Below are 144,179 nucleotides of genomic sequence, written 5' to 3' on the forward strand. Positions count from 1 at the left end.
GGTAAATCCTTTTCTCTTAGTCCGTAGAGGATGCTGGGCACCCGTCCCAGTGTGTACTGTGTCTGCAGTTATTAAATGGCCCTTAACTCCAGAATATTTATGTGGAGACAACTTTCCTGACTTGACCATCTTCCTTGGATGTTTTCCCCCTGTGTGACTGCTCCCCAGCCTCGGAGGGTTGCATCCGTGGTCCCTAGGATCCAGTCCTGGATCCCGAACCATCGCCCCTCTAGGAGGTGAGAACTGTGCAGCCACCAATGGAGTGAGATTCTGGTCTTGGAAGACAGGATTATCCTCCGGTGCATGTGTAGGTGGGATCCGGACCACTTGTCCAACAGGTCCCACTGGAACACTCTGGCATGGAACCTGCCAAACTGAATGGCCTCGTAGGCCGCAACCATCTTCCCCAGCAACAGAATGCATTGATGGATTAACACTCTTGCTGGTTTTAGAATTTGTTTGACCAGACTCTGGATCTCCATAGCCTTTCCACTGGAAGAAAGCCTCTTCTGTGTCCAGTATGACTCCCAAAAACAACAACCGCGTCATTGGGACCAACTGCGATTTTGGCAAGTTTAGGAGCCAACCATGTTGTTGAAGAACTGTCAGGGAGAGTAGATGTTTTGCACCAACTGGTCCCTGGATCTCGCCTTTATCAGGAGATCATCCAAGTACGGGATAATTGTGACTCCTTGCTTGCGAAGGAGAACCATCATTTCCGCCATCACCCTGGTGAAAATCCTCGGAGCCGTGGACAGACCAAACGGCAACGTCTGAAATTGGTAATGACAATCCTGAATTGCAAACCTCAGGTAGCTTTATGCAGTGGCTAAACGGGAACATGTAATTAGGCATCCTTATGTCTACCAAAACCATGAAATCTCCTTCCTCCGGACTGGAGATCCCTACCCTGAGAGATTCCATCTTGAAATTGAATTTCTTTAGGTAGAAATTGAGGGATTTCAGATTTAAGATTGGTCTGTCTGAGCCGTCCGGCATCGGGACCACGAAGAGGCTTGAATAAAAACCTTCTCCCTGCTGACTAAGGCCGATTTGAACAATCGGTGAGGGGGAACGTCTTGAAACCCCAGTTTGTACCCTTGTGACACTATTTGTAAAACCCACGAGTCCAGGTCTAAATTAATCCAGAACTGACTGAAGTGTTTTAGACGTGCCCCCACTGGTGCGGGCTCCTGCAAGAAAGCCCTAGCGTCATGCAGTGGATTTGGCAGAAGCAGAGGACGATCTCTGCTCCTGCGATCTTGAAGAGGCTACAGACCTCTTCCCTCTTTTCCTTCCTCTACCTGCAAAGAAAGGGGAATCTTAACTTCTTGCATATCTATTGGGCCAAAATGACTGCGTTAGACAATGATGCGTCTTCATCCGTTGAGAGGGAACATAGGGCAAGAAGGTTGACTTACCTGCGGGAGCTGCCGAGATCAAATTAACTAGGCCGTCACCAAACAAGGCTTCACCTTCATAGGGAAGAGACTCCCTTTCTTCTTGGAGTCAGCATCAGCATTCCCTTGGTGAATCCACAATGCCCTCCTATCCGAGACTGCCATGAAATTGGCCCGTGAACTCAAGAGTCCTTTATCCCTTGCAGTCGTAAGTATGCTGCAGTGTCCTTGATATGATCCAACGTAAGGAGTATCCCATCTCTCCAAGATATCTATATCGGATGACGAGGTATTCGACCAATTCTTGAATACTACTACTCACCCATGCGCATGTAATGGCAGGTCTAAGTAATGTACCCGTGGTTACATAACTAGAAATAATGTAGCTTCCTGCATACGATCCGCTGGATTTGTGACAGGGCCCCGTGCAGAAGAGGGGGTGACTCCCACTTTATTCTGTCCGCAGCAGGAAATTAATAAATAACCGGAAACCTTTTGGGGATTTGAAACCATCTTGTCGAGCTGGCCCAGACTTTCTCAAACAGAGATGGAGGAACGTTACATCAGCTTTCATTATATATCTATATATACATACATATATACCCCTTTGTCAGGAACAGCAGGGTCAGTGATGTTAATATGTCCTTAATATCCACAATCATGTACTGAATGCTCCTTGACAATATTGGATCTAATCAGGAAATATTATGGCCGACATAGGAATCAGTATCCGAGTCAGTATCGATGTGTAGTAACATTTTTGCGGGCCTGAGTGAAAAGAAGCATAGCCATGAACATCACATCTTTTCTCTACATCTGTGTCTGGGACACAGATTTATCCAACCTCACTCTGATATTACTGAAACTTTCACCCAGTCAGTTATTGGTGGTGCCAACAGGGCCACCATCATATGTCTGCATTCCTAATATAGTTTCCTCTTGGGAAAAACATTCAGCCACCGACATGTTGACACACATGTACCAAGTACCCACAGACACATCGGCTTATGGGGGAAAGACCTACAGTAAATCTGTCAGAGGGACAGAGAGGATTTTTCAGCTCACAATCCAGCGCCAAAAGTACACAGTCTGGGAAATAATAAACTCTATAGTGATAGACTTGTTACGCTCTATAGATGTGCTGGTGAGGTGAGGAAGAAGCCCCGCCGCTGTAATGGCACGCTTCTGTCCCGCTCAGAAACAAATAATTAATTACGCTGGCGGGGTAAGTACAGTGCCCAGGCACTAATGTCCACTTTTGCCAGCCTTTTGTGAGGAATTTATGCTGCCCAGGGTGCCCCCCTTCCCCACCCACACGCCCTGCACCCTGCAGTGCCTGTCTTTGTGTGGGAGCATGGCGCACAGCATTCCGCTCGCTGCGTGGTACCTCAGAATGCCGTCACTGGAGAAGAAGTCTTCTGTTCTTCTGCTACTCGCCTGTCTTCTGACTTCTGGCTCTGTAAGGGGGTGATGGCAGGCTACGGGAGTGGGCATCTAGGCGTACCTAGCGATCAGCACCCTCAGGAGCTAATGGTGTCCTGTCAGCCAGAAGCAGAGCCATTGAACTCACTAGAAGTTGGTCATACTTCTCTCCCCTAAGTTCCACGAAGCAGGGAGACTGTTGCCAGCAGCCTCCCTGAAAATAAGAAAAACTAACATAAGTCTTTTCAGAGAAACTCAGTAGAGCTCCCCTGTAGTGCATCCAGTCTCACTGGGCACAATTCTAAAACTGGAGTCTGGAGGAGGGCAGAGCCGAAACTAGGGAGGGGCTAGGGGGGGGCATGTGACCCGGGCGCGGGATTTGATAGGGCGCTGGGATCAGCTGGGTCTGACACAGCAGAGAATCTATTGAAGAAAAATGGGATTTGTAGTCACGTGTGCTACTGCTTAGACTTTATGCAGTAGCATAGAGACTACAAATCCCATGAGGCATTGCAGAAAGCTGGCCACGGCTGCTGGATCTAGGGAGTCAGGGTAACGTCTAGTTTCCCTTCCTAAGCAGCGGCGGCAAGCCCAAAAAAGTATACTGCCCGCCCGCACGAGCTACGAATGTGGTCAGCTACTGACCTTTTTCTGGCCCCACACAGCATTGCATTCAGCCCGACAGCACAGTGATGGATGGAAGCAGGACAGCGAGAGACGGAGGTAAAACACACACACATATTCACTGTGACTGGTGTTAACCCCTGCAGCTCATTCAAACTACTGCTCATTTTCACCACTGTGACAGCTACAGATATACAGATATATACAGATATATATATATATATATATATATATATATAATAAAATAGAAAAAAAAAAAAAAAATAAGAAACAAACAAATTCAACACAGATATCCCTCAGACCAGCAGACACCAGTAATACACACATGATAGATAGATATATATATATATATATATATATATACACACACACGCGTGTATATATGTACACAGCCACATACATATATTATATATATATATATATATATATATATATATATTTATTTATTTATTTTGGGGGGGGGGGCGCAAAGTTTCTGTCTTGCCCCGGGTGCCGTTAGTCCTAGTTTCGGCCCTGAGGAGGGGCATAGAGGGAGGAGACAGTTCACACCCTTTGAAAGTCTTAAAGTGCCCATGTCTCCTGCGGATCCCGTCTATACCCCATGGTTCTTAATGTGATCCCAGCATCCTCTAGGATGTATGAGAAAACAAATAACGCACACACAAGGAGGAGAGAACAAAGGAAGCTATAAGGAGGGGAGGGGAGGGGAGGGGGGGGGGGAAGGTAAGGGTAGTAAAGGGACATTGGATAAACTACAACCTTATACATATTCATTAATGTACCAGTAGTTAGAAGTAGAAGAGCTCTAACAGAAACCACAAAGCTTATCTAAAGCCACACCACACTGGATATGCCCAATCTCATTTGATCTTTGAAGCAAAGCAGTATTGGACTTTGTTACTACCAAGCAGTCTCCCATCCATGTATTATCAGATTATTTAGGTGTTTTTAAACTACCAACACCCTTTTCTTGGTACTGTACATTTAATTTTTACACATATTCTTTTATGTACCAGAAGTTAGAAGTAGAAGAGCTCTAACAGAAACCACGAGCTCATCTACAGCCACAGCACACTGGATTTGCCCAATCTCTCCTGATCATGGAAGCTGAGCAGTGTTGGTCCTGGTTTTAGTACTTGGATGGGAGACCACCAGGAAATACCAGGAGCTGTGTGTATTTTTACAATACCAACACCGTTCTCTTGATGCATTCCATTTTGAAACATTGGGGCAGATCTATTAAGCCTGGTGAACTGATTAAGTAAAACAATACAAAAGAATATAACCAGGCGCTAATACATCATCACCATATTCTGGTGATCAAATTACTGGTATTAAAAATTATGTACAAATAATACTGCAATTAATGTATACTTAAGCTGCAGGAGAGAGCTTGACTTGGGGTAAATCAAGTAAAAAAGAACCGGCACTTTAAAGTCTCCGGTAACACTGGAACACTGAACTAATCTCCTCTTGCGCTATAAATAGTATGATATGGCTCAAAGTTCAATAAAAACAAATAAATAATTTCATATATTCTATATTTTTTATTACATATTAAAATATATATACCGGTCTAATAGTTTATTGTAAAATATATATATATATATATATATATATATATATATATATACTTTACAATAAACTATTAGACCGGTATATATATATTTATATGTAATAAAAAATATATAAATACCGGTCTAATAGTTTATTGTAAAGTGTATATATATATATATATATATATATATATATATACTTTACAATAAACTATTAGACCGGTCAAATAAAATCACTAACAATATATTTGCATAGCTATAGGAGGTGGATCTTAGATAAACTCTGTGCACAGAGAAATTTTCAAAAATAAAAATCAGTCCATATATTGGATTAAAAAATCAATTTACCAGCTGTAATTCTCACCCATGTAGTAGATAACATATTTATAAGTTGTTATATATTGGAATTCCTCAATATGCTGCCACTTGGCAAAGGAGATGATATTGTGCAAAATAACCGCTCCACACTGGAGCCTTACGTGTAGCTTGCACCAGTTGTTATAACACGGGAGAGTCCAATGACAGAAGAGACGGTCTCGGGCTGCAGGAACGGCGCTTCAATGGCGCCTGCTGTGCTGAATAATTACCCGACCACAGTCACGGTTGTGTTCTCCCGATCTCCGTTTAGTCCACGGATATTACCGCTAGATGATGGTATATTTTGGGGGTGCAAATAAGGCTGGTATAAGGGTCCAATGACTCTCCCGTGTTATAACAACTGGTGCAAGCTACACGTAAGGCTCCAGTGTGGAGCGGTTATTTTGCACAATATCATCTCCTTTGCCAAGTGGCAGCATATTGAGGAATTCCAATATATAACAACTTATAAATATGTTATCTACTACATGGGTGCGAATTACAGCTGGTAAATTGATTTCTCTGACGTCCTAAGTGGATGCTGGGGACTCCGTCAGGACCATGGGGAATAGCGGCTCCGCAGGAGACAGGGCACAAAAGTAAAAGCTTTAGGATCAGGTGGTGTGCACTGGCTCCTCCCCCTATGACCCTCCTCTAAGCCTCAGTTAGATTTTTGTGCCCGGCCGAGAAGGGTGCAATCTAGGTGGCTCTCCTAAAGAGCTGCTTAGAGTAAAAGTTTGTTAGGTTTTTTATTTTCAGTGAGTCCTGCTGGCAACAGGCTCACTGCTACGAGGGACTTAGGGGAGAGAAGTGAACTCACCTGCGTGCAGGATGGATTGGCTTCTTAGGCTACTGGACACCATTAGCTCCAGAGGGAGTCGGAACACAGGTCTCACCCTGGGGTTCGTCCCGGAGCCGCGCCGCCGACCCCCCTTGCAGATGCCGAAAAGTGAAGGTCCAGAAACGGCGGCAGAAGACTCTTCAGTCTTCATAAGGTAGCGCACAGCACTGCAGCTGTGCGCCATTGTTGCCAGCACACTTCATAGTAGCGGTCACTGAGGGTGCAGGGCGCTGGGGGGGGGCGCCCTGGGCAGCAATGATAGTACCTTATTCTGGCTAAAAATACATCACATATAGCCCCTGGGGGCTATATGGATGTATTTAACCCCTGCCAGGTCTCAGAAAAACGGGAGAAGAAGCCCGCCGAAAAGGGGGCGGGGCCTATTCTCCTCAGCACACAGCGCCATTTTCCCTCACAGAAATGCTGGTGGGAAGGCTCCCAGGCTCTCCCCTGCACTGCACTACAGAAACAGGGTTAAAACAGAGAGGGGGGGCACTTATTTGGCGATATGTATATATATATTAAAATGCTATAAGGGAAAAACACTTCTATAAAGGTTGTCCCTGTATAATTATAGCGTTTTTGGTGTGTGCTGGCAAACTCTCCCTCTGTCTCCCCAAAGGGCTAGTGGGGTCCTGTCCTCTATCAGAGCATTCCCTGTGTGTGTGCTGTGTGTCGGTACGTGTGTGTCGACATGTATGAGTACGATGTTGGTGAGGAGGCGGAGCAATTGCCTGAAATGGTGATGTCACTCTCTAGGGAGTCGACACCGGAATGGATGACTTATTTAAGGAATTACGTGATAATGTCAACACGCTGCAAGGTCGGTTGACGACATGAGACGGCCGGCAAACAAATTAGTACCTGTCCAGACGTCTCAAACACCGTCAGGGGCTGTAAAACGCTCATTTACCTCAGTCGGTCGACACAGACACGGACACTGACTCCAGTGTCGACGGTGAAGAAACAAACGTATTTTCCTTTAGGGCCACACGTTACATGTTAAGGGCAATGAAGGAGGTGTTACATAATTCTGATACTACAAGTACCACAAGAAGGGTATTATGTGGGGTGTGAAAAAACTACTTGTAGTTTTTCCTGAATCAGATAAATTAAATGAAGTGTGTGATGATGCGTGGGTTTCCCCCGATAGAAAATTATTGGCGGTATACCCTTTCCCGCCAGAAGTTAGGGCGCGTTGGAAAACACCCTTTAGGGTGGATAAGGCGCTCACACGCTTATCAAAACAAGTGGCGGTACCGTCTCCAGATAGGGCCGCCCTCAAGGAGCCAGCTGAGAGGCTGGAAAATATCCTAAAAAGGTATATACACACATACTGGTGTTATACTGCGACCAGCGATCGCCTCAGCCTGGATGTGCAGCGCTGGGGTGGCTTGGTCGGATTCCCTGACTGAAAATATTGATACCCTTGACAGGGACAGTATTTTATTGACTATAGAGCATTTAAAGGATGCATTTCTATATATGCGAGATGCACAGAGGGATATTTGCACTCTGGCATCAAGAGTAAGTGCGATGTCCATATCTGCCAGAAGATGTTTATGGACACGACAGTGGTCAGGTGATGCAGATTCCAAACGGCACATGGAAGTATTGCCGTATAAAGGGAAGGAGTTATTTGGGGTCGGTCCATCGGACCTGGTGGCCTCGGCAACAGCTGGAAAATCCACCTTTTTTACCCCAAATCACATCTCAGCAGAAAGACACCGTCTTTTCAGCCTCAGTCCTTTCGTCCCCATAAGGGCAAGCAGGCAAAAGGCCAGTCATATCTGCCCAGGGATAGAGGAAAGGGAAGAAGACTGCAGCAGGCAGCCCATTCCCAGGAACAGAAGCCCTCCACAGCTTCTGCCAAGTCCTCAGCATGACGCTAGGGCCGTACAAGCGGACTCAAGTGCGGTGGGGGGTCGTCTCAAGAGTTTCAGCGCGTAGTGGGCTCACTCGCAAGTGGACCCCTGGATCCTACAAGTAGTATCCCAGGGGTACAGACTGGAAATTCGGGACGTCTCCCCCTCGCAGGCTCCTGATGTCTGCTTTACCAACGTCTTCCTCCGACAGGGAGGCAGTATTGGAAACAAGTCACAAGCTGTATTCCCAGCAGGTGATAATCAAAGTACCCCTCCTACAACAAGGAAAGGGGTATTATTCCACACTATATTGTGGTACTGAAGCCAGACGGCTCGGTGAGACCTATTCTAAATGGGAAATCTTTGAACACTTACATACAAAGGTTCAAATCAAGATGGAGTCACTCAGAGCAGTGATAGCGAACCAGGAAGAAGGGGACTATATGGTGTCCCTGGACATCAAGGATGCTTACCTCCATGTCCCAAATTGCCCTATTCACCAAGGGTACCTCAGGTTCGTGGTACGGAACTGTCACTATCAGTTTCAGACGCTGCCGTTTGGATTGTCCACGGCACCTCGGGTCTTTACCAAAGTAATGGCCGAAATGATGATTCTTCTTCAAAGAAAAGGCGTCTTAATTATCCCTTACTTGGACGATCTCCTGATAAGGGCAAGGTCCAGAGAACAGTTGGAAGTCGGAGTAGCACTATCTCAAGTAGTTCTACGACAGCACGGGTGGATTCTAAATATCCAAAATCGCAGCCGTTTCCGACGACACGTCTGCTGTTCCTAGGGATGGTTCTGGACACAGTCCAGAAAAAGGTGTTTCTCCCGGAGGAGAAAGCCAGGGAGTTATCCGAGCTAGTCAGGAACCTCCTAAAACCAGGAAAAGTGTCAGTGCATCATTGCACAAGAGTCCTGGGAAAAATGGTGGCTTATTACGAAGCGATTCCATTCGGCAGATTCCACGCAAGAACTTTTCAGTGGGATCTGCTGGACAAATGGTCCGGATCGCATTTTCAGATGCATCAGCGGATAACCCTATCTCATAGGACAAGGGTGTCTCTCCTGTGGTGGTTACAGAGTGCTCATCTTCTAGAGGGCCGCAGATTCGGCATTCAGGATTGGATGCTGGTGACCACGGAGGCCAGCCTGAGAGGCTGGGGAGCAGTCACACAGGGAAAAAATTTCCAGGGAGTGTGATCAAGTCTGGAGATTTTTCTCCACATAAATATACTGGAGCTAAGGGCAATTTACAATGCTCTAAGCTTAGCAAGACCTCTGCTTCAAGGTCAGCCGGTATTGATCCAGTGGGACAACATCACGGCAGTCGCCCACGTAAACAGACAGGGCGGCACAAGAAGCAGGAGGGCAATGGCAGAAACTGCAAGGATTTTTCGCTGGGCGGAAAATCATGTGATAGCACTGTCAGCAGTGTTCATTCCGGGAGTGGACAACTGGGAAGCAGACTTCCTCAGCAGGCACAACCTCCACCCGGGAGAGTGGGGACTTCATCGGGAAGTCTTCCACATGATTGTGAACCGTTGGAAAAGACCAAAGGTGGACATGATGGCGTCCCGCCTGAACAAAAAACTGGACAAGTATTGCGCCAGGTCAAAAGACCCTCAGGCAATAGCTGTGGACGTTCTGGTAACACCGTGGGTGTACCAGTCGATGTATGTCTTCCCTCCTCTGCTTCTCATACCCAAGGTATTGAGAATTATAAGACGTAGAGGAGTAAGAACTATACTCGTGGCTCCGGATTGGCCAAGAAGGACTTGGTACCCGGAACTTAAAGAGATGCTCACAGAGGACTCATGGCCTCTGCCGCTAAGAAGGGACTTGCTTCAGCAAGTACCATGTCTGTTCCAAGACTTACCGCGGCTGCATTTGACGGCATGGCGGTTGAACGCCGGATCCTAAGGGAAAAAAGGCATTCCGGAAGAGGTCATTCCTACCCTGGTCAAAGCCAGGAAGGAGGTGACCGCACAACATTATCACCACATGTGGCGAAAATATGTTGCGTGGTGTGAGGCCAGGAAGGCCCCATGAAGAAATTTCAACTCGGTCGTTTCCTGCATTTCATGCAAACAGGAGTGTCTATGGGCCTCAAATTGGGGTCCATTAAGGTTAAAATTTCGGCCCTGTCGATTTTCTTCCAGAAAGAATTGGCTTCAGTTCCTGAAGTCCAGAAGTTTGTCAAGGGAGTACTGCATATACAACCCCCTTTTGTGCCTCCAGTGGCACTGTGGGATCTCAACGTAGTTCTGGGATTCCTAAAATCACATTGGTTTAAACCGCTCAAATCTGTGGATTTGAAATATCTCACAGGGAAAGTGACCATGCTGTTGGCCCTGGCCTCGGCCAGGCGAGTGTCAGAATTGGCGGCGTTTGTCTCAAAAAGCCCATATCTGATTGTCCATTCGGACAGGGCAGAGCTGCGGACTCATCCCCAGTTTCTCCCTAAGGTGGTGTCAGTGTTTCACCCGAACCAGCTTATTGTGGTACCTGCGGCTACTAGGGACTTGGAGGACTCCAAGTTGCTAGATGTTGTCAGGGCCCTGAAAATATAGTTTCCAGGACGGCTGGAGTCAGGAAGACTGACTTGCTGTTATCCTGTATGCACCCAACAAACTGGGTGCTCTTGCTTCTAAGCAGTCGATTGCTAGTTGGATGTGCAGTACAATTCAGCTTGCACATTCTGTGGCAGGCCTGCCACAGCCAAAATATGTAAATGCCCATTCCACAAGAAAGGTGGGCTCATCTTGGGCGGCTGCCCGAGGGGTCTCGGCTTTACAACTTTGCCGAGCTCATACTTGGTCAGGGGCACACCCTGACTGAGGAAGACCTGGAGTTCTCTCATTCGGTGCTGCAGAGTCATCCGCACTCTCCCGCCCGTTTGGAAGCTTTGGTATAATCCCCATGGTCCTGACGGAGTCCCCAGCATCCACTTAGGACGTCAGAGAAAATAAGAATTTACTTACCGATAATTCTACTTCTCGTAGTCCGTAGTGGATGCTGGGCGCCCATCCCAAGTGCGGATTGTCTGCAATACTTGTACATAGTTATTGTTACAAAAATCAGGTTATTATTGTTGTGAGCCATCTTGTCAGAGGCTCCGCTGTTATCATGCTGTTACCTGGGTTCAGATCACAGGTTGTACAGTGTGATTGGTGTGGCTGGTATGAGTCTTACCCGGGATTTAAGATCCTTCCTTATTGTGTACGCTCGTCCGGGCACAGTATCCTAACTGAGGCTTGGAGGAGGGTCATAGGGGGAGGAGCCAGTGCACACCACCTGATCCTAAAGCTTTTACTTTTGTGCCCTGTCTCCTGCGGAGCCGCTATTCCCCATGGTCCTGACGGAGTCCCCAGCATCCACTACGGACTACGAGAAATAGAATTATCGGTAAGTAAATTCTTATTTTTTTAATCCAATATATGGACTGATTTTTATTTTTGAAAATTTCTCTGTGCACAGAGTTTATCTAAGATCCACCTCCTATAGCTATGCAAATATATTGTTAGTGATTTTATTTGACCGGTCTAATAGTTTATTGTAAAGTATATGTATATATATATGTGTATATATATATATATATACATATATATATATATATATATATATATATATATATATTATATGTAATAAAAAATATAGAATATATGAAATTATTTATTTGTTTCTATTGAACTTTGAGCCATATCATACTATTTATAGCGCAAGAGGAGATTAGTTCAGTGAACTGATAAAGTGCAAGGTGATAAAGTACAAGCCAGTCTGCTCCTAACTGTCATTTTTCAAACCCAGCCTGTGACATGGCAATTAGGAGCTGATTGGCTGGTACTTTATCACCATGCAAATTATCATTTCACCAGGTTTAATAAATCGTCCGCTTATTCATTTATGTACGAGTAGTTAGAAGTAGAAGAACTCTAACAGAAACCACTAAGCTCATCTACAGCCACACCACACTGTATATGCCCAATATCACCTGATTTTAGGCCTGGTTTGTTCTTGGATGTGAGACCACCTGGGAATACCAGGTGCTGTAGGTAGTTTTATACTACCAACACCGTTCTCTTGATGCATTCTATTTTGAAACTTATTAATTGATGTTGAAGTTAGAAACAGCAAAAATCATCTACAGCCGCATCACACTGGATATGTCCAATCTCATCTGATGATGGAAGCTAAGCAGTGTTGTGCCTGGTTTGTTTTTGGATTTCAAGTCCTGCCTTCTGGTTTGGCCACGGCACCTCGGATATTCACCAAGGTCATGGCCGTGATGACGACCCTTCACCATCAGAGAATCCGGATCCTGCCAAATCTGGACGACTTGCTGATCCTGGTGAACTCCCAAGAGGTTCTCCACAGTTATCTGGAACTGGCGGTCCAATTCCTACAAGTCCACGGGTGGCTCATCAACTGAAAAAAGTCCTCGCTGGTCCCTGCTCGGAACATGGTGCACCTAGGGGCACTGCTGGACACACACAGCCAACAATTGTTTCTGTCTCCAGAGAAAGTCCTGAAAATTCAGGACAGTATCTTTCTCTCTCGCCCAAGAGTGTTGATACACACGGCGATGCAAGTACTAGACCTCATGGTGTCGGCTTTCGATATGGTAGAGTACGCTCAATTTCATTACCGCCCTCTGCAGAGGTTAATCCTCTCCAAGTGGGACGGCCTGCCTCATCGGATAATGTCTCAAATGATCTCCTTGACTCCGGAGGTTCGTCTGACACTGAGCTGGTGGCTACAGGACCAACAGTTGAGCAGGGGCCATCCCTTCTGGATCTCCAACTGTGTCCTCCTGACAATGGATGCCAGTCTTTTGGGCTGGGCCACGGTGTTGGAGCAACACTTTCTCCAGGGTCGGTGAACCTGGGAGGAATCTCTCCTCCTGATATACATTCTGGAATTGCAGGCAGTGTTCAATTAATTGACACTGGCCCTGCCTCTAGTACAGAACAGGCCTGTTCAAGTACAATCTGACAACGCCACCACGGTAGTGTACACAAATCATCAAGGCGGCACTCGAAACTAGGCGGCACTCGAAACTGCATGGCAAAGCTGGAAGTATCAAAAATCCTCCGTTGGGTAGAATGTCATCTGACAGCAATATCGGCAGTGTTCATTCCCGGAGTCCTCAACTGGGAAGCGGATTTCCTCAGTCGTCAGGACGTTCACGCTGGAGAGTGGAGAGGCCGCAGCAGAAATGTCTGCACTGGTGTCAGTAGGTGACTGAGGCAGGGATGACTGGGAGATAGTGGGTGACTCAAGCATGTATGAGTGGGAGATAGTGGGTGACTGAGGCCGGGGTGACTGGGAGATAGTGGGTGACAGGGAGATAGTGGGTTACTGAGGGAGGGGTGATAGGAAGGGGTTGGGTAAGTATGGGAAGAAAGTGGGTGACAGGGATAATAAATGACTAAGGCAGGGGTGATAGGGAGATAGTGGATGATTGTGGCAGGGGTGACAGGGACAGTAAGAGACTGAGGCAGGGGTGACAGGGATAGTGGCTGACTGAGGCAGGGGTGACTGGGAGATAGTGGGTGACTGAGGCAGGGTTGACAGGGATAGTGGGTGACTGAAGCAGGGGTGATAGGGTGACAGTGGGTGACTAAAGCAGGGGTGACTGGTATAGTGGGTGACTGAGGCAGGGATCGCAGGTATAGTGGTTGACTGAGGCAGCGGTGACTGGGAGATAGTGGGTAACTGAGGCAGGGGTGACAGGGAAAGTGTGTGACTCAGGCAGGGGTGACAGGGAGATAGTGGGCAGCATATCTCTGCCTCACTGCAGCAGCACATTCCTGCTTCAATGACAGCAGCACATCCCTGCCTCGCTGACAGCAGCACATCCCTGCCTCGCTGACAGCAGCACATCCCTGCCTCGCTGACAGCAGCACATCCCTGCCTCGCTGACAGCAGCACATCCCTGCCTCGCTGACAGCAGCACATTTCTGCCTCGCTGACAGCAGCACAGCACTGCTTCGCTGACAGCAGCACATCACTGCTTCACTACCAGCAGCACATCCCTGCCTCACTGGCAGCAGCACATCCCTGCCTTACTGACAGCTGTATATAGGGCCTAATTCAGACCTGATCCCTGCTGTGCATATTCACACAACAGGAGATCAGGTCTGAAGTGCGTGTGTGCTGGTGCCGCAGTGCACCGGCACATGCCAGAGATGCGATCAGCATCTCTGCCCAGTGAGCGCCTCTGCCTGATTGACAGGCATAGGCGGTCACTGGGCAGGAGGAGTCGGGCCAGCGGCGTTGTGCCGCCATTTTGGGGGCAAAGTCCGGACAACGCAGACATGACCGGACCGTATGGGGGCGGGCCGTGACGGCTGCGTGACCCGGACAGCAACGGGCCTTATTTACTAAAATCTCAGATAAATTTTATGGCATTTATGTGCAGTCTAGTTTGCACAGTTGATAGTGTTGATCTTGCACTATCAATGTAAGCCTCACATAGGTTTGATACACATGTAAGTTTGTTTTTATTTTACTACATTGTGGTTTGTGGCTCTATACCATGTAATGCATGTCTTTTAACAGTAGTCAAGTCTTCCAATGTGCTTGTTAGTGAAACTCAATAGATAGCTTTATTTTATTTTGTTTCTTCAAATATTGAATGCATATGTCTTATAACTTTTTTTTTTTTTTTTTAATATATATATACATTTTTATTATAAGATTTTCAATGACACAAAACCATCCAAGTTGCAGATTATGGATTGTGAAGGACAAATCAACCATATAAACAATTTAAGCAATTTAAATTGCATGCAGGTAGTAGAATATCAAACTCCTTGGATGAGAGTGGGTCGTAATAAACTAGGATAGAAAAGAATACAGTAGAAAATAAGATTTTAAACCTACCGGTAAATCTTTTTCTCGTAGTCCGTAGAGGATGCTGGGGACTCCGTAAGGACCATGGGGATAGACGGGCTCCACAGGAGACATGGGCACTTTAAGAAAGACTTTAGTTCTGGGTGTGCACTGGCTCCTCCCTCTATGCCACAGTTAGAGAAACTGTGCCCAGAGGAGACGGACAGTATGAGGAAAGGATTTTGTTAATCCAGGGCAAGATTCATACCAGCCACACCAATCACACCGTATAACTTGTGATAAACTACCCAGTTATCAGTATGAAAAAACAACATAGCATCAGTGCAGGACCGATGCAACTATAACATAACCCTTATTGAAGCAATAACTATATACAAGTATTGCAGAAGTAGTCCGCACTTGGGACGGGCGCCCAGCATCCTCTACGGACTACGAGAAAAAGATTTACCGGTAGGTTTAAAATCTTATTTTCTCTAACGTCCTAGAGGATGCTGGGGACTCTGTAAGGACCATGGGGATTATACCAATGCTCCAAAACGGGCGGGAGAGTGCGGATGACTCTGCAGCACCGATTGAGCAAACATGAGTTCCTCCTCAGCCAGGGTATCAAACTTATAGTATTTTGCATAGGTGTTTGAACCCGACCAAGTAGCAGCTTGACACAGCTGTAGTTCCGAGACCCCTCGGGCAGCCGCCCAAGAAGAGCCCACTTTCCTCGTGGAATGGGCCTTGACCGATTTCAGTAACTGCAATCCAGCCATAGAATGCGCTTGCTGAATCGTGTTACAAATCCGGCGAGCAATAGCCTGCTTTGAAGCAGGGGCACCAATCTTGTTGGTTGCATACAGGACAAACAGCGCTTCAGTTTTCCTGACTCTAGCCGTCCTGGCCACGTAAATTTTCAAAGCCCTGACCACATCAAGTAACTCGGAATCCTCCAAGTCACGCGTAGCCACAGGCACCACAATAGGTTGGTTCATATGAAAAGATGAGACCACTTTTGGTAGGAATTGAGGACGGGTCCGCAATTCCGCTCTATCCACATGGAATACCAAATATGGGCTTTTATGTGACAAAGCCGCTAATTCCGACACTCGCCTAGCCGAAGCCAAGGTTAATAACATGACCACCTTCCACGTGAGATAATTTAACTCCACTGTTTTAAGTGGTTCAAACCAGTGTGATTTTAGAAAACTTAACACCACGTTAAGGTCCCAAGGTGCCACCGGAGGCACAAAAGGAGGCTGAAGATGCAGCACTCCTTTTACAAAAGTCTGAACTTCTGGAGGAGAAGCCAAGTCTTTTTGAAAGAAAATGGATAAGGCCGAAATCTGGACCTTAATAGAGCCTAATTGTAGGCCCAAATTCACTCCAGTTTGTAGGAAGTGAAGGAAACGGCCCAGATGGCATTCTTCCGTAGGAGCATTCCTGGCCTCACACCAAGAAACATAATTTTGCCATATACGGTGTAATGTTTTAACGTTACATCCTTCCTAGCCTTTATTAGCGTAGGGATGACCTCAACCGGAATGCTAGGATCCGGCATTCAACCGCCATGCCGTCAAACGCAGCCGCGGTAAGTCTTGGAACAGACAGGGCCCCTGATGCAACAGGTCCTGTCTTAGAGGGAGAGGCCACAGATCTTCTGTGAGCATTTCCTGCAGATCCGGATACCAGGTCCTCCGTGGCCAATCTGGAACAATGAGGATTGTTCTCACTTTTCTTTGTCTTATTATCCTCAACACCTTGGGTATGAGAGGAAGAGGAGGAAATACATAGACCGACCGGAACACCCACGGTGTCACTAGGGCGTCTACAGCTACTGCCTGAGGGTCTCTTGACCTTGCGCAATACCTCTGTAGCTTTTTGTTGAGCCGGGACGGCATCATGTCTATCTGTGGCAGTTCCCACCGACTTGTAATCTGTGCAAAGACTTCCTGATGAAGTCCCCACTCTCCCGGATGTAGGTCGTGTCTGCTGAGGAAGTCTGCTTCCTAGTTGTCCACTCCCGGAATGAACACTGCTGACAGTGCGCTTGCGTGATTCTCCACCCAGCAAAGAATTCTGGTGGCTTGTGCCATCGCCACTCTGCTCCTTGTGCCGCCTTGGCGGTTTACATGAGCCACTGCGGTGACGTCTGACTGGATCAGAACCGGTTGGTCGCAAAGTAAGGTCTCCGCTTGACGTAGGGCATTGTATATGTTGATGTGAAGACAAGTCTCTTGACTTGACCAAAGACCTTGGAAATTTCTTCCCTGTGTGACTGCTCCCCAACCTTGGAGGCTTGCATCTGTGGTCACCAGGATCCAGCCCTGAATGCTGAATCTGCGTCCCTCGAGAAGGTGAGCACTCTGCAGCCACCACAGGAGTGATACCCTGACCCTGGGGGACAGGGTGATCAACCAATGCATCTGTAAATGTGACCCGGACCACTTGTCCAGTAGGTCCCATTGGAAAGTCCTCGCATGGAACCTGCCGAATGGAATGGCCTCGTATGATGCCACCATCTTTCCCAGGACTCGAGTGCAGTGATGCACTGACACAAGTTTTGGTTTCAATAGGTTCCTGACAAGAGTCATGAGTTCCTGGGCCTTTCCTATCGGGAGATAAACCCTCTTCTGGTCCATGTCCAGAATCATGCCCAAGAAAGACAGACGAGTAGTAGGAATCAACTGCGACTTCGGGATATTGAGAATCCAGCCGTGTTGCTGTAACACTTTCAGTGAAAGTGATACGCTGTTCAGCAACTGCTCTCTTGATCTCGCTTTTATGAGATCGCCCAAGTACGGGATAATTGTGACACCTTGCTTGCACAGGAGCACCATCATTTCCGCCATTACCTTGGTGAAAATTCTCAGGGCCATGGAGAGACCAAACAGCAACGTCTGAAATTGGCAATGACAGTCCTGTACCGCAAATCTGAGGTACGCCTGATGAGGTGGATAAATGGGGACATGAAGGTATGCATCCTGTACACAAATGCGGACAACAGGTGTCAAGCCGTGTGTTGCCTTTGTCAAGCTGTAATAAGTAGGGATAAGGACGTTAACCACCTCGGAACATCCTCCCTTATACGACACCTGCAGCACATTCATCATAAGTCAGTGACAAGTTCAAAAACTTTGGATGACAGCGGAAGCAGTCCACTGACCACTAAATCCCTTCCTCTTGTAACCAAGCTCCTGCAAACCACACCACCAACTCCCTCAGTGTCAATTTCCTCCTTAGACAGGAGAGCCAATAGTCCTGCAGGCCATGTCACTGGCAAGTCTGACGAGTCCTCTCCTGCCTGGGATTCCTCCGATGCATCCTTGAGTGTAACGCCTACTGCTGCTGGCGCTGCTGTTGTTGCTGCTGGGAGTCGATCGTCATCCCAGAGGGGAAGTCGGAAGACCACTTGTACTACTTCCAGTAAGCAATTGACTGTCCAACAGTCCTTTGCGAGGAAGATGAAATATCACAGCAGTCATCCTGCTGCAAAGCGGATAACTCGGGTCTTGTCAGCCTGGGTGGTGAGAAACGTGGTTCCGGTATCCATCGTTAATTTACAGGCAACTAGAGACTTGATTGAGGTACTGTGTCCCCGGTACCAAATACCCTCTAGGTTCCATTTCTCTAGGCAGGCGATACCGAAAATGTACACAGACCTCAGAAAAAGAGTCACCAGTGTCCTAAAAAATGCAGTTGTACCCAATGTCCACTTGTCTGTGGTTAAGTGGAGCAGGGCAGACTCAGGACTATATGACTGTGACAGCCCACTGGGTAGATGTATTGCCCCCCGCAGCAAGAACAGCAGCGGCGGCACCAGTAGCAGCATCTCGCAATTGCCAACTCGTTCCTAGGCAGGCTACGCTTTGTATCACCGCTTTCCATAAGAGGCACACAGCTGACAACCTCTTACGGAAACTGAGGAACATCATCGCAGAATGGCTTACCCCAATTGGACTCTCCTGGGGATTTGTGACATCGGACAACGCCACCAATATTGTGCGTGCATTACATCTGGGTAAATTCCAGCACGTCCCATGTTTTGCACATACATTTAATTTGGTGGTGCAGAATTATTTAAAAAACGACAGGGGCGTGCAAGAGATGCTGTCGGTGGCCCGAAGAATTGCGGGCCACTTTCTGCCTTCAGCCACCGCATGTCGAAGACTGGAGCACCACCAAACATTCCTGAACCTGTCCTGCCATCATCTGAAGCAAGAGGTGGTAACGAGGTGGAATTCAACCCTCTATATGCTTCAGAGAATGGAGGAGCAGCAAAAGGCCATTCAAGCCTATACATCTGCCAACTAAATAGGCAAAGGAGGGGGAATGCACCTGACTCAAGCTCAGTGGAGAATGATTTCAACGTTGTGCAAGGTTCTGCAACCCTTTGAACTTGCCACACGTGAAGTCAGTTCAGACACTGCCAGCCTGAGTCAGGTCATTCCCCTCATCAGGCTTTTGCAGAAGAAGCTGGAGACATTGAAGGAGGAGCTAAAACAGAGCGATTCCACTAGGCATGTGGGACTTGTGGATGGAGCCCTTAATTCACTTAACCAGGATTCAATCTGTTGAAATCAGAGCACTACATTTTGGCCACCGTGCTCGATCCTAGATTTAAAACCTACATTGTATCTCTCTTTCCGGCAGACACAAGTCTGCAGAGGTTCAAAGACCTGCTGGTGAGAAAATTGTCAAGTCAAGCGGAACGTGACCCGTCAACAGCTCCTCCTTCACATTCTCCCGCAAGTGGGGGTTCGAGGAAAAGGCTAAGAATTCCGAGCCCACCCGCTGGCGGTGATGCAGGGCAGTCTGGAGTGAGTGCTGACATCTGGTCCGGACTGAAGGACCTGGCAACGATTACTGACATGTCATCTACTGTCACTGCATATGATTCTGTCACCTTTGAAAGAATGGTGGAGAATTATATGAGTGACTGCATCCAGGTAGGCACGTCAGTATGTATACTGGCAGGAAAAAGAGGCAATTTGGAGGCCCTTGCACAAACTGGCTTTATTCTACCTAAGTTGCCCTCCCTCCAGTGTGTACTCCAAAAGAGTGTTTAGTGCAGCCGCTCACCTTGTCAGCAATCGGCGTACGAGGTTACTTCCAGAAAATGTGGAGAAGATAATGATCATCAAAATGAATTATAATCAATTCCTCCGTGGAGACATTGACCAGCAATTGCCTCCAGAAAGTACACAGGGATCTGAGATGGTGGATTCCAGTGGGGACGAATTAATAATCTGTGAGGAGGGGGATGTACACAGTGAAAGGGGTGAGGAATCGGAGGATGATGAGGTGGACATCTTGCCTCTGTAGAGCCAGTTTGTGCAAGGAGAGATTGATTGATTGATTCTTTTTTGGTGGGGGCACAAACCAACCAGTCATTTCAGTCAGTCGTGTGGCAGACCCTGTCGCTGAAATGATGGGTTCATCAATGTTTTTCTTTTCAATCTAAGCCCCTGCAGTTTTCTGTAAGCATCTGCTTCGCTATGATGATCAACAAGTCACATGGGCAAACACTCAGGGCTGGAGGTGTAGATCTTAGGACCAGCTGCTACAAGCATGGCAGAGGTGTCACTATCACTGGTGACACCCAGAGAGGTGGCGAAGGAGATTGTAATGCAGTGCGCGCAGATAAGCAGCGCAATGGTAAAAAGGAGGCATGGTCTCATAGGTAGGGGCGTGGCCTGAATCACCATTTTGTTGCTCAAGGTATCCCGGGGGTTGGTGGCTGCACCCGGGGACTAGTGTGTGAGTGGTGCTGGCTCCTGCACAGTGACAGAAACTGGGTGTTGCACGTAATGTCACAATGAAACACCCATATTCTGTCACTGAAGAAGAGCCGGCACTTTGGTGTCACCGCCCTTGGCGGGTGACACTCGGGTGTGTGCCGCAACCCTGTTGTGATGCCACTGACCCATGGGAAGCTTTACGTGGCTTACCCATGTGTTAGTAGCCCCAAGCATCTTTTGTGTTAGTCCCTGAAGAAAAACTTCAAATATTGTTTACAATTTTGTAATCAATGGGCCTAATTCAGTAAGGATTGCAAATTCTGCTAAGTAACAGAATTTGCAATCCTTTGGTTCGCATGCTGGGGCCACCCATCACAGGGCATGGCCACCCAGCATGCCGCCTCCCTTCTTGACCACGCTGAAATTGCAGTCTCAGTGCAGTTCAGCGTGATCATAAAAAATGGGTTAGCCTCCTGTTAGTGCAGACTGTACGTGTGCGCAGGAAGCCGCCACCATTTTTGTGATCGCAGCGGCTGCATGTGATGTCATGCAGCCGCTCTGACCACGCCTCCTGTTTCTCCGTTGCCGACCCCATTTTGTAGCCCTGCCCCTGCACCGCTCCATCTCCGACTTTGAAATGGATTGTTGCTGACCCCCCCCCTGCACCGATTGACAGTCAGAGGTGATCGGATCGCATTATCTGCGGGGTGCCACAGAAAATGCAGGCGCATGCGTATGCTCTTAGCAATTTTTGCAGTTGGATTGCTTATTGCGATTACAATCCAACCCGAATCAGGCTCTATTACCTATCACAATGCACTGCAGGTAGTACAAAATGGGGTTAATATAGGAGAAAAACCCCCAGAGCTGTGCTCCTTAACTGTCCCTGGTGGCTAGTGGAGCAGCTGCCCAGTAATCAGTGTCCACGCCAGTGCGCACACGGCCCGCCCCCTACAGCCACGCTGGATCTCGGTATAGTGTGGGCACAGAAGCCCCTTACCTCCCTTTCATCAGCGGCCTCGTGATCCCGGAGGGCGGTGTGTGTGTGACTGACCTTAGGAAGAAACCGGAGCCTCCGCTGCAGTGACCCAGCAACCAGGGCACGGGAGTATACTGCGCCGCTGGGAGTGATGGAGCTGCAGTAAAGATGTCTATTAGTCCTAGCCTGCTGCAGCCCTTGTTGATTCTTATAAAAAAAGTTCTTCTTTTCTTGTCAAAATTAATAGCTAAGAATAGGCTGCCTGAGGCAGCCCCCTGTTAAGTGGCCTGCTACTGAAGGCACCAACTACAAACTGAGCTCCCTGTTCATGGAAGCGAGGTTATAGAGCAGGGGGCGCTGAGCATCTTGGGAACAGTCAAAAGCTTTGAGCCTGTTGGTGCCTCAGATCAAGATCCTACTCTACACCCCAATGTGAATCCTTGTGGAGTCCAGTGTACCCCACAGAAGAAATGAATGTGTCACACCCATTGGCAGCAACATTAGAATAGCTGCTGATGGGCACAATTGAGAAAGGAAGGGGGGAAAACATTTGAATCCAGCACATATATGTAATTTGAATATGTAATTTGTACCTTCCTACTTTAAAATGTAATGGATGAACCTCACCCTGTGAGAACTATCTTTATGATCAAGAGATCTCATATGCAAGATAAGTATGTGTTGGCAGAGGCGCTCACTGGGCAGAGATGCTGATCGCATCTCTGGCATGTGCCGGTGCACTGCGGCACCAGCACACACACACACTTCAGACCTGATCTCCTGTTGTGTGAATATGCACAGCAGAGATCAGGTCTGAATTAGGCCCTATATACAGCTGCCAGTGAGGCAGGGATCTGCTGCTGCCAGTGAGGCAGGGATCTGCTGCTGCCAGTGAGGCAGGGATCTGCTGCAGCCAGTGAGGCAGGGATCTGCTGCTGCCAGTGAGGCAGGGATCTGCTGCTGCCAGTGAGGCAGGGATCTGCTGCTGTCAGTGAAGCAGTGATCTGCTGCTGTCAGTGAGGCAGTGATCTGCTGCTGTCAGTAAGGCAGGGATGTGCTTCTATAAGTGAGGCAGGTATGTGCTGCTGTCAATGAGGCAGGTATGTGCTGCTGTCAATGAGGCAGGGATGTGCTGCTGTCAGTGAAGCAGGGATGTGCTGCTGTCAGCAAGGCAGTGATCTGCTGCCCACTATCTCCCTATCACCCCTGCCTGAGTCACACACTTTCCCTGTCACCCCTGCCCCAGTTACCCACTATCTCCCAGTCACCGCTGCCTCAGTTAACCACTATACCTGCGACCCCTGCCTCAGTCACCCACTATACCAGTCACCCCTGCCTCAGTCAACCACTATCTCCATATCACCCCTGCCTCAGTCACCCACTATCCCTGTCACCCCTGCCTCAGTCTCCTACTGTCCCTGTCACCCCTGCCACAGTCATCCACTATATCCCTATCACCCCTGCCTTAGTCACTGACTATCTCCCAGTCACCCCGGCCTCAGTCACCCACTATCTCCCACTCATACATGCTTCAGTCACCCACTATCTCCCAGTCATCCCTGCCTCAGTCACCTACTGACACCAGTGCAGACATTTCTGCTGCGGCCTCTCCACTCTCCAGCGTGAACGTCCTGACGACTGAGGAAATCCGCTTCCCAGTTGAGGACTCCGGGAATGAACACTGCCGATATTGCTGGCAGATGACGTTCTACCCAACTGAGGATTTTTGATACTTCCAGCTTTGCTATGCAATTTCGAGTGCCGCCTTGATGATTTGTGTACACTACCGTGGTGGCGTTGTCCGATTGTACTTGAACAGGCCTGCAAGGTGATATCTAATTAGCACACAGGTAAGGAATTAAGAAAATCTTTATTTAAGGGTGAAGATGTTTCTCACAAAATCGTTGCCCCAATGCATCATTGAAATTCAAGCTGGAAAGATGATTTTAATATATCACTTGTACATTTTGTATTGCTCTTCTGGTGACAATGTAGTTTGTTTTTGTCAATTACCCTTTTAATAATAGGGTAAAGAAAATTAAGTGGATTTTTTAAAGAAAACTATACTGTCAATATACTATTAAAACAAATTAAAATGGTAAAAGTTATTGTACTTTAAGTAAAAATAAAAGAGCAAAAATATCAATCCCAGTTTTGATTACTTAAATTAACAAAAAAAAATGCATATAGCAGAGGATAGTTTCAATCTGCCTACCTCTGGGTTATGTGCCCAGCATGCTTCCATTGCTGTACTCTGCTGCACATGTAAGTGCAATAGATCCTGAAGCACTCACTCATCATGGGAAAGTACCAATGTGTTTCTTCGTTGGTTGATGGAAGAAACATCTTACAAAAACTCTCCAGATTATTGACTTTTTAAAGTTTTTCTAGGAAACGTTTTAGATGAATGCTTATTAGCCTTTGTCAGAATGGACTTTTGCAAAGTGTCTCTGTGGCGAAATCAGTTAGTGTGTATGGCTATAAACCAAAAGGTTGGTGGTTCAATCCCACCCAGGGACGTAATTGACCTTGTTATCAGATTTTGGTAATCTTTAAGTAGACAAGTCAAAATTTTAAACCCCCTCTTATGGTGTAGGGTACTTGGCCTTCTCTGATGTAATCAGAGTTAGATTTGATTCAGTGATTTTATAAAAACAGCTAGGAAGCACAATTTAGCAGTAGGTTGCAGAGAAAAAGAAATATGCTGGCAAAAAAATCCAATTGAGTGATTAAACAGCTCTTAATTTTCTGGCTTTATTTTTATGCTAACAAATTTGTTCTCTGAAAAGTGTCCACAAAGCCAAGTCTCTGATTAACACCTTTGTAGGGATGGTTTTTCACCTATTACTAAATTAAATTTGCTTCATTGGAAAGGCAGCAAGATGCATCCTCATTTCAATGTCTACTGAAATAATACGGGTTGACACCAGGAAACATTAACGCCACTGCATCCTTGCTGCTTTCTCATGTGGAAGTCTGTTTAATGTGAAAACAAGGTGATATCTAATTAGCACACAGGTAAGGAATTAAGAAAATCTTTATTTAAGGGTGAAGATGTTGCTAACAAAATCGTTGCCCCAATGCATCATTGAAATTCAAGCTGGAAAGATGATTTTAATATATCACTTGTACATTTTGTATTGCTCTTCTGGTGACAATGTAGTTTGTTTTTTGTCAATTACCATTTTACTAATAGGGTAAAGAAAATTAAGTGGATTTTTGAAAGAAAACAATACTGTCAATATACTATTAAAACAAATTAAAATGGTAAAAGTTATTGTACTTTAAGTAAAAATAAAAGAACCAAAATATCAATCCCAGTTTTGGATTACTTTAATTAACAAAAAAAAATGCATATAGCAGAGGATAGTTTCAATCTGCCTACCTCTGGGTTATGGGCCCAGCATGCTTCCATTGCAGTACTCTGCTGCACATGTAAGTGCAAGAGAACCTGAAGCACTCACTCATCATGGAAAAGTACCAATGTGTTTCTTCGTTGGTTGATGGAAGAAACATCTTACAAAAACTCTCCAGATTATTGACTTTTTAAAGTTTTTCTAGGAAACGTTCTAGATAAATGCTTATTAGCCTTTGTCAGTATGTACTTTTTGCAAAGTGTCTCTGTGGCGCAATCGGTTAGTGTGTTCGGCTATTAACCAAAAGGTTGGTGGTTCAATCCCACCCAGGGACGTAATTGACCTTGTGATCAGATTTTGGTGATCTTTAAGTAGACAAGTCAAAATTTCAAACCCCCTGTTATGGTGTAGGGTACCTGGCCTTCTCTGATGTAATCAGAGTTAGATTTGATTCAGTGATTTTATAAAAACAGCTAGGAAGCACAATTTAGCAGTGGGTTGCAGAGAAAAAGAAATATGCTGGCAAAAAAATCCAATTGAGTGATTAAACAGCTCTTCATTTTCTGGCTTTACTTTTATGCTAACAAAGTTGTTCTCTGAAAAGTGTCCACAAAGCCAAGTCTCTGATTAACACCTTTGTAGGGATGGTTTTTCACCTATTACTAAATTAAACTTGCTTCATTGGAAAGGCAGTAAGAAACACTAGACTAATTGGAGGTGCGCCCTAAAGCAAATTACAATGTTAGGATTAGGGGGTTCGGAAAGACCTCTAGTGTATACTGTCACGATCCGGGTATCTGGACGCCATAACTTACCTTTCAGATGCCTCCTAAGGCTGGCTCAGCGCTCCAGGACCGGATCCCATCTGTTATTCTGATGTCCCCATTCCTGCCTCCTCTCCTGTCACTCTGAGACGCTGTCACAGCGGCGCCATGTTACATCTTGAATGGCATCTCCCGCGGCCTCCGCCGCCATCCCTGAGTTTCTGCATGCAGGATGTCAGAGTGGCGCTTATGTCAGCCGCGGCCTCCGCTGTTGCCCGCGTGGTTCAAATGTGCACTCATCAGTCTGGCGTCTCCTGTTTACTGTGGCCGGCGCCGCCATTGCTGTTAAAGTTCCCACATGGATTATCAAACCAATCTTCCCTCCAAGTGTCTGCATGGGCGCAGCCATGTTGGATTCTGTCACCTGTTCATTTCCACCAATCCGCTGTTTCCATTGTAATCTGCATAATTGCCTAGCCAATCCCTTCCTTGCTGCAGGTATAAGTATTCTGTGCCTGAGCAAGGAAGGCGTCAGTGATTTGGTTGTCAAACCTAGTTCCAGTTTGTCTCTCTCCCGTGGTTGTTTTCCAGGTTCCAGTTACCATCTCCAAACCTCCACTAAAGAGACCCGCTCTAGTCTACCACCTGCGGTGCAGCCTGACTCTCCAGTCCTCTGGGACTCATCTGTTTCCAGTTACAGATTTACCTGCTTCCAGCCTAGCTTCCAGCAGAGATCAGCTCTTCTTAAAGTGCCGGTATCATTTCCGCAGATTACCACTCACCACCGGCACTATTATTTCACCGCTCTCAAACGCCATATATCAATCATATTTCATCGCTCTCAAGCTTCATTTATTATTTGGCTGGTTCCATCCAGCAATCCACTCCGTGCTTACATCAGTTTGGTTTCAGCCAGTACCCACAGCAGCCATTTTATCCACAGCAGCCCAGCTTTTCCTGGAACACCAGCTAGTATGATCCTGGGCTATCTCCATTGCTACAGTCGGGCCTGGTAAGGACTTTCCAACTAGAAGATAATAAGAACTGTCTCATACTACCAGAGCCCTGTGGTCCTTGTCCTCCTGTAGTACCCAGGAACTGTATTATTTCTCTGCTGATTTTATGTTTCTCTTTTATTACTGCTGTGATGCATGGAGTTTGTCAAAATAAACATCATTGACTTTTATCCTGGTTGTCGTGGGCACGCCTTCGGGCAATTCTTCTACATTTAACTTACATGTCCAGGGGTCTGATACAACCTCCCAGGTTCCACTACACCTCAGCCCCTACAACTGAGGCTGCCTCCAGTCAGCTCAGGCCCTCAGTTGTGACATATACACTGTATATACATTTTAAGATAGGAAGGTACAAATTACATATTCACATTGCATCTATGGGCTGGATTCAAATGTCCCTTTCCTCCCTCAATCGTGCCCGTCAGCAGCTATTCTATTCTATATAAGGAGCCACGAGTCGCCACCATTTTCACTTGTGCATTGGAGATGATAGGGAGAGGACGTGCAGCGTTTTCTCAGTTTCTGTGTTCAGTGTGCTGCAAATATCTGTGCTCAGTGTGCTTGCAAATATCTGTGCTCAGTGTGCTGAAAATATCTACGTTCTCTGCCTGAAAAATGCTCCATATCTGTGCTGCATTGTATTATATAGTATGAGGACAGGGCAGAATTTTGCTGACCACCAGTATATAATATATAGCAGTACGGTACAGTAGGCCACTGCTCTACCTACCTCTGTGTCGTCAAGTATACTATCCATCCATACCTGTGGTGTATTTTAGTAGTTGTGCGCAGTATATATAGTAGGAGGACAGGGCAGAATTTTGCTGACCACCAGTATATAATATATAGCAATACGGTACAGTAGGCCACTGCTCTACCTACCTCTGTCGTCAAGTATACTATCCATCCATACCTGTGGTGTATTTTAGTAGTTGTGCGCACTATATATAGTAGGAGGACAGTGCAAAATTTTGCTGACCACCAGACTTCTACTTAAGTCCAATGGTGTAGGATGTGCAAAGCTGTTTGGCTGTGCATTTATTGATCTAAGCATGCATTTTTATCAAAGCGTGATAAAATTGACACAACGCAGCGTTCAATCAGCGTTAATTTATCTTCAGCTGATATCGATTGTGAATTGACGTTTCTTCTCTTCTTGTCACCTACAGGTAATTACAATTGACTACAACCACCAATCTATTCTGCTGCACTATATCTATATATGCAAAGCTAATTCTGCTGGGTAATTACAATTGACTACAACCACCAATCTATTCTGCTGCACTATATCTATATATGCAAAGCTAATTCTGCTGGGTAATGCAAATTGAAACATTATTGCATAGTATGTTATTTTGAAGTACTTTTTTAAAGTTTTGAATGATATAGACCCAGTTTAATCTTTGTGGAATGCCTGGTTGTTGTTTTTAAGGTAATGTATTGCCTGGCATTTGAGGGGGTGGGGTGTGGTTACAGATTTCAATTATTGGTTTCACTTGTAATAGTCTTCTACTAAAGTCCAATGGTGTAGGCTGTGCAAAGCCATTTGGCTGTGCATTTATTGATCTAAGCGTGCATTTTTATAAAAGCGTGATAAAATTGACACATAACAGCAGTGTTCAATTAGCGTTCAATCGAAGTGAAAAAAGAAGGAAAACAGAAGCACACCAATCTAACAAAACAAAGAAAACTGAAGAACTAATAACAAATGTGAGTCACTTACTCCTCAGATCACTCACCTCCTGATTGTTGCATCTGATTACATAGCACAGAACTACCTTACTTGGACATTTCATAAACCATCCATTTCACCTACAAATGCCTGTATCTGTATTATTGTAATTTTGTTTTTTAAGCACAGCTGCACCAATGCAATTTTACCTGCAAACACTTAAAACATCTAACATAATTACCATTGCTTCTTAAACCTCTCACAATCCTTTCATTTCTTACACTCCAAATACATTTCTGCACCCACTTTATCTACGCTTTTGACTCATTTCATACTAAATCTACACCCCTTGAGCCTACACTGCTTTTCTCACCTGCATTTCTACAATTCTTCTGCTCGGATTCCCTTACAGTCTCCTCTCCTACTTCCACTTTCCCTCAACCTATTTACCTACTTAACACTATGTGAATGCTTTCTTATACTCCCCACATCACTCAGTGTCTACCTAATAATGTATCTTTATCCTTTCCCCCTAGTCTCCTCCACCTCCTCCTCTGTCTCCCCTCCATCCCTCTGTTTCCTTCCCCCACCTTTCCTGTTACCCCACTTTCATTCACCTCTGCCCCATGGTCCTGCTACCCCACAACTCAGCCCTGCTCCCTCTCTCCCTTCCCTGTCACCTCCCCACACCCCATCCACATCACACTGACCTCCCTCCCTGCCCACCTCCTGCAGTTTCCCCTCCTATCTCAGGCACCCGTACCATCACTACTCTCTCATCCCTGCCCTCAAAGTTAATCCCACCTCATCGCTACAGCAACCCTGAAAATCTAATTCACATCTCTCCCACAAACTCATACCCCCTATCCTGTGCCCTCTGGAATGCCAGATCCGTTTGTAACAAACTGGTCCCCACTCATGACCTTTTCATTTCCAACTCCCTACACCTACTAGCCATTACTGAAACTTGGATTACGCCCTCTGACACTACTTCTGCTGCTGCTCTCTCTGCTGGGGGCCTTACATTCACACACACACCCCGACCTGGGGGTCGCCATGGGGGTGGTGTTGGGGTCCTTTTACCTTCTAGTTACTCCTACCAACTCATACCACCAGAACCATCCCTTATATTATCTACATTTGAGGTCCACTCCATATGTCTCTTCCAACCAGTCCATCTTAGAGTAGCTGTCATTTACCGCCCCCCTGGCACTGCTTCCAAATTCATCGACAACTTTGCTTCCTGGCTTCCTCACTTCCTCTCTTCTGACATTCCCACCATTATCCTAGGCGATTTCAACATCCCTATTGACATCCCCACACAATCCCCTGCCTCTAAACTCCTTAACCTCACCTCTTCACTTGGTCTCTCCCAGTGGACCTCCTCACCCTCCCATGTGAATGGGAGCTCACTGGATCTGGTCTTCACTCACCGCTGTGATATTTCTGATTTTTCCAACTCCCCATTTCCCCTCTCTGACCACCACCTGCTCTCCTTCAACCTATCTCTCTCGACTTCCCCATCTCAACCTCCTAAGGCTACCATCACTAAGCGTAACATTGAAGCTATTGACACCACATTCCTTTCCTCCCTGTTTGACTCACTTCTCTCTCCTATTCTCTCTCTCTCTCATGCCCTGAACAAGCCACTTCCACATACAATGCTTCCCTTACTTCTGCTCTTGACTCTGTTGCTCCACCAACCACTGTTCACCCTCGCAAATTAACACCTCAACCCTGGCACACCAAATGCACCAGATATCTGCAAAAATGCTCACGTACTGCTGAGCGACACTGGAGGAAATCACGCTCTAAGGCAGACTTCCTCCATTTCAAACTTATGCTCTCATCCTTCAGTGCTGCCCTTTCTCTTGCTAAACAGTCATACTTCAAGAACCTCATCTCCTCCCAGTCTTCCAACCCCCGGCGCCTCTTTGCCACTCTCAACTCACTCCTCTGCCCACCTCCACCTCATCTCCCTTCCTCACTCTCTGCTCTTGACTTTGCCACTTACTTCACATCCAAAATTGACTCCATACGTCAGGACATCACATCACACCAGACTATCAGTAACCAGCCTTCTCCCATCCCTTACCAACCCTCCCCATCCCTCGCACCAACTCTGTCATCTTTCTCCCATGCATCTGGAGAGGAAGTCATGGCCCTCATTCGTTCCTGTTCCCTCACCACCTCCCCACTTGACCCTATCCCCTCCCGCCTCCTCTGCCACATCTCTTCTTCTGCTTGTTCCCATCTTTCCCACCTTCTCAATCTCTCCCTCTCATCAGGCACTGTCCCCTCTGCCTTCAAGCACGCTCTCATCTCTCCTATTCTTAAAAAACCTACCCTTGATCCAAACTCTCTCTTTAACTACCGACCCATCTCTCTTCTCCCTTTTGCCTCCAAACTCCTTGAGCGTATTGTCTACAACCGCCTTACTTCCTTTCTTTCCTCACACTCACTGCTTGACCCATTCCAGCCTGGCTTCCGTCCTCTCCACTCCACTGAAACTGCCCTTACAAAAGTATGCAATGACCTCCATGCTGCTAAATCTAAGGGACACTACTCTCTACTTATTCTACTTGATCTCTCTGCTGCTTTTGACACTGTGGACCATCCTCTCCTACTGCAAATCCTTCACTCCATTGGTCTGCGTAACACTGCCCTCTCTTGGTTGTCGTCCTACCTTTCTGACCGTTCATTCTCTGTCTCCTCTCATGACTCCACCTCCCCCTCACTTCCACTAACTGTAGGGGTACCCCAAGGTTCTGTCCTTGGTCCTCTTCTCTCTCTATACGTCCTCACTAGGTAAGCTCATTAGTTCTTTTGGTTTCCAATATCATCTCTATGCTGATGACACTCAAATCTATCTTTCCTCTCCAGACCTCTCCCCTACTCTCCTCACTCGTATCTCCAACTGTCTCTGCTATCTCTTCCTGGATGTCCCAGCTCTTTCTTAAACTTAACATGTCTAAGACCGAGCTGATCATCTTCCCTCCCTCCCGCATAACCTCACCTCCTACAATCTCATTATCTATTGATGGCACTACTATCTCCTCTACCCCCCAAGTGCGCTGTCTTGGAGTAATCCTTGACTCCTCCCTCTCCTTCAAACCACACATTCAGCACCTCTCACAAACCTGCCGTTTTCATCTAAAAAATATTTCCAGGATCAGACCCTTTCTGACCCAGGATGCTACTAAGACTCTTATCCACTCACTGGTCATCTCCAGACTGGACTACTGTAATCTCCTCCTGACTGGCATTCCTGACAAATACCTCTCTCCACTCCAATCTATCCTCAATGCTGCTGCCCGGCTAATTTTCCTCACCAAATGCACTACGTCCACCTCTCCTCTCTTACTAGTCCTTCACTGGCTCCCCTTCCCTTTCAGAATCCATTTCAAGCTTCTCACACTTGCTTACAAAACCCTCACCCACTCCTCTCCCATCTACATCTCTGATCTTATCTCGCTTTACACTCCCACCCGTCCTCTTCGCTCTGCTAATGCACGCCGACTCTCCTGCCTATGGATTACTTCCTCCCACCTCCAAGATTTTTCACGTGCTGCACCACTTCTCTGGAATTCCCTACCTCTCCCCCTCAGACTCTCCACCTCTCTACAAAACTTCAAATGGGCTCTCAAGACCCACTTCTTCACCAAACCCAGCCAAATCTCATCCTAAACCTCTGTTCCACGCTCTCTATGTACCCCATCTGTCTCACCCCTGTCTGTCTACCCCTCCCCTTTAGAATGTAAGCTCTCATGAGCAGGGCCCTCTTCCCTCATGTGCTTACTCTTTTCTTACTTTAATAATCTTCAGCTGCACCAAATCCAGCAGTCTTCTGCCACCTGATACTTATTCCAGTGTCATCTGCTGATGTAGCTATGTTTATTTACCCTGTACTTGTCCTATATTGTCATCAACTGTAAGTTGCTGTTTTCCTGTTTGATTATTTGTTTATGTACTCTGTAATTTGGTGCTGCGGAACCCTTGTGGCGCCATATAAATAAAGGATAATAATAATAAATAATATATTATATAGCAGTACGGTACAGTAGGCCACTGCTCTACCTACCTCTGTGTCGTCAAGTATACTATCCATCCATACCTGTGGTGCATTTTAGAAAAAAACATATCTCGGCAGAGCAATCTATATATCCATCATTTTTCAGACAGCAACAGTGGGTATTGTATTAGTCACCCAATCCATCACTTTTATAGGGTTACATGCATCCACATGCTACAGCCTGTCTCAATAATTTTACTGTCACGGTGTGTGTGTTTGTGTTTTTATTTGGGTATTTTTTGTTGTTGTAGAACTACAGGTACCAGCAAGCCCGTTATTTCCCCGCCTGCTGGTACTTGAGGTTCTCCAAGTACCAGCAAGTGGGGGAGGCTTGCTGGGCCTTGTAGTTCCACAACAAAAAAACAATATTCTTTTTTTACACATATGGCTATCAGCCCGGCACCCACCACACAGGGGTGCTGGGGACAGCCTCGGGCTTCACCCCTGGCCCTTGGGTGCCTCGAGGGGAGGAACCTCTTGATTTAAGGGATCCCCACTCCTCCAGGGAACCCCGGCCAGGGGTGACTAGTTGGAGGGGTAATGCCAGGGCCGCAGGGACCTACATAAAAGTGTCCCCTGGCTGTGGCATTATCTCTCTGGCTAGTGGAGCCCGGTGCTGGTTTTAAAAATATGGGGGACCCCTACATCTTTTGTCCCACGTATTTTTTGGAACCAGGACCCGTCTAAGAGCCCGGTGCTGGTTGTCTAAATACGGGGAACCTCTGTCCAATTTTTCCCCCAGTATTTAAATAACCAGGACCGGCTCAAAGAGGCTGGTTATACTAAGGAGGGGGGACCGCACACATTTTTTTTAACCCATTCAGACCCTTCTCCTTTAAGTTAATGGAAGCCCTGGACAACAAAATTGCATTCATGTCCTCCTCCCTCACCCTTCCCAGTCCCAAACACTCATTTTTTTTTCTTTAAAAATTTATAATATATCACAAGAACAATGAGCAGGCAGGCAGCGGGCATTGGCGGCATCGGACTGATATAGAAATTAGTGGTGGAGGGCTGGGTCAGTTGATTGTGGGAGAGTTTGTAAGCCATTGGCGGTGGCAGCGGGTATCGGCTCAGAGGCAGTAGCGGGCATTGGCTAAGGGTCATCGGCAGGATTCGGCGGACATTATGGCTGTAGTGCCTCACTAGCCACTGACCTCACCGCACGCCACTGTGGGACAGATGTAACATGCAGAGAGAGGTAGATTTTGGGAGAAGGAATGTCCTAGCATAACTGTTAATTGCAGTGTAATACTGTAATTCAACTGTGCAGCATTTGTGGCTAAATGTCAAAGAAGCCAGTATTTACCCTGCATGCAAAACAATAAATGTATTTGCACATACCTCCAAACTAACCCAATTTTTGCAGGACAGTCACTTTTTTTGGGAATGTCCAGCTAACCCAAATAACCCCCCCCCCCCAGTGTCCCATAGTCATGGGGAAGGGGGGGGTGGAAGGCTCCCTGTAGCTTGTTGCTCTGCAAATATGCACATTGTGGGTAATTCAGACCTGATCGCTAGGGTGTGTTTTTTGCATCCCTGTGATCAGGTGGTTGCCGCCTACAGCGGAAGGGAAAATTTGCTGTGCAGGTGTGTGATCACATGTGCACAAGAGCTGCACAGCTCAGCACTTACTCAGCCATTGAGGTGACGTCACAAATCCTCCCACAAAACGCCGGGTCCCTCCAGTGTTTTTCCGGACACTCCCTAGAAACATTCAGTTGCCACCCACACAAACACCCTCTTCTTGTCAATCTTCTTGTGATCTCCGGACCGTCGCACCTACGCATTGTGGCGCATACGCATGTGCAGTGCAGACCTGATTGCCCGCTGGGTGAAAATAAATTGAAGCGATCTGGTCTGAATAAGCCCCAATGTCTATTCACGGGAGACAGAGGGGCTGGGGTATGGTCAGCAGCTCACAGAGCACCTATAATGACAAAAATGGGAGACATGGCTCAAGATCGCGATATACCTGCGAAGGTACGCCCTCTATTGATTGACAGGCAGAGGCATTCGCATTTTCTGCGGAGCACCCGGAGAAAATGTAGGCACATGCACAGGATGGACCCTGCGTATATGCCCCCATCCTCTTCATAGTTTTTGGGGTTGGAACGAGCAGTGTGAAAACATCAATCGATGGGGGTAATTCCAAGTTGATCGCAGCAGGAATTTTGTTAGCAGTTGGGCAAAACCATGTGCACTGCATTTACGAACAGATGATTTTTTATATAAATTTTAAAATGTTAGTAAATGTGTGTTTTTTTCAACCTGGAAGCCCAACATCGATTAAGATCGATCTTAAATAGACCCCTGGGTTTTAAGGATAACCATGGTTGAGTCCAATAATTAATTCACATTGACCGAAGTTCTAATTAAGTAGTGATGTGCACCGGAAATTTTTCGGGTTTTGGGTTCGGTTCCGCGGCCGTGTTTTGGGTTCGGACGCGTTTTGGCAAAACCTCACCGAAATTTTTTTGTCGGATTCGGGTGTGTTTTGGATTCGGGTGTTTTTTTCAAAAAACCCTAAAAAACAGCTTAAATCATAGAATTTGGGGGTCATTTTGATCCCATAGTATTATTAACCTCAATAACCATAATTTCCACTCATTTTCAGTCTTTTTTGAACACCTCACACCTCACAATATTATTTTAATTGGTATTTGGTACCGGGGACACAGTACCTCAATCAAGTCTATAGTTGGCTCTGAAATCAGCATTAAACTGGATCCACACTTAGATTATCTGTTCAATTTTTTTTTCTAGTTGAAACAAAATTATGCTAATATGTGGCAGCAAATGACAATTGACCATTTGCTCCCAAACACTGGAAAACATCAAAAAATGGTCATTTAGATAAATTGGTTAAATCCATTTCATTTAGCTAATTTATCCAAACTACCTTTATTGTATCTTTGTGGGTGAATGATGTGTGGGTCAGTGTTGAGGGTGGTGGAGGAGATGGGTAATAGGCACAGCAGGGTGTGGACAGTCAAATAGTGTGCTTAGAGGTGCAGATAAATAGGGATATCTAATAATTCACCCACTATTCTATAGAATTATTAGATATCCCTATTTATCTGCATTACTCACCTAACACTCAGCATTTATCTACATGCTGATGCTATTCATAGCACTTAGCTTGCAAGTATTTTACCCATAAGAAGACACATTAGATGTTCCCTCTCTTTTCATTAAAGACGTCCCCAGCAACCATACTGTACTATACTACAACAGGAATAATTACTGTGGGGGATTATACCATTTGATCTGGAATAAAGGGAAAATATTGTGGAAAGAGTGCTGTAAGTGTATGATATGTAGAACTATTGCCAGGTTCTGACATTTGTCAAGTGAATTACTAATATACATTCAACTAATATTACATAGTGTCCAGTAATTCAGTATCAGACTAATTGATAAAGTCAATTTGGATCAATAATAAAGACACAACACAGGTAGCGAACCTTGATATTAATAAATGTATTTCCATTTATTATATATGGTAATTACATTATACAAACTTATTGTACTTTATCTCGTGTTTAGACAATTTTAACGAATTTATTAAAAGTAAATTTTTAAATCATCATTTGTGCGCCAGCAAAAGAGACATTCTTTTCTCTTCTCCTTTCCTGCATAACATTACTTGTCTCTGGTAGCACCCCCGAACGTCCTACAATTAATATTTAATATAACTGATGGACATTTATTGGGGCCTCTTCATACAAATATTTAGAATTTAATAGCTGGTGCAGAACACATCCCCTTCCCCCCATTCCCTGTATATCTGGATTCACCAAGGAAATGCTGATACTGACTCCAAGAAGAAAGGGAGTCTCTTCCCTATGAAGGTGAAGCCTTGTTTGGCGACGGCCTAGTTAATTTGATCTCGGCAGCTCCCGCAGGTAAGTCAACCTTCTTGCACTATGTTCCCTCTCAACGGATAAAGACGCATCATTATCTGATGCAGTCATTTCGGCCCAATAGATATGCAAGAAGTTAAGATTCCCCTTTCTTTGCAGGTAGAGGAAGGAGAAGAGGGAAGAGGTCTGTAGCCTCTTCAAGATTGCAGGAGCAGAGATTGTCCTCTGCTTCTGCCAAATCCACTGCATGACGCTAGGGCTTTCTTGCAGGAGCCCGCACCAGTGGGGGCACGTCTAAAACTCTTCAGTCAGTTCTGGATTCATTCGGACCTGGACTCGTGGGTTTTATAAATAGTGTCCCAAGGGTACAAACTGGGGTTTCAAGACGTTCCCCCTCACCGATTGTTCAAATCAGCCTTAGACAGCAGGGAGAAGGTTTTTATTCAAGCCACTTCGTGGTCACGAAGCCGGACGGCTCAGTCAGACCAATCTGAAATCTGAAATCCCTCAATTTCTACCTAAAGAAATTCAATTTCAAGATGGAATCTCTCACGGTAGTGATCTCCAGTCCGGAGGAAGGAGATTTCATGGTTTTGGTAAACTTAAAGGATGCCTACTTACATGTTCCCATTTAGCCACTGCATCAAGCTACCTGAGGTTTGCAATTCAGGATTGTCATTACTAATTTCAGACGTTGCCATTTGGTCTGTCCACGGCTCCGAGGATTTTCACCAGGGTGATGGCGGAAATGATGGTTCTCCTTCGCAAGCAAGGAGTCACAATTATACCGTACTTGGATAATAGTTTGCTGTCTGTTTCCACTTCTCTTTTCTTGAGCCGCTCCGTTCTATGCCCTTGCGCACTATCCTAACTTCTCCCGTCTGCTTACTTTGTGCCTTCCAACGCACAATGCGAACTACAGGTAGTGCTGCAGGGCCCACACCTTTTTACTTGCCTTACAGAGCAGCTCTGGAACTGTTACAGTGCCCAGCTGCTGCAAGAAATCAGCTTGAATGCTTCAGGGGCTGGGGCATAGCCAACATGAGCCCCACACCGAAGGAGGGTGGAGGTGTTTAATGCGAACTAGGGGTCATCCAAGCGCCGCAAAAGGCCGCCATGCCCTGCATAACCCTTTTCTCTTTTCATATGCAGATGAGGGTTCCAGCCAACTTTGGCCCACTGCTTGGATGACATCACCGTATGCAAATCCGTCTTCTGCAGACCTTCTCCCAGGAATGCTTTTACTAGTTGTTGCATTTGGTTTGTTGTTTGGGGGTGCTTCAGTATTAGGCAGCCTTCTACCCTCCCATGTTCATCTCACCTGCCAGGTGAGATACTATGATCATGAAGTTGCTTCTCCCAGGGCAAGGCTCACCCATTGCCAGGCCGATGCAAGAACTGGCAGCCCAACTAGAACATCAGGAGGCTGCACAGGGCCACATCATCCGCTGTCTCCAGGATCTCTCTACTCGGCTGGATGGGATTCAGACAACTCTCCGTGGATCAGGCGCGTCTGGTGCGTCAACCACAGTGACTCCAGCTATAACCCCACCCACCTTACCCATTTCTGCTCCACGTCTTCATCTTCCAACGCCAGCAAAATTTGACGGATCTCCAAGATTCTGCAGGGGATTTCTCAACCAGTGTGAGACTGCAAGGGATATTGGACTCTTGAGTTCACGGGCCAATTTCATGGCAGTCTCGGATAGGAGGGCATTGTGGATTCACCAAGGGAATGCTGATGCTGACTCCAAGAAGAAAGGGAGTTTCTTCCCTATGAAGGTGAAGCCTTGTTTGGCGACGGCCTAGTTAATTTGATCTCGGCAGCTCCCGCAGGTAAGTCAACCTTCTTGCCCTATGTTCCCTCTCAACGGATGAAGACGCATCATTATCTAACGCAGTCATTTTGGCCCAATAGATATGCAAGAAGTTAAGATTCACCTTTCTTTGCAGGTAGAGGAAGGAGAAGAGGGAAGAGGTCTGTAGCCTCTTCAAGATCGCAGGAGCAGAGATCGTCCTCTGCTTCTGCCAAATCCACTGCATGACGCTGGGGCTCTCTTGCAGGAGCCCACACCAGTGGGGGCACGTCTAAAACACTTCAGTCAGTTCTGGATTAATTTGGACCTGGACTCGTGGGTTTTACAAATAGTGTCCCAAGGGTACAAACTGGGGTTTCAAGACGTTCCCCCTCACCGATTGTTCAAATCGGCCTTAGTCAGCAGGGAGAAGGCTTTTATTCAAGCCTCTTCGTGGTCCCGAAGCCGGAAGGCTCAGTCAGACCAATCTGAAATCTGAAATCCCTCAATTTCTACCTAAAGAAATTCAATTTCAAGATGGAATCTCTCAGGGTAGGGATCTCCAGTCCGGAGGAAGGAGATTTCATGGTTTTGGTAGACATAAGGATGCCTACTTACATGTTCCGTTTAGCCACTGCATCAAGCTACCTGAGGTTTGCAATTCAGTATTGTCAAAACCAATTTCAGACGTTGCCGTTTGGTCTGTCCACGGCTCCGAGGATTTTCACCAGGGTGATGGCGGAAATGATGGTTCTCCTTCGCAAGCAAGGAGTCACAATTATCCCGTACTTGGATGATCTCTTGATAAAGGCGAGATCCAGGGACCAGTTGTTGCAAAACATTGCACTCTCCCTGACAGTTCTTCAACAACATGGTTGGCTCCTAAACTTGCCAAAATTGCAGTTGGTCCCAATGACGCGGTTGTTGTTTTTGGGAGTGATACTGGACACAGAAGAGGTTTTCTTCCAGTGGAAAGGCTATGGAGATCCAGAGTCTGGTCAAACAAATTCTGAAACCAGCAAGAGTGTTAATCCATCAATGCATTCGGTTGCTGGGGAAGATGGTTGCGGCCAACGAGGCCATTCAGTTTGGCAGGTTCCATGCTAGAGTGTTCCAGTGGGACCTGTTGGACAAGTTGTCCGGATCCCACCTACACATGCACCGGAGGATAATCCTGTCTTCCAAGACCAGAATATCACTCCATTGGCGGCTGCACAGTTCTCACCTCCTAGAGGGGCGATGGTTCGGGATCCAGGACTGGATCCTAGGGACCACGGATGCAACCCTCCGAGGCTGGGGAGCAGTCACACAGGGGGAAAACATCCAAGGAAGATGGTCAAGTCGGGAAAGTTGTCTCCACATAAATGTTCTGGAGTTAAGGGCCATTTAATAACTGCAGACACAGTACGCACTGGGACGGGTGCCCAGCATCCTCTACGGACTAAGAGAAAAGGATTTACCGGTAGGTATTAAAATCCTATTTTCTCTAACGTCCTAGAGGATGCTGGGGACTCTGTAAGGACCATGGGGATAGACGGGCTCCGCAGGAGACATGGGCACTTTAAGAAAGACTTTAGTTCTGGGTGTGCAGTGGCTCCTCCCTCTATGCCCCTACTCCATACCTCAGTTTGATACTGTGCCCAGTGGAAACTGTGTGCTTTTCAGGAGCTCTCCTGAGCTTTCTGACAGAAAGTATTTTGTTAGGTTTTTAATTTTCAGGGAGCACTGCTGGCAACAGACTCCCTGCATCGAGGGACTGAGGGGAGAGAAGCAGCCCTACTCTCTGAGTTGCAAGGTCCTGCTTCTTAGGCTACTGGACACCATTAGCTCCAGCGGGATTGGTACGCAGGATCTCACCCTCACCGTCCGTCCCAGAGCCGCGCCGCCGTCCCCCTCGCAGAGCCGGAAGATAGAAGCCGGGTGAGTATGAGAAGAAAAGAGACTTCAGCGGTGGCAGAAGACTTCATGATCTTCACTGAAGTAACGCACAGCACTGCAGCTGTGCGCCATTGCTCCCATACACCTCACATACTCTGGTCACTGTAAGGGTGCAGGGCGCCCTGGGCAGCAATATAAACCTCTTTTTGCAAAAATATAACATATATACAGCTGAGCACTGTATATATGTATGAGCCCCCGCCAATTTTACAGTTTAAGCGGGACAGAAGCCCGCCGCCGAGGGGGCGGGGCTTCTCCCTCAGCACTCACCAGCGCCATTTTTTCTCCACAGCACCGCTGAGGCAGCTCCCCAGACTCTCGCCTGCTGAAACCACGGTAGACAAGAGGGTTGAAAAGAGGGGGGGGCACATAATTCGGCGCAAATTACATACAGCAGCACTACTGGGCAAACATTAAGTTACTGTGTTATTCCTGGGTTATATAGCGCTGGGGTGTGTGCTGGCATACTCTCTCTCTCTGTCTCTCCAAAGGGCCTTGTGGGGAAACTGTTTTCAGAAAAAGCATTCCCTGTGTGTGTGGTGTGTCGGTACACGTGTGTCGACATGTCTGAGGAAGAAGGCTATATTAGAGAGGAGCGGGAGCAAATTAATGTGGTGTCTCTGCGACAGCTGATTGGATGGATATGTGGAATGTTTTAAATGCTAGTGTAAACTCAGTGCACAAAAGATTAGACAAGGCTGAAGCTTCGGGACAGTCAGGGTCTCAACCCATGCCTGATCCTATGTCGCAGGGACTGTCAGGGTCTCATAAGCGCCCACTATCCCAGATTGTTGACACAGATACTGACACGGATTCTGACTCCAGTGTCGATTACGATGATGCAAAGTTACAGCCAAAATTGGCAAAATCCATTCGATATAGGATTATGGCAATAAAAGATGTTTTGCACATCACAGAGGAACCCCCTGTCCCTGACAAGAGGGTACATAAGTACAAGGGAAAGAAGCCTGAGGTAACCTTTCCCCCCTCACACGAGCTGAACGAGTTATGTGAAAAAGCCTGGGAATCTCCAGATAAAAGACTGCAGATTTCCAAAAGGATTCTTATGGCGTATCCTTTCCCATCAATGGATAGGTTAAGATGGGAATCCTCCCCTAGGGTGGACAAAGCATTAACACGCTTATCCAAGAAGGTAGCCCTCCCGTCCCAGGATACGGCTACCCTCAAAGAGTCTGCTGACCGCAAACAGGAGATAACCCTGAAGTCCATTTATACACATTCGGGTACCTTACTCAGACCGGCAATTGCGTCGGCCTGGGTGTGTAGTGCTGTAGCAGCATGGACGGATACCTTATCTGAGGGGATGGATACCCTAGATAAGGATACTATTTTATTGACCCTGGGGCATATAAGAGATGCTGTCCTATATGTGTGTATGCAAAGTACAGGTGGTGCTGCAGGGCTCACACCCTTTTACTTGTCTTGTAGAGCAACTCTGGAGCTGTTATTGGATCCATCTGCTGCAGGCCTTCCCCCAGGAATGCTTGCACTAGTTGTTGCATTTGGTTTGTTGTTTGGGGGTGCTTCAGTATTAGGCAGCCTTCTGCCCTCCCACATTCATCTGAAAATGTGTTCTCCCTGCAGTTGTTGTCCCCAGATGAGAGTTCCCTTGTGCTTCCTCAGTTGAATCTCCTTAACTTGACGGGGGTGTGCCCGAGCAGCCGCCCTCCACAGCCCTATCCCAACACATACTTATCTTGCATATGAGATCTCTTGATCATGAAGATAGTTCTCACAGGGTGAGGTTCATCCATTACATTTTAAAGTAGGAAGGTACAAATTACATATTCGAATTACATATATGTGCTGGATTCAAATGTTTTCCCCCCTTCCTTTCTCAATTGTGCCCATCAGCAGCTATTCTTATGTTGCTGCCAATGGTTGTGACACATTTTTTTCTTCTGTGGGGTACACTGGACTCCACAAGGATTCATATTGGGGTGTAGAGTAGGATCTTGATCTGAGGCACCAACAAGCTCAAAGCTTTTGACTGTTCACAAGATACTCAGCGCCCCCTCCTCTATAACCTCGCTTCCATGAACAGGGAGCTCAGTTTGTAGTTGGTGCCTTCAGTAGCAGGCCACTTAACAGGGGGCTGCCTCAGGCATCCTATTCTTAGCTATTAATTTTGACAAGAAAAGAAGAACTTTTTTAATAAGAATCTACAAGGGCTGCAGCAGGCTAGGTCTAATAGACATATTTACTGCAGCTCCATCACTCCCAGCGGCACAGTATACTCCAGTGCCCCGGTTGCTGGGTCACTGCAGCGGAGGCTCCGGTTTCTTCCTAAGGTCAGTCACACACACACCGCCCTCCGGGATCACGAGGCCGCTGATGAAAGGGTGGTAAGGGTCTTCTGTGCCCGCTTTATACTGTGATCCAGCGTGGCTGTAGGGGGCGGGCCGTGTGCGCACTGGCGTGGACACTGATTACTGGGCAGCTGCTCCACTAGCCACCAGGGACAGTTAAGGAGCACAGCTCTGGGGGTTTTTCTCCTATATTAACCCCATTTTGTACTACCCGCAGTGCATTGTGATAGGTAATAGGGCCTGATTCGGGTTGGATTGCAATCGCAATAAGCAATCCAACTGCAAAAATTGCTAAGAGCATACGCATCCGCCTGCAGATAATGCGATCGCCTCTGCCAGTCAATCGGTGCAGGGGGGGGGAGGGGGGTCAACAACACTCCATTCCCAAGTCAGAGATGGAGCGGTGCGGGGGCAGGGTTTCAATATTGGGTCGGCAACGGAGAAACAGGAGGCGTGGTCAGAGCGGCTGCATGACATCTCATGGGCCGGACTCCGCCAGTGGAGCCCCAGCGTCATGCAGTAGATTTTGTAGAGGCCGGGGAGGACTTCTGTTCCTGGGAGCTAGCTGTGTTGTGCATCTTTTTTCCTCTGCCCCTACCTCTGGCAAGAAAGGACGCACCTCACACTTTCTTGTTTCTTTGTGACCGAAAGGACTGCATTTGATAATGCAGAGCTTTCTTATGCTGTGAGGGAACATAAGGTAAAAAATTTGATTTTCCAGCTGTAGCTGTGCGTGTTAATGCTTTGTCCATCCTAGGGGAGGATTCCCATCGTAACCTATCCGTTGATGGGAAAGGATACGCCATAAGAATCCTTTTGGAAATCTGCAGTCTTTTATCTGGAGATTCCCAAGCTTTTTCACATAACTCGTTCAGCTCGTGTGAGGGGGGAAAGGTTACCTCAGGCTTCTTTCCCTTGTACATATGTACCCTCTTGTCAGGGACAGGGGGTTCCTCTGTGATGTGCAAAACATCTTTTATTGCCATAATCCTATATCGAATGGATTTTGCCAATTTTGGCTGTAACTTTGCATCAACGTAATCGACACTGGAGTCAGAATCCGTGTCGGTATCTGTGTCAACAATCTGGGATAGTGTGCACTTATGAGACCCTGACAGTCCCTGCGACATATGATCAGGCATGGGTTGAGACCCTGACTGTCCCAAAGCTTCAGCCTTGTCTAATCTTTTGTGCAATGAGTTTACACTAGCATTTAAAACATTCCACATATCCATCCAATCAGGTGTCGGCGGAGACACCACATTCATTTGCTCCCGCTCCTCTCTAATATAGCCATCTTCCTCAGACATGTCGACATACGTGTACCGACACACCACACACACACAGGGAATGCTTTTCTGAAGACAGTTTCCCCACAAGGCCCATTGGAGAGACAGAGAGAGAGAGTATGCCAGCACACACCCCAGCGCTATATAACCCAGGAATAACACAGTAACTTAATGTTTGTCCAGTAGCGCTGCTGTATGTCATTTGCGCCGAATTATGTGCCCCCCCTCTCTTTTCAACCCTCTTGTCTACCATGGTATAAGCAGGGGAGAGTCCGGGCAGCTTCCTCTCAGCGGTGCTGTGGAGAAAAAATGGCGCTGGTGAGTGCTGAGGGAGAAGCCCCGCCCCCTCGGCGGCGGGCTTCTGTCCCGCTTAAACTGTAAAATTGGCAGGGGCTCATACATATACAGTGCCCAGCTGTATATATGTTATATTTTTGCCAAAAAGAGGTTTATATTGCTGCCCAGGGCGCCCCCCCTGCGCCCTGCACCCTTACAGTGACCGGAGTATGTGAGGTGTATGGGAGCAATGGTGCACAGCTGCAGTGCTGTGCGTTACCTCAGTGAAGATCATGAACTCTTCTGCCGCCTCTGAAGTCTTCTTTTCTTCTCATACTCACCCGGCTTCTATCTTCTGAATCTGCAAGGGGGACGGCGGCGCGGCTCTGGGACGGACGGCGAGGGTGAGATCCTGCGTACCAATCACTCTGGAGCTAATTGTGTCCAGTAGCCTAAGAAGCAGGACCTTGCAACTCAGAGAGTAGAGCTGCTTCTCTCCCCTCAGTCCCTCGATGCAGGGAGTCTGTTGCCAGCAGTGCTCCCTGAAAATTAAAAACCTAACAAAATACTTTCTGTCAGAAAGCTCAGGAGAGCTCCTGAAAAGCACCCAGTTTCAAATGGGCACAGTATCAAACTGAGGTATGGAGGAGGGGCATAGAGGGAGGAGCCAGTGCACACCCAGAACTAAAGTCTTTCTTAAAGTGCCCATGTCTCCTGCGGAGCCCGTCTATCCCCATGGTCCTTACGGCGTCCCCAGCATACTCTAGGACATTAGAGAAACTAGAATTTTAGTTTGGGGGTGCTTCAGTATTAGGCAGCCTTCTGCCCTCCCATGTTCATCTAAAAAAGATGTGTTCTCCCTGCAGTTGTTGTCCCCAGATGAGAGTTCCCTTGTGCTGCCTCAGTTGAATCTCCTTTACTTGACAGAGATGTGCCTGAGCAGCGGCCCTCCCCAGCCCTATCCCAAATCATACTTATTTTGCATAGGAGATACCATGGTCATGAAGATTGTTCTCCCAGGGTGAGGTTCATTCATTGCATTCTGGGTATGCTGACTCCTGTGATTTCCCCAAATGGGGGAAACTCGACTGCATTATTTGTGGTAGTGGGGGACTGTGTTTGTGCTTTCCTCTGGTCAGCTCTGGTAAAAGTCAGATTTCTTTGTCTCAGATCTTCCTCTAGCCTTGTTTTTCTTTCGAGAGTTCCCTTGTGCTGCCTCAGTTGGATCTCCTTCACTTGACAGGGGGGTGCCCGAGCAGCGACCCTCCCCAGCTCTAGCCCAACTCCTACTTACCTGCCAGGTGAGATACTATGATCATGAAGGTGCTTCTCCCAGGGCAAGGCTCACCCATTGCACTCTGGGTGTGCTGCTCCTGCGATTTCCCCAAATGTGGGAAACTTGACTGCATAATTTGTGTTTCCCGTGGTCGGATCTCGTATAATTCAGATCTCTTTGTCTCAGGTCTCTCTCCAGCCTAGTTTGCTGTCTGTTTCCACTTCTCTTTTCTTGAGCCGTTCCCTTCTATGCCCTTGCGCACGATCCTGACTTCTCCCGTCTGCTTACTTTGTGCCTTCCAATGCACAATGCAAACTACAGGTAGTGCTGCAGGGCCCACACCCTTTTACTTGCCGTACAGAGCAGCTCTGGAGCTGTTACAGTGCCCAGCTACTGCAAGAAATCAGCTTGAATGCTTCAGGGGCTGGGGCATAGCCAATATGAGCCCCACACCGAAGGAGGGTGGAGGTGTTTAATGCAAACTAGGGGTCAGCCAAGCGCCGCAAAAGGCCGCCATGCCCTGCACGCCCCTTTTCTCTTTTCATATGCAGACGAGGGTTGAAGCCAACTTTGACCCACTGCTTGGATGACATCACCATATGCAAACCCATCTGCTGCAGGCCTTCCCCCAGGAATGCTTGCACTTGTTGTTGCATTTGGTTTGTTGTTTGGGGGTGCTTCAGTATTAGGCAGCCTTCTGCCCTCCCATGTTCATCTGAAAATATGTGTTCTCCCTGCAGTTGTTGTCCCCAGATGAGAGTTCCCTTGTGCTGCCTCAGTTGAATCTCCTTTACTTGACAGAGATGTGCCTGAGCAGCGGCCCTCCCCAGCCCTATCCCAAATCATACTTATTTTGCATAGGAGATACCATGGTCATGAAGATTGTTCTCCCAGGGTGAGGTTCATTCATTGCATTCTGGGTATGCTGACCTCTGTGATTTCCCCAAATGTGGGAAACTCGACTGCATTATTTGTGGTAGTGGGGGACTGTGTTTGTGCTTTCCTCTGGTCAGCTCTGGTAAAAGTCAGATTTCTTTGTCTCAGATCTTCCTCTAGCCTTGTTTTTCTTTCGAGAGTTCCCTTGTGCTGCCTCAGTTGGATCTCCTTCACTTGACAGGGGGGTGCCCGAGCAGCGACCCTCCCCAGCTCTAGCCCAACTCCTACTTACCTGCCAGGTGAGATACTATGATCATGAAGGTGCTTCTCCCAGGGCAAGGCTCACCCATTGCACTCTGGGTGTGCTGCTCCTGCGATTTCCCCAAATGTGGGAAACTTGACTGCATAATTTGTGTTTCACCTGGTCGGCTCTCGTATAATTCAGATCTCTTTGTCTCAGGTCTCTCTCCAGCCTAGTTTGCTGTCTGTTTCCACTTCTTTTTTCTTGAGCCCCTCCCTTTTATACCCTTGTGCACTATCCTGACTTCTCCTCCCGTCTGCTTACTTTGTGCCTTCCAATGCACAATGCAAACTACAGGTAGTGCTGCAGGGCCCACACCCTTTTACTTGCCTTACAGAGCAGCTCTGGAGCTGTTACAGTGCCCAGCTGCTGCAAGAAATCAGCTTGAATGCTTCAGGGGCTGGGGCATAGCCAACATGAGCCCCACACCGAAGGAGGGTGGAGGTGTTCAATGCAAACTAGGGGTCAGCCAAGCTCCGCAAAAGGCCGCCATGCCATGCACGCCCCTTTTCTCTTTTCATATGCAGACGAGGGTTGAAGCCAACTTTGACCAACTGCTTGGATGACATCACCATATGCAAATCCATCTGCGGCAGGCCTTCCCCCAGGAATGCTTGCACTAGTTGTTGCATTTGGTTTGTTGTTTGGGGGTGCTTCAGTATTAGGCAGCCTTCTGCCCTCCCATGTTCATCTGAAAATATGTGTTTTCCCTGCAGTTGTTGTCCCCAGGTGAGAGTTCCCTTGTGCTGCCTCAGTTGAATCTCCTTTACTTGACAGAGATGTGCCTGAGCAGCGGCCCTCCCCAGCCCTATCCCAAATCATACTTATTTTGCATAGGAGATACCATGGTCATGAAGATTGTTCTCCCAGGGTTAGGTTCATTCATTGCATTCTGGGTATGCTGACCCCTGTGATTTCCCCAAATGTGGGAAACTTGACTGCATTATTTGTGGTAGTGGGGGCCTGTGTTTGTGCTTTCCTCTGGTCAGCTCTGGTAAAAGTCAGATTTCTTTGTTTCAGATCTTCCTCTAGCCTTGTTCTTCTTTCGAGAGTTCCCTTGTGCTGCCTCAGTTGGATCTCCTTCTCTTGACAGGGGGGTGCCCGAGCAGCGACCCTTCCCAGCTCTAGCCCAACTCCTACTTACCTGCCAGGTGAGATACTATGATCATGAAGTTGCTTCTCCCAGGGCAAGGCTCACCCATTGCACTCTGGGTGTGCTGCCCCTGCGATTTCCCCAAATGTGGGACACTTGACTGCATAATTTGTGTTTCACCTGGTCGGCTCTCGTATAATTCAGATCTCTTTGTCTCAGGTCTCTCTCCAGCCTAGTTTGCTGTCTGTTTCCACTTCTCTTTTCTTGAGCCGCTCCCTTCTATGCCCTTGTGCACTATCCTGACTTCTCCCGTCTGCTTACTTTGTGCCTTCCAACGCACAATGCAAACTACAGGTAGTGCTGCAGGGCCCATACCCTTTTACTTGCCTTACAGAGCAGCTCTGGAGCTGTTACAGTGCCCAGCTGCTGCAAGAAATCAGCTTAAATGCTTCAGGGGCTGGGGCATAGCCAACATGAGCCCCACACCGAAGGAGGGTGGAGGTGTTTAATGCAAACTAGGGGTCAGCCAAGCGCCGCAAAAGGCCGCCATGCCCTGCACGCCCCTTTTCTCTTTTGATATGCAGACAAGGGTTGAAGTCAACTTTGACCCACTGCTTGGATGACATCACCATATGCAAATCCATCTGCGGCAGGCCTTCCCCCAGAAATGCTTGCACTAGTTGTTGCATTTGGTTTGTTGTTTGGGGGTGCTTCAGTATTAGGCAGCCTTCTGCCCTCCCATGTTCATCTGAAAATATGTGTTCTCCCTGCAGTTGTTGTCCCCAGATGAGAGTTCCCTTGTGCTGCCTCAGTTGAATCTCCTTTACTTGACAGAGATGTGCCTGAGCAGCGGCCCTCCCCAGCCCTATCCCAAATCATACTTATTTTGCATAGGAGATACCATGGTCATGAAGATTGATCTCCCAGGGTTAGGTTCATTCATTGCATTCTGGGTATGCTGACCCCTGTGATTTCCCCAAATGTGGGAAACTCGACTGCATTATTTGTGGTAGTGGGGGACTGTGTTTGTGCTTTCCTCTGGTCAGCTCTGGTAAAAGTCAGATTTCTTTGTCTCAGATCTTCCTCTAGCCTTGTTCTTCTTTCGAGAGTTCCCTTGTGCTGCCTCAGTTGGATCTCCTTCACTTGACAGGGGGGTGCCCGAGCAGCGACCCTCCCCAGCTCTAGCCCAACTCCTACTTACCTGCCAGGTGAGATACTATGATCATGAAGTTGCTTCTCCCAGGGCAAGGCTCACCCATTGCACTCTGGGTGTGCTGCCCCTGCGATTTCCCCAAATGTGGGAAACTTGACTGCATAATTTGTGTTTCCCCTGGTCGGTTCTCATATAATTCAGATCTCTTTGTCTCAGGTCTCTCTCCAGCCTAGTTTGCTGTCTGTTTCCACTTCTTTTTTTTTGAGCCCCTCCCTTCTATACCCTTGTGCACTATCCTGACTTCTCCTCCCATCCGCTTACTTTGTACCTTACAATGCACAATGCAAACTACAGGTAGTGCTGCAGGGCCCACACCCTTTTACTTGCCTTACAGAGCAGCTCTGGAGCTGTTACAGTGCCAAGCTGCTGCAAGAAATCAGCTTGAATGCTTCAGGGGCTGGGGCATGGCCAACATGAGCCCCACACCGAAGGAGGGTGGGGGTGTTTAATGCGAACTAAGGGTCATCCAAGCGCCGTAAAAGGCCGCCATGCCCTGCATACCCCTTTTCTCTTTTCATATGCAGATGAGGGTTCCAGCCAACTTTGGCCCACTGCTTGGATGACATCACCGTATGCAAATCCGTCTTCTGCAGACCTTCCCCCAGGAATGCTTGTACTAGTTGTTGCATTTGGTTTTTTGTTTGGGGGTGCTTCAGTATTAGGCAGCCTTCTGCCCTCCCATGTTCATCTGAAAATGTGTTCTCCCTGCAGTTGTTGTCCCCAGATGAGAGTTCCCTTGTGCTGCCTCAGTTGAATCTCCTTTACTTGACAGAGATGTGCCTGAGCAGCGGCCCTCCCCAGCCATATCCCAAATCATACTTATTTTGCATAGGAGATACCATGGTCATGAAGATTGTTCTCCCAGGGTGAGGTTCATTCATTGCATTCTGGGTATGCTGACCCCTGTGATTTCCCCAAATGTGGGAAACTCGACTGCATTATTTGTGGTAGTGGGGGACTGTGTTTGTGCTTTCCTCTGGTCAGCTCTGGTAAAAGTCAGATTTCTTTGTCTCAGATCTTCCTCTAGCCTTGTTCTTTTTTCGAGAGTTCCCTTGTGCTGCCTCAGTTGGATCTCCTTCATTTGACAGGGGGGTACCCGAGCAGCGACCCTCCCCAGCTCTAGCCCAACTCCTACTTACCTGCCAGGTGAGATACTATGATTATGAAGGTGCTTCTCCCAGGGCAAGGCTCACCCATTGCACTCTGTGTGTGCTGCTCCTGCGATTTCCCCAAATGTGGGACACTTGACTGCATAATTTGTGTTTCCCCTGGTCGGCTCTCGTATAATTCAGATCTCTTTGTCTCAGGTCTCTCTCCAGCCTAGTTTGCTGTCTGTTTCCACTTCTCTTTTCTTGAGCCGCTCCCTTCTATGCCCTTGCGCACTATCCTAACTTCTCCCGTCTGCTTACTTTGTGCCTTCCAACGCACAATGCGAACTACAGGTAGTGCTGCAGGGCCCACACCTTTTTACTTGCCTTACAGAGCAGCTCTGGAGCTGTTACAGTGCCCAGCTGCTGCAAGAAATCAGCTTGAATGCTTCAGGGGCTGGGGCATAGCCAACATGAGCCCCACACCGAAGGAGGGTGGAGGTGTTTAATGCGAACTAGGGGTCATCCAAGCGCCGCAAAAGGCCGCCATGCCCTGCATAACCCTTTTCTCTTTTCATATGCAGATGAGGGTTCCAGCCAACTTTGGCCCACTGCTTGGATGACATCACCATATGCAAATCCATCTGCGGCAGGCCTTCCCCCAGGAATGCTTGCACTAGTTGTTGCATTTGGTTTGTTGTTTGGGGGTGCTTCAGTATTAGGCAGCCTTCTGCCCTCCCATGTTCATCTGAAATATGTGTTCTCCCTGCAGTTGTTGTCCCCAGATGAGAGTTCCCTTGTGCTGCCTCAGTTGAATCTCCTTTACTTGACAGAGATGTGCCTGAGCAGCGGCCCTCCCCAGCCCTATCCCAAATCATACTTATTTTGCATAGGAGATACCATGGTCATGAAGATTGTTCTCCCAGGGTTAGGTGCATTCATTGCATTCTGGGTATGCTGACCCCTGTGATTTCCCCAAATGTGGGAAACTCGACTGCATTATTTGTGGTAGTGGGGGACTGTGTTTGTGCTTTCCTCTGGTCAGCTCTGGTAAAAGTCAGATTTCTTTGTCTCAGATCTTCCTCTAGCCTTGTTCTTCTTTCGAGAGTTCCCTTGTGCTGCCTCAGTTGGATCTCCTTCACTTGACAGGGGGCTGCTCGAGCAGCGACCCTCCCCAGCTCTAGCCCAACTCCTACTTAGTTGCTTCTCCCAGGGCAAGGCTCACCCATTGCACTCTGGGTGTGCTGTCCCTGCGATTTCCCCAAATGTGGGACACTTGACTGCATAATTTGTGTTTCACCTGGTCGGCTCTCGTATAATTCAGATCTCTTTGTCTCAGGTCTCTCTCCAGCCTAGTTTGCTGTCTGATCCACTTCTCTTTTCTTGAGCCGCTCCCTTCTATGCCCTTGTGCACTATCCTGACTTCTCCCGTCTGCTTACTTTGTGCCTTCCAACGCACAATGCAAACTACAGGTAGTGCTGCAGGGCCCATACCCTTTTACTTGCCTTACAGAGCAGCTCTGGAGCTGTTACAGTGCCCAGCTGCTGCAAGAAATCAGCTTAAATGCTTCAGGGGCTGGGGCATAGCCAACATGAGCCCCACACCGAAGGAGGGTGGAGGTGTTTAATGCGAACTAGGGGTCATCCAAGCGCCGCAAAAGGCCGCCATGCCCTGCATAACCCTTTTCTCTTTTCATATGCAGATGAGGGTTCCAGCCAACTTTGGCCCACTGCTTGGATGACATCACCATATGCAAATCCATCTGCGGCAGGCCTTCCCCCAGGAATGCTTGCACTAGTTGTTGCATTTGGTTTGTTGTTTGGGGGTGCTTCAGTTTTAGGCAGCCTTCTGCCCTCCCATGTTCATCTGAAAATATGTGTTCTCCCTGCAGTTGTTGTCCCCAGATGAGAGTTCCCTTGTGCTGCCTCAGTTGAATCTCCTTTACTTGACAGAGATGTGCCTGAGCAGCGGCCCTCCCCAGCCCTATCCCAAATCATACTTATTTTGCATAGGAGATACCATGGTCATGAAGAGTGTTCTCCCAGGGTTAGGTGCATTCATTGCATTCTGGGTATGCTGACCCCTGTGATTTCCCCAAATGTGGGAAACTCGACTGCATTATTTGTGGTAGTGGGGGACTGTGTTTGTGCTTTCCTCTGGTCAGCTCTGGTAAAAGTCAGATTTCTTTGTCTCAGATCTTCCTCTAGCCTTGTTCTTCTTTCGAGAGTTCCCTTGTGCTGCCTCAGTTGGATCTCCTTCACTTGACAGGGGGCTGCTCGAGCAGCGACCCTCCCCAGCTCTAGCCCAACTCCTACTTAGTTGCTTCTCCCAGGGCAAGGCTCACCCATTGCACTCTGGGTGTGCTGTTCCTGCGATTTCCCCAAATGTGGGACACTTGACTGCATAATTTGTGTTTCACCTGGTCGGCTCTCGTATAATTCAGATCTCTTTGTCTCAGGTCTCTCTCCAGCCTAGTTTGCTGTCTGATCCACTTCTCTTTTCTTGAGCCGCTCCCTTCTATGCCCTTGTGCACTATCCTGACTTCTCCCGTCTGCTTACTTTGTGCCTTCCAACGCACAATGCAAACTACAGGTAGTGCTGCAGGGCCCATACCCTTTTACTTGCCTTACAGAGCAGCTCTGGAGCTGTTACAGTGCCCAGCTGCTGCAAGAAATCAGCTTAAATGCTTCAGGGGCAGGGGCATAGCCAACATGAGCCCCACACCGAAGGAGGGTGGAGGTGTTTAATGCAAACTAGGGGTCAGCCAAGCGCCGCAAAAGGCCGCCATGCCCTGCACGCCCCTTTTCTCTTTTGATATGCAGACAAGGGTTGAAGTCAACTTTGACCCACTGCTTGGATGACATCACCATATGCAAATCCATCTGCGGCAGGCCTTCCCCCAGAAATGCTTGCACTAGTTGTTGCATTTGGTTTGTTGTTTGGGGGTGCTTCAGTATTAGGCAGCCTTCTGCCCTCCCATGTTCATCTGAAAATATGTGTTCTCCCTGCAGTTGTTGTCCCCAGATGAGAGTTCCCTTGTGCTGCCTCAGTTGAATCTCCTTTACTTGACAGAGATGTGCCTGAGCAGCGGCCCTCCCCAGCCCTATCCCAAATCATACTTATTTTGCATAGGAGATACCATGGTCATGAAGATTGTTCTCCCAGGGTTAGGTTCATTCATTGCATTCTGGGTATGCTGACCCCTGTGATTTCCCCAAATGTGGGAAACTCGACTGCATTATTTGTGGTAGTGGGGGACTGTGTTTGTGCTTTCCTCTGGTCAGCTCTGGTAAAAGTCAGATTTCTTTGTCTCAGATCTTCCTCTAGCCTTGTTCTTCTTTCGAGAGTTCCCTTGTGCTGCCTCAGTTGGATCTCCTTCACTTGACAGGGGGGTGCCCGAGCAGCGACCCTCCCCAGCTCTAGCCCAACTCCTACTTACCTGCCAGGTGAGATACTATGATCATGAAGTTGCTTCTCCCAGGGCAAGGCTCACCCATTGCACTCTGGGTGTGCTGCCCCTGCGATTTCCCCAAATGTGGGAAATTTGACTGCATAATTTGTGTTTCCTCTGGTCGGCTCTCATATAATTCAGATCTCTTTGTCTCAGGTCTCTCTCCAGCCTAGTTTGCTGTCTGTTTCCACTTCTTTTTTCTTGAGCCCCTCCCTTCTATACCCTTGTGCACTATCCTGACTTCTCCTCCCGTCTGCTTACTTTGTGCCTTCCAACGCACAATGCAAACTACAGGTAGTGCTGCAGGGCCCACACCCTATTACTTGCCTTACAGAGCAGCTCTGGAGCTGTTACAGTGCCCAGCTGCTGCAAGAAATCAGCTTGAATGCTTCAGGGGCTGGGGCATAGCCATCATGAGCCCCACACCGAAGGAGGGTGGAGGTGTTTAATGCGAACTAGGGGTCATCCAAGCACCGCAAAAGGCCGCCATGCCCTGCATGCCAATTTTCTCTTTTCATATGCAGACGAGGGTTGAAGCCAACTTTGACCCACTGCTTGGATGACATCACCATATGCAAATCCATCTGCTGCAGGCCTTCCCCCAGGAATGCTTGCACTAGTTGTTGCATTTGGTTTGTTGTTTGGGGTTGCTTCAGTATTAGGCAGCCTTCTGCCCTCCCATGTTCATCTGAAAATATGTGTACCTCCTGCAGTTGTTGTCCCCAGATGAGAGTTCCCTTGTGCTGCCTCAGTTGAATCTCCTTTACTTGACAGAGATGTGCCTGAGCAGCGGCCCTCCCCAGCCCTATCCCAAATCATACTTATTTTGCATAGGAGATATCATGGTCATGAAGATTGTTCTACCAGGGTGAGGTTCATTCATTGCATTCTGGGTATGCTGACCCCTGTTATTTCCCCAAATGTGGTAAACTTGACAGCATTATTTGTGGTAGTGGGGGACTGTGTTTGTGCTTTCCTCTGGTCAGCTCTGGTAAAAGTCAGATTTCTTTGTCTCAGATCTTCCTCTAGCCTTGTTCTTCTTTCGAGAGTTCCCTTGTGCTGCCACAGTTGGATCTCCTTCACTTGACAGGGGGGTGCCCGAGCAGCGACCCTCCCCAGCTCTAGCCCAACTCCTTCTTACCTGCTAGGTAAGATACTATGATCATGAAGGTGCTTCTCCCAGGGCAAGGCTCACCAATTGCACTCTGGGTGTGCTGCTCCTGCGATTTCCCCAAATGTGGGAAACTTGACTGCATAATTTGTGTTTCCCCTGGTTGGCTCTCGTATAATTCAGATCTCTTTGTCTCATGTCTCTCTCCAGCCTAGTTTGCTGTCTGTTTACACTTCTCTTTTCTTGAGCCACTCCCTTCTATGCCCTTGCGCACTATCTTGACTTCTCCCGTCTGCTTACTTTGTGCCTTCCAACGCACAATGCGAACTACAGGTAGTGCTGCAGGGCCCACACCCTTTTAGTTGCCTTACAGAGCAGCTCTGGAGCTATTACAGTGCCCAGCTGCTGCAAGTAATCAGCTTGAATGCTTCAGGGGCTGGGGCATAGCCAACATGAGCCCCACACCGAAGTAGGGTGGAGGTGTTTAATGCGAACTAGGGGTCATCCAAGCGCCGCAAAAGGCCGCCATGCCCTGCACGCCCCTTTTCTCTTTTCATATGCAGACGAGGGTTGAAGCCAACTTTGACCCACTGCTTGGATGACATCACCATATGCAAATCCATCTGCTGCAGGCCTTCCCCCAGGAATGCTTGTACTAGTTGTTGCATTTGGTTTGTTGTTTGGGGGTGCTTCAGTATTAGGCAGCCTTCTGCCCTCCCATGTTCATCTGAAAATATGTGTTCTCCCTGCAGTTGTTGTCCCCAGATGAGAGTTCCCTTGTGCTGCCTCAGTTGAATCTCCTTTACTTGACAAGGGAGGCATTTTGGATTTTTTCTTTGGGTACCCTTACACCTGATGGTCTGAATGAGAGCATCGAACTGAACAACATTGGCAGTCTCTGAAGATTTTATCTATTGATTTACCTAATATATTATTTATTGAATATCCATTTATTGTATGTTTAATAAATAAACAAAATTATTAGAAGTAGCTATTTTGGAAACAGCTTTCCTCTTAGGATGAAACTGTATAACCCTGTTGTGTGTATTTCTTTAAAGTTCCTTAGTAAAATCCACTAGTAATGATGAACATCAGATTTCTTCCTCCATCCTCTTTTTACACTTTCTCTTGGTTCTATATATATATTTTTTTTTCTATTTTTATTATTTTCCCCTCCTTCTCCCAAAAGGCCCCCCTCCCTCCCCCCCCCTCCCTGTTTTAAATTTTAAAATCTTTAAATATTTAAATCTTCGAATCCTTAAATTGTCTGTTTAATATTTATTTTTTCTTCAATTCTTTTTGTTGTTTAAACAGCAATGTAATTATTCCAGGGGTTAAAATAATGAAATATAGAAATAATATTAACAAAAATTAAAGGTAAAAATGAATTGATAGAATGATCCCATTAAAAGTAAATAAATAATATTGATGTTAAGCTGAGCGGGTTGAATTCGAACATGGGACTAGCTGCATAGAATGCAGGTGATGTTTCCCCTGCGCCACAAGAACTGCTTTAGTAGTGGCCTGGATTTATGTTACCCTAAAAGGTTTTATATAAGTAAATGGGGATCCTTAGTGCTGAGTCTCTGAATTATGTATATGTGATTATAGATATGAGGTATTGATTGAAAGATTATAGGTTAATCTGTATATAGATTATATATTTTCTGTTATTTTTTAAACCACCTTGTTGCTTATTTTATTATTATTTTTAATCACCATGTTGCTTATTTTTATATTATGAAATGCCTTTATATGTGCAAATGCAATTAGAAAGTTGTTCCATATGTGAGTCATTACATGTATGCATCCAATTAGTACATGTATGTATCCAATCAACTAATTAGTAATACTATTGGTCCGGTGCATTTTAAAAAGAGCCTGCTAGGCTGCTGATGTATCCTCTGACGAAACCGCTCTTGGATAACAGCGGAGAAACGCGTAAGGAAGGTGATTACCGGACACTCTGATTGCTGAGATATAAGCCCGTTCATGAACGAGCTACATCACGGCGGACGTCTGATGTAAAGACAGCGGTGAAGGGGAAAAAGCAATTTGAGACCGAGCAAAAGGAGGTCTCTACCCACGGCAGGAAGAAATATCCCGACCGCGAGTGCCAATAAGATCCAGCCACGGTTAACGGGGGTCGTAGCATACCGCTGTGTTTCACCAACCATCACAGCGCTCTCCCCCTGTTTTCTTTCATTACTCACGTGAGTTACATATGAACTTTAACTGCAGTAAATAAGAGGCGTTGGTTACAACTGTTGCTGTTCATCCACAAGAAGGAATTTAATGTATCAATTACAATTGGAAAGTAATGATTAAATTACAACAGCTGTATCCAGGAGGATTTTTTGGACACTTTAATAAACATTCCGTTGTCATCAAGGGCAATATGAAATAGATCCTGATTACATTTAGATATGGATAGTGGTGCCTATATATGTTGACTCCATTGTATTTTATTGAATGTGGGTTTCTTCTGTCTATATATATTTTTTAAAAATAAAGAGCTTGTATATTTTATTTTTTGCGCTCCCTTGATAACAAGTGTGATTATCTTTAAAATTTGGTTTATTATTAGTAGAACAGTACTACCTATGGGAGCACCATTTTATAATATATGGTGAAAATTAATAGATGTATAAAGATTAAATAAGCAACAAATTGGTGAAATAGATAAGTTTTGATAGGAGCACTGGGTTCTATATATATATTGACATTTGGTTATATATATGTATAGACTTTATAAATTCTTGACAGAGATGTGCCTGAGCAGCGGCCCTCCCCAGCCCTATCCCAAATCATACTTATTTTGCATAGGAGATACCATGGTCATGAAGATTGTTCTCCCAGGGTGAGGTTCATTCATTGCATTCTGGGTTTGCTGACCCCTGTGATTTCCACAAATGTGGGAAACTCGACTGCATTATTTGTGGTAGTGGGGGACTGTGTTTGTTCTTTCCTCTGGTCAGCTCTGGTAAAAGTCAGATTTATTTGTCTTAGATCTTCCTCTAGCCTTGTTCTTCTATCGAGAGTTTCCTTGTGCTGCCTCAGTTGGATCTACTTCACTTGACAGGGGGGTGCCCGAGCAGCGACCCTCCCCAGCTCTAGCCCAACTCCTACTTACCTGCCAGGTGAGATACTATGATCATGAAGTTGCTTCTCCCAGGACAAGGATCACCCATTGCACTCTGGGTGTGCTGCTCCTGCGATTTTTCCAAATGTGGGAAACTTGACTGCATAATTTGTGTTTCCCCTGGTCAGCTCTCATATAATTCAGATCTCTTTGTCTCAGGTCTCTCTCCAGCCTAGTTTGCTGTCTGTTTCCACTTCTTTTTTCTTGAGCCCCTCCCTTCTATACCCTAGTGCACTATCCTGACTTCTCCTCCCGTCTGCTTACTTAGTGCCTTACAATGCACAATGCAAACTACAGGTAGTGCTGCAGGGCCCACACCCTTTTACTTGCCTTACAGAGCAGCTCTGGAGCTGTTACAGTACCCAGCTGCTGCAAGAAATCAGCTTGAATGCTTCAGGGGCTGGGGCATAGCCAACATGAGCCCCACACCGAAGGAGGGTGGAGGTGTTTAATGCGAACTAGGGGTCATCCAAGCGCCGCAAAAGGCCGCCATGCCCTGCACGCCCCTCTTCTCTATTCATATGCAGATGAGGGTTGAAGCCAACTTTGACCCACTGCTTGGATGACATCACCATATGCAAATCCATCTGCTGCAGGCCTTCCCCCAGGAATGCTTGCACTAGTTGTTGCATTTGGTTTGTTGTTTGGGGGTGCTTCAGTATTAGGCAGCCTCTGCCCTCCCATGTTCATCTGAAAATATGTGTTCTCCCTGCAGTTGTTGTCCCCAGATGAGAGTTCCCTTGTGCTGCCTCAGTTGAATCTCCTTTACTTGACAGAGATGTGCCTGAGCAGCGGCCCTCCCGAGCTCTATCCCAAATCATACTTATTTTGCATAGGAGATACCATGGTCATGAAGATTGTTTTCCCAGGGTGAGGTTCATTCATTGCATTCTGGGTATGCTGACCCCTGTGATTTCCCCAAATGTGGGAAACTGGACTGCATTATTTGTGGTAGTGAGGGACTGTGTTTGTGCTTTCCTCTGGTCAGCTCTGGTAAAAGTCAGATTTCTTTGTCTCAGATCTTCCTCTAGCCTTGTTCTTCTTTCAAGAGTTCCCTTGTGCTGCCTCAGTTTGATTTCCTTCACTTGACAGGGGGGTGCCCGAGCAGCGACCCTCCCCAGCTCTAGCCCAGCTCCTACTTACCTGCCAGGTGAGATACTATGATCATGAAGGTGCTTCTCCCAGGGCAAGGCTCACCCATTGCACTCTGGGTGTGCTACTCCTGCGGTTTCCCCAAATGTTGGACACTTGACTGCATAATTTGTGTTTCACCTGGTCGGCTCTCGTATAATTCAGATCTCTTTGTCTCAGGTCACTCTCCAGCCTAATTTGCAGTCTGTTTCCACTTCTCTTTTCTTGAGTTGCTCCCTTCTATGCCCTTGCGCACTATCCTGACTTCTCCCGTCTGCTTACTTTGTGCCTTCCAACGCACAATGCAAACTACAGGTAGTGCTGCAGGGCCCACACCCTTTTACTTGCCTTACAGAGCAGCTCTGGAGCTGTTACAGTGCCCAGCTGCTGCAAGAAATCAGCTTGAATGCTTCAGGGGCTGGGGCATAGCCATCATGAGCCCCACACCGAAGGAGGGTGGAGGTGTTTAATGCGAACTAGGGGTCATCCAAGCACCGCAAAAGGCCGCCATGCCCTGCATGCCAATTTTCTCTTTTCATATGCAGACGAGGGTTGAAGCCAACTTTGACCCACTGCTTGGATGACATCACCATATGCAAATCCATCTGCTGCAGGCCTTCCCCCAGGAATGCTTGCACTAGTTGTTGCATTTGGTTTGTTGTTTGGGGGTGCTTCAGTATTAGGCAGCCTTCTGCCCTCCCATGTTCATCTGAAAATATGTGTACCTCCTGCAGTTGTTGTCCCCAGATGAGAGTTCCCTTGTGCTGCCTCAGTTGAATCTCCTTTACTTGACAGAGATGTGCCTGAGCAGCGGCCCTCCCCAGCCCTATCCCAAATCATACTTATTTTGCATAGGAGATACCATGGTCATGAAGATTGTTCTCCCAGGGTGAGGTTCATTCATTGCATTCTGGGTATGCTGACCCCTGTTATTTCCCCAAATGTTGTAAACTTGACAGCATTATTTGTGGTAGTGGGGGACTGTGTTTGTGCTTTCCTCTGGTCAGCTCTGGTAAAAGTCAGATTTCTTTGTCTCAGATCTTCCTCTAGCCTTGTTCTTCTTTCGAGAGTTCCCTTGTGCTGCCTCAGTTGGATCTCCTTCACTTGACAGGGGGGTGCCCGAGCAGCGACCCTCCCCAGCTCTAGCCCAACTCCTTCTTACCTGCTAGGTAAGATACTATGATCATGAATGTGCTTCTCCCAGGGCAAGGCTCACCAATTGCACTCTGGGTGTGCTGCTCCTGCGATTCCCCCAAATGTGGGAAACTTGACTGCATAATTTGTGTTTCCCCTGGTCGGCTCTCGTATAATTCAGATCTCTTTGTCTCATGTCTCTCTCCAGCCTAGTTTGCTGTCTGTTTACACTTCATTTTTCTTGAGCCGCTCCCTTCTATGCCCTTGCGCACTATCCTGACTTCTCTCGTCTGCTTAATTTGTGCCTTCCAACGCACAATGCGAACTACAGGTAGTGCTGCAGGTCCCAAGCCCTTTTACTTCCCTTACAGAGCAGCTCTGGAGCTGTTACAGTGCCTAGCTGCTGCAAGAAATCAGCTTGAATTCTTCAGGGGCTGGGGCATAGCCAACATGAGCCCCACACCGAAGGAGGGTGGAGGTGTTTAATGCGAACTAGGGGTCATCCAATTGCCGCAAAAGGCCGCCATGCCCTGCACGCCCAGGGGTACAAGCTGGAATTCGAGATGTCTCCCCCCAGCCGTTTCCTAAAATATGCCTTGCTGACAACTCCCTCAGGCAGGGAGGCTGTGCTAGAGGCAATTAATAAGCGGTATTCCCAGCAGGTAATACTCAAGGTGCCCCTACTTCAATAAGGACGGGGTTACTATTCCACACGGGTTGGGGTACCGAAACCGCATGGTTCGGTGTGACCCATTTTATATTTAAAATCCTTGAACAAAAAAATTCAAGTTCAAGATGGAATCGCTCAGGGCGGTTATTCCAAGCCTGGACGAGGGGGATTACATGGTATCCTGGGACATCAAGGATGCTTACCTGCATGTCCCCATTTACCATCCTCGCCAGGAGTACCTCAGATTTGTGGTACAGGATTACCATTACCAAGTCCAGACACTGCCGTTTGGACTGTACATGGCACCGAGGGTGTTTTATTAAGGTAATGGCCGAAATGTTGATACTCCTTCAAAAAAAAGGGAGTTGTAATTATCCCGTACTTGGACAATCTCGTTATAAGGGCGAGGTCCAAGGAGCAGTTGGTAGTCGGGGTAGCACTATTTTGGAAAGTGCTACAACAGCATGGTTGGATTCTAAACAGTCCAAAGTCACAGCTGGTTCCTATGACACGTCTACTGTTCCTGGGGATGGTTCTGGACATAAACCAGAAATAGTGTTTCTCCCGGAGGAGAAAGCCAAGGAGTTGTCATCTCTAGTCAGAGACCTCCTGAAGCCAAAATAGGTAGCGGTGCATCATTGCACGCGAGTCCTGGGAAAAATGGTAGCTTCCTACGAAGCAATCCCATTAGGCAGGTACCATACAAGAACTTTTCAGAGGGACCTGTTGGACAAGTGGTCCGGATCGCATCTTCCGATGCATAGGCTGATAACCCTGTCTCCAAGGACCAGGGTATCTCTACTGTGGTGGCTGCAGAGTGCCCATCTTCAAGAGGGCCGCAGGTTCGGCATACAGGACTAGGTCCTAGTGACCATGGATTCCAGCCTTTGAGGCTGGGAGGCAGTCACACAGGGAAGAAATTTCCAGGGACTTTGGTCAAGTCAGGTTATTTCCCTACACATAAATATTCTGGACCTGAGGGCCATTTACAATGCCCTGAGGCCGGCAAGTCCTCTGCTTCAAAACCAGCCGGTACTGATCCAATCAGACAACATCACGGCAGTCGCCCATGTAAACCAACAGGGCGGCACAAGAAGCAGGATGGCGATGGCAGAAGCCACAAGGATTCTCCGATAGGCGGAAAATCATGTGTTAGCACTGTCAGCAGTGTTCATTCCCGGAGTGGACAACTGGGAAGCAGATCTTCTCAACAGACACGACCTCCACCCGGGAGAATGGGGACTTCCTCCAGAAGTCTTCCAATAGGATTGTACACCATTGGGAAAGGCCACAGGTGGACATGATGGCGTCCCGCCTCAACAAAAAGCTATAAAAGATATTGCACCGGGTCAAGGGACCCTCAGGCGATAGCTATGGACGCTCTGGTAACACCGTGGGTGTACCAGTCGGTTTATGTGTTCTCCCCTCTGCCTCTCATACCAAAGGTACTGAGAATAATAAGAAGGCGAGGAGTAAGAACGATACTCGTGGATAGCCAAGAAGAGCTTGGTACCCAGAACTTCAAGAATTTATATCGGAGGACCCATGGCCTCTGCCACTCAGACAGGACCTGCGGCAGCAGGGGCCCTGTCTGTTCCAAGACTTACCGCGGCTGCGTTTGTCGGCATGGCGGTTGAACGCCGGATCCTGAAGGAAAAGGGCATTCCGGAGGAAGTCATTCCTACGCTTACTAAAGCCAGGAAAGAGGTTACAGCAACTCATTATCACCGCATATGGCGAAAATATGTTGCATGGTGTGAGGCCGAAAGGGCCCCAACAGAGGAATTTCAACTAGGTCGATTTCTGCATTTCCTGCAAGCAGGAGTGACTATGGGCCTTAAATTGGGTTCCATTAAGGTACAGATCTCGGCTCTGTCGATTTTCTTTCAAAAAGAACTAGCTTCAGTACCTGAAGTTCAGACATTTATAAAAGGAGTGCTGCAGAGTCAGCCCCCGTTTGTGCCTCCTGTGGCACCTTGGGATCTCAACGTGGTGTTGAGTTTCTTAAAATCACATTGGTTTGAACCACTAAAAACCGTGGATCTGAAATATCTCACGTGGAAGGTGGTTATGTTATTGGCCTTGGCTTCTGCCAGGCGAGTATCAAAGTTGGCGGCTTTGTCTTGTAAAAGCCCTTATTTATTTTCCATATGGATAGGGCAGAATTGAGGACTCGTCCCCAGTTTCTCCCAAAGGTGGTGTCAGCGTTTCACCTGAACCAGCCTATTGTGGTGCCTAGGCTACTAGGGACTTGGAGGACTCCAAGTTGCTAGACGTTGTCAGGGCACTGAAAATATATGTTTCCAGAATGGCTAGAGTCAGAAAATCTGACTCGCTGTTTATCCTATATGCACCTAACAAGCTGGGTGCTCCTGCTTCTAAGCAGACTATTGCTCGTTGGATTTGTAGTACAATTCAGCTTGCACATACTGTGGCAGGCCTGCCACAGCCAAAATCTGTCAATGCCCATTCCACAAGGAAGGTGGGCTCATCTTGGGCGGCTGCCCGAGGGGTCTCGGCTTTACAACTTTGCCGAGCAGCTACTTGGTCAGGGGCAAACACGTTTGCAAAATTCTACAAATTTGATACCCTGGCTGAGGAGGACCTGGAGTTCTCTCATTCAGTGCTGCAGAGTCATCCGCACTCTCCCGCCCGTTTGGGAGCTTTGGTATAATCCCCATGGTCCTTACGGAGTTCCCAGCATCCACTAGGACGTTAGAGAAAATAAGAATTTACTCACCGGTAATTCTATTTCTCGTAGTCCGTAGTGGATGCTGGGCGCCCATCCCAAGTGCGGTTTATCTGCAATACTTGTACATAGTTATTGTTAACTAAATCGGGTTATTGTTGAGCCATCTGTTGAGAGGCTCTATTGTTTCATACTGTTAACTGTGTTTCATATCACGAGTTGTACGGTGTGATTGGTGTGGCTGGTATGAGTCTTACCCGGGATTCAAAATCCTTCCTTATTGTGTACGCTCGTCCGGGCACAGTACCTAACTGAGGCTTGGAGGAGGGTCATAGTGGGAGGAGCCAGTGCACACCAGGTAGTCTAAGATCTTTCTAGAGTGCCCAGCCTCCTTCGGAGCCCGCTATTCCCCATGGTCCTTACGGAGTTCCCAGCATCCACTACGGACTACGAGAAATAGAATTACCGGTGAGTAAATTCTTATTATAGTAGTGTATACACTAGAGGTCTTTCCGAACCCCCTAATCCTAACATTGTAATTTGCTTTAGGGCGCACCTCCAATTAGTCTAGTGTTTCGTATTTTCACATTAAATACTTTCTTGCATTGGTTGGTTAAAGATTAGATCGTATATTTTTCTAGATATAGCTGTGCATAGTCTACAAGGCTACATGCTTCTCCCCTAACTAGAGATGTGCAGCGGGCATTTTTCGTGTTTCATGTTTTGGTTTTGGTTTCGGATCCGCAGTTGTGTTTTGGATACGGACGCGTTTTGGCAAAACCACCCTTTTGGGTTTTGGATTCGGGTGATTTTTTTTTAAAACCTCAAACAGCTAAAATCATAGAATTTCGGGGTAATTTTGATCCTATAGTATTAAGCTCAATAACCATAATTTCTACTCCTTTCCAGTCTATTCTGAACACCTCACACCTCCCAATATTATTTTTAGTCCTAAAATTTGCACCAAGGTCCCTGGATGACTAAGCTAAGCGACCCAAGTGGGCAGCACAAACACCTGGCCCATCTAGGAGTGGCACTGCAGTGTCAGACAGGATGGCACTTAAAAAAATAGCCCCAAACAGCACATGATGCAAAGATAAATAAAAAAAGAGGCGCAAGATGAAATTGTAGTGTGTCTCTCCTGCTCAGTGTCAGTTCTCAGTAGTATCCTCATCAGTGCTCAGTATCACTGCTCATTGTCTTGTGCTGCATTGTGGTGCTCAGTATACTAGAGTACATTACTAATAGTCCAGTGCTGCATCTTGCTGCTCAGTGTCAGTTCTAGTATCCTCATCAGTGCTCAGTATCACTGCTCATTGTTTTGTGCTGCATTGTGGTGCTCAGTATACTACAGAACATTACTAATAGTCCAGTGCTGCATCTGGCTGCTCAGTGTCAGTTCTAGTAATCTCATCAGTGCTCCGTATCACTGCTCATTGTCTTGTGGTGCTCAGTATACTACAGTACATTACTAATACTCCAGTGTCTTGTGCCGCATATGGCTGCTGTAGGGTGCTGTGGTAGTGTCCTGTCACTGTGCATATGTCATCATTCCAGTCACAGTGACATACCCTCCAACTGTACCTTTTTAATAGGTACAGTACCTTTTTTTCATGGTCTGTACCTATTTTTGGCTCTCCAAACTTCCATTGAAAGTATAGGAAAAGGGGCGTGACCACGCCCCCTTTACCCATGACCACGCCCCTTTTTCTAATTTGTACCAATTTTTGTGTGTAAAATGTTGGAGGGTATGCAGTGATATCTGGTATCTATCTAGTGGTATCTAATTCCAGACATTACCACCGTCTAATTCCAGATATATTACTGGCATATAATTCCACACATTAAAAAATGGAGAACAAAAAGGTGGAGGGTAAAATAGGGAAAGATCAAGATCCACTTCCACCTAGTGCTGAAGCTGCTGCCACTAGTCAAGGCAGAGACAATTCAATGCCATCAACATTATGTAATGATTATACGATACATTATATATCATATCATTGTATGGTTGTAAAATACAACTTAAAAACTTTAATGAATAAATACATAAAGTAGCTTTTATGTAACCTTTTTAAACCTATTAGCATAGACCGAATCTCATCGTGTGTATAGGCCTTTAGTTCAACAACAGCATGGGACCAGTTAGTGTGTTTTGACCACTGCACAGCACCTGGTGTTATATAGTAAGCACCACTATGGCATAGTATACAGCATTATGGGCCTGATATGAGTGTGACCAGCGGTGATGTGGAATGCAGTAGGAGGTGCTGTTTAGTAAGCACCACTTCTATATTCACCATGCAGTATATTGTGTGAATATAGAAGTGTTGGCTGTGTTATATATTAGAGTAATTATTGCAGCTCCCAGCTAAAATTGCAACAATGTAATTTAGTGACAAGCTGCAGAGATTAATCCTTTCTGTGGCTGCTGCACAACCTCTATTCATATCGCTGAATTCAATTAGGGAGATGTTCTCACCCCGCGAGCAAGCGCAGGTATATGCCACACTTATGGTAACATTGGATTTACAGATATTTTCTTGCAGGGGTGTTTCTAAACAATTTGGCTTCAAATGCGTGCCCCCCGCCACCATTGGCATTAAAAATTGTGCCCCTCCCCCATATATATATATATATATATATATATATATAAAAAAAACTATATTTGCGTGAGCGCTCCGGACGGGATGGGGGGGGCGTGACCTCGCAAAAATGGGTATGGTCTCCATAAAATGGGCGTAGCCTTGCAGGCAAAGACTACCTTACACCCCAGTTCTTGACCCTGCACCAACAGACCTCGGCCACCACAGGGAAAAAAGTACAGTAATTTCCACCATGTTAAGCCCCACACATTAATGCCCTTTGGAACATATTATGTCACTCACCACAATATCTGTGATACACTATGCCCTACAGTAAAGCTTCTAATTACTTTTACAAAAACTGCTCAATGCCAAGAGTTTCACGTGCTGGGTGTCATGCTCATTGCCAGGGGTTTCACTCTCTGGGTGTCATGCTCATTGCCAGGGGGAACGCAGTAGGAGGTGTTATATAGTAAGCACCACTATGGCATAGTATATAGCATTATATATATTGTGAGCACTGGTGATGTTGAGTGCAGTAGAGCTGCTGCTGGGTAATTACAATTGACTACAACCACCAATATATTCTGCTGCACTATATATATGCAAAGCTAATTCTGCTGGGTAATTACAACTGACTACAACCACCAATATATTCTGCTGCACTATATATTTGCAAAGCTAATTCTGCTGGGTAATTACAATTGACTACAACCACCAATATATTCTGCTGCACTATATCTATATATGCAAAGCTAATTCTGCTGAGTAATTACAATTGACTACAACCACCAATATATTCTGCTGCACTATATCTATATATGCAAAGCTAATTCTGCTGGGTAATGCAAATTGAAACATTATTGCATAGTATGTGATTTTGAAGTACTTTTTTAAAGTTTTGAATGATATAGACCCAGTTTAATCTTTGTGGAATGCCTGGTTGTTGTTTTTAAGGTAATTTATTGCCTGGCATTTGAGGGGGTGGGGTGTGGTTACAGATTTCAATTATTGGTTTCACTTGTAATAGTCTTCTACTTAAGTCCAATGGTGTAGGCTGTGCAAAGCCATTTGGCTGTGCATTTATTGATCTAAGCGTGCATTTTTATCAAAGCGTGATAAAATTGACACATAACAGCAGTGTTCAATCAGCGTTCAATCGAAGTGAAAAAGAAGGAAAACAGAAGCACACCAATCTAACAAAACAAAGAAAACTGAAGAACTAATAACAAATGTGAGTCACTTACTCCTCAGATCACTCACCTCCTGATTGTTGCATCTGATTACATAGCACAGAACTACCTTACTTGGACATTTCATAAACCATCCATTTCACCTACAAATGCCTGTATCTGTATTATTGTAATTTTGTTTTTTAAGCACAGCTGCACCAATGCAATTTTACCTGCAAACACTTAAAACATCTAACATAATTACCATTGCTTCTTAAACCTCTCACAATCCTTTCATTTCTTACACTCCAAATACTTTTCTGCACCCACTTTATCTACGCTTTTGACTCATTTCATACTAAATCTACACCCCTTGAGCCTACACTGCTTTTCTCACCTGCATTTCTGCAATTCTTCTGCTCGGATTGCCTTACAGTCTCCTCTCCTACTTCCACTTTCCCTCAACCTATTTACCTACTTAACACTATGTCAAGGTTTTCTTATACTCCCCACATCACTCAGTGTCTACCTAATAATGTATCTTTAGCCTTCCCCCCTAGTCTCCTCCACCTCCTCCTCTCTCCCCTCCTCTGTCTCCCCTCCATCCCTCTGTTTCCTTCCCCCACCTTTCCTGTTACCCCACTTTCATTCACCTCTGCCCCATGGTCCTGCTACCCCACAACTCAGCCCTGCTCCCTCTCTCCCTTCCCTGTCACCTCCCCACACCCCCATCCACATCACACTGACCTCCCTCCCTGCCCACCTCCTGCAGTTTCCCCTCCTAGCTCAGGCACCCGTACCATGACTACTCTCTCATCATCCCTGCCCTCAAACTTAATCCCACCTCATCGCTACAGCAACCCTGAAAATCTAATTCACATCTCTCCCACAAACTCATACCCCCTATCCTGTGCCCTCTGGAATGCCAGATCTGTTTATAACAAACTGGTCCCTACTCATGACCTTTTCATTTCCAACTCCCTACACCTACTAGCCATTACTGAAACTTGGATTACGCCCTCTGACACTACTTCTGCTGCTGCTCTCTCTGCTGGGGGCCTTACATTCACACACACACCCCGACCTGGGGGTCGCCATGGGGGTGGTGTTGGGGTCCTTTTACCTTCTAGTTACTCCTACCAACTCATACCACCAGAACCATCCCTTATATTCTCTACATTTGAGGTCCACGCCATATGCCTCTTCCAACCAGTCCATCTTAGAGTAGCTGTCATTTACCGCCCCCCTGGCACTGCTTCCAAATTAATCGACAACTTTGCTTCCTGGCTTCCTCACTTCCTCTCTTCTGACATTCCCACCATTATCCTAGGCGATTTCAACATCCCTATTGACATCCCCACACAATCCCCTGCCTCTAAGCTCCTTAACCTCACCTCTTCACTTGGTCTCTCCCAGTGGACCTCCTCACCCTCCCATGTGAATGGGAGCTCACTGGATCTGGTCTTCACTCACCGCTGTGATATTTCTGATTTTTCCAACTCCCCATTTCCCCTCTCTGACCACCACCTGCTCTCCTTCAACCTATCTCTCTCGACTTCCCCATCTCTACCTCCTAAGGCTACCATCACTAAGCGTAACATTGAAGCTATTGACACCACATTCCTTTCCTCCCTGTTTGACTCACTTCTCTCTCCTATTCTCTCTCTCTCATGCCCTGAACAAGCCACTTCCACATACAATGCTTCCCTTACTTCTGCTCTTGACTCTGTTGCTCCACCAACCACTATTCACCCTCACAAATTAACACCTCAACCCTGGCACACCAAATGCACCAGATATCTGCAAAAATGCTCACGTACGGCTGAGCGACACTGGAGGAAATCACGCTCTAAGGCAGACTTCCTCCATTTCAAACTTATGCTCTCATCCTTCAGTGCTGCCCTTTCTCTTGCTAAACAGTCATACTTCAAGAACCTCATCTCCTCCCAGTCTTCCAACCCCCGGCGCCTCTTTGCCACTCTCAACTCACTCCTCTGCCCACCTCCACCTCGTCTCCCTTCCTCACTCTCTGCTCTTGACTTTGCCACTTACTTCACATCCAAAATTGACTCCATACGTCAGGACATCACATCACACCAGACTATCAGTAACCAGCCTTCTCTCGTGGATGGCCAAGAAGAGCTTGGTACCCAGAACTTCAAGAATTTATATCGGAGGACCCATGGCCTCTGCCACTCAGACAGGACCTGCGGCAGCAGGGGCCCTGTCTGTTCCAAGACTTACCGCGGCTGCGTTTGTCGGCATGGCGGTTGAACGCCGGATCCTGAAGGAAAAGGGCATTCCGGAGGAAGTCATTCCTACGCTTACTAAAGCCAGGAAAGAGGTTACAGCAACTCATTATCACCGCATATGGCGAAAATATGTTGCATGGTGTGAGGCCGAAAGGGCCCCAACAGAGGAATTTCAACTAGGTCGATTTCTGCATTTCCTGCAAGCAGGAGTGACTATGGGCCTTAAATTGGGTTCCATTAAGGTACAGATCTCGGCTCTGTCGATTTTCTTTCAAAAAGAACTAGCTTCAGTACCTGAAGTTCAGACATTTATAAAAGGAGTGCTGCAGAGTCAGCCCCCGTTTGTGCCTCCTGTGGCACCTTGGGATCTCAACGTGGTGTTGAGTTTCTTAAAATCACATTGGTTTGAACCACTAAAAACCGTGGATCTGAAATATCTCACGTGGAAGGTGGTTATGTTATTGGCCTTGGCTTCTGCCAGGCGAGTATCAAAGTTGGCGGCTTTGTCTTGTAAAAGCCCTTATTTGATTTTCCATATGGATAGGGCAGAATTGAGGACTCGTCCCCAGTTTCTCCCAAAGGTGGTGTCAGCGTTTCACCTGAACCAGCCTATTGTGGTGCCTAGGCTACTAGGGACTTGGAGGACTCCAAGTTGCTAGACGTTGTCAGGGCACTGAAAATATATGTTTCCAGAATGGCTAGAGTCAGAAAATCTGACTCGCTGTTTATCCTATATGCACCTAACAAGCTGGGTGCTCCTGCTTCTAAGCAGACTATTGCTCGTTGGATTTGTAGTACAATTCAGCTTGCACATACTGTGGCAGGCCTGCCACAGCCAAAATCTGTCAATGCCCATTCCACAAGGAAGGTGGGCTCATCTTGGGCGGCTGCCCGAGGGGTCTCGGCTTTACAACTTTGCCGAGCAGCTACTTGGTCAGGGGCAAACACGTTTGCAAAATTCTACAAATTTGATACCCTGGCTGAGGAGGACCTGGAGTTCTCTCATTCAGTGCTGCAGAGTCATCCGCACTCTCCCGCCCGTTTGGGAGCTTTGGTATAATCCCCATGGTCCTTACAGAGTTCCCAGCATCCACTAGGACGTTAGAGAAAATAAGAATTTACTCACCGGTAATTCTATTTCTCGTAGTCCGTAGTGGATGCTGGGCGCCCATCCCAAGTGCGGTTTATCTGCAATACTTGTACATAGTTATTGTTAACTAAATCGGGTTATTGTTGAGCCATCTGTTGAGAGGCTCTATTGTTTCATACTGTTAACTGTGTTTCATATCACGAGTTGTACGGTGTGATTGGTGTGGCTGGTATGAGTCTTACCCGGGATTCAAAATCCTTCCTTATTGTGTACGCTCGTCCGGGCACAGTACCTAACTGAGGCTTGGAGGAGGGTCATAGTGGGAGGAGCCAGTGCACACCAGGTAGTCTAAGATCTTTCTAGAGTGCCCAGCCTCCATCGGAGCCCGCTATTCCCCATGGTCCTTACGGAGTTCCCAGCATCCACTACGGACTACGAGAAATAGAATTACCGGTGAGTAAATTCTTATTATAGTAGTGTATACACTAGAGGTCTTTCCGAACCCCCTAATCCTAACATTGTAATTTGCTTTAGGGCGCACCTCCAATTAGTCTAGTGTTTCGTATTTTCACATTAAATACTTTCTTGCATTGGTTGGTTAAAGATTAGATCGTATATTTTTCTAGATATAGCTGTGCATAGTCTACAAGGCTACATGCTTCTCCCCTAACTAGAGATGTGCAGCGGGCATTTTTCGTGTTTCATGTTTTGGTTTTGGTTTCGGATCCGCAGTTGTGTTTTGGATACGGACGCGTTTTGGCAAAACCACCCTTTTGGGTTTTGGATTCGGGTGATTTTTTTTTAAAACCTCAAACAGCTAAAATCATAGAATTTCGGGGTAATTTTGATCCTATAGTATTAAGCTCAATAACCATAATTTCTACTCCTTTCCAGTCTATTCTGAACACCTCACACCTCCCAATATTATTTTTAGTCCTAAAATTTGCACCAAGGTCCCTGGATGACTAAGCTAAGCGACCCAAGTGGGCAGCACAAACACCTGGCCCATCTAGGAGTGGCACTGCAGTGTCAGACAGGATGGCACTTAAAAAAATAGCCCCAAACAGCACATGATGCAAAGATAAATAAAAAAAGAGGCGCAAGATGAAATTGTAGTGTGTCTCTCCTGCTCAGTGTCAGTTCTCAGTAGTATCCTCATCAGTGCTCAGTATCACTGCTCATTGTCTTGTGCTGCATTGTGGTGCTCAGTATACTAGAGTACATTACTAATAGTCCAGTGCTGCATCTTGCTGCTCAGTGTCAGTTCTAGTATCCTCATCAGTGCTCAGTATCACTGCTCATTGTTTTGTGCTGCATTGTGGTGCTCAGTATACTACAGAACATTACTAATAGTCCAGTGCTGCATCTGGCTGCTCAGTGTCAGTTCTAGTAATCTCATCAGTGCTCCGTATCACTGCTCATTGTCTTGTGGTGCTCAGTATACTACAGTACATTACTAATACTCCAGTGTCTTGTGCCGCATATGGCTGCTGTAGGGTGCTGTGGTAGTGTCCTGTCACTGTGCATATGTCATCATTCCAGTCACAGTGACATACCCTCCAACTGTACCTTTTTAATAGGTACAGTACCTTTTTTTCATGGTCTGTACCTATTTTTGGCTCTCCAAACTTCCATTGAAAGTATAGGAAAAGGGGCGTGACCACGCCCCCTTTACCCATGACCACGCCCCTTTTTCTAATTTGTACCAATTTTTGTGTGTAAAATGTTGGAGGGTATGCAGTGATATCTGGTATCTATCTAGTGGTATCTAATTCCAGACATTACCACCGTCTAATTCCAGATATATTACTGGCATATAATTCCACACATTAAAAAATGGAGAACAAAAAGGTGGAGGGTAAAATAGGGAAAGATCAAGATCCACTTCCACCTAGTGCTGAAGCTGCTGCCACTAGTCAAGGCAGAGACAATTCAATGCCATCAACATTATGTAATGATTATACGATACATTATATATCATATCATTGTATGGTTGTAAAATACAACTTAAAAACTTTAATGAATAAATACATAAAGTAGCTTTTATGTAACCTTTTTAAACCTATTAGCATAGACCGAATCTCATCGTGTGTATAGGCCTTTAGTTCAACAACAGCATGGGACCAGTTAGTGTGTTTTGACCACTGCACAGCACCTGGTGTTATATAGTAAGCACCACTATGGCATAGTATACAGCATTATGGGCCTGATATGAGTGTGACCAGCGGTGATGTGGAATGCAGTAGGAGGTGCTGTTTAGTAAGCACCACTTCTATATTCACCATGCAGTATATTGTGTGAATATAGAAGTGTTGGCTGTGTTATATATTAGAGTAATTATTGCAGCTCCCAGCTAAAATTGCAACAATGTAATTTAGTGACAAGCTGCAGAGATTAACCCTTTCTGTGGCTGCTGCACAACCTCTATTCATATCGCTGAATTCAATTAGGGAGATGTTCTCACCCCGCGAGCAAGCGCAGGTATATGCCACACTTATGGTAACATTGGATTTACAGATATTTTCTTGCAGGGGTGTTTCTAAACAATTTGGCTTCAAATGCGTGCCCCCCGCCACCATTGGCATTAAAAATTGTGCCCCTCCCCCATATATATATATATATATATATATATAAAAAACTATATTTGCGTGAGCGCTCCGGACGGGATGGGGGGGGCGTGACCTCGCAAAAATGGGTATGGTCTCCATAAAATGGGCGTAGCCTTGCAGGCAAAGACTACCTTACACCCCAGTTCTTGACCCTGCACCAACAGACCTCGGCCACCACAGGGAAAAAAGTACAGTAATTTCCACCATGTTAAGCCCCACACATTAATGCCCTTTGGAACATATTATGTCACTCACCACAATATCTGTGATACACTATGCCCTACAGTAAAGCTTCTAATTACTTTTACAAAAACTGCTCAATGCCAAGAGTTTCACGTGCTGGGTGTCATGCTCATTGCCAGGGGTTTCACTCTCTGGGTGTCATGCTCATTGCCAGGGGGAACGCAGTAGGAGGTGTTATATAGTAAGCACCACTATGGCATAGTATATAGCATTATATATATTGTGAGCACTGGTGATGTTGAGTGCAGTAGAGCTGCTGCTGGGTAATTACAATTGACTACAACCACCAATATATTCTGCTGCACTATATATATGCAAAGCTAATTCTGCTGGGTAATTACAACTGACTACAACCACCAATATATTCTGCTGCACTATATATTTGCAAAGCTAATTCTGCTGGGTAATTACAATTGACTACAACCACCAATATATTCTGCTGCACTATATCTATATATGCAAAGCTAATTCTGCTGAGTAATTACAATTGACTACAACCACGAATATATTCTGCTGCACTATATCTATATATGCAAAGCTAATTCTGCTGGGTAATGCAAATTGAAACATTATTGCATAGTATGTGATTTTGAAGTACTTTTTTAAAGTTTTGAATGATATAGACCCAGTTTAATCTTTGTGGAATGCCTGGTTGTTGTTTTTAAGGTAATTTATTGCCTGGCATTTGAGGGGGTGGGGTGTGGTTACAGATTTCAATTATTGGTTTCACTTGTAATAGTCTTCTACTTAAGTCCAATGGTGTAGGCTGTGCAAAGCCATTTGGCTGTGCATTTATTGATCTAAGCGTGCATTTTTATCAAAGCGTGATAAAATTGACACATAACAGCAGTGTTCAATCAGCGTTCAATCGAAGTGAAAAAGAAGGAAAACAGAAGCACACCAATCTAACAAAACAAAGAAAACTGAAGAACTAATAACAAATGTGAGTCACTTACTCCTCAGATCACTCACCTCCTGATTGTTGCATCTGATTACATAGCACAGAACTACCTTACTTGGACATTTCATAAACCATCCATTTCACCTACAAATGCCTGTATCTGTATTATTGTAATTTTGTTTTTTAAGCACAGCTGCACCAATGCAATTTTACCTGCAAACACTTAAAACATCTAACATAATTACCATTGCTTCTTAAACCTCTCACAATCCTTTCATTTCTTACACTCCAAATACTTTTCTGCACCCACTTTATCTACGCTTTTGACTCATTTCATACTAAATCTACACCCCTTGAGCCTACACTGCTTTTCTCACCTGCATTTCTGCAATTCTTCTGCTCGGATTGCCTTACAGTCTCCTCTCCTACTTCCACTTTCCCTCAACCTATTTACCTACTTAACACTATGTCAAGGTTTTCTTATACTCCCCACATCACTCAGTGTCTACCTAATAATGTATCTTTAGCCTTCCCCCCTAGTCTCCTCCACCTCCTCCTCTCTCCCCTCCTCTGTCTCCCCTCCATCCCTCTGTTTCCTTCCCCCACCTTTCCTGTTACCCCACTTTCATTCACCTCTGCCCCATGGTCCTGCTACCCCACAACTCAGCCCTGCTCCCTCTCTCCCTTCCCTGTCACCTCCCCACACCCCCATCCACATCACACTGACCTCCCTCCCTGCCCACCTCCTGCAGTTTCCCCTCCTAGCTCAGGCACCCGTACCATCACTACTCTCTCATCATCCCTGCCCTCAAACTTAATCCCACCTCATCGCTACAGCAACCCTGAAAATCTAATTCACATCTCTCCCACAAACTCATACCCCCTATCCTGTGCCCTCTGGAATGCCAGATCTGTTTATAACAAACTGGTCCCTACTCATGACCTTTTCATTTCCAACTCCCTACACCTACTAGCCATTACTGAAACTTGGATTACGCCCTCTGACACTACTTCTGCTGCTGCTCTCTCTGCTGGGGGCCTTACATTCACACACACACCCCGACCTGGGGGTCGCCATGGGGGTGGTGTTGGGGTCCTTTTACCTTCTAGTTACTCCTACCAACTCATACCACCAGAACCATCCCTTATATTCTCTACATTTGAGGTCCACGCCATATGCCTCTTCCAACCAGTCCATCTTAGAGTAGCTGTCATTTACCGCCCCCCTGGCACTGCTTCCAAATTAATCGACAACTTTGCTTCCTGGCTTCCTCACTTCCTCTCTTCTGACATTCCCACCATTATCCTAGGCGATTTCAACATCCCTATTGACATCCCCACACAATCCCCTGCCTCTAAGCTCCTTAACCTCACCTCTTCACTTGGTCTCTCCCAGTGGACCTCCTCACCCTCCCATGTGAATGGGAGCTCACTGGATCTGGTCTTCACTCACCGCTGTGATATTTCTGATTTTTCCAACTCCCCATTTCCCCTCTCTGACCACCACCTGCTCTCCTTCAACCTATCTCTCTCGACTTCCCCATCTCTACCTCCTAAGGCTACCATCACTAAGCGTAACATTGAAGCTATTGACACCACATTCCTTTCCTCCCTGTTTGACTCACTTCTCTCTCCTATTCTCTCTCTCTCATGCCCTGAACAAGCCACTTCCACATACAATGCTTCCCTTACTTCTGCTCTTGACTCTGTTGCTCCACCAACCACTATTCACCCTCACAAATTAACACCTCAACCCTGGCACACCAAATGCACCAGATATCTGCAAAAATGCTCACGTACGGCTGAGCGACACTGGAGGAAATCACGCTCTAAGGCAGACTTCCTCCATTTCAAACTTATGCTCTCATCCTTCAGTGCTGCCCTTTCTCTTGCTAAACAGTCATACTTCAAGAACCTCATCTCCTCCCAGTCTTCCAACCCCCGGCGCCTCTTTGCCACTCTCAACTCACTCCTCTGCCCACCTCCACCTCGTCTCCCTTCCTCACTCTCTGCTCTTGACTTTGCCACTTACTTCACATCCAAAATTGACTCCATACGTCAGGACATCACATCACACCAGACTATCAGTAACCAGCCTTCTCTCGTGGATGGCCAAGAAGAGCTTGGTACCCAGAACTTCAAGAATTTATATCGGAGGACCCATGGCCTCTGCCACTCAGACAGGACCTGCGGCAGCAGGGGCCCTGTCTGTTCCAAGACTTACCGCGGCTGCGTTTGTCGGCATGGCGGTTGAACGCCGGATCCTGAAGGAAAAGGGCATTCCGGAGGAAGTCATTCCTACGCTTACTAAAGCCAGGAAAGAGGTTACAGCAACTCATTATCACCGCATATGGCGAAAATATGTTGCATGGTGTGAGGCCGAAAGGGCCCCAACAGAGGAATTTCAACTAGGTCGATTTCTGCATTTCCTGCAAGCAGGAGTGACTATGGGCCTTAAATTGGGTTCCATTAAGGTACAGATCTCGGCTCTGTCGATTTTCTTTCAAAAAGAACTAGCTTCAGTACCTGAAGTTCAGACATTTATAAAAGGAGTGCTGCAGAGTCAGCCCCCGTTTGTGCCTCCTGTGGCACCTTGGGATCTCAACGTGGTGTTGAGTTTCTTAAAATCACATTGGTTTGAACCACTAAAAACCGTGGATCTGAAATATCTCACGTGGAAGGTGGTTATGTTATTGGCCTTGGCTTCTGCCAGGCGAGTATCAAAGTTGGCGGCTTTGTCTTGTAAAAGCCCTTATTTGATTTTCCATATGGATAGGGCAGAATTGAGGACTCGTCCCCAGTTTCTCCCAAAGGTGGTGTCAGCGTTTCACCTGAACCAGCCTATTGTGGTGCCTAGGCTACTAGGGACTTGGAGGACTCCAAGTTGCTAGACGTTGTCAGGGCACTGAAAATATATGTTTCCAGAATGGCTAGAGTCAGAAAATCTGACTCGCTGTTTATCCTATATGCACCTAACAAGCTGGGTGCTCCTGCTTCTAAGCAGACTATTGCTCGTTGGATTTGTAGTACAATTCAGCTTGCACATACTGTGGCAGGCCTGCCACAGCCAAAATCTGTCAATGCCCATTCCACAAGGAAGGTGGGCTCATCTTGGGCGGCTGCCCGAGGGGTCTCGGCTTTACAACTTTGCCGAGCAGCTACTTGGTCAGGGGCAAACACGTTTGCAAAATTCTACAAATTTGATACCCTGGCTGAGGAGGACCTGGAGTTCTCTCATTCAGTGCTGCAGAGTCATCCGCACTCTCCCGCCCGTTTGGGAGCTTTGGTATAATCCCCATGGTCCTTACAGAGTTCCCAGCATCCACTAGGACGTTAGAGAAAATAAGAATTTACTCACCGGTAATTCTATTTCTCGTAGTCCGTAGTGGATGCTGGGCGCCCATCCCAAGTGCGGTTTATCTGCAATACTTGTACATAGTTATTGTTAACTAAATCGGGTTATTGTTGAGCCATCTGTTGAGAGGCTCTATTGTTTCATACTGTTAACTGTGTTTCATATCACGAGTTGTACGGTGTGATTGGTGTGGCTGGTATGAGTCTTACCCGGGATTCAAAATCCTTCCTTATTGTGTACGCTCGTCCGGGCACAGTACCTAACTGAGGCTTGGAGGAGGGTCATAGTGGGAGGAGCCAGTGCACACCAGGTAGTCTAAGATCTTTCTAGAGTGCCCAGCCTCCATCGGAGCCCGCTATTCCCCATGGTCCTTACGGAGTTCCCAGCATCCACTACGGACTACGAGAAATAGAATTACCGGTGAGTAAATTCTTATTATAGTAGTGTATACACTAGAGGTCTTTCCGAACCCCCTAATCCTAACATTGTAATTTGCTTTAGGGCGCACCTCCAATTAGTCTAGTGTTTCGTATTTTCACATTAAATACTTTCTTGCATTGGTTGGTTAAAGATTAGATCGTATATTTTTCTAGATATAGCTGTGCATAGTCTACAAGGCTACATGCTTCTCCCCTAACTAGAGATGTGCAGCGGGCATTTTTCGTGTTTCATGTTTTGGTTTTGGTTTCGGATCCGCAGTTGTGTTTTGGATACGGACGCGTTTTGGCAAAACCACCCTTTTGGGTTTTGGATTCGGGTGATTTTTTTTTAAAACCTCAAACAGCTAAAATCATAGAATTTCGGGGTAATTTTGATCCTATAGTATTAAGCTCAATAACCATAATTTCTACTCCTTTCCAGTCTATTCAGAACACCTCACACCTCCCAATATTATTTTTAGTCCTAAAATTTGCACCAAGGTCCCTGGATGACTAAGCTAAGCGACCCAAGTGGGCAGCACAAACACCTGGCCCATCTAGGAGTGGCACTGCAGTGTCAGACAGGATGGCACTTAAAAAAATAGCCCCAAACAGCACATGATGCAAAGATAAATAAAAAAAGAGGCGCAAGATGAAATTGTAGTGTGTCTCTCCTGCTCAGTGTCAGTTCTCAGTAGTATCCTCATCAGTGCTCAGTATCACTGCTCATTGTCTTGTGCTGCATTGTGGTGCTCAGTATACTAGAGTACATTACTAATAGTCCAGTGCTGCATCTTGCTGCTCAGTGTCAGTTCTAGTATCCTCATCAGTGCTCAGTATCACTGCTCATTGTTTTGTGCTGCATTGTGGTGCTCAGTATACTACAGAACATTACTAATAGTCCAGTGCTGCATCTGGCTGCTCAGTGTCAGTTCTAGTAATCTCATCAGTGCTCCGTATCACTGCTCATTGTCTTGTGGTGCTCAGTATACTACAGTACATTACTAATACTCCAGTGTCTTGTGCCGCATATGGCTGCTGTAGGGTGCTGTGGTAGTGTCCTGTCACTGTGCATATGTCATCATTCCAGTCACAGTGACATACCCTCCAACTGTACCTTTTTAATAGGTACAGTACCTTTTTTTCATGGTCTGTACCTATTTTTGGCTCTCCAAACTTCCATTGAAAGTATAGGAAAAGGGGCGTGACCACGCCCCCTTTACCCATGACCACGCCCCTTTTTCTAATTTGTACCAATTTTTGTGTGTAAAATGTTGGAGGGTATGCAGTGATATCTGGTATCTATCTAGTGGTATCTAATTCCAGACATTACCACCGTCTAATTCCAGATATATTACTGGCATATAATTCCACACATTAAAAAATGGAGAACAAAAAGGTGGAGGGTAAAATAGGGAAAGATCAAGATCCACTTCCACCTAGTGCTGAAGCTGCTGCCACTAGTCAAGGCAGAGACAATTCAATGCCATCAACATTATGTAATGATTATACGATACATTATATATCATATCATTGTATGGTTGTAAAATACAACTTAAAAACTTTAATGAATAAATACATAAAGTAGCTTTTATGTAACCTTTTTAAACCTATTAGCATAGACCGAATCTCATCGTGTGTATAGGCCTTTAGTTCAACAACAGCATGGGACCAGTTAGTGTGTTTTGACCACTGCACAGCACCTGGTGTTATATAGTAAGCACCACTATGGCATAGTATACAGCATTATGGGCCTGATATGAGTGTGACCAGCGGTGATGTGGAATGCAGTAGGAGGTGCTGTTTAGTAAGCACCACTTCTATATTCACCATGCAGTATATTGTGTGAATATAGAAGTGTTGGCTGTGTTATATATTAGAGTAATTATTGCAGCTCCCAGCTAAAATTGCAACAATGTAATTTAGTGACAAGCTGCAGAGATTAACCCTTTCTGTGGCTGCTGCACAACCTCTATTCATATCGCTGAATTCAATTAGGGAGATGTTCTCACCCCGCGAGCAAGCGCAGGTATATGCCACACTTATGGTAACATTGGATTTACAGATATTTTCTTGCAGGGGTGTTTCTAAACAATTTGGCTTCAAATGCGTGCCCCCCGCCACCATTGGCATTAAAAATTGTGCCCCTCCCCCATATATATATATATATATATATATATATAAAAAACTATATTTGCGTGAGCGCTCCGGACGGGATGGGGGGGGCGTGACCTCGCAAAAATGGGTATGGTCTCCATAAAATGGGCGTAGCCTTGCAGGCAAAGACTACCTTACACCCCAGTTCTTGACCCTGCACCAACAGACCTCGGCCACCACAGGGAAAAAAGTACAGTAATTTCCACCATGTTAAGCCCCACACATTAATGCCCTTTGGAACATATTATGTCACTCACCACAATATCTGTGATACACTATGCCCTACAGTAAAGCTTCTAATTACTTTTACAAAAACTGCTCAATGCCAAGAGTTTCACGTGCTGGGTGTCATGCTCATTGCCAGGGGTTTCACTCTCTGGGTGTCATGCTCATTGCCAGGGGGAACGCAGTAGGAGGTGTTATATAGTAAGCACCACTATGGCATAGTATATAGCATTATATATATTGTGAGCACTGGTGATGTTGAGTGCAGTAGAGCTGCTGCTGGGTAATTACAATTGACTACAACCACCAATATATTCTGCTGCACTATATATATGCAAAGCTAATTCTGCTGGGTAATTACAACTGACTACAACCACCAATATATTCTGCTGCACTATATATTTGCAAAGCTAATTCTGCTGGGTAATTACAATTGACTACAACCACCAATATATTCTGCTGCACTATATCTATATATGCAAAGCTAATTCTGCTGAGTAATTACAATTGACTACAACCACGAATATATTCTGCTGCACTATATCTATATATGCAAAGCTAATTCTGCTGGGTAATGCAAATTGAAACATTATTGCATAGTATGTGATTTTGAAGTACTTTTTTAAAGTTTTGAATGATATAGACCCAGTTTAATCTTTGTGGAATGCCTGGTTGTTGTTTTTAAGGTAATTTATTGCCTGGCATTTGAGGGGGTGGGGTGTGGTTACAGATTTCAATTATTGGTTTCACTTGTAATAGTCTTCTACTTAAGTCCAATGGTGTAGGCTGTGCAAAGCCATTTGGCTGTGCATTTATTGATCTAAGCGTGCATTTTTATCAAAGCGTGATAAAATTGACACATAACAGCAGTGTTCAATCAGCGTTCAATCGAAGTGAAAAAGAAGGAAAACAGAAGCACACCAATCTAACAAAACAAAGAAAACTGAAGAACTAATAACAAATGTGAGTCACTTACTCCTCAGATCACTCACCTCCTGATTGTTGCATCTGATTACATAGCACAGAACTACCTTACTTGGACATTTCATAAACCATCCATTTCACCTACAAATGCCTGTATCTGTATTATTGTAATTTTGTTTTTTAAGCACAGCTGCACCAATGCAATTTTACCTGCAAACACTTAAAACATCTAACATAATTACCATTGCTTCTTAAACCTCTCACAATCCTTTCATTTCTTACACTCCAAATACTTTTCTGCACCCACTTTATCTACGCTTTTGACTCATTTCATACTAAATCTACACCCCTTGAGCCTACACTGCTTTTCTCACCTGCATTTCTGCAATTCTTCTGCTCGGATTGCCTTACAGTCTCCTCTCCTACTTCCACTTTCCCTCAACCTATTTACCTACTTAACACTATGTCAAGGTTTTCTTATACTCCCCACATCACTCAGTGTCTACCTAATAATGTATCTTTAGCCTTCCCCCCTAGTCTCCTCCACCTCCTCCTCTCTCCCCTCCTCTGTCTCCCCTCCATCCCTCTGTTTCCTTCCCCCACCTTTCCTGTTACCCCACTTTCATTCACCTCTGCCCCATGGTCCTGCTACCCCACAACTCAGCCCTGCTCCCTCTCTCCCTTCCCTGTCACCTCCCCACACCCCCATCCACATCACACTGACCTCCCTCCCTGCCCACCTCCTGCAGTTTCCCCTCCTAGCTCAGGCACCCGTACCATCACTACTCTCTCATCATCCCTGCCCTCAAACTTAATCCCACCTCATCGCTACAGCAACCCTGAAAATCTAATTCACATCTCTCCCACAAACTCATACCCCCTATCCTGTGCCCTCTGGAATGCCAGATCTGTTTATAACAAACTGGTCCCTACTCATGACCTTTTCATTTCCAACTCCCTACACCTACTAGCCATTACTGAAACTTGGATTACGCCCTCTGACACTACTTCTGCTGCTGCTCTCTCTGCTGGGGGCCTTACATTCACACACACACCCCGACCTGGGGGTCGCCATGGGGGTGGTGTTGGGGTCCTTTTACCTTCTAGTTACTCCTACCAACTCATACCACCAGAACCATCCCTTATATTCTCTACATTTGAGGTCCACGCCATATGCCTCTTCCAACCAGTCCATCTTAGAGTAGCTGTCATTTACCGCCCCCCTGGCACTGCTTCCAAATTAATCGACAACTTTGCTTCCTGGCTTCCTCACTTCCTCTCTTCTGACATTCCCACCATTATCCTAGGCGATTTCAACATCCCTATTGACATCCCCACACAATCCCCTGCCTCTAAGCTCCTTAACCTCACCTCTTCACTTGGTCTCTCCCAGTGGACCTCCTCACCCTCCCATGTGAATGGGAGCTCACTGGATCTGGTCTTCACTCACCGCTGTGATATTTCTGATTTTTCCAACTCCCCATTTCCCCTCTCTGACCACCACCTGCTCTCCTTCAACCTATCTCTCTCGACTTCCCCATCTCTACCTCCTAAGGCTACCATCACTAAGCGTAACATTGAAGCTATTGACACCACATTCCTTTCCTCCCTGTTTGACTCACTTCTCTCTCCTATTCTCTCTCTCTCATGCCCTGAACAAGCCACTTCCACATACAATGCTTCCCTTACTTCTGCTCTTGACTCTGTTGCTCCACCAACCACTATTCACCCTCACAAATTAACACCTCAACCCTGGCACACCAAATGCACCAGATATCTGCAAAAATGCTCACGTACGGCTGAGCGACACTGGAGGAAATCACGCTCTAAGGCAGACTTCCTCCATTTCAAACTTATGCTCTCATCCTTCAGTGCTGCCCTTTCTCTTGCTAAACAGTCATACTTCAAGAACCTCATCTCCTCCCAGTCTTCCAACCCCCGGCGCCTCTTTGCCACTCTCAACTCACTCCTCTGCCCACCTCCACCTCGTCTCCCTTCCTCACTCTCTGCTCTTGACTTTGCCACTTACTTCACATCCAAAATTGACTCCATACGTCAGGACATCACATCACACCAGACTATCAGTAACCAGCCTTCTCTCGTGGATGGCCAAGAAGAGCTTGGTACCCAGAACTTCAAGAATTTATATCGGAGGACCCATGGCCTCTGCCACTCAGACAGGACCTGCGGCAGCAGGGGCCCTGTCTGTTCCAAGACTTACCGCGGCTGCGTTTGTCGGCATGGCGGTTGAACGCCGGATCCTGAAGGAAAAGGGCATTCCGGAGGAAGTCATTCCTACGCTTACTAAAGCCAGGAAAGAGGTTACAGCAACTCATTATCACCGCATATGGCGAAAATATGTTGCATGGTGTGAGGCCGAAAGGGCCCCAACAGAGGAATTTCAACTAGGTCGATTTCTGCATTTCCTGCAAGCAGGAGTGACTATGGGCCTTAAATTGGGTTCCATTAAGGTACAGATCTCGGCTCTGTCGATTTTCTTTCAAAAAGAACTAGCTTCAGTACCTGAAGTTCAGACATTTATAAAAGGAGTGCTGCAGAGTCAGCCCCCGTTTGTGCCTCCTGTGGCACCTTGGGATCTCAACGTGGTGTTGAGTTTCTTAAAATCACATTGGTTTGAACCACTAAAAACCGTGGATCTGAAATATCTCACGTGGAAGGTGGTTATGTTATTGGCCTTGGCTTCTGCCAGGCGAGTATCAAAGTTGGCGGCTTTGTCTTGTAAAAGCCCTTATTTGATTTTCCATATGGATAGGGCAGAATTGAGGACTCGTCCCCAGTTTCTCCCAAAGGTGGTGTCAGCGTTTCACCTGAACCAGCCTATTGTGGTGCCTAGGCTACTAGGGACTTGGAGGACTCCAAGTTGCTAGACGTTGTCAGGGCACTGAAAATATATGTTTCCAGAATGGCTAGAGTCAGAAAATCTGACTCGCTGTTTATCCTATATGCACCTAACAAGCTGGGTGCTCCTGCTTCTAAGCAGACTATTGCTCGTTGGATTTGTAGTACAATTCAGCTTGCACATACTGTGGCAGGCCTGCCACAGCCAAAATCTGTCAATGCCCATTCCACAAGGAAGGTGGGCTCATCTTGGGCGGCTGCCCGAGGGGTCTCGGCTTTACAACTTTGCCGAGCAGCTACTTGGTCAGGGGCAAACACGTTTGCAAAATTCTACAAATTTGATACCCTGGCTGAGGAGGACCTGGAGTTCTCTCATTCAGTGCTGCAGAGTCATCCGCACTCTCCCGCCCGTTTGGGAGCTTTGGTATAATCCCCATGGTCCTTACAGAGTTCCCAGCATCCACTAGGACGTTAGAGAAAATAAGAATTTACTCACCGGTAATTCTATTTCTCGTAGTCCGTAGTGGATGCTGGGCGCCCATCCCAAGTGCGGTTTATCTGCAATACTTGTACATAGTTATTGTTAACTAAATCGGGTTATTGTTGAGCCATCTGTTGAGAGGCTCTATTGTTTCATACTGTTAACTGTGTTTCATATCACGAGTTGTACGGTGTGATTGGTGTGGCTGGTATGAGTCTTACCCGGGATTCAAAATCCTTCCTTATTGTGTACGCTCGTCCGGGCACAGTACCTAACTGAGGCTTGGAGGAGGGTCATAGTGGGAGGAGCCAGTGCACACCAGGTAGTCTAAGATCTTTCTAGAGTGCCCAGCCTCCATCGGAGCCCGCTATTCCCCATGGTCCTTACGGAGTTCCCAGCATCCACTACGGACTACGAGAAATAGAATTACCGGTGAGTAAATTCTTATTATAGTAGTGTATACACTAGAGGTCTTTCCGAACCCCCTAATCCTAACATTGTAATTTGCTTTAGGGCGCACCTCCAATTAGTCTAGTGTTTCGTATTTTCACATTAAATACTTTCTTGCATTGGTTGGTTAAAGATTAGATCGTATATTTTTCTAGATATAGCTGTGCATAGTCTACAAGGCTACATGCTTCTCCCCTAACTAGAGATGTGCAGCGGGCATTTTTCGTGTTTCATGTTTTGGTTTTGGTTTCGGATCCGCAGTTGTGTTTTGGATACGGACGCGTTTTGGCAAAACCACCCTTTTGGGTTTTGGATTCGGGTGATTTTTTTTTAAAACCTCAAACAGCTAAAATCATAGAATTTCGGGGTAATTTTGATCCTATAGTATTAAGCTCAATAACCATAATTTCTACTCCTTTCCAGTCTATTCTGAACACCTCACACCTCCCAATATTATTTTTAGTCCTAAAATTTGCACCAAGGTCCCTGGATGACTAAGCTAAGCGACCCAAGTGGGCAGCACAAACACCTGGCCCATCTAGGAGTGGCACTGCAGTGTCAGACAGGATGGCACTTAAAAAAATAGCCCCAAACAGCACATGATGCAAAGATAAATAAAAAAAGAGGCGCAAGATGAAATTGTAGTGTGTCTCTCCTGCTCAGTGTCAGTTCTCAGTAGTATCCTCATCAGTGCTCAGTATCACTGCTCATTGTCTTGTGCTGCATTGTGGTGCTCAGTATACTAGAGTACATTACTAATAGTCCAGTGCTGCATCTTGCTGCTCAGTGTCAGTTCTAGTATCCTCATCAGTGCTCAGTATCACTGCTCATTGTTTTGTGCTGCATTGTGGTGCTCAGTATACTACAGAACATTACTAATAGTCCAGTGCTGCATCTGGCTGCTCAGTGTCAGTTCTAGTAATCTCATCAGTGCTCCGTATCACTGCTCATTGTCTTGTGGTGCTCAGTATACTACAGTACATTACTAATACTCCAGTGTCTTGTGCCGCATATGGCTGCTGTAGGGTGCTGTGGTAGTGTCCTGTCACTGTGCATATGTCATCATTCCAGTCACAGTGACATACCCTCCAACTGTACCTTTTTAATAGGTACAGTACCTTTTTTTCATGGTCTGTACCTATTTTTGGCTCTCCAAACTTCCATTGAAAGTATAGGAAAAGGGGCGTGACCACGCCCCCTTTACCCATGACCACGCCCCTTTTTCTAATTTGTACCAATTTTTGTGTGTAAAATGTTGGAGGGTATGCAGTGATATCTGGTATCTATCTAGTGGTATCTAATTCCAGACATTACCACCGTCTAATTCCAGATATATTACTGGCATATAATTCCACACATTAAAAAATGGAGAACAAAAAGGTGGAGGGTAAAATAGGGAAAGATCAAGATCCACTTCCACCTAGTGCTGAAGCTGCTGCCACTAGTCAAGGCAGAGACAATTCAATGCCATCAACATTATGTAATGATTATACGATACATTATATATCATATCATTGTATGGTTGTAAAATACAACTTAAAAACTTTAATGAATAAATACATAAAGTAGCTTTTATGTAACCTTTTTAAACCTATTAGCATAGACCGAATCTCATCGTGTGTATAGGCCTTTAGTTCAACAACAGCATGGGACCAGTTAGTGTGTTTTGACCACTGCACAGCACCTGGTGTTATATAGTAAGCACCACTATGGCATAGTATACAGCATTATGGGCCTGATATGAGTGTGACCAGCGGTGATGTGGAATGCAGTAGGAGGTGCTGTTTAGTAAGCACCACTTCTATATTCACCATGCAGTATATTGTGTGAATATAGAAGTGTTGGCTGTGTTATATATTAGAGTAATTATTGCAGCTCCCAGCTAAAATTGCAACAATGTAATTTAGTGACAAGCTGCAGAGATTAACCCTTTCTGTGGCTGCTGCACAACCTCTATTCATATCGCTGAATTCAATTAGGGAGATGTTCTCACCCCGCGAGCAAGCGCAGGTATATGCCACACTTATGGTAACATTGGATTTACAGATATTTTCTTGCAGGGGTGTTTCTAAACAATTTGGCTTCAAATGCGTGCCCCCCGCCACCATTGGCATTAAAAATTGTGCCCCTCCCCCATATATATATATATATATATATATATATATAAAAAACTATATTTGCGTGAGCGCTCCGGACGGGATGGGGGGGGGCGTGACCTCGCAAAAATGGGTATGGTCTCCATAAAATGGGCGTAGCCTTGCAGGCAAAGACTACCTTACACCCCAGTTCTTGACCCTGCACCAACAGACCTCGGCCACCACAGGGAAAAAAGTACAGTAATTTCCACCATGTTAAGCCCCACACATTAATGCCCTTTGGAACATATTATGTCACTCACCACAATATCTGTGATACACTATGCCCTACAGTAAAGCTTCTAATTACTTTTACAAAAACTGCTCAATGCCAAGAGTTTCACGTGCTGGGTGTCATGCTCATTGCCAGGGGTTTCACTCTCTGGGTGTCATGCTCATTGCCAGGGGGAACGCAGTAGGAGGTGTTATATAGTAAGCACCACTATGGCATAGTATATAGCATTATATATATTGTGAGCACTGGTGATGTTGAGTGCAGTAGAGCTGCTGCTGGGTAATTACAATTGACTACAACCACCAATATATTCTGCTGCACTATATATATGCAAAGCTAATTCTGCTGGGTAATTACAACTGACTACAACCACCAATATATTCTGCTGCACTATATATTTGCAAAGCTAATTCTGCTGGGTAATTACAATTGACTACAACCACCAATATATTCTGCTGCACTATATCTATATATGCAAAGCTAATTCTGCTGAGTAATTACAATTGACTACAACCACGAATATATTCTGCTGCACTATATCTATATATGCAAAGCTAATTCTGCTGGGTAATGCAAATTGAAACATTATTGCATAGTATGTGATTTTGAAGTACTTTTTTAAAGTTTTGAATGATATAGACCCAGTTTAATCTTTGTGGAATGCCTGGTTGTTGTTTTTAAGGTAATTTATTGCCTGGCATTTGAGGGGGTGGGGTGTGGTTACAGATTTCAATTATTGGTTTCACTTGTAATAGTCTTCTACTTAAGTCCAATGGTGTAGGCTGTGCAAAGCCATTTGGCTGTGCATTTATTGATCTAAGCGTGCATTTTTATCAAAGCGTGATAAAATTGACACATAACAGCAGTGTTCAATCAGCGTTCAATCGAAGTGAAAAAGAAGGAAAACAGAAGCACACCAATCTAACAAAACAAAGAAAACTGAAGAACTAATAACAAATGTGAGTCACTTACTCCTCAGATCACTCACCTCCTGATTGTTGCATCTGATTACATAGCACAGAACTACCTTACTTGGACATTTCATAAACCATCCATTTCACCTACAAATGCCTGTATCTGTATTATTGTAATTTTGTTTTTTAAGCACAGCTGCACCAATGCAATTTTACCTGCAAACACTTAAAACATCTAACATAATTACCATTGCTTCTTAAACCTCTCACAATCCTTTCATTTCTTACACTCCAAATACTTTTCTGCACCCACTTTATCTACGCTTTTGACTCATTTCATACTAAATCTACACCCCTTGAGCCTACACTGCTTTTCTCACCTGCATTTCTGCAATTCTTCTGCTTGGATTGCCTTACAGTCTCCTCTCCTACTTCCACTTTCCCTCAACCTATTTACCTACTTAACACTATGTCAAGGTTTTCTTATACTCCCCACATCACTCAGTGTCTACCTAATAATGTATCTTTAGCCTTCCCCCCTAGTCTCCTCCACCTCCTCCTCTCTCCCCTCCTCTGTCTCCCCTCCATCCCTCTGTTTCCTTCCCCCACCTTTCCTGTTACCCCACTTTCATTCACCTCTGCCCCATGGTCCTGCTACCCCACAACTCAGCCCTGCTCCCTCTCTCCCTTCCCTGTCACCTCCCCACACCCCCATCCACATCACACTGACCTCCCTCCCTGCCCACCTCCTGCAGTTTCCCCTCCTAGCTCAGGCACCCGTACCATCACTACTCTCTCATCATCCCTGCCCTCAAACTTAATCCCACCTCATCGCTACAGCAACCCTGAAAATCTAATTCACATCTCTCCCACAAACTCATACCCCCTATCCTGTGCCCTCTGGAATGCCAGATCTGTTTATAACAAACTGGTCCCTACTCATGACCTTTTCATTTCCAACTCCCTACACCTACTAGCCATTACTGAAACTTGGATTACGCCCTCTGACACTACTTCTGCTGCTGCTCTCTCTGCTGGGGGCCTTACATTCACACACACACCCCGACCTGGGGGTCGCCATGGGGGTGGTGTTGGGGTCCTTTTACCTTCTAGTTACTCCTACCAACTCATACCACCAGAACCATCCCTTATATTCTCTACATTTGAGGTCCACGCCATATGCCTCTTCCAACCAGTCCATCTTAGAGTAGCTGTCATTTACCGCCCCCCTGGCACTGCTTCCAAATTAATCGACAACTTTGCTTCCTGGCTTCCTCACTTCCTCTCTTCTGACATTCCCACCATTATCCTAGGCGATTTCAACATCCCTATTGACATCCCCACACAATCCCCTGCCTCTAAGCTCCTTAACCTCACCTCTTCACTTGGTCTCTCCCAGTGGACCTCCTCACCCTCCCATGTGAATGGGAGCTCACTGGATCTGGTCTTCACTCACCGCTGTGATATTTCTGATTTTTCCAACTCCCCATTTCCCCTCTCTGACCACCACCTGCTCTCCTTCAACCTATCTCTCTCGACTTCCCCATCTCTACCTCCTAAGGCTACCATCACTAAGCGTAACATTGAAGCTATTGACACCACATTCCTTTCCTCCCTGTTTGACTCACTTCTCTCTCCTATTCTCTCTCTCTCATGCCCTGAACAAGCCACTTCCACATACAATGCTTCCCTTACTTCTGCTCTTGACTCTGTTGCTCCACCAACCACTATTCACCCTCACAAATTAACACCTCAACCCTGGCACACCAAATGCACCAGATATCTGCAAAAATGCTCACGTACGGCTGAGCGACACTGGAGGAAATCACGCTCTAAGGCAGACTTCCTCCATTTCAAACTTATGCTCTCATCCTTCAGTGCTGCCCTTTCTCTTGCTAAACAGTCATACTTCAAGAACCTCATCTCCTCCCAGTCTTCCAACCCCCGGCGCCTCTTTGCCACTCTCAACTCACTCCTCTGCCCACCTCCACCTCGTCTCCCTTCCTCACTCTCTGCTCTTGACTTTGCCACTTACTTCACATCCAAAATTGACTCCATACGTCAGGACATCACATCACACCAGACTATCAGTAACCAGCCTTCTCTCGTGGATGGCCAAGAAGAGCTTGGTACCCAGAACTTCAAGAATTTATATCGGAGGACCCATGGCCTCTGCCACTCAGACAGGACCTGCGGCAGCAGGGGCCCTGTCTGTTCCAAGACTTACCGCGGCTGCGTTTGTCGGCATGGCGGTTGAACGCCGGATCCTGAAGGAAAAGGGCATTCCGGAGGAAGTCATTCCTACGCTTACTAAAGCCAGGAAAGAGGTTACAGCAACTCATTATCACCGCATATGGCGAAAATATGTTGCATGGTGTGAGGCCGAAAGGGCCCCAACAGAGGAATTTCAACTAGGTCGATTTCTGCATTTCCTGCAAGCAGGAGTGACTATGGGCCTTAAATTGGGTTCCATTAAGGTACAGATCTCGGCTCTGTCGATTTTCTTTCAAAAAGAACTAGCTTCAGTACCTGAAGTTCAGACATTTATAAAAGGAGTGCTGCAGAGTCAGCCCCCGTTTGTGCCTCCTGTGGCACCTTGGGATCTCAACGTGGTGTTGAGTTTCTTAAAATCACATTGGTTTGAACCACTAAAAACCGTGGATCTGAAATATCTCACGTGGAAGGTGGTTATGTTATTGGCCTTGGCTTCTGCCAGGCGAGTATCAAAGTTGGCGGCTTTGTCTTGTAAAAGCCCTTATTTATTTTCCATATGGATAGGGCAGAATTGAGGACTCGTCCCCAGTTTCTCCCAAAGGTGGTGTCAGCGTTTCACCTGAACCAGCCTATTGTGGTGCCTAGGCTACTAGGGACTTGGAGGACTCCAAGTTGCTAGACGTTGTCAGGGCACTGAAAATATATGTTTCCAGAATGGCTAGAGTCAGAAAATCTGACTCGCTGTTTATCCTATATGCACCTAACAAGCTGGGTGCTCCTGCTTCTAAGCAGACTATTGCTCGTTGGATTTGTAGTACAATTCAGCTTGCACATACTGTGGCAGGCCTGCCACAGCCAAAATCTGTCAATGCCCATTCCACAAGGAAGGTGGGCTCATCTTGGGCGGCTGCCCGAGGGGTCTCGGCTTTACAACTTTGCCGAGCAGCTACTTGGTCAGGGGCAAACACGTTTGCAAAATTCTACAAATTTGATACCCTGGCTGAGGAGGACCTGGAGTTCTCTCATTCAGTGCTGCAGAGTCATCCGCACTCTCCCGCCCGTTTGGGAGCTTTGGTATAATCCCCATGGTCCTTACGGAGTTCCCAGCATCCACTAGGACGTTAGAGAAAATAAGAATTTACTCACCGGTAATTCTATTTCTCGTAGTCCGTAGTGGATGCTGGGCGCCCATCCCAAGTGCGGTTTATCTGCAATACTTGTACATAGTTATTGTTAACTAAATCGGGTTATTGTTGAGCCATCTGTTGAGAGGCTCTATTGTTTCATACTGTTAACTGTGTTTCATATCACGAGTTGTACGGTGTGATTGGTGTGGCTGGTATGAGTCTTACCCGGGATTCAAAATCCTTCCTTATTGTGTACGCTCGTCCGGGCACAGTACCTAACTGAGGCTTGGAGGAGGGTCATAGTGGGAGGAGCCAGTGCACACCAGGTAGTCTAAGATCTTTCTAGAGTGCCCAGCCTCCTTCGGAGCCCGCTATTCCCCATGGTCCTTACGGAGTTCCCAGCATCCACTACGGACTACGAGAAATAGAATTACCGGTGAGTAAATTCTTATTATAGTAGTGTATACACTAGAGGTCTTTCCGAACCCCCTAATCCTAACATTGTAATTTGCTTTAGGGCGCACCTCCAATTAGTCTAGTGTTTCGTATTTTCACATTAAATACTTTCTTGCATTGGTTGGTTAAAGATTAGATCGTATATTTTTCTAGATATAGCTGTGCATAGTCTACAAGGCTACATGCTTCTCCCCTAACTAGAGATGTGCAGCGGGCATTTTTCGTGTTTCATGTTTTGGTTTTGGTTTCGGATCCGCAGTTGTGTTTTGGATACGGACGCGTTTTGGCAAAACCACCCTTTTGGGTTTTGGATTCGGGTGATTTTTTTTTAAAACCTCAAACAGCTAAAATCATAGAATTTCGGGGTAATTTTGATCCTATAGTATTAAGCTCAATAACCATAATTTCTACTCCTTTCCAGTCTATTCTGAACACCTCACACCTCCCAATATTATTTTTAGTCCTAAAATTTGCACCAAGGTCCCTGGATGACTAAGCTAAGCGACCCAAGTGGGCAGCACAAACACCTGGCCCATCTAGGAGTGGCACTGCAGTGTCAGACAGGATGGCACTTAAAAAAATAGCCCCAAACAGCACATGATGCAAAGATAAATAAAAAAAGAGGCGCAAGATGAAATTGTAGTGTGTCTCTCCTGCTCAGTGTCAGTTCTCAGTAGTATCCTCATCAGTGCTCAGTATCACTGCTCATTGTCTTGTGCTGCATTGTGGTGCTCAGTATACTAGAGTACATTACTAATAGTCCAGTGCTGCATCTTGCTGCTCAGTGTCAGTTCTAGTATCCTCATCAGTGCTCAGTATCACTGCTCATTGTTTTGTGCTGCATTGTGGTGCTCAGTATACTACAGAACATTACTAATAGTCCAGTGCTGCATCTGGCTGCTCAGTGTCAGTTCTAGTAATCTCATCAGTGCTCCGTATCACTGCTCATTGTCTTGTGGTGCTCAGTATACTACAGTACATTACTAATACTCCAGTGTCTTGTGCCGCATATGGCTGCTGTAGGGTGCTGTGGTAGTGTCCTGTCACTGTGCATATGTCATCATTCCAGTCACAGTGACATACCCTCCAACTGTACCTTTTTAATAGGTACAGTACCTTTTTTTCATGGTCTGTACCTATTTTTGGCTCTCCAAACTTCCTTTGAAAGTATAGGAAAAGGGGCGTGACCACGCCCCCTTTACCCATGACCACGCCCCTTTTTCTAATTTGTACCAATTTTTGTGTGTAAAATGTTGGAGGGTATGCAGTGATATCTGGTATCTATCTAGTGGTATCTAATTCCAGACATTACCACCGTCTAATTCCAGATATATTACTGGCATATAATTCCACACATTAAAAAATGGAGAACAAAAAGGTGGAGGGTAAAATAGGGAAAGATCAAGATCCACTTCCACCTAGTGCTGAAGCTGCTGCCACTAGTCAAGGCAGAGACAATTCAATGCCATCAACATTATGTAATGATTATACGATACATTATATATCATATCATTGTATGGTTGTAAAATACAACTTAAAAACTTTAATGAATAAATACATAAAGTAGCTTTTATGTAACCTTTTTAAACCTATTAGCATAGACCGAATCTCATCGTGTGTATAGGCCTTTAGTTCAACAACAGCATGGGACCAGTTAGTGTGTTTTGACCACTGCACAGCACCTGGTGTTATATAGTAAGCACCACTATGGCATAGTATACAGCATTATGGGCCTGATATGAGTGTGACCAGCGGTGATGTGTAATGCAGTAGGAGGTGCTGTTTAGTAAGCACCACTTCTATATTCACCATGCAGTATATTGTGTGAATATAGAAGTGTTGGCTGTGTTATATATTAGAGTAATTATTGCAGCTCCCAGCTAAAATTGCAACAATGTAATTTAGTGACAAGCTGCAGAGATTAACCCTTTCTGTGGCTGCTGCACAACCTCTATTCATATCGCTGAATTCAATTAGGGAGATGTTCTCACCCCGCGAGCAAGCGCAGGTATATGCCACACTTATGGTAACATTGGATTTACAGATATTTTCTTGCAGGGGTGTTTCTAAACAATTTGGCTTCAAATGCGTGCCCCCCGCCACCATTGGCATTAAAAATTGTGCCCCTCCCCCATATATATATATATATATATATATATATATAAAAACTATATTTGCGTGAGCGCTCCGGACGGGATGGGGGGGGGGGGCGTGACCTCGCAAAAATGGGTATGGTCTCCATAAAATGGGCGTAGCCTTGCAGGCAAAGACTACCTTGCACCCCAGTTCTTGACCCTGCACCAACAGACCTCGGCCACCACAGGGAAAAAAGTACAGTAATTTCCACCATGTTAAGCCCCACACATTAATGCCCTTTGGAACATATTATGTCACTCACCACAATATCTGTGAGAAACTATGCCCTACAGTAAAGCTTCTAATTACTTTTACAAAAACTGCTCAATGCCAAGAGTTTCACGTGCTGGGTGTCATGCTCATTGCCAGGGGTTTCACTCTCTGGGTGTCATGCTCATTGCCAGGGGGAACGCAGTAGGAGGTGTTATATAGTAAGCACCACTATGGCATAGTATATAGCATTATATATATTGTGAGCACTGGTGATGTTGAGTGCAGTAGAGCTGCTGCTGGGTAATTACAATTGACTACAACCACCAATATATTCTGCTGCACTATATATATGCAAAGCTAATTCTGCTGGGTAATTACAACTGACTACAACCACCAATATATTCTGCTGCACTATATATTTGCAAAGCTAATTCTGCTGGGTAATTACAATTGACTACAACCACCAATATATTCTGCTGCACTATATCTATATATGCAAAGCTAATTCTGCTGAGTAATTACAATTGACTACAACCACCAATATATTCTGCTGCACTATATCTATATATGCAAAGCTAATTCTGCTGGGTAATGCAAATTGAAACATTATTGCATAGTATGTGATTTTGAAGTACTTTTTTAAAGTTTTGAATGATATAGACCCAGTTTAATCTTTGTGGAATGCCTGGTTGTTGTTTTTAAGGTAATTTATTGCCTGGCATTTGAGGGGGTGGGGTGTGGTTACAGATTTCAATTATTGGTTTCACTTGTAATAGTCTTCTACTTAAGTCCAATGGTGTAGGCTGTGCAAAGCCATTTGGCTGTGCATTTATTGATCTAAGCGTGCATTTTTATCAAAGCGTGATAAAATTGACACATAACAGCAGTGTTCAATCAGCGTTCAATCGAAGTGAAAAAGAAGGAAAACAGAAGCACACCAATCTAACAAAACAAAGAAAACTGAAGAACTAATAACAAATGTGAGTCACTTACTCCTCAGATCACTCACCTCCTGATTGTTGCATCTGATTACATAGCACAGAACTACCTTACTTGGACATTTCATAAACCATCCATTTCACCTACAAATGCCTGTATCTGTATTATTGTAATTTTGTTTTTTAAGCACAGCTGCACCAATGCAATTTTACCTGCAAACACTTAAAACATCTAACATAATTACCATTGCTTCTTAAACCTCTCACAATCCTTTCATTTCTTACACTCCAAATACTTTTCTGCACCCACTTTATCTACGCTTTTGACTCATTTCATACTAAATCTACACCCCTTGAGCCTACACTGCTTTTCTCACCTGCATTTCTGCAATTCTTCTGCTCGGATTGCCTTACAGTCTCCTCTCCTACTTCCACTTTCCCTCAACCTATTTACCTACTTAACACTATGTCAAGGTTTTCTTATACTCCCCACATCACTCAGTGTCTACCTAATAATGTATCTTTAGCCTTCCCCCCTAGTCTCCTCCACCTCCTCCTCTCTCCCCTCCTCTGTCTCCCCTCCATCCCTCTGTTTCCTTCCCCCACCTTTCCTGTTACCCCACTTTCATTCACCTCTGCCCCATGGTCCTGCTACCCCACAACTCAGCCCTGCTCCCTCTCTCCCTTCCCTGTCACCTCCCCACACCCCCATCCACATCACACTGACCTCCCTCCCTGCCCACCTCCTGCAGTTTCCCCTCCTAGCTCAGGCACCCGTACCATCACTACTCTCTCATCATCCCTGCCCTCAAACTTAATCCCACCTCATCGCTACAGCAACCCTGAAAATCTAATTCACATCTCTCCCACAAACTCATACCCCCTATCCTGTGCCCTCTGGAATGCCAGATCTGTTTATAACAAACTGGTCCCTACTCATGACCTTTTCATTTCCAACTCCCTACACCTACTAGCCATTACTGAAACTTGGATTACGCCCTCTGACACTACTTCTGCTGCTGCTCTCTCTGCTGGGGGCCTTACATTCACACACACACCCCGACCTGGGGGTCGCCATGGGGGTGGTGTTGGGGTCCTTTTACCTTCTAGTTACTCCTACCAACTCATACCACCAGAACCATCCCTTATATTCTCTACATTTGAGGTCCACGCCATATGCCTCTTCCAACCAGTCCATTTTAGAGTAGCTGTCATTTACCGCCCCCCTGGCACTGCTTCCAAATTAATCGACAACTTTGCTTCCTGGCTTCCTCACTTCCTCTCTTCTGACATTCCCACCATTATCCTAGGCGATTTCAACATCCCTATTGACATCCCCACACAATCCCCTGCCTCTAAACTCCTTAACCTAACCTCTTCACTTGGTCTCTCCCAGTGGACCTCCTCACCCTCCCATGTGAATGGGAGCTCACTGGATCTGGTCTTCACTCACCGCTGTGATATTTCTGATTTTTCCAACTCCCCATTTCCCCTCTCTGACCACCACCTGCTCTCCTTCAACCTATCTCTCTCGACTTCCCCATCTCTACCTCCTAAGGCTACCATCACTAAGCGTAACATTGAAGCTATTGACACCACATTCCTTTCCTCCCTGTTTGACTCACTTCTCTCTCCTATTCTCTCTCTCTCTCATGCCCTGAACAAGCCACTTCCACATACAATGCTTCCCTTACTTCTGCTCTTGACTCTGTTGCTCCACCAACCACTATTCACCCTCACAAATTAACACCTCAACCCTGGCACACCAAATGCACCAGATATCTGCAAAAATGCTCACGTACGGCTGAGCGACACTGGAGGAAATCACGCTCTAAGGCAGACTTCCTCCATTTCAAACTTATGCTCTCATCCTTCAGTGCTGCCCTTTCTCTTGCTAAACAGTCCTACTTCAAGAACCTCATCTCCTCCCAGTCTTCCAACCCCCGGCGCCTCTTTGCCACTCTCAACTCACTCCTCTGCCCACCTCCACCTCGTCTCCCTTCCTCACTCTCTGCTCTTGACTTTGCCACTTACTTCACATCCAAAATTGACTCCATACGTCAGGACATCACATCACACCAGACTATCAGTAACCAGCCTTCTCCCAACCCTTACGAACCCTCCCCATCCCTCGCACCAACTCTGTCATCTTTCTCCCATGCATCTGGAGAGGAAGTCATGGCCCTCATTCGTTCCTGTCCCCTCACCACCTCCCCACTTGACCCAATCCCCTCCCGCCTCCTTTGCCACCTCTCTTCTTCTGCTTTTTCCCATCTTTCCCACCTTCTTAATCTCTCCCTCTCATCAGGCACTGTCCCCTCTGCCTTCAAGCACGCTCTCATCTCTCCTATTCTTAAAAAACCTACCCTTGATCCAAACACTCTCTCCAACTACCGACCCATCTCTCTCCTCCCTTTTGCCTCCAAACTCCTTGAGCGTATTGTCTACAACCGCCTTACTTCCTTTCTTTCCTCACAATCACTGCTTGTCTGGCTTCCGTCCTCTCCACTCCACTGAAACTGCCCTTACAAAAGTATGCAATGACCTCCATGCTGCTAAATCTAAGGGACACTACTCTCTACTTATTCTACTTGATCTCTCTGCTGCTTTTGACACTGTGGACCATCCTCTCCTACTGCAAATCCTTCACTCCATTGGTCTGCGTAACACAGCCCTCTCTTGGTTGTCGTCCTACCTTTCTGACCGTTCATTCTCTGTCTCCTCTCATGACTCCACCTCCCCCTCACTTCCACTAACTGTAGGGGTACCCCAAGGTTCTGTCCTTGGTCCTCTTCTCTTCTCTCTCTATACGTCCTCACTAGGTAAGCTCATTAGTTCTTTTGGTTTCCAATATCATCTCTAGGCTGATGACACTCAAATCTATCTTTCCTCTCCAGACCTCTCCCCTACTCTCCTCACTCGTATCTCCAACTGTCTCTCTGCTATCACTTCCTGGATGTCCCAGCTCTTTCTTAAACTTAACATGTCTAAGACCGAGCTGATCATCTTCCCTCCCTCCCGCATAATCTCACCTCCTACAATCTCATTATCTATTGATGGCACTACTATCTCCTCTACCCCCCAAGTGCGCTGTCTTGGAGTAATCCTTGACTCCTCCCTCTCCTTCAAACCACACATTCAGCACCTCTCACAAACCTGCCGTTTTCATCTAAAAAATATTTCCAGGATCAGACCCTTTCTGACCCAGGATGCTTCTAAGACTCTTATCCACTCACTGGTCATCTCCAGACTGGACTGCTGTAATCTCTTCCTGACTGGCATTCCTGACAAATACCTCTCTCCACTCCCACTATCCTCAATGCTGCTTCCCGGCTCATTTTCCTCACCAAACGCACTACGTCCACCTCTCCTCTCTTACTAGTCCTTCACTGGCTCCCCTTCCCTTTCAGAATCCATTTCAAGCTTCTCACACTTGCTTACAAAGCCCTCACCCACTCCTCTCCCATCTACATCTCTGATCTTATCTCGCTTTACACTCCCACCCGTCCTCTTCGCTCTGCTAATGCACACCGACTCCTGCCTACGGATTACTTCCTCCCACTCCTACCTTCAAGATTTTTCACGTGCTGCACCACTTCTCTGGAATTCCCTACCTCTCCCCCTCAGACTCTCCACCTCTCTACAAAACTTCAAACGGGCTCTCAAGACCCACTTCTTCACCAAACCCAGCCAAATCTCATCCTAAACCTCTGTTCCACGCTCTCTATGTACCCCATCTGTCTCACCCCTGTCTGTCTACCCCTCCCTTTTAGAATGTAAGCTCTCACGAGCAGGGCCCTCTTCCCTCATGTGCTTACTCTTTTCTTACTTTAATAATCTTCAGCTGCACCAAATCCAGCAGTCTTCTACCACCTGATACTTATTCCAGTGTCATCTGCTGATGTAGCTATGTTTATTTACCCTGTACTTGTCCTATATTGTCATCAACTGTAAGTTGCTGTTTTCCTGTTTGATTATTTGTTTATGTACTCTGTAATTGGGCACTGCGGAACCCTTGTGGCGCCATATAAATAAAGGATAATAATAATAATAAATAATATAATATATAACAGTACGGTACAGTAGGCCACTGCTCTACCTACCTCTGTGTCGTCAAGTATACTATCCATCCATACCTGTGGTGCATTTTAGAAAAAAACATGTCTCGGCAGAGCAATCTATAAATCCATAATTTTTCAGACAGCAACAGTGGGTATTGTAATAGTCACCCAATCCATCACTTTTATAGGGTTACATGCACCCACATGCTACAGCCTGTCTCAATAATTTTACTGTCACGCTGTGTGTGTTTGTGTTTTTATTTGGGTATTTTTTGTTGTTGTAGAACTACAGGTACCAGCAAGCCCATTATTTCCCCGCCTGCTGGTACTTGAGGTTCTCCAAGTACCAGCAAGCGGGGGAGGCTTGCTGGGCCTTGTAGTTCCACAACAAAAAAAACAATATTCTTTTTTTACACACATGGCTATCAGCCCGGCACCCACCACCCAGGGGTGCTGGGGACAGCCTCGGGCTTCACCTCTGGCCCTTGGGTGCCTCGAGGGGAGGAACCTCTTGATTTAAGGGGTCCCCACTCCTCCAGGGAACCCCGGCCAGGGGTGACTAGTTGGAGGGGTAATGCCAGGGACGCAGGGACCTACATAAAAGTGTCCCCCGGCTGTGGCATTATCTCTCTGGCTAGTGGAGCCCGGTGCTGGTTTTAAAAATATGGGGGACCCCTACATCTTTTGTCCCACGTATTTTTGGAACCTGGACCGTTCTAAGAGCCCGGTGCTGGTTGTCTAAATACGGGGAACCCCTGTCCAATTTTTCCCCCAGTATTTAAATAACCAGGACCGGCTCAAAGAGCCCGAGGCTGGTTATACTAAGGAGGGGGGACCTCACGCATTTTTTTTTAACCCATTCAGACCCTTCTCCTTTAAGTTAATGGAAGCCCTGGACAACAAAATTGCATTCATGTCCTCCTCCCTCACCCTTCCCAGTCCCAAACACTCATTTTTTTTCTCTTTAAAAATGTATAATATATAACAAGAACAATGAGCAGGCAGGCAGCGGGCATTGGCGGCATCGGACTGAGATAGAAATTAGTGGTGGAGGGCTGGGTCAGTTGATTGTGGGAGAGTTTGTAAGCCATTGGCGGCGGCAGCGGGTATCGGCTCAGAGGCAGTAGCGGGCATTGGCTAAGGGTCATCTGCAGGATTCGGCGGAAATTATGGCTGTAGTGCCTCACTAGCCACTGACCTCACCGCACGCCACTGTGGGACAGATGTAACATGCAGAGAGAGGTAGATTTGGGAGGGGGAATGTCCTAGCATAACTGTTAATTGCAGTGTAATACTGTAATTCAGCTGTGCAGCATTTGTGGCTAAATGTCAAAGAAGCCAGTATTTACCCTGCATGCAAAATAATAAATGTATTTGAACATACCTCCCAACTATACCAATTTTTGCAGGACAGTCACTTTTTTTGGGAATGTCCAGCTAACCCAACCCCCCCCCCCCTGTGGGGGCCGCAGTGTCCCATAGTCATGGGGAAGGGGGGGGGGGGGTGGAAGGCTCCCTGTAGCTTGTTGCTCTGCAAATATGCACATTGTGGGTAATTCAGACCTGATCGCTAGGGTGTGTTTTTTGCATCCCTGTAATCAGGTAGTTGCCGCCTACAGCGGAAGGGAAAATTTGCTGTGCAGGTGTGTGATCACATGTGCACAAGAGCTGCACAGCTCAGCACTTACTCAGCCATTGAGGTGACGTCACAAATCCTCCCACAAAACGCCGGGTCCCTCCAGTGTTTTTCCGGACACTCCCTAGAAACATTCAGTTGCCACCCACACAAACACCCTCTTCTTGTCAATCTTCTTGTGATCTCCGGACCGTCGCACTTACGCATTGTGGCGCATACGCATGTGCAGTGCAGACCTGATTGCCCGCTGGGTGAAAATAAATTGAAGCGATCTGGTCTGAATAAGCCTCAATGTCTATTCACGGGAGACAGAGGGGCTGGGGCATGGCCAGCAGCTCACAGAGCACCTATAATGACAAAAATGGGAGACATGGCTCATGATCGCGATATACCTGCGAAGGTACGCCCTCTACTGATTGACAGGCAGAGGCATTCGCATTTTCTGCGGGGCACCCGGAGAAAATGTAGGCACACGCACAGGATGGACCCTGCGTATATGCCCCCCATCCTCTTCATAGTTTTTGCGGTTGTAACGCGTATTACGATCCAAACTATGTCTTATATACACGAGCAGTGTGAAAATGGGGGTAATTCGATGGGGGTAATTCCAAGTTGATCGCAGCAGGAATTTTGTTTGCAGTTGGGCAAAACCATGTGTACTGCAGGGGAGGCAGATATAACATGTGCAGAAAGAGTTAGATTTGGGTGAGTTATTTTGTTTCTGTGCAGGGTAAATACTGACTGCTTTATTTTTACACTGCAAATTAGATTGCAGATTGAACACACCACACCCAAATCTAACTCTCTCTGCACATGTTAAATCTGCCTTCCCTGCAGTGCACATAGGTGGTCATTCCGAGTTGTTCGCTCGGTAATTTTCTTCGCATCGCAGCGATTTTCCGCTTAATGCGCATGTGCAATGTTCGCACTGCGACTGCGCCAAGTAAATTTGCTATGCAGTTAGGAATATTACTCACGGTTTTTTCATCGTTCTGGTGATCGTAATGTGATTGACAGGAAGTGGGTGTTTCTGGGCGGAAACAGACCGTTTTAGGGGCGTGTGGGAAAAAATGCTACCGTTTCTGGGAAAAACGCGGTAATGGCTGGAGAAACGGAGGAGTGTCTGGGCGAACGCTGGGTGTGTTTGTGACGTCAAACCAGGAACGACAAGCACTGAACTGATCGCACTGGCAGAGTAAGTCTCGAGCTACTCAGAAACTGCACAGAGATGTCTTATCGCAATATTGCAAATCTTTCGTTCGCAATTTTAAGATGCTAAGATTCACTCCCAGTAGGCGGCGGCTTAGCGTGTGCAATGCTGCTAAAAGCAGCTTGCGAGCGAACAACTCGGAATGAGGGCCATGGGGGGTAATTCTGAGTTGATCGCAGCAGGATTTTTGTTAGCAGTTGGGCAAAACCATGTGCACTGCATTTACGAACAGATGATTTTTTATATAAATTTTAAAATGTTAGTAAATGTGTGTTTTTTTTCAACCTGGAAGCCCAACATCGATTAAGATCGATCTTAAATAGACCCCTGGGTTTTAAGGATAACCATGATTGAGTCCAATGGTTAATTCACATTGACCGAAGTTCTAATTAAGTCACCTGTGCTCAAGCATGATATCCTTAAAATCTGGATTGCAATGACAGCATTTGGGAACTATGCCTAAGGGTTTAATTTTTACATTTATCCACTGACAATAAATCTACCTACAATATCCCTGTAACTGTTATGATTACAGTATTTCACTAAATAATGTAATTTGCTGAACCTTCTGTAAAAAGAAATATTAAGATGCTGTAATTCCCAGATGCAGCAAATTTGTTAGCTAGTGGGCAAAACCATGTGCACTGCAGGGATGGGGGGGGGCAGATATAACATTTGCAGAGAGATTTAGGTGGGTTATATTGTTTGTGTGCAGGGTAAATACTGGCTGTTTTGTTTTTACACTGCAATTTAGATTTCAGTTTGAACACACCGCACCAAAATCTAACTCTCTCTGCACATATTATACACCCCCCCCCCCCCCTGCAGTGTACATGGTTTTAGCTAATAAATTTGCTGCTGTGATCAGATCTGAGTTAAGCCCTATGTATTTGGCACTGGCAAAGGGTTAGAGGCCTTGCTGTAGAGCTCACACCTTTCTTATCATGCATTGTAATATTTCCTATGTCCTGATGTTGTGCTCTCTGCTCCATCCAAGTAAACAGCAATGTAGCGTGGCTATCAAAGAGCGTGAAGATTGCAGATTTCCTGGGATTAATGCTAAAGAATGCTATTATAGAGGCTGCTGCTTTAATTCAAGTGTCACTGGGGTTAAATGGTGTTTTTACCATAAAAACACAGGTAGAGTATACAGTACAGTGGTAGAGTGGGAGCATGTAGTGCTATTGATTACAGATTTGATGGAGCTTAAACATGGATAAGGTCCATAGCTATAAGAGTTTATCTTGTGTATCCTTTATTCTTAGTCATGGTCAGATAAGATTAGAAAATACAATTTAAGTGGAAATTTCCTGTTAGCTGTTTTAGCTAAATTGCACCAGTTAAAAAAAAAAAAAAAAACTAAGCTGCTGTAATTCCTGGATGTTTCCTTACTGCATCAACAGGAAGTGACAAGAAACAATGTAATGTGGAACCGTACAGCAGAAGGGGTTGCGGCTACCCCACAATAAGTGCAGCGGAATGTAAGAAGAGGAATTGTTGCTTTGACTGCAGCATTCCCGGGGTTAACTGGTGTTTCTTCAAGTCACAAGGTATGGAGCTGCTGTATAGTTACTCGCAAGTCAGTAGTTGTATGATGCTCACACCTGTTAAGCTGGATACACACAGAATGCCCTACACAGGGGGTGAAATGAGCGCCCCCCCCACCCCCCGTACGCTCAGTACACATCACGCTGTGCTGAGCGGGGGGAGAGATGTGTGCTGAGCAGTTCGCTCAGCACACATCTCCCCAAAATCGGGCCGTGAATACGGACCTTTAAACTGGATCCACACTTAGATTATCTGTCCAATTTTTTTTTTCTAGTTGAAACAAAATTATGCTAATATGTGGCAGCAAATGACAATTGACCATTTGCTCACAAACACTGGAAAACATCCAAAAATGGTCATTTAGATAAATTGGTTAAATCCATTTCATTTAGCTAATTTATCCAAACTACCTTTATTGAATCTTTGTGGGTGAATGATGTGTGGGTCAGTGTTGAGGGTGGTGGAGGAGATGGGTAATAGGCACAGCAGGGTGTGGACAGTCAAATAGTGTGCTTAGAGGTTCAGAGTCATTGTATGAGACTCTGGCAACAGTGACTTGATGAGTCTGGTGTCCATAGGGTGGGACGCACTAACCTTTTTATGCTATTGAAATAGTTCTCCTCCTGACCGACGCAGTTCCTTGCTCCGAGGTTGGTGTATTGTCCTGTTGCAGCGCCTCTCCACTGTGGTCACAGTGAGCTGTGTGGTGTTGCTGGCGCATGCCAATCTCCCCCCAACCTCCCTCTGGCATTTCAGACCTACGTACGCATGATGGGATCTTGTATGATATGCGCGTGTGCTGTAGAGATGAAAGTGGCGGTGAGGAGGCAGATCGTGAGATGGGGAAACTTTGTGGACTGTTAGCGAAAGGGAGCACTGGGCAATCTGAGTTGCAAAGAGGGCAGCAGAAGAGGTTATTGCATGTGCACTGGTGACAGGTCCATCCTTGGTGGCTAGCCTCAGTGGTAAAGGGGTACATGAGCTAATGTCCCTTGGTCAGCCATGTACCATGGCCACCTCCCTACCTCCTATATATTCTCCCTAATCTGTCACTTTGTTACGGTCTGCTGCTGGCACTGGTGTATCGTCCTGCAGATGCCGTCTCCGCCCATTGATGTGACTTCCCCCAGAGTTAGCCACACAGAGTGACAGATCTGGGAAAATATATAGGAGATCATTACTTTCACTTGCAGCCTACCTTATTTTTTGCAGCCTAGCATGCTCCTGACCCCTTCTCTCACTAATACTTATACAACATTCATGAACTCATCTTAAGGTTTCTTTATTATTCAGTCACACTGTCTTGGATCCAAACCATTTCCTGTGGCATTGCAGTCAAACAATTGAGCTATTTACCCTTGCATAGAAAGGTATAATCTAAGCTAGAGAATTCTATTTGGAGCTCACCTTGTACTTTGTGAAGAAATAATCAGCATTGTGGCTGAGCAGATATATGGAGTGTGTGGCTGCACACTGCATTGATCTGCTGAGTTGCAATGCTAATAATATTTTTTTGCAAAGTACCAATAGCTTCATATAATGTTCACAATTTTTATGCAGGATCAAGTAGCTCAATGGGTAGGGTGTTTGATTAGAATTCAACAGGTTATAGGTTTGAATCCTGGGTATGGTAGTTTGAGGTGTTATTTAATAAAGTGTGTTTATATATTAGTCACACATGGCTTACTTGTACAAATGGCATGTCACCAGTTAGTGCTGACTGCTGATATGCCATTTGCACAAGCAAGCCATGTGTGACTGTATATGCATTTAAGGAGGGCCCCCCGGCAATACCACAAACCATTGAGTGTCAAGTATACTAGATATATCTTCATATCTCATGTGCTTTCTCTGAGACCAATCTTGTTATGCCCCTTCCCCACGAGGCATGCGCCTTTTGTCCATATTGCAAAAATAGTGGGGGGGGGGGGGGGTATATAATTCTCTGTCACAGGGCACTAAAAAGTCTAGTTATGGCTCTGGTATGCATTATGTAATCTGGCAGACCATCTCTCCAACACTGGCTGATTGGAATAGAAATCCGGTTATCTATGTGAGCAAATGACCATCAACGATTTACTCTCAAACACTAGAAAATGGACAAAAATGGTCCCCTAAACAAATTGGTTAAATTTTGGGTTTAACCAATTTATGTAATGACCATTTCTCTGACGTCCTAGTGGATGCTGGGACTCCGTAAGGACCATGGGGAATAGCGGCTCCGCAGGAGACAGGGCACAAGAATAAAAGCTTTAGGATCAGGTGGTGTGCACTGGCTCCTCCCCCTATGACCCTCCTCCAAGCCTCAGTTAGATTTTTGTGCCCGAACGAGAAGGGTGCAGGCTAGGTGGCTCTCCTGAGCTGCTTAGAATAAAAGTTTATTTTAGGTTTTTTATTTTCAGTGAGTCCTGCTGGCAACAGGCTCACTGCATCGTGGGACTAAGGGGAGAAGAAGCGAACTCACCTGCGTGCAGAGTGGATTGGGCTTCTTAGGCTACTGGACATTAGCTCCAGAGGGACGATCACAGGTTCAGCCTGGATGGGTCCCGGAGCCGCGCCGCCGGCCCCCTTACAGAGCCAGAAGAGCGAAGAGGTCCGGTGAAATCGGCGGCAGAAGACGGTCCTGTCTTCAGACTAAGGTAGCGCACAGCACCGCAGCTGTGCGCCATTGCTCTCAGCACACTTCACACTCCGGTCACTGAGGGTGCAGGGCGCTGGGGGGGGAGCGCCCTGAGACGCAATATAAACAGATAATACCTTAGGTTGGCAAAAGAATACATCACATATAGCTCCTGGGCTATATGGATGTATTTTAACCCCTGCCATTTTTACAGAAAAGAGCGGGAGATGAGGACGTCGTGAAGGGGCGGAGCCTATCTCCTCAGCACACAAGCGCCATTTTCCCTCACAGCTCCGCTGGAAGGACGGCTCCCTGACTCTCCCCTGCAGACCTGCTACAGAATCAGGGTAAAAAAGAGAAGGGGGGGCACTATTGGCAGCTAATAATAATAATAAACAGCAGCTATAAGGGAATAACACTTATATAAGGTTATCCCTGTATATATATATAGCGCTTGGTGTGTGCTGGTAGACTCTCCCTCTGTCTCTCCAAAGGGCTAGTGGGGTCCTGTCCTCTATCAGAGCATTCCCGGTGTGTGTGCTGTGTGTCGGTACGTGTGTGTCGACATGTATGAGGAGGAAAATGATGTGGAGGCGGAGCAATTGCCTGGGTTAGTGATGTCACCCCCTAGGGAGTCGACACCTGACTGGATGATCGTATTTAAAGAATTAAGTGATAATGTCAGCACTTTGCAAAAAACTGTTGACGACATGAGACAGCCGGCAAATCAATTAGTGCCTGTCCAGGCGTCTCAGACAGATACTGAGTCTAGTGTCGACGGTGAGGAGACAAACGTAATGTCCAGTAGGGCCACACGTTACATGATCACGGCAATGAAGGAGGCATTGAACATTTCTGACACTACAAGTACCACAAAGAAGGGTATTATGTGGGGTGTGAAAAAACTACCAATAGTTTTTCCTGAGTCAGATGAATTAAATGAGGTGTGTGATAAAGCGTGGGTTTCCCCCGACAAAAAACTGCTAATTTCTAATAAATTATTGGCACTATATCCTTTCCCGTCAGAGGTTAGGACGCGTTGGGAAACACCCCCTAGGGTAGATAAGGCGCTCACACGTTTATCTAAACAAGTAGCGTTACCGTCTCCTGATACGGCCACCCTCAAAGAACCAGCTGATAGAAGGCTGGAAAATATCCTAAAAAGTATATACACACATACTGGTGTTATACTGCGACCAGCAATCGCTTCAGCCTGGATGTGCAGTGCTGGAGTCGCGTGGTCGGATTCCCTGACTGAAAATATTGATACCCTGGATAGGGACAATATATTGTTAACTATAGAGCATTTGAAGGATGCATTACTATATATGCGTGATGCACAGAGGGATATTTGCACCCTGGCATCAAGAGTAAGTGCTATGTCCATTTCTGCCAGAAGAGCGTTATGGACGCGACAGTGGTCAGGGGATGCGGATTCCAAACGACATATGGAAGTATTGCCGTATAAAGGGGAGGAGTTATTTGGGGCTGGTCTATCGGACCTGGTGGCCACGGCAATGGCTGGAAAGTCCACCTTTTTACCCCAGGTCACTTCACATCAGCAGAAAAAGACACCGTCTTTTCAAACTCAGTCCTTTCGTTCCCATAAGTACAAGCGAGCAAAAGGCCACTCTTTTCTGCCCCGGGGCAGAGGAAGAGGAAAAAGACTGCACCATGCAGCCGCTTCCCAGGAGCAGAAGCCCTCCCCTGCTTCTGCCAAGTCTTCAGCATGACGCTGGGGCTTTACAAGCAGACTCAGACATGGTGGGGGCCCGTCTCAAGAATTTCAACGCGCAGTGGGCTCACTCGCAAGTGGACCCCTGGATTCTACAGGTAGTATCGCAGGGGTACAAACTGGAATTCGAGGCGTTTCCCCCTCGCCGGTTCCTGAAGTCTGCTCTACCAAAGTCTCCCTCCGACAGGGAGGCAGTTTTGGAAGCCATTCACAAGCTGTATTCCCAGCAGGTGATAATCAAGGTACCCCTCCTACAACAGGGAAAGGGGTATTATTCCACGCTGTTTGTGGTACCGAAGCCGGACGGCTCGGTGAGACCAATTTTAAATCTGAAATCCTTGAACACTTACATAAAAAGGTTCAAATTCAAGATGGAGTCACTCAGAGCGGTGATAGCGAACCTGGAAGAAGGGGACTATATGGTGTCTCTGGACATCAAAGATGCTTATCTCCACGTCCCAATCTACCCTTCTCACCAAGGGTACCTCAGGTTTGTAGTACAAAACTGTCATTATCAGTTTCAGACGCTGCCGTTTGGGTTGTCCACGGCACCTCGGGTCTTTACCAAGGTAATGGCCGAAATGATGATTCTTCTTCGAAGAAAAGGCATCTTAATTATCCCTTACTTGGACGATCTCCTGATAAGGGCAAGGTCCAGGGAACAGTTAGAAGTCGGAGTAGCACTATCTCAGGTAGTGTTACGTCAGCACGGGTGGATCCTAAATATTCCAAAATCGCAGCTGATTCCAACGACACGTCTACTGTTCCTAGGAATGATTCTGGACACAGTCCAGAAGAAGGTGTTTCTCCCGGAGGAGAAGGCCAGGGAGTTATCCGAGCTAGTCAGGAACCTCCTAAAACCAGGCCAGGTGTCAGTGCATCAGGGAAGAAATTTCCAGGGCTTGTGGTCAAGCATGGAAACATCTCTTCATATAAACATTCTGGAACTAAGGGCCATTTACAATGCCCTACGTCAAGCGAAACCCCTGCTTCAGGGTCAGGCGGTATTGATCCAATCGGACAACAACACGTCAGTCGCCCACGTAAACAGACAGGGCGGCACGAGAAGCAGGAGGGCAATGGCAGAATCTGCAAGGATTCTTTGCTGGGCGGAAAATCATGTGATAGCACTGTCAGCAGTGTTCATTCCGGGAGTGGACAACTGGGAAGCAGACTTCCTCAGCAGACACGACCTCCACCCGGGAGAGTGGGGACTTCACCCAGAAGTCTTCCACCTGATAGTAAACCGTTGGGAAAAACAAAAGGTGGACATGATGGTGTCCCGTCTAAACAAAAAACTAGACAGATATTGCGCCAGGTCAAGGGACCCTCAGGCAATAGCGGTGGACGCTCTGGTAACGCCGTGGGTGTACCAGTCAGTGTATGTGTTCCCTCCTCTGCCTCTCATACCAAAAGTACTGAGAATCATAAGAAGGAGAGGAGTAAGAACTATACTCGTGGTTCCGGATTGGCCAAGAAGGACTTGGTACCCGGAACTTCAAGAGATGCTCACAGACGAACCGTGGCCTCTACCTCTAAGAAAGGACCTGCTCCAGCAGGGGCCTTGTCTGTTCCAAGACTTACCGCGGCTGCGTTTGACGGCATGGCGGTTGAACGCCGGATCCTGAAGGAAAAAGGCATTCCAGATGAAGTCATCCCTACCCTGGTCAAGGCCAGGAAGGACGTAACCGCAAAACATTATCACCGCATTTGGCGAATATATGTTGCGGGGTGTGAGGCCAAGAAGGCCCCTACAGAGGAATTTCAACTGGGTCGTTTCCTCCATTTCCTGCAAACAGGACTATCTATGGGCCTAAAATTAGGGTCCATTAAGGTTCAAATTTCGGCCCTGTCGATTTTCTTCCAGAAAGAACTGGCTTCAGTGCCTGAAGTTCAGACATTTGTAAAAGGGGTACTGCATATACAGCCTCCTTTTGTGCCTCCAGTGGCACCTTGGGATCTCAATGTTGTGTTGATTTTCCTAAAGTCACATTGGTTTGAACCACTCACCACTGTGGACTTAAAATATCTCAAATGGAAGGTGACGATGCTGTTAGCCCTGGCTTCAGCCAGGCGTGTGTCAGAATTGGCGGCTTTATCATATAAAAGCCCTTACTTAATTTTTCATTCTGACAGGGCAGAATTGAGGACTCGTCCTCAATTTCTACCTAAGGTGGTTTCTGCATTTCACATGAACCAACCTATTGTGGTACCTGCGGCTACTAGGGACTTGGAGGACTCTAAGTTGCTTGACGTTGTCAGGGCCCTGAAAATAAATGTTTCCAGGACGGCTGGAGTCAGAAAATCTGACTCACTGTTTATCCTGTATGCACCCAACAAACTGGGTGCTCCTGCTTCTAAGCAGACGATTGCTCGTTGGATTTGTAGTACAATTCAGCTTGCACATTCTGTGGCAGGCCTGCCACAGCTAAAATCGGTAAAAGCCCATTCCACAAGGAAAGTGGGCTCATCTTGGGCGGCTGCCCGAGGGGTCTCGGCTTTACAACTTTGCCGAGCAGCTACTTGGTCAGGGGCAAACACGTTTGCTAAATTCTACAAATTTGATACCCTGGCTGAGGAGGACCTGGAGTTCTCTCATTCGGTGCTGCAGAGTCATCCGCACTCTCCCGCCCGTTTGGGAGCTTTGGTATAATCCCCATGGTCCTTACGGAGTCCCAGCATCCACTAGGACGTCAGAGAAAATAAGATTTTACTTACCGATAAATCTATTTCTCGTAGTCCGTAGTGGATGCTGGGCGCCCATCCCAAGTGCGGATTGTCTGCAATACTTGTATATAGTTAGTTATTGTTACAAAAATTCGGGTTATTATTGTTGTGAGCCATCTTTTCAGAGGCTCCCTTTCGTTTTATCATACTGTTAACTGGGTTCAGATCACGAGTTGTACGGTGTGATTGGTGTGGCTGGTATGAGTCTTACCCGGGATTCAATATCCTTCCTTATTATGTACGCTCGTCCGGGCACAGTATCCTAACTGAGGCTTGGAGGAGGGCCATAGGGGGAGGAGCCAGTGCACACCACCTGATCCTAAAGCTTTTATTCTTGTGCCCTGTCTCCTGCGGAGCCGCTATTCCCCATGGTCCTTACGGAGTCCCAGCATCCACTACGGACTACGAGAAATAGATTTATCGGTAAGTAAAATCTTATTTTTTGACCACTTTTCTAGTGTTTGGGAGCAAATGGTTAATCGACATTTGCTCCTATACATTACCAGATTTTTATTCCATCCATCCAGACTGGATAGATAGCCTGACAGATAATTGTGTAGTGTACGCCCAGGATAACTGTCAGTTATGCTTTCTTTTATGATGGTACACAAATGGGTGGGCAGATCCAGGGCAAGCACTGCCCACTCATGCATAGTTGTCAACTGATGTGAAGTTCCAGGGGGCAATCTCAGTTATAAATAAAAGTATCTGGAAATTGTCCCTAGTTTAATAAAAAAATAAAAAAAAAAATGATCAACTCCATTTATTTAGTATGATATCCCAGGTGATAGGATGCCGGCAGTCAGAATAACATGCTTTATTAAATAACACATCTCAAACTACAATACCCAGGATTCAAACCTATAACCTGTTGAATTCTAATCAAACACCCTACCCATTGAGCTATTTGATCCTGCATAAAAATTGTGAACATTATATGAAGCTATTGGTACTTTGAAAAAAAAAAGTATCAGCATTGCAACGCAGCAGATCCATGCAGTTTGCAGCCACACACTACATGTATCTGCTCAGCCACAATGCTGATTATTTCTTCACAAAGTACAAGGTGAGCTCCAAATAGAATTCTCTATCTTAGAATTATACCTTTCTATGCCAAACCTAGAAGTCGGGCCCCCCACCCTGGGATCCCCCAGAGGGAGGCCCGCCCCGTCATGCGGCAGGCTTGTCCGTTTTGGAAGCAGGCTGACGGGCAGCCCAGGCTTGCTTCAGTCTGGGCTTGGCAGGTCTGGAAGCATGAGCTTGCTTTGGGTATGCCTGACCATGAGTACGCTTTACCTGGAGGATGAAAGGGCCAAGGAAAAGTACTTTTAGCCTTCTGCGTGGTAGGAGTCATACTAGGTAGGCAAGTTGTTTTAGCAGTAGCCAGATCAGCTACAATCTTATTGAGGTCTTCTCCAAAGAGAGTGTCTCCCTTGAAAGGAAGCACCTCCAGGGTTTTCTTGGAATCCATATCCACCGACCAGGATCTCAACCAGCTGTATAAAGTATTACCTTGGAACTGGCTCTCCACTCCCCATTATCTGGTTATCATGACTTCCTCCGCCAGTTTCCAGACTCGCTTGCTGAAGCTCGGCCACTTCTTCCTAGCAGCAGGCTCCTGGATCACTGGGCAGCAGAGGTGCTTGGGAGCCGGATGGGGGAGGAGCAATAAGGCAGGCAGCCTTTGGCACCCACACACCCACACACCCACACACACCCACACACACCCACACACACCCACACACACACCAAAAAAGAACATATCCCAGTTTAACATAACTCTATGTGGTGCAAGGTATGGAGCTGGTCACTTGTATCAGACATAGAAACATAGAAACATAGAAACATAGAATTTGTCGGCAGATAAGAACCACTTGGCCCATCTAGTCTGCCCCTTTTTTTTTTTTATTCTTTTTTTTTATCACTAACCTTATTTGATCCTTATTTCTTTGTAAGGATATCCTTATGTCTATCCCATGCATGTTTAAATTGCTCTACTGTCTTAGCCTCTACCACCTCTGATGGGAGGCTATTCCACTTGTCCACTACCCTTTCTGTGAAATAATTTTTCCGCAAATTTCCCCTGAACCTCCCCCCCTCCAGTCTCAGTGCATGTCCTCGTGTCCTATTGCTTCTCTTCATTTGGAGAATGTTTCCCTCCTGGACTTTGTTAAAACCCTTCATATATTTGAAAGTTTCTATCATGTCCCCCCTTTCCCTTCTCTGCTCCAAACTATACATATTGAGATTTCTTAGTCTTTCTGGGTATGTTTTGTGATGTAGGCCATGCACCATTTTAGTTGCCCTCCTTTGTACAGTTTCTAATGTATTAATATCCTTTTGAAGATATGGCCTCCAGAACTGAATACAGTATTCTAGATGAGGCCGTACCAATGACCTATACAGTGGCATTATTACTTCTTTCTTTCTGCTGCTGATTCCTCTCCCAATGCAGCCAAGCATCTGACTAGCCTTCCTCATTGCCTTGTTACATTGCTTACCTGCTTTTAAGTCATCTGAAATAGTGACTCCTAGATCCCTTTCCTCCTCAGTAGTTTTCAGTATAGTGCCATTAATACTGTATTTAGCTTTAGGATTTTTGAGACCCAAGTGCATGATTTTGCATTTTTGGGCATTAAACTGTAATTGCCAGACTCTTGACCATTCCTCTAGTCTACTTAGATCCTCAATCATTTGATTTACCCCACCTGGTGTGTCTACCCTGTTGCATACCTTTGTGTCATCTGCAAAAAGGCATACTTTCCCTTTAATGCCATTTGCAATGTCACCAATAAAGATATTAAAAAGCACTGGTCCAAGTACAGATCCCTGGGGTACTCCACTGGTAACATTTCCCTCCTGTGAATGCACTCCGTTTACCACAACTCTCTGTTTTCTATCCTTCAACCAAGATCTTATCCATTCAATAATCCTAATATCCAATCCCAAACTTTCAAGTTTATTTAGCAGTCTGCGATGTGGAACTGTATCAAAAGCCTTACTAAAGTCTAGATAAGCTATATCCATGGCTCCACCTTTATCCATCACTTTAGTCACACAATCAAAAAAGTCAATAAGATTTGTTTGACATGATCTCCCCCCAGTGAATCCATGCTGTTTGGGATCCAGTAAATTGCCGGATTTGAGATGATCTACAACTCTTTCTTTTAAGAGTGTTTCCATCAATTTCCCTACTACTGATGTAAGACTCACTGGTCTGTAGTTGTTTGCCTCTTCCTTGCTTCCACTTTTGTGCAGTGGGACTACGTTTGCTCTTTTCCAGTCCCCTGGAATTTCTCCTGTAGCTAATGACTGGTTGAATAATTCTGTCAATGGTGCTACCAGCACCTCTTTAAGTTCTTTTAGTATCCTTGGATGTATCCCATCTGGCCCCATAGATTTGTCCACTTTCAGCTTTGAGAGTTCTGTTAGGACCTTTTCCTCTGTAAATGTACTTGTTTCATTTTCCTGAATATCCCTGCAACTTAACTGTGGCCCCTTCCCCTCTCTTTCAGTAGTAAATACTGAGCAAAAATAATCATTAAGATGATCTGCTATTAAATTGTCTCCTTCAACAAGACTCCCAGTGTCCGTCTTTAGTTTTATAATTCCGCCTTTTGTTTTTCTCTTTTCGCTTATATACCTAAAAAAAGTTTTGCCTCCTTTACCCACTGACTGGGCCATTTTCTCCTCAGCTTGTGCCTTTGCACATCTGATTACCTTCTTTGCCTCCTTCTGTCTAACAAGATATATTTTTTGTCTTCATTATTTTGTGTCTGCTTATATTTCCTAAAAGCCATCTTTTTTGCTCTCACAATATTTGCTACTTCTTTTTCAAACCACACTGGCTTCCTTTTCCTTGTGTTTTTCCTAACAGTTTTGATACAAAGGTCTGTTGCCTTCAATATTGCACATTTGAATGTTTTCCACCTCTCCTGCACTGTTTCCAAGTTCCTCCACTCTGCCAAAGAATCGCTTACACATTTTCCCATCCCTACAAAATCAGCCTTCCTAAAATCCAACACCTTTGTTTTTGTATGGGACGAGTCAGTCTCTGTCTTAATGCTGAACCATACTGCTTGATGATCACTGGATCCGAGGTTTTCACCCACTTTTACGTCCGATAATCTGTCTCCATTTGTAAGTATTAAGTCTAATATTGCGTCTTTCCGAGTGGGCTCCCTCACCAATTGGTGGAGGGATGCTCCCTGAAGGGAATTTAAAAAGTTCCTACTTCTAGTGGAACTAGCAACAGACACCTCCCAGTTTACATCAGGAAGATTAAAGTCTCCCATGATTATTACCTCTCCTTTTAATGCCATTCTAGTTATGTCCTGCAATAGGTTCTTGTCAAGTTCCTCTTCCTGACCTGGTGGCCTGTATATCACGCCAATACGAATAATCAACTTTTCCCCTGTTTCTATGGTCACCCAAAGGGCCTCAGTTTTTTCTTCAATACTTTGTATTAATGTAGTATTTATGCCATTTTTTACATACATTGCTACCCCTCCTCCAATTTTTCCAATTCTGTCCTTCCTAAACAAAGTATATCCCGGTATAGCTATGTCCCAGTCATGATTTTCATTGTACCATGACTCTGTAATTGCCACAATGTCTAGATCATCCCTTGTCATTATTGCAGTTAGTTCTGGGATTTTATTTCCTAAGCTCCTAGCATTTGCACACATAGCTTTTAGAGTTTTGTTTGTGCTTTTTCTGTTCCTAGCTATGTTCTTCTCTCTGCCTATTTTTATTTGGTTTTGATCTGAATTATTTTCTGTTGCTGTGGATATGCTTCCTATTCCCTTTGCCTGCAGAAACAATACCTCTGTGTTGGGGGAGCAGATTTCTTTATTCCTATTATTCCTCTGACATTTGCCTTTTCACCCATATTGCATACTTTTTCTTGCAGGTTGTGTCTTAATTCAAGAAGTGTTCTAAGTACTTCAGCTTAGTATCTTTACTGACCCCTCTTTACCCCACACTACATCACTGACCTTTCTATAACCATCACTGCATTACTGACCCCTCTTTACAGTACACTGACCTCTATATACCTGCTAGTACATCCCTGATGCCTATATTCCCTACGCTACATCCCTGACACCTCTATTCCCTACGCCACATCCCTGATGCCTCTATTCCCTACGCCACATCCCTGACGCCTCTATTCCCTACGCCACATCCCTGACGCCTCTATTCCCTACGCCACATCCCTGACGCCTCTATTCCCTACGCCACATCCCTGACGCCTCTATTTCCTACGCCACATCCCTGACGCCTCTATTTCCTACGCCACATCCATGACGCCTCTATTCCCTACGCCACATCCCTGACGCCTCTATTCCCTACGCCACATCCCTGACGCCTCTATTCCCTACGCTACATCCCTGACGCCTCTATTCCCTACGCTACATCCCTGACGCCTCTATACAGTACAATGCATTACTGATCCCTCTAGACCATACATCCTCATTACATCAGAGAGTTAGTGAAACACTGGAAAAAATAAGGGTATAAGTGGACTACAGAAACTGATGCTCTAAACAAAGGAGAGAGAGAGAGAGAGAGAGAGTAAAGCACAAGGGAAAGTGGGCAATTGGAACACCATAGAGAGAGGAGAGATAGAAATGCCTGAAAAAGTAAAGGGGGTTGGGTATGGCATCCGGCGCTCGGGATTCCAGAGGTCACATGATCCCCAATCCTAATACTAACCCTCTGGGGGGTGGCGGATAGGGCTAACCCTCAGGGGGTGGCAGCTATGGCTACCCCCCCCCCCCCTCCTAGTGCCTTCCCTTACACCACCTCCCCTGGTCCGACTCCTAACCCTCCCTCCAATACTCACCTTCGGGATGTTGGCTGTCTGTGTACCGGCACCAGTCTCCCAAGTGGTGTCAGGATTCCAACATCGGTCAAATGACCGCCGGTATACCGTCTGCCAGGATGGTAAATGTATCCTGAGGACAGGTAGTGAGTGTGGAGGGATAGGTGGTTCAGTAAAATGTAACGGCTCAAACTGCGATCATTCACTGATAAATTGATTTATAGCTCTCCCTTTTTAACCATTGCAATTATAAAAGCAATGTTTTTTAAACTTTTAAATAAAGCTTGTTAGCATCCCCAGCACATTGTATATGCTGGGAGATGTAGTTCTCAATATGAAAACATTTAATTACTGTATGAACTCTAATCCCCCAACTGAAACCTGGATGGTGCTCCTGGCAAGTGACATCCTGGCCAATTTTATTTATTATTTATTTATTACCAGTTATTTATATAGCGCACACATATTCCGCAGCGCTGTACAGAGAATATTTGCCCATTCACATCAGTCCCTGCCTCAGTTGAGTTTACAATCTATATTCCCTATCACATGTACACACAGACACATTAACACTAGGGTTAATTTTTGTTGGGAGCCAATTAACCTACCAGTATATTTTTGGATTGTGGGAGGAAACCGGAGTACCCGGAGGAAACCCACGCAAGTACGGGGAGAATATACAAACTCCACACAGTTAGGGCCATGGTGGGAATCGAACCCATGACCTCAGTGCTGTGAGGCAGTAATGCTAACCATTACACCATCCGTACTGCCCAAAGGGGTAGATACGCCCCTGAGGGTCAGGGCCAGCAACAGAAATCTTGGGCCCCAGTACACTGATATCTCTGGGGCCCCCTTAAGCCCCCCTTAACTTGGCAGAGGAATCTTTAAAAAAAAATGGAGCCTTTGACTCGGACCGTCAGTGAGGCCGGCAGGTGGTTTTCATACTGGGCTATCCAGCTCTTCGGTGGCGGTGGCAGGGACATTCAGAAAAGGGCCAGCACAGCAACATGCATAATAATGGCAATACAGTATGGACCACAGGGACTGGACAAAGTGATGGGGTAAAAGGAGGGGGGAGGGTTTAGTTGGCCTGTTGACACTGCAGCATACTTACGACTGCAAGGGATATAGGACTCTTGAGTTCACGGGCCAATTTCATGGCAGTCTCGGATAGGAGGGCATTGTGGATTCACCAAGGGAATGCTGATGCTGACTCCAAGAAGAAAGGGAGTCTCTTCCCTATGAAGGTGAAGCCTTGTTTGGCGACGGCCTAGTTAATTTGATCTCGGCAGCTCCCGCAGGTAAGTCAACCTTCTTGCCCTATGTTCCCTCTCAACGGATGAAGACGCATCATTATCTACCGCAGTCATTTTGGCCCAATAGATATGCAAGAAGTTAAGATTCCCCTTTCTTTGCAGGTAGAGGAAGGAGAAGGAAGAGGTCTGTAGCCTCTTCAAGATCGCAGGAGCAGAGATTGTCCTCTGCTTCTGCCAAATCCACTGCATGACGCTGGGGCTTTCTTGCAGGAGCCCACACCAGTGGGGGCACGTCTAAAACTCTTCAGTCAGTTCTGGATTCATTCGGACCTGGACTCGTGGGTTTTACAAATAGTGTCCCAAGGGTACAAACTGGGGTTTCAAGACGTTCCCCCTCACCGATTGTTCAAATTGGCCTTAGTCAGCAGGGAGAAGGTTTTTATTCAAGCCTCTTCGTGGTCCCGAAGCCGGACGGCTCAGTCAGACCAATCTAAAATCTGAAATCCCTCAATTTCTTCCTAAAGAAATTCAATTTCAAGATGGAATCTCTCAGGGTAGTGATCTCCAGTCCGGAGGAAAGATATTTCATGGTTTTGGTAGACATAAAGGATGCCTACTTACATGTTCCCATTTAGCCACTGCATCAAGCTACCTAAGGTTTGCAATTCAGGATTGTTATTACCAATTTCAGACATTGCCGTTTGGTCTGTCCACGGCTCCGAGGATTTTCACCAGGGTGATGGCGGAAATGATGGTTCTCCTTCGCAAGCAAGGAGTCACAATTATCCCGTACTTGGATGATCTCCTGATAAAGGCGAGATCCAGGGGCAAGTTGGTGCAAAACATTGCACTCTCCCTGACAGTTCTTCAACAACATGGTTGGCTCCTACACTTGCCAAAATCGCAGTTGGTCCCAATGACGCGGTAGTTGTTTTTGGGAGTCATACTGGACACAGAAGAGGTTTTCTTCCAGGGGAAAGGCTATGGAGATCCAGAGTCTGGTCAAACAAATTCTGAAACCAGCAAGAGTGTTAATCCATCAATGCATTCGGTTGCTGGGGAAGATGGTTGTGGCCTACGAGGCCATTCAGTTTGGCAGGTTCCATGCCAGAGTGTTCCAGTGGGACCTGTTGGACAAGTGGTCCGGATCCCACCTACACATGCACCGGAGGATAATCCTGTCTTCCAAGACCAGAATCTCACTCCATTGGTGGCTGCACAGTTCTCACCTCCTAGAGGGGCGATGGTTCGGGATCCAGCACTGGATCCTAGGGACCACAGATGCAACCCTCCGAGGCTGGGGAGCAGTCACACAGGGGGAAAACGTCCAAGGAAGATGGTCAAGTCAGGAAAGTTGTCTCCACATAAATGTTCTGGAGTTAAGGGCCATTTAATAACTGCAGATACAGTACACACTGGGACGGGTGCCCAGCATCCTCTACAGACTAAAAGAAAAGGATTTACCGGTAGGTATTAAAATCCTAGTTTCTCTAACGTCCTAGAGGATGCTGGGGACTCCGTAAGGACCATGGGGATAGACGGGCTCCGCAGAGTTCATGATCTTCACTGAGGTAACGCACAGCACTGCAGCTGTGCGCCATTGCTCCCATACACCTCACATACTCCGGTCACTGTAAGGGTGCAGGGCGCAGGGGGGGCACCCTGGGCAGCAATATAAACCTCTTTTTGGCAAAAATATAACATATATACAGCTGGGCACTGTATATATGTATGAGCCCCCGCCAATTTTACAGTTTAAGCGGGACAGAAGCCCGCCGCCGAGGGGGCAGGGCTTCTCCCTCAGCACTCACCAGCGCCATTTTTTCTCCACAGCACCGCTGAGAGGAAGCTCCCCGGACTCTCCCCTGCTTATACCACGGTAGAGAAGATGGTTGAAAAGAGGGGGGGGGGGCACAAAATTCGGCGCAAATTACATACAGCAGCGCTACTGGACAAACATTAAGATACTGTGTTATTCCTGGGTTATATAGCGCTGGGGTGTGTGCTGGCATACTCTCTCTCTGTCTCTCCAAAGGGCCTTGTGGGGAAACTGTCTCCAGAAAAAGCATTCCCTGTGTGTGTGGTGTGTCGGTACACGTGTGTCGACATGTCTGAGGAAGAAGGCTATATTAGAGAGGATTGGGAGCAAATGAATGTGGTGTCCTCGCTGACACCTGATTGGATGGATATGTGGAATGCTTTAAATGCTAGTGTAAACTCATTGTACAAAAGATTAGACAAGGCTGAAGCTTTGGGACAGTCAGGGTCTCAACCCATGCCTGATCCTATGTTGCAGGGACTGTCAGGGTCTCATAAGCGCCCACTATCCCAGATTGTTGACACAGATACCGACATGGATTCTGACTCCAGTGTCGATTACGATGATGCAAAGTTACAGCCAAAATTGGCAAAATCCGTTCGATATATGATTATGGCAATAAAAGATGTTTTGCACATCACAGAGGAACCCCCTGTCCCTGACAAGAGGGTACATATGTACAAGGGAAAGAAGCCTGAGGTAACCTTTGAGGGGGTCACACGAGCTGAACGAGTTATGTGAAAAAGCTTGGGAATCTCCAGATAAAAGACTGCAGATTTCCAAAAGGATTCTTATGGCGTATCCTTTTCCATCAACGGATAGGTTACGATGGAAATCCTCCCCTAGGATGGACAAAGCATTAACACGCACAGCTACAGTTGGAAAATCAAATTTTTACCTTATGTTCCCTCACAGCATAAGAAAGCTCCGCATTATCAAATGCAGTCCTTTCGGTCACAAAGAAACAAGAAAGTGCGAGGTGCGTCCTTTCTTGCCAGAGGTAGGGGCAGAGGAATAAAGCTGCACAACACAGCTAGTTCCCAGGAACAGAAGTCCTCCCCGGCCTCTACAAAATCTACCACATGACGCTGGGGCTCCACTGGCAGAGTCCGGCCCATGTGATGTCATGCAGCTGCTCCGACCACACCTCCTGTTTCTCCGTTGCCGACCCCATTTTGAAACCGTGCCCCCGCACCGCTCCATCTCCGACTTGGAAATGGAGTGTTGTTGACCCCCCTCCCCCCCCCCCTTCACCGATTCACAGGCAGAGGCGATCGCATTATCTGCGGGGTGCCGCAGAAAATGCAGGCGGATGCGTATGCTCTTAGCAGTTTTTGCAGTTGGATTGCGATCCAACCTGAATCAGGCCCCATTACCTATCACAATGCACTGCGGGTAGTACAAAATGGGGTTAATATAGGAGAAAAACCCCCAGAGCTGTGCTCCTTAACTGTCCCTGGTGGCTAGTGGAGCGGCTGCCCAGTAATCAGTGTCCACGCCAGTGCGCACACGGCCCGCCCCCATCAGCGGCCTCGTGATCCCGGAGGGTGGTGTGTGTGTGACTGACCTTAGGAAGAAACCGGAGCCTCCGCTGCAGTGACCCAGCAACCGGGGCACGGGAGTATACTGCGCCACTGGGAGTGATGGAGCTGCAGTAAAGATGTCTATTAGACCTAGCCTGCTGCAGCCCTTGTAGATTCTTATGAAAAAAGTTCTTCTTTTCTTGCCAAAATTAATAGCTAAGAATAGGCTGCCTGAGGCAGCTCCCTGTTAAGTGGCCTGCTACTGAAGGCACCAACTACAAACTGAGCTCCCTGTTCATGGAAGCGAGGTTATAGAGGAGGGGGCGCTGAGCATCTTGGGAACAGTCAAAAGCTTTGAGCCTGTTGGTGCCTCAGATCAAGATCCTACTCTACACCCCAATGTGAATCCTTGTGGAGTCCAGTGTACCCCACAGAAGAAATGAATGTGTCACACCCATTGGCAGCAACATTAGAATAGCTGCTGATGGGCACAATTGAGAAAGGAAGGGGGGAAAACATTTGAATCCAGCACATATATGTAATTTGAATATGTAATTTGTACCTTCCTACTTTAAAATGTAATGGATGAACCTCACCCTGTGAGAACTATCTTCATGATCAAGAGATCTCATATGCAAGATAAGTATGTGTTGGGATAGGGCTGTGGAGGGCGGCTGCTCGGGCACACCCCTGTCAAGTTAAGGAGATTCAACTGAGGCAGCACAAGGGAACTCTCATCTGGGGACAACAACTGCAGGGAGAACACATTTTCAGACGAATGTGGGAGGGCAGAAGGCTGCCTAATACTGAAGCACCCCCAAACAACAAACCAAATGCAACAACTAGTGCAAGCATTCCTGGGGGAAGGCCTGCAGCAGATGGATTTGCATATGGTGATGTCATCCAAGCAGTGGGCATAGTTGGCTGCAACCCTCGTCTGCATATGAAAAGAGAAAAGGGTCACGCAGGGCATGGCGGCCTTTGTGGGGTTGCGCTTGGATGACACCTAAATCGCTTTATACACCCCCACCCCCCATCAGTGTGGGCTCATGTTGGCCATGCCCCAGCCCCGGAAGCATTCAAGCTGATTTCTTGCAGCAGCTGGACCCAGTAACAGCTCCAGAGTTGCTCTACAAGACAAGTAAAAGGGTGTGAGCCCTGCAGCACCACCTGTAGTTTGCATACACACATATATAGGACAGCATCTCTTATATGCCCCAGGGTCAATAAAATAGTATCCTTATCTATGGTATCCATCCCCTCAGATAAGGTAACCGTCCATGCCGCTACAGCACTACACACCCAGGCCGACGCAATTGCCGGTCTGAGTAAGGTACCTGAATGTGTATAAATGGACTTCAGGGTAATCTCCTGTTTGCGGTCAGCAGACTCTTTGAGGGTAGCCGTATACTGGGACGGGAGGGCTACCTTCTTGGATAAGCGTGTTAATGCTTTGTCCACCCTAGGGGAGGATTCCCATCGTAACCTATCCATTGATGGGAAAGGATACGCCATAAGAATCCTTTTGGAAATCTGCAGTCTTTTATCTGGAGATTCCCAAGCTTTTTCACATAACTCGTTCAGCTCGTGTGACCCCCTCAAAGGTTACCTCAGGCTTTTTTCCCTTGTACATATGTACCCTCTTGTCAGGGACAGGGGGTTCCTCTCTGATGTGCAAAACATCTTTTATTGCCATAATCATATATCGAATGGATTTTGCCAATTTTGGCTGTAACTTTGCATCATCGTAATCGACACTGGAGTCAGAATCCGTGTCGGTATCTGTGTCAACAATCTGGGATAGTGGGCGCTTATGAGACCCTGACAGTCCCTGCAACATAGGATCAGGCATGGGTTGAGACCCTGACTGTCCCAAAGCTTCAGCCTTGTCTAATCTTTTGTGCAATGAGTTTACACTAGCATTTAAAACATTCCACATATCCATCCAATCAGCTGTCGGTGGAGACACCACATTCATTTGCTCCTGCTCCTCTCTAATATAGCCTTCTTCCTCAGACATGTCGACACACGTGTACCGACACACCACAAACACAGGGAATGCTTTTTCTGAAGACCGTTTCCCCACAAGGCCCTTTGGAGAGACAGAGAGAGAGTATGCCAGCACACACCCCAGCGCTATATAACCCAGGAATACACAGTAACTTAATGTTTGCCCAGTAGTACTGCTGTATGTAATTTGCGCCGAATTATGTGCCCCCCCCCCTCTTTTCAACTCTCTTGTCTACTATGGTATAAGCAGGGGAGAGTCCGGGGAGCTTCCTCTCAGCGGTGCTGTGAAGAAAAAATGGCGCTGGTGAGTGCTGAGGGAGAAGCCCCGCACCCTCGGCGGCGGGCTTCTGTCCCGCTTAAACTGTAAAATTGGTGGGGGCTCATACATATATACAGTGCCCAGCTGTATATGTGTTATAGTTTTGCCAAAAAGAGGTTTATATTGCTGCCCAGGTGCCCCCCCCCCCCCCCCCCTGCGCCCTGCACCCTTACAGTGACTGGAGTGTGTGAGGTGTATGGGAGCAATGGCGCACAGCTGCAGTGCTGTGCGTTACTTCAGTGAAGATCATGAAGTCTTTTGCCACCTCTGAAGTCTTCTTTTCTTCTCATACTCACCCGGCTTCTATCTTCCGGCTCTGCAAGGGGGACGGAGGCGCGGCTCTGGGACGGACGGCGATGGTGAGATCCTGCGTACCAATCCCTCTGGAGCTAGTGGTGTCCAGTAGCCTAAGAAGCAGGACCTTGCAACTCGGAGAGTAGGTCTGCTTCTCTCCCCTCAGTCCCTCGATGAGGGAGTCTGTTGCCAGCAGTGCTCCCTGAAAATTAAAAACCTAACAAAATACTTTCTGTCAGAAAGCTCAGGAGAGCTCCTGAAAAGCACCCAGTCTCCACTGGGCACAGTATCAAACTGAGGTCTGGAGGAGGGGCATAGAGGGAGGAGCCAGTGTACACCCAGAACTAAAGTCTTTCTTAAAGTACCCATGTCTCCTGCGGAGCCTGTCTATCCCCATGGTCCTTACGGAGTCCCCAGCATCCTCTAGGACGTTAGAGAAAATAGGATTTTAATACCTACCGGTAAATCCTTTTCTCTTAGTCTGTAGAGGATGCTGGGCACCCGTCCCAGTGCGTACTGGGTCTGCAGTTATTAAATGGCCCTTAACTCCAGAATATTTATGTGGAGACAACTTTCCTGACTTGACCATCTTCCTTGGATGTTTTCCCCCTGTGTGACTGCTCCCCAGCCTCGGAGGGTTGCATCCGTGGTCCCTAGGATCCAGTCCTGGATCCCGAACCATCGCCCCTCTAGGAGGTGAGAACTGTGCAGCTACCAATGGAGTGAGATTCTGGTCTTGGAAGACAGGATTATCCTCCGGTGCATGTGTAGGTGGGATCCGGACCACTTGTCCAACAGGTCCCACTGGAACACTCTGGCATGGAACCTGCCAAACTGAATGGCCTCGTAGGCCGCAACCATCTTCCCCAGCAACAGAATGCATTGATGGATTAACACTCTTGCTGGTTTTAGAATTTGTTTGACCAGACTCTGGATCTCCATAGCCTTTCCACTGGAAGAAAGCCTCTTCTGTGTCCAGTATGACTCCCAAAAACAACAACCGCGTCATTGGGACCAACTGCGATTTTGGCAAGTTTAGGAGCCAACCATGTTGTTGAAGAACTTACAATAATGTATACATACATGTGTACACAGGGAGCGCTAAATATTCATAATTATCTAATTTATTTAGACAATAAAAAATAGAATGACAATGAACAATTTAATAATAATTAGAGATGAGCGCCGGAAATTTTTCGGGTTTTGTGTTTTGGTTTTGGGTTCGGTTCCGCGGCCGTGTTTTGGGTTCGACCGCGTTTTGGCAAAACCTCACCGAATTTTTTTTGTCTGATTCGGGTGTGTTTTGGATTCGGGTGTTTTTTTCAAAAAACCCTAAAAAACAGCTTAAATCATAGAATTTGGGGGTAATTTTGATCCCAAAGTATTATTAACCTCAAAAAACATAATTTACACTCATTTTCAGCCTATTCTGAACACATCACACCTCACAATATTATTTTTAGTCCTAAAATTTGCACCGAGGTCGCTGTGTGAGTAAGATAAGCGACCCTAGTGGCCGACACAAACACCGGGCCCATCTAGGAGTGGCACTGCAGTGTCACGCAGGATGTCCCTTCCAAAAAACCCTCCCCAAACAGCACATGACGCAAAGAAAAAAAGAGGCGCAATGAGGTAGCTGTGTGAGTAAGATTAGCGACCCTAGTGGCCGACACAAACACCGGGCCCATCTAGGAGTGGCACTGCAGTGTCACGCAGGATGTCCCTTCCAAAAAACCCTCCCCAAACAGCACATGACGCAAAGAAAAAAAGAGGCGCAATGAGGTAGCTGACTGTGTGAGAAAGATAAGCGACCCTAGTGGCCGACACAAACACCGGGCCCATCTAGGAGTGGCACTGCAGTGTCACGCAGGATGTCCCTTCCAAAAAACCCTCCCCAAACAGCACATGACGCAAAGAAAAAAAGAGGCGCAATGAGGTAGCTGACTGTGTGAGAAAGATAAGCGACCCTAGTGGCCGACACAAACACCGGGCCCATCTAGGAGTGGCACTGCAGTGTCACGCAGGATGTCCCTTCCAAAAAACCCTCCCCAAACAGCACATGACGCAAAGAAAAAAAGAGGCGCAATGAGGTAGCTGTGTGAGTAAGATTAGCGACCCTAGTGGCCGACACAAACACCGGGCCCATCTAGGAGTGGCACTGCAGTGTCACGCAGGATGTCCCTTCCAAAAAACCCTCCCCAAACAGCACATGACGCAAAGAAAAAAAGAGGCGCAATGAGGTAGCTGTGTGAGTAAGATTAGCGACCCTAGTGGCCGACACAAACACCGGGCCCATCTAGGAGTGGCACTGCAGTGTCACGCAGGATGTCCCTTCCAAAAAACCCTCCCCAAACAGCACATGACGCAAAGAAAAAAAGAGGCGCAATGAGGTAGCTGTGTGAGAAAGATAAGCGACCCTAGTGGCCGACACAAACACCGGGCCCATCTAGGAGTGGCACTGCAGTGTCACGCAGGATGTCCCTTCCAAAAAACCCTCCCCAAACAGCACATGACGCAAAGAAAAATAAAAGAAAAAAGAGGTGCAAGATGGAATTGTCCTTGGGCCCTTCCCACCCACCCTTATGTTGTATAAACAAAACAGGACATGCACACTTTAACCAACCCATCATTTCAGTGACAGGGTCTGCCACACGACTGTGACTGAAATGACGGGTTGGTTTGGACCCCCACCAAAAAAGAAGCAATTAATCTCTCCTTGCACAAACTGGCTCTACAGAGGCAAGATGTCCACCTCATCATCATCCTCCGATATATCACCGTATACATCCCCCTCCTCACAGATTATCAATTCGTCCCCACTGGAATCCACCATGTCAGCTCCCTGTGTACTTTGTGGAGGCAATTGCTGCTGGTCAATGTCTCCGCGGAGGAATTGATTATAATTCATTTTAATGAACATCATCTTCTCCACATTTTCTGGATGTAACCTCGTACGCCGATTGCTGACAAGGTGAGCGGCGGCACTAAACACTCTTTCGGAGTACACACTTGTGGGAGGGCAACTTAGGTAGAATAAAGCCAGTTTGTGCAAGGGCCTCCAAATTGCCTCTTTTTCCTGCCAGTATAAGTACGGACTGTGTGACGTGCCTACTTGGATGCGGTCACTCATATAATCCTCCACCATTCTATCAATGGTGATAGAATCATATGCAGTGACAGTAGACGACATGTCCGTAATGGTTGTCAGGTCCTTCAGTCCGGACCAGATGTCAGCATCAGCAGTCGCTCCAGACTGCCCTGCATCACCGCCAGCGGGTGGGCTCGGAATTCTGAGCCTTTTCCTCGCAGCCCCAGTTGCGGGAGAATGTGAAGGAGGAGATGTTGACAGGTCGCGTTCCGCTTGACTTGACAATTTTCTCACCAGCAGGTCTTTGAAACCCAGCAGACTTGTGTGCGCCGGAAAGAGAGATCCAAGGTAGGTTTTAAATCTAGGATCGAGCACGGTGGCCAAAATGTAGTGCTCTGATTTCAACAGATTGACCACCCGTGAATCCTTGTTAAGCGAATTAAGGGCTCCATCCACAAGTCCCACATGCCTAGCGGAATCGCTCTGTCTTAGCTCCTCCTTCAATGTCTCCAGCTTCTTCTGCAAAAGCCTGATGAGGGGAATGACCTGACTCAGGCTGGCAGTGTCTGAACTGACTTCACGTGTGGCAAGTTCAAAAGGTTGCAGAACCTTGCACAACGTTGAAATCATTCTCCACTGCGCTTGAGACAGGTGCATTCCACCTCCTATATCGTGGTCAGTTGTATAGGCTTGAATGGCCTTTTGCTGCTCCTCCAACCTCTGAAGCATATAGAGGGTTGAATTCCACCTCGTTACCACCTCCTGCTTCAGATGATGGCAGGGCAGGTTCAGGCGTTTTTGGTGGTGCTCCAGTCTTCTGTACGTGCTGCCTGTACGCCGAAAGTGTCCCGCAATTTTTCTGGCCACCGACAGCATCTCTTGCACGCCCCTGTCGTTTTTTAAAAAATTCTGCACCACCAAATTCAAGGTATGTGCAAAACATGGGACGTGCTGGAATTTGCCCAGATGTAATGCACGCACAATATTGCTGGCGTTGTCCGATGCCACAAATCCACAGGAGAGTCCAATTGGGGTAAGCCATTCCGCGATGATCTTCCTCAGTTGCCGTAAGAGGTTTTCAGCTGTGTGCGTATTCTGGAAACCGGTGATACAAAGCGTAGCCTGCCTAGGAACGAGTTGGCGTTTGCGAGATGCTGCTACTGGTGCCGCCGCTGCTGTTCTTGCGGCGGGAGTCCATACATCTACCCAGTGGGCTGTCACAGTCATATAGTCCTGACCCTGCCCTGCTCCACTTGTCCACATGTCCGTGGTTAAGTGGACATTGGGTACAGCTGCATTTTTTAGGACACTGGTGACTCTTTTTCTGAGGTCTGTGTACATTTTCGGTATCGCAACCCTAGAGAAATGGAACCTAGATGGTATTTGGTACCGGGGACACAGTACCTCCAACAAGTCTTTAGTTGGCTCTGCAGTAATGATGGATACCGGAACCACGTTTCTCACCACCCAGGATGTCAAGGCCTCAGTTATCCGCTTTGCAGTAGGATGACTGCTGTGATATTTAATCTTCCTCGCAAATGACTGTTGGACAGTCAATTGCTTGGTGGAAGTAGTAAAAGTGGTCTTACGACTTCCTCTCTGGGATGACCATCGACTCCCAGCAGCAACAACAGCAGCGCCAGCAGCAGTAGGCGTTACACGCAAGGATGCATCGGAGGAATCCCAGGCAGGAGAGGAATCGTCAGAATTGCCAGTGACATGGCCTGCAGGACTATTGGCATTCCTGGGGAAGGAGGAAATTGACACTGAGGGAGTTGGTGGGGTGGTTTGCGTGAGCTTGGTTACAAGAGGAAGGGATTTACTGGTCAGTGGAGTGCTTCCGCTGTCACCCAAAGTTTTTGAACTTGTCACTGACTTATTATGAATGCGCTGCAGGTGACGTATAAGGGAGGATGTTCCGAGGTGGTTAACGTCCTTACCCCTACTTATTACAGCTTGACAAAGGGAACACACGGCTTGACACCTGTTGTCCGCATTTCTGGTGAAATACCTCCACACCGAAGAGCTGATTTTTTTGGTATTTTCACCTGGCATGTCAACGGCCATATTCGTCCCACGGACAACAGGTGTCTCCCCGGGTGCCTGACTTAAACAAACCACCTCACCATCAGAATCCTCCTTGTCAATTTCCTCCCCAGCGCCAGCAACACCCATATCCTCCTCATCCTGGTGGACTTCAACACTGACATCTTCAATCTCACTATCAGGAACTGGACTGCGGGTGCTCCTTCCAGCACTTGCAGGGGGCGTGCAAATGGTGGAAGGCGCATGCTCTTCACATCCAGTGTTGGGAAGGTCAGGCATCGCAACCGACACAATTGGACTCTCCTTGTGGATTTGGGATTTCGAAGAACGCACAGTTCTTTGCTGTGCTTTTGCCAGCTTGAGTCGTTTCATTTTTCTAGCGAGAGGCTGAGTGCTTCCATCCTCATGTGAAGCTGAACCACTAGCCATGAACATAGGCCAGGGCCTCAGCCGTTCCTTGCCACTCCGTGTGGTAAATGGCATATTGGCAAGTTTACGCTTCTCCTCCGACAATTTTAGTTTAGGTTTTGGAGTCCTTTTTTTTCTGATATTTGGTGTTTTGGATTTGACATGCTCTGTACTATGACATTGGGCATCGGCCTTGGCAGACGACGTTGCTGGCATTTCATCGTCTCGGCCATGACTAGTGGCAGCAGCTTCAGCACGAGGTGGAAGTGGATCTTGATCTTTCCCTAATTTTGGAACCTCAACTTTTTTGTTCTCCATATTTTATAGGCAGAACTAAAAGGCACCTCAGGTAAACAATGGAGATGGATGGATTGGATACTAGTATACAATTATGGACGGACTGCCACGGTTAGGTGGTATAAAAAAACCACGGTTAGGTGGTATATATTATAATAATAATACAATTATGGATGGACGGACTGCCTGCCGACTGCCGACACAGAGGTAGCCACAGCCGTGAACTACCGCACTGTACACTGGTTGATAAAGAGATAGTAGTATACTCGTAACAACTAGTATGACACTATGACGACGGTATAAAGAATGAAAAAAAAACCACGGTTAGGTGGTATATATTATAATAATAATACAATTATGGATGGACGGACTGCCTGCCGACTGCCGACACAGAGGTAGCCACAGCCGTGAACTACCGCACTGTACACTGGTTGATAAAGAGATAGTAGTATACTCGAAACAACTAGTATGACACTATGACGACGGTATAAAGAATGAAAAAAAAACCACGGTTAGGTGGTATATATTATAATAATAATACAATTATGGATGGACGGACTGCCTGCCGACTGCCGACACAGAGGTAGCCACAGCCGTGAACTACCGCACTGTACACTGGTTGATAAAGAGATAGTAGTATACTCGTAACAACTAGTATGACACTATGACGACGGTATAAAGAATGAAAAAAAAACCACGGTTAGGTGGTATATATTATAATAATAATACAATTATGGACGGACTGCCTGCCGACTGCCGACACAGAGGTAGCCACAGCCGTGAACTACCGCACTGTACACTGGTTGATAAAGAGATAGTAGTATACTCGTAACAACTAGTATGACACTATGACGACGGTATAAAGAATGAAAAAAAAACCACGGTTAGGTGGTATATATTATAATAATAATACAATTATGGATGGACGGACTGCCTGCCGACTGCCGACACAGAGGTAGCCACAGCCGTGAACTACCGCACTGTACACTGGTTGATAAAGAGATAGTAGTATACTCGTAACAACTAGTATGACACTATGACGGTATAAAGAATGAAAAAAAAAACCACGGTTAGGTGGTATATATTATAATAATAATACAATTATGGATGGACGGACTGCCTGCCGACTGCCGACACAGAGGTAGCCACAGCCGTGAACTACCGCACTGTACACTGGTTGATAAAGAGATAGTAGTATACTCGTAACAACTAGTATGACACTATGACGACGGTATAAAGAAAAAAAAAAAAATACCACAGTTAGGTGGTATATATTATAATAATAATACAATTATGGATGGACGGACTGCCTGCCGACTGCCGACACAGAGGTAGCCACAGCCGTGAACTACCGCACTGTACACTGGTTGATAAAGAGATAGTAGTATACTCGTAACAACTAGTATGACACTATGACGACGGTATAAAGAATGAAAAAAAAACCACGGTTAGGTGGTATATATTATAATAATAATACAATTATGGATGGACGGACTGCCTGCCGACTGCCGACACAGAGGTAGCCACAGCCGTGAACTACCGCACTGTACACTGGTTGATAAAGAGATAGTAGTGTACTCGTAACAACTAGTATGACACTATGACGACGGTATAAAGAATGAAAAAAAAACCACGGTTAGGTGGTATATATTATAATAATAATAATAATACAATTATGGATGGACGGACTGCCTGCCGACTGCCGACACAGAGGTAGCCACAGCCGTGAACTACCGCACTGTACACTGGTTGATAAAGAGATAGTAGTATACTCGTAACAACTAGTATGACACTATGACGACGGTATAAAGAATGAAAAAAAAACCACGGTTAGGTGGTATATATTATAATAATAATACAATTATGGATGGACGGACTGCCTGCCGACTGCCGACACAGAGGTAGCCACAGCCGTGAACTACCGCACTGTACACTGGTTGATAAAGAGATAGTAGTATACTCGTAACAACTAGTATGACACTATGACGGTATAAAGAATGAAAAAAAAACCACGGTTAGGTGGTATATATTATAATAATAATACAATTATGGATGGACGGACTGCCTGCCGACTGCCGACACAGAGGTAGCCACAGCCGTGAACTACCGCACTGTACACTGGTTGATAAAGAGATAGTAGTATACTCGTAACAACTAGTATGACACTATGACGACGGTATAAAGAAAGAAAAAAAAATACCACGGTTAGGTGGTATATATTGTAATACAATTATGGATGGACGGACTGCCTGCCGAGTTCCGACTGCCGACACAGAGGTAGCCACAGCCGTGAACTACCGCACTGTACTGTGTCTGCTGCTAATATAGACTGGTTGATAAAGAGATAGTATACAATACATACAACAATATACTACTATACTGGTGGTCAGGCACTGGTCACCACTAGTCACACTGGCAGTGGCACTCCTGCAGCAAAAGTGTGCACTGTTTAATTTTAAATTAATATAATATTATGTACTCCTGGGGGCTCCTGCTATAACAACCTGCAGTGCTCCCCAGTCTCCCCCACAATTATTATAAGCTTTGCCTTTTATACATTGATGTGCAGCACACTGGGCTGAGCTGAGTGCACACAGACTGAGTCACACTGTGTGACTGGCTGCTGCTGTGTATCGTTTTTTTTCAGGCAGAGAACGGATATAGCAGAGAACGGATATATTATATTAAAATAAATAAAAGTTAACTAACAACAACTGCACTGGTCACTGTGGTAAACTCTGTCTGACTCTGCACAATCTCTCTCTCTCTTCTAATCTAATTTCTAATGGAGAGGACGCCAGCCACGTCCTCTCCCTATCAATCTCAATGCACGTGTGAAAATGGCGGCGACGCGCGGCTCCTTATATAGAATCCGAGTCTCGCGAGAATCCGACAGCGTCATGATGACGTTCGGGCGCGCTCGGGTTAACCGAGCAAGGCGGGAGGATCCGAGTCTGCTCGGACTCGTGAAAAAAACATGAAGTTCGTGCGGGTTCGGTTTCAGAGAAACCGAACCCGCTCATCTCTAATAATAATAAGATATATCAATTTAAAAATTAAAAACCATATCAAATGGACATCTCTCGTGGAAATAAACAACTCAGTTGCTGGTGTTAAAGGGTCCAGAATAGGCTATTTAGCCAATAATTGCTGAGCAAGTCCAGAATCCTAGTGTATCAAATCCTGGATAAGGCACCAAAGTAATTACCTGTTTATTCTACACCTGTTATTTAATGGACAATGCCTTTTGATTGGATGGCCACTGTATAAATATCTTCCAAAGTGGACACTGAGTATACCTTCTGATGAAACTGCTACTCTACCTATAGCAGAGAAACGCGTCAAGGAACCTACAATTTCTCTGTGGAAATCAACTTATATCTATCCGTCACCACTTTGCTCCATGCTGCCTGCATCCAGCTCTCTCCCCTAGTCTGCAAATCAGGCTCCACATCACTGCCGGAGACGTCCGGCTGTGCGGCCACGGTTCATCAGCGCACACTGGTAAGCCTGCAGGGGAGACGGGGACACCGCTGAACAGCAATAGATGGGAGTTTGGAAACACTTCCAACAGCGGTGAGCTTAAATTTAAGTGGCATTGGACTGCTACAGTACATCTTTTAACAGTTAAAAGCTACTTGCTGGTGACATTAATGATACACTAGGATTCTGGACTTGCTCAGCAATTATTGGCTAAATAGCCTATTCTGGACCCTTTAACACCAGCAACTGAGTTGTTTATTTCCACGAGAGATGTCCATTTGATATGGTTTTTAATTTTTAAATTGATATATCTTATTATTATTAAATTGTGCATTGTCATTCTATTTTTTATTGTTTAAATAAATTAGATAATTATGAATATTTAGCGCTCCCTGTGTACACATGTATGTATACATTATTGTAATTTCTTGTTTGGTTTGAATAATTGCAGATTATTCATTGGGAGCAGCATTGTAGATCTTCCTTATCCAGGTTATTTAAAGTTGGTAATAAGTGCGCCTGATTGCCTCTTTCTAAGTAAAATTAGTGTGAGTTTTATAATCTTGTTGAAGAACTGTCAGGGAGAGTAGATGTTTTGCACCAACTGGTCCCTGGATCTCGCCTTTATCAGGAGATCATCCAAGTACGGGATAATTGTGACTCCTTGCTTGCGAAGGAGAACCATCATTTCCGCCATCACCCTGGTGAAAATCCTCGGAGCCGTGGACAGACCAAACGGCAACGTCTGAAATTGGTAATGACAATCCTGAATTGCAAACCTCAGGTAGCTTTATGCAGTGGCTAAACGGGAACATGTAATTAGGCATCCTTATGTCTACCAAAACCATGAAATCTCCTTCCTCCGGACTGGAGATCCCTACCCTGAGAGATTCCATCTTGAAATTGAATTTCTTTAGGTAGAAATTGAGGGATTTCAGATTTAAGATTGGTCTGTCTGAGCCGTACGGCATCGGGACCACGAAGAGGCTTGAATAAAAACCTTCTCCCTGCTGACTAAGGCCGATTTGAACAATCGGTGAGGGGGAACGTCTTGAAACCCCAGTTTGTACCCTTGTGACACTATTTGTAAAACCCACGAGTCCAGGTCTAAATTAATCCAGAACTGACTGAAGTGTTTTAGACGTGCCCCCACTGGTGCGGGCTCCTGCAAGAAAGCCCTAGCGTCATGCAGTGGATTTGGCAGAAGCAGAGGACGATCTCTGCTCCTGCGATCTTGAAGAGGCTACAGACCTCTTCCCTCTTTTCCTTCCTCTACCTGCAAAGAAAGGGGAATCTTAACTTCTTGCATATCTATTGGGCCAAAATGACTGCGTTAGACAATGATGCGTCTTCATCCGTTGAGAGGGAACATAGGGCAAGAAGGTTGACTTACCTGCGGGAGCTGCCGAGATCAAATTAACTAGGCCGTCACCAAACAAGGCTTCACCTTCATAGGGAAGAGACTCCCTTTCTTCTTGGAGTCAGCATCAGCATTCCCTTGGTGAATCCACAATGCCCTCCTATCCGAGACTGCCATGAAATTGGCCCGTGAACTCAAGAGTCCTATATCCCTTGCAGTCGTAAGTATGCTGCAGTGTCCTTGATATGATCCAACGTAAGGAGTATCCCATCTCTCCAAGATATCTATATCGGATGACGAGGTATTCGACCAATTCTTGAATACTACTACTCACCCATGCGCATGTAATGGCAGGTCTAAGTAATGTACCCGTGGTTACATAACTAGAAATAATGTAGCTTCCTGCATACGATCCGCTGGATTTGTGACAGGGCCCCGTGCAGAAGAGGGGGTGACTCCCACTTTATTCTGTCCGCAGCAGGAAATTAATAAATAACCGGAAACCTTTTGGGGATTTGAAACCATCTTGTCGAGCTGGCCCAGACTTTCTCAAACAGAGATGGAGGAACGTTACATCAGCTTTCATTATATATCTATATATACATACATATATACCCCTTTGTCAGGAACAGCAGGGTCCTCAGTGATGTTAATATTAGAGATGAGCGCCTGAAATTTTTCGGGTTTTGTGTTTTGGTTTTGGGTTCGGTTCCGCGGCCGTGTTTTGGGTTCGAACGCGTTTTGGCAAAACCTCACCGAATTTTTTTTTGTCGGATTCGGGTGTGTTTTGGATTCGGGTGTTTTTTTCAAAAAACACTAAAAAACAGCTTAAATCATAGAATTTGGGGGTCATTTTGATCCCAAAGTATTATTAACCTCAAAAACCATAATTTACACTCATTTTCAGTCTATTCTGAATACCTCACACCTCACAATATTATTTTTAGTCCTAAAATTTGCACCGAGGTCGCTGTGTGAGTAAGATAAGCGACCCTAGTGGCCGACACAAACACCGGGCCCATCTAGGAGTGGCACTGCAGTGTCACGCAGGATGTCCCTTCCAAAAAACCCTCCCCAAACAGCACATGACGCAAAGAAAAAAAGAGGCGCAATGAGGTAGCTGTGTGAGTAAGATTAGCGACCCTAGTGGCCGACACAAACACCGGGCCCATCTAGGAGTGGCACTGCAGTGTCACGCAGGATGGCCCTTCCAAAAAACCCTCCCCAAACAGCACATGACGCAAAGAAAAAAAGAGGCGCAATGAGGTAGCTGTGTGAGTAAGATTAGCGACCCTAGTGGCCGACACAAACACCGGGCCCATCTAGGAGTGGCACTGCAGTGTCACGCAGGATGTCCCTTCCAAAAAACCCTCCCCAATCAGCACATGATGCAAAGAAAAAGAAAAGAAAAAAGAGGTGCAAGATGGAATTGTCCTTGGGCCCTCCCACCCACCCTTATGTTGTATAAACAAAACAGGACATGCACACTTTAACCAACCCATCATTTCAGTGACAGGGTCTGCCACACGACTGTGACTGATATGACGGGTTGGTTTGGACCCCCCCCAAAAAAGAAGCAATTAATCTCTCCTTGCACAAACTGGCTCTACAGAGGCAAGATGTCCACCTCATCTTCACCCTCCGATATATCACCGTGTACATCCCCCTCCTCACAGATTATCAATTCGTCCCCACTGGAATCCACCATCTCAGCTCCCTGTGTACTTTGTGGAGGCAATTGCTGCTGGTCAATGTCTCCGCGGAGGAATTGATTATAATTCATTTTAATGAACATCATCTTCTCCACATTTTCTGGATGTAACCTCGTACGCCGATTGCTGACAAGGTGAGCGGCGGCACTAAACACTCTTTCGGAGTACACACTTGTGGGAGGGCAACTTAGGTAGAATAAAGCCAGTTTGTGCAAGGGCCTCCAAATTGCCTCTTTTTCCTGCCAGTATAAGTACGGACTGTGTGACGTGCCTACTTGGATGCGGTCACTCATATAATCCTCCACCATTCTATCAATGTTGAGAGAATCATATGCAGTGACAGTAGACGACATGTCCGTAATCGTTGTCAGGTCCTTCAGTCCGGACCAGATGTCAGCATCAGCAGTCGCTCCAGACTGCCCTGCATCACCGCCAGCGGGTGGGCTCGGAATTCTGAGCCTTTTCCTCGCACCCCCAGTTGCGGGAGAATGTGAAGGAGGAGATGTTGACAGGTCGCGTTCCGCTTGACTTGACAATTTTGTCACCAGCAGGTCTTTCAACCCCAGCAGACCTGTGTCTGCCGGAAAGAGAGATCCAAGGTAGGCTTTAAATCTAGGATCGAGCACGGTGGCCAAAATGTAGTGCTCTGATTTCAACAGATTGACCACCCGTGAATCCTTGTTAAGCGAATTAAGGGCTGCATCCACAAGTCCCACATGCCTAGCGGAATCGCTCCCTTTTAGCTCCTTCTTCAATGCCTCCAGCTTCTTCTGCAAAAGCCTGATGAGGGGAATGACCTGACTCAGGCTGGCAGTGTCTGAACTGACTTCACGTGTGGCAAGTTCAAAGGGCATCAGAACCTTGCACAACGTTGAAATCATTCTCCACTGCACTTGAGACAGGTGCATTCCACCTCCTATATCGTGCTCAATTGTATAGGCTTGAATGGCCTTTTGCTGCTCCTCCAACCTCTGAAGCATATAGAGGGTTGAATTCCACCTCGTTACCACTTCTTGCTTCAGATGATGGCAGGGCAGGTTCAGTAGTTTTTGGTGGTGCTCCAGTCTTCTGTACGTGGTGCCTGTACGCCGAAAGTGTCCCGCAATTTTTCTGGCCACCGACAGCATCTCTTGCACGCCCCTGTCGTTTTTTAAAAAATTCTGCACCACCAAATTCAAGGTATGTGCAAAACATGGGACGTGCTGGAATTTGCCCATATTTAATGCACACACAATATTGCTGGCGTTGTCCGATGCCACAAATCCACAGGAGAGTCCAATTGGGGTAAGCCATTCCGCGATGATCTTCCTCAGTTGCCGTAAGAGGTTTTCAGCTGTGTGCGTATTCTGGAAAGCGGTGATACAAAGCGTAGCCTGCCTAGGAAAGAGTTGGCGTTTGCGAGATGCTGCTACTGGTGCCGCCGCTGCTGTTCTTGCGGCGGGAGTCCATACATCTACCCAGTGGGCTGTCACAGTCATATAGTCCTGACCCTGCCCTGCTCCACTTGTCCACATGTCCGTGGTTAAGTGGACATTGGGTACAACTGCATTTTTTAGGACACTGGTGAGTCTTTTTCTGACGTCCGTGTACATTCTCGGTATCGCCTGCCTAGAGAAGTGGAACCTAGATGGTATTTGGTAACGGGGGCACACTGCCTCAATAAATTGTCTAGTTCCCTGTGAACTAACGGCGGATACCGGACGCACGTCTAACACCAACATAGTTGTCAAGGACTCAGTTATCCGCTTTGCAGTAGGATGACTGCTGTGATATTTCATCTTCCTCGCAAAGGACTGTTGAACAGTCAATTGCTTACTGGAAGTAGTACAAGTGGGCTTACGACTTCCCCTCTGGGATGACCATCGACTCCCAGCGGCAACAACAGCAGCGCCAGCAGCAGTAGGCGTTACACGCAAGGATGCATCGGAGGAATCCCAGGCAGGAGAGGATTCGTCAGAATTGCCAGTGACATGGCCTGCAGGACTATTGGCATTCCTGGGGAAGGAGGAAATTGACACTGAGGGAGTTGGTGGGGTGGTTTGCGTGAGCTTGGTTACAAGAGGAAGGGATTTACTGGTCAGTGGACTGCTTCCGCTGTCACCCAAAGTTTTTGAACTTGTCACTGACTTATTATGAATGCGCTGCAGGTGACGTATAAGGGAGGATGTTCCGAGGTGGTTAACGTCCTTACCCCTACTTATTACAGCTTGACAAAGGGAACACACGGCTTGACACCTGTTGTCCGCATTTCTGGTGAAATACCTCCACACCGAAGAGCTGATTTTTTTGGTATTTTCACCTGGCATGTCAACGGCCATATTCCTCCCACGGACAACAGGTGTCTCCCCGGGTGCCTGACTTAAACAAACCACCTCACCATCAGAATCCTCCTGGTCAATTTCCTCCCCAGCGCCAGCAACACCCATATCCTCCTCATCCTGGTGTACTTCAACACTGACATCTTCAATCTGACTATCAGGAACTGGACTGCGGGTGCTCCTTCCAGCAATTGCAGGGGGCGTGCAAATGGTGGAAGGCGCATGCTCTTCACGTCCAGTGTTGGGAAGGTCAGGCATCGCAACCGACACAATTGGACTCTCCTTGTGGATTTGGGATTTCGAAGAATGCACAGTTCTTTGCTGTGCTGCTTTTGCCAGCTTGAGTCTTTTCATTTTTCTAGCGAGAGGCTGAGTGCTTCCATCCTCATGTGAAGCTGAACCACTAGCCATGAACATAGGCCAGGGCCTCAGCCGTTCCTTGCCACTCCGTGTGGTAAATGGCATATTGGCAAGTTTACGCTTCTCCTCCGACAATTTTATTTTAGGTTTTGGAGTCCTTTTTTTACTGATATTTGGTGTTTTGGATTTGACATGCTCTGTACTATGACATTGGGCATCGGCCTTGGCAGACGACGTTGCTGGCATTTCATCGTCTCGGCCATGACTAGTGGCAGCAGCTTCAGCACGAGGTGGAAGTGGATCTTGATCTTTCCCTAATTTTGGAACCTCAACATTTTTGTTCTCCATATTTTAATAGGCACAACTAAAAGGCACCTCAGGTAAACAATGGAGATGGATGGATTGGATACTAGTATACAATTATGGACGGGCTGCCGAGTGCCGACACAGAGGTAGCCACAGCCGTGAACTACCGCACTGTACTGTGTCTGCTGCTAATATATAGACTGGTTGATAAAGAGATAGTATACTCGTAACTAGTATGTATGTATAAAGAAAGAAAAAAAAACCACGGTTAGGTGGTATATACAATTATGGACGGGCTGCCGAGTGCCGACACAGAGGTAGCCACAGCCGTGAACTACCGCACTGTACTGTGTCTGCTGCTAATATATAGACTGGTTGATAAAGAGATAGTATACTCGTAACTAGTATGTATGTATAAAGAAAGAAAAAAAAACCACGGTTAGGTGGTATATACAATTATGGACGGGCTGCCGAGTGCCGACACAGAGGTAGCCACAGCCGTGAACTACCGCACTGTACTGTGTCTGCTGCTAATATATAGACTGGTTGATAAAGAGATAGTATACTCGTAACTAGTATGTATGTATAAAGAAAGAAAAAAAAACCACGGTTAGGTGGTATATACAATTATGGACGGGCTGCCGAGTGCCGACACAGAGGTAGCCACAGCCGTGAACTACCGCACTGTACTGTGTCTGCTGCTAATATAGACTGGTTGATAAAGAGATAGTATACTCGTAACTAGTATGTATGTATAAAGAAAGAAAAAAAAACCACGGTTAGGTGGTATATACAATTATGGACGGGCTGCCGAGTGCCGACACAGAGGTAGCCACAGCCGTGAACTACCGCACTGTACTGTGTCTGCTGCTAATATAGACTGGTTGATAAAGAGATAGTATACTCGTAACTAGTATGTATGTATAAAGAAAGAAAAAAAAACCACGGTTAGGTGGTATATACAATTATGGACGGGCTGCCGAGTGCCGACACAGAGGTAGCCACAGCCGTGAACTACCGCACTGTACTGTGTCTGCTGCTAATATAGACTGGTTGATAAAGAGATAGTATACTACTAATATTATATATACTGGTGGTCAGGTCACTGGTCACTAGTCGCAGTGGCACTCCTGCAGCAAAAGTGTGCACTGTTTAATTTTAATATAATATTATGTACTCCTGGCTCCAGCTATAACCTATAACTGGCACTGCAGTAGTGCTTCCCAGTCTCCCCCACAATTATAAGCTGTGTGAGCTGAGCAGTCAGACAGATATATAATATATATAGATGATGCAGCACACTGGCCTGAGCCTGAGCAGTGCACACAGATATGGTATGTGACTGACTGAGTCACTGTGTGTATCGCTTTTTTCAGGCAGAGAACGGATATATTAAATAAACTGCACTGTGTGTCTGGTGGTCACTCACTATATAATATATTATGTACTCCTGGCTCCTGCTATAACCTATAACTGGCACTGCAGTAGTGCTCCCCAGTCTCCCCCACAATTATAAGCTGTGTGAGCTGAGCAGTCAGACAGATATATATAATATTATATATAGATAATAGATGATGCAGCACACTGGCCTGAGCAGTGCACACAGATATGGTATGTGACTGAGTCACTGTGTGCTGTGTATCGCTTTTTTCAGGCAGAGAACGGATTATAAAGTAAACTGCACTGTCCTCACTAGTAAACTCTCTCCACTCAGTCTCTACACTTCTACAGTAACAGTACTCCTCCTAGTCAGCTCCAGTAAATCTCTCTCAGTCTCTTATAATCTAAATGGAGATGACGCCAGCCACGTCCTCTCCCTATCAATCTCAATGCACGTGTGAAAATGGCGGCGACGCGCGGCTCCTTATATAGAATCCGAGTCTCGCGATAGAATCCGAGCCTCGCGAGAATCCGACAGCGTCATGATGACGTTCGGGCGCGCTCGGGTTAACCGAGCAAGGCGGGAAGATCCGAGTCGCTCGGACCCGTGAAAAAAAACATGAAGTTCTGGCGGGTTCGGATTCAGAGAAACCGAACCCGCTCATCTCTAGTTAATATGTCCTTAATATCCACAATCATGTACTGAATGCTCCTTGCCAATATTGGATCTAATCAGGAAATATTATGGCCGACATAGGAATCAGTATCCGAGTCAGTATCGATGTGTAGTAACATTTTTGCGGGCCTGAGTGAAAAGAAGCATAGCCATGAACATCACATCTTTTCTCTACGTCTGTGTCTGGGACACAGATTTATCCAACCTCACTCTGATATTACTGAAACTTTCACCCAGTCAGTTATTGGTGGTGCCAACAGGGCCACCATCATATGTCTGCATTCCTAATATAGTTTCCTCTTGGGAAAAACATTCAGCCACCGACATGTTGACACACATGTACCAAGTACCCACAGACACATCGGCTTATGGGGGATAGACCTACAGTAAATCTGTCAGAGGGACAGAGAGGATTTTTCAGCTCACAATCCAGCGCCAAAAGTACACAGTCTGGGAAATAATAAACTCTATAGTGATAGACTTGTTACGCTCTATAGATGTGCTGGTGAGGTGAGGAAGAAGCCCCGCCGCTGTAATGGCACGCTTCTGTCCCGCTCAGAAACAAATAATTAATTACGCTGGCGGGGTAAGTACAGTGCCCAGGCACTAATGTCCACTTTTGCCAGCCTTTTGTGAGGAATTTATGCTGCCCAGGGTGCCCCCCTTCCCCACCCACACGCCCTGCACCCTGCAGTGCCTGTCTTTGTGTGGGAGCATGGCGCACAGCATTCCGCTCGCTGCGTGGTACCTCAGAATGCCGTCACTGGAGAAGAAGTCTTCTGTTCTTCTGCTACTCGCCTGTCTTCTGACTTCTGGCTCTGTAAGGGGGTGATGGCAGGCTACGGGAGTGGGCATCTAGGCGTACCTAGCGATCAGCACCCTCAGGAGCTAATGGTGTCCTGTCAGCCAGATGCAGAGCCATTGAACTCACTAGAAGTTGGTCATACTTCTCTCCCCTAAGTTCCACGAAGCAGGGAGACTGTTGCCAGCAGCCTCCCTGAAAATAAGAAAAACTAACATAAGTCTTTTCAGAGAAACTCAGTAGAACTCCCCTGTAGTGCATCCAGTCTCACTGGGCACAATTCTAAAACTGGAGCCTGGAGGAGGGCAGAGCCGAAACTAGGGAGGGGCTAGGGGGGGCATGTGACCCGGGCGCGGGATTTGATAGGGCGCTGGGATCAGCTGGGTCTGACACAGCAGAGAATCTATTGAAGAAAAATGGGATTTGTAGTCATGTGTGCTACTGCTTAGACTTTATGCAGTAGCATAGAGACTACAAATCCCATGAGGCATTGCAGAAAGCTGGCCACGGCTGCTGGAGCTAGGGAGTCAGGGTAACGTCTAGTTTCCCTTCCTAAGCAGCGGCGGCAAGCCCAAAAAAGTATACTGCCCGCCCGCACGAGCTACGAATGTGGTCAGCTACTGACCTTTTTCTGGCCCCACACAGCATTGCATTCAGCCCGACAGCACAGTGATGGATGGAAGCAGGACAGCGAGAGACGGAGGTAAAACACACACACATATTCACTGTGACTGGTGTTAACCCCTGCAGCTCATTCAAACTACTGCTCATTTTCACCACTGTGACAGCTACAGATATACAGATATATACAGATATATATATATATATATATATATATATATATATAATAAAATAGAAAAATAAAAATAAAAAAATAAGAAACAAATTCAACACAGATATCCCTCAGACCAGCAGACACCAGTAATACACACATGATAGATATATATAAAGCCCTAGCGTGTATATATGTACACAGCCACATACATACATATATTATATATATATATATATATATGTATTCCAATGGATTGGCACTCACCCTTCGTAGTTACAGGCGCCCCGGTGCCTTCTGGGAAATGTAGTACACAAAGCGTCTCCAAGCATGCAGCGGCACTCAGGGAATGATGCAAGCAATTATAAGGCAAAAGGTGTTTATTCCATAGTGAAGAAAATGGTCCTAACGTTTCGGGGTGCAACCACCCCTTTGTCAAGGTGAACAACAGAAGTGAAAACATAATACAAAGTGGTTACCTTTATACGTGAGGAGAGTGAGGAGGTCCCGCCAGCGGGAGGTGCAGCAACGCTTCCGGGGACAGGATTACTATTCCTTCCCTGCTTGTGTGCGTAAGAGCGTGGTGCGTCAGCTCCGGTCACGTGGTCCGGCATCGCGTCCCTTGGCGTCCTGGTTCCCATAGTGACTATCCGTGTTGCTGTTGTACCTTAACAGCCTGCACGGAGAACAAGGGAACTCACAGGGTGTCATGGCGCGGTGGACACGGTCCGTGCTAAAAAGTGAACGTGTGCCAGTGAGAAAATTAATGTGTCATCAGCGGAAAAAAACTGCGTGAAGATACATAGAATATACATCTATATGTTAAAGCAACTATAGCATTCAATTATAGATCACATTTATTATAATCACATGCTTGTATTTAAAATAGTATAAATCATATTCTGCACTATAACTTATGTTACACACCTGGGGCTAAAGTGCACCCCGTCCAGTGTCTGTCCCATGTGGACAGAACACGGAGGGGCGCATCCCGGGCGCCGGTGTGAACAGGGGTTTTTTTTGTACTGAAATCGTGCCTATATCCTGGTGTTATGAATCTCTGACTAAAAAACTGACATTATTAAATATCAAAATACATTCCACGGCATTTTGTCATTAAGTCCTTTGGGTTTGATGGTTGCCAGTTTGTAGATCCATCTTGCCTCTAGCCTCAGCAAATCACCTGCTCTGTCTCCACCCCTCAGTTTTTTTGGGCATTGATCGATGATCTGAAATCTCAGATCATTCATAGAATGACCACAGTCGGCATAATGTCGGGCTACCGGCTGTTCTGATGGTTTGCCTGATAGTGCAATCTT

The 144,179-nt window shown here is 46.4% G+C and overlaps 20 non-coding genes and 2 pseudogenes across 20 annotated transcripts; all 22 read left to right on the forward strand.

Moving 5' to 3' along the window:
- The first annotated feature begins 44,974 nt into the window (after positions 1 to 44,974).
- On the forward strand, positions 44,975 to 45,138 carry LOC135033516 (U1 spliceosomal RNA). Its single transcript, XR_010228876.1, has one exon. It is a non-coding gene; the product is annotated as a U1 spliceosomal RNA (small nuclear RNA).
- A 152-nt stretch (positions 45,139 to 45,290) lies between these two features.
- Positions 45,291 to 45,442, forward strand: LOC135033542 (U1 spliceosomal RNA; annotated as a pseudogene).
- A 682-nt stretch (positions 45,443 to 46,124) lies between these two features.
- On the forward strand, positions 46,125 to 46,288 carry LOC135033510 (U1 spliceosomal RNA). The gene has a single exon (XR_010228870.1). It is a non-coding gene; the product is annotated as a U1 spliceosomal RNA (small nuclear RNA).
- Positions 46,289 to 46,440: 152 nt separating this feature from the next.
- On the forward strand, positions 46,441 to 46,603 carry LOC135033543 (U1 spliceosomal RNA). The gene has a single exon (XR_010228901.1). It is a non-coding gene; the product is annotated as a U1 spliceosomal RNA (small nuclear RNA).
- A 674-nt stretch (positions 46,604 to 47,277) lies between these two features.
- LOC135033521 (U1 spliceosomal RNA) lies at positions 47,278 to 47,441 on the forward strand. Its single transcript, XR_010228881.1, has one exon. It is a non-coding gene; the product is annotated as a U1 spliceosomal RNA (small nuclear RNA).
- Positions 47,442 to 47,593: 152 nt separating this feature from the next.
- On the forward strand, positions 47,594 to 47,756 carry LOC135033550 (U1 spliceosomal RNA). Its single transcript, XR_010228908.1, has one exon. It is a non-coding gene; the product is annotated as a U1 spliceosomal RNA (small nuclear RNA).
- A 671-nt stretch (positions 47,757 to 48,427) lies between these two features.
- LOC135033517 (U1 spliceosomal RNA) lies at positions 48,428 to 48,591 on the forward strand. Its single transcript, XR_010228877.1, has one exon. It is a non-coding gene; the product is annotated as a U1 spliceosomal RNA (small nuclear RNA).
- Positions 48,592 to 48,743: 152 nt separating this feature from the next.
- On the forward strand, positions 48,744 to 48,906 carry LOC135033544 (U1 spliceosomal RNA). Its single transcript, XR_010228902.1, has one exon. It is a non-coding gene; the product is annotated as a U1 spliceosomal RNA (small nuclear RNA).
- Positions 48,907 to 49,578: 672 nt separating this feature from the next.
- Positions 49,579 to 49,742, forward strand: LOC135033551 (U1 spliceosomal RNA). The gene has a single exon (XR_010228909.1). It is a non-coding gene; the product is annotated as a U1 spliceosomal RNA (small nuclear RNA).
- Positions 49,743 to 49,894: 152 nt separating this feature from the next.
- Positions 49,895 to 50,057, forward strand: LOC135033495 (U1 spliceosomal RNA). The gene has a single exon (XR_010228856.1). It is a non-coding gene; the product is annotated as a U1 spliceosomal RNA (small nuclear RNA).
- Positions 50,058 to 50,727: 670 nt separating this feature from the next.
- Positions 50,728 to 50,891, forward strand: LOC135033515 (U1 spliceosomal RNA). The gene has a single exon (XR_010228875.1). It is a non-coding gene; the product is annotated as a U1 spliceosomal RNA (small nuclear RNA).
- A 956-nt stretch (positions 50,892 to 51,847) lies between these two features.
- LOC135033520 (U1 spliceosomal RNA) lies at positions 51,848 to 52,011 on the forward strand. The gene has a single exon (XR_010228880.1). It is a non-coding gene; the product is annotated as a U1 spliceosomal RNA (small nuclear RNA).
- Positions 52,012 to 52,967: 956 nt separating this feature from the next.
- LOC135033500 (U1 spliceosomal RNA) lies at positions 52,968 to 53,131 on the forward strand. Its single transcript, XR_010228861.1, has one exon. It is a non-coding gene; the product is annotated as a U1 spliceosomal RNA (small nuclear RNA).
- Positions 53,132 to 53,283: 152 nt separating this feature from the next.
- Positions 53,284 to 53,446, forward strand: LOC135033548 (U1 spliceosomal RNA). Its single transcript, XR_010228906.1, has one exon. It is a non-coding gene; the product is annotated as a U1 spliceosomal RNA (small nuclear RNA).
- Positions 53,447 to 54,120: 674 nt separating this feature from the next.
- On the forward strand, positions 54,121 to 54,284 carry LOC135033537 (U1 spliceosomal RNA). The gene has a single exon (XR_010228896.1). It is a non-coding gene; the product is annotated as a U1 spliceosomal RNA (small nuclear RNA).
- Positions 54,285 to 54,436: 152 nt separating this feature from the next.
- On the forward strand, positions 54,437 to 54,599 carry LOC135033508 (U1 spliceosomal RNA). Its single transcript, XR_010228868.1, has one exon. It is a non-coding gene; the product is annotated as a U1 spliceosomal RNA (small nuclear RNA).
- Positions 54,600 to 57,223: 2,624 nt separating this feature from the next.
- LOC135033519 (U1 spliceosomal RNA) lies at positions 57,224 to 57,387 on the forward strand. Its single transcript, XR_010228879.1, has one exon. It is a non-coding gene; the product is annotated as a U1 spliceosomal RNA (small nuclear RNA).
- A 152-nt stretch (positions 57,388 to 57,539) lies between these two features.
- Positions 57,540 to 57,681, forward strand: LOC135033501 (U1 spliceosomal RNA; annotated as a pseudogene).
- Positions 57,682 to 58,375: 694 nt separating this feature from the next.
- On the forward strand, positions 58,376 to 58,539 carry LOC135033527 (U1 spliceosomal RNA). The gene has a single exon (XR_010228887.1). It is a non-coding gene; the product is annotated as a U1 spliceosomal RNA (small nuclear RNA).
- A 152-nt stretch (positions 58,540 to 58,691) lies between these two features.
- Positions 58,692 to 58,854, forward strand: LOC135033498 (U1 spliceosomal RNA). The gene has a single exon (XR_010228859.1). It is a non-coding gene; the product is annotated as a U1 spliceosomal RNA (small nuclear RNA).
- Positions 58,855 to 59,525: 671 nt separating this feature from the next.
- Positions 59,526 to 59,689, forward strand: LOC135033536 (U1 spliceosomal RNA). The gene has a single exon (XR_010228895.1). It is a non-coding gene; the product is annotated as a U1 spliceosomal RNA (small nuclear RNA).
- Positions 59,690 to 59,841: 152 nt separating this feature from the next.
- LOC135033509 (U1 spliceosomal RNA) lies at positions 59,842 to 60,004 on the forward strand. The gene has a single exon (XR_010228869.1). It is a non-coding gene; the product is annotated as a U1 spliceosomal RNA (small nuclear RNA).
- The last annotated feature ends 84,175 nt before the right edge of the window (positions 60,005 to 144,179 follow it).

The sequence above is a fragment of the Pseudophryne corroboree genome, unplaced genomic scaffold (genome assembly GCF_028390025.1).
Source record: "Pseudophryne corroboree isolate aPseCor3 unplaced genomic scaffold, aPseCor3.hap2 scaffold_572, whole genome shotgun sequence".
Classification (NCBI taxonomy): domain Eukaryota; kingdom Metazoa; phylum Chordata; class Amphibia; order Anura; family Myobatrachidae; genus Pseudophryne; species Pseudophryne corroboree.